The sequence below is a fragment of the Elgaria multicarinata genome, chromosome 1, assembly GCF_023053635.1.
Source record: "Elgaria multicarinata webbii isolate HBS135686 ecotype San Diego chromosome 1, rElgMul1.1.pri, whole genome shotgun sequence".
In the NCBI taxonomy this organism is placed as follows: Eukaryota; Metazoa; Chordata; class Lepidosauria; order Squamata; family Anguidae; genus Elgaria; species Elgaria multicarinata.
The window spans coordinates 89,822,905-89,967,083 of record NC_086171.1 but is presented as its reverse complement, the minus strand read 5'-3'; the positions used below and the strand labels follow the sequence as shown (position 1 = coordinate 89,967,083).

Sequence of the window (144,179 nt, the reverse complement as noted above, 5' to 3'; positions counted from 1 at the left end):
GAATTACTTCTATGGTGGGGCCTATTAATCAGATACATATTGTACGTTTCAAAGGACTGGACAAAGGGAATACCACACCAAATAAACAAAACACTAGAATATAAACAAAATAAAGAAGAGAAACATACATGAAGTACTCAGTGTGGACCCTAGGCCTCAGGATCCTCCAACATACCAACAAAGTTTGCTCTGATGTTCTTTCCTGATAGTGTAAACATTGGTACTCTATAGGTAGCTGCTGTTTTCAGGTCTGACAGAAAATAACAGATTGGATCTAATCTGGTGTAAACTTATGGGATTCTAGGATATCAGCTATAAATATAACTTGAATGCCAAGGAACAGGGGACAGTTCACAAGGCAGGGCCTATGGGAGTGTGGGCCTTCCCATCAGGCAGAGTAAAGGTGGCTTCCTCAGGCAGCAGACTCTGAGGGCAGCAAATCTTTAGTTATTCAGTTTGTTATCATTGTATTTTTTCTACTGGGGCAGGCAGGTGTGTGTGTAAGATTTTCTGCGTCAACTGCTTAAATAAATTGATTGGGTTTGGGTGGCGGCTTTGGCTGGTGGGGTGGAGAGGGGATGGGAGGGGAGGGCACACCTGGTTGTGCCTCAGACAGCCAAATGTCTTGATCCAGCCCTCAGGAAGGGAGAAGGGTATCAGGAAATACAAACTGAGGAGGTAGTCTCTTGTGTGAAGAACTGAGACGAGAAGTTGCCCTTCAGTTTCTCTTGGTATGTGAAACCCAGGCATTTGGTAGAGCGCATAATGTTCCAGCAAGTAGCTGCTGTCGCTAACTTACCTTCCTGGTAGATCAGTAATTCATACAGGCGGAACACTGGCCTGGCCTGGCGACTGATGTGGGGTTTGTTGTCAATAATGTAAAGCGAGCGCTCTGCTACGTAGCGGCCCAGCTGTAGGAGCTCACAGGTGTTCTAGGGGGAAGGAGAAAAATTGGGATTTTAATCTCCACCCACCTGTATGTTGCCAGAAGAGCAACTCCCTCACAAAGCAAGCTGAACGAGGAAGCTCAGACTGATGGCACTTTGCTATAAGGAACCCCAATGCATGCCACACAGCAAATGGAAAAAGCAATGGGAATTTTGGCCCACTTTTCTAGGTTTCGTGCTTACCAGCCCAGAAGTCTGCAGCCCTTTTGAGCCAAAGCAGGTCATCCGCATCTTTGGGCTACTTACGTCAAAGTCCGCCATTACAGTGACATAGCGCAGCAGGGAAGCACTGCTCCTGGTGGCCCGGGCTCTCTCCTTTACATTGTTGGAACTGAACCAAAAGTGGATGTGCTGCAAGGGGAAGCAACACCTCAGAAACGCTGCACGGCGTGAACATCTTACACAGTCTTGATGTCATGCTACTGGCAGTTGCGCAACCCCCAAATAATTTGCTCTACAGATATTCATCTTATTAATCCATCTTGTCCTTCACCTCCAGCACCAAAATGTATTTGCCAACTTTGCTTCAATGTACTTACATCTAAGATTCTGAAAAGGTGTGGCGTTGTTGGGTCCTCCTCCAGCATGGACTTCAGCATTGCTTCCAGGGCTGCTGCAGATCTCCTGTATGCTGCCTGGAAGTAAAGAGAAAGCCACACTGCGCTTGCTAGAGTCTCTCCTTAACAAGGCCTTTCTGCATGCAGGCGACACAAAGCTATGTTGCTCTGCCTGTCAAACAGAGACCTTTGTACTAGAAGTGGTCCTGTGGATTCTGGACAATAAGATGGAGCTCATGAACAATAACTCTCCCCTCCCCAGCCCCTTCCTGTCTTTTCTGGGCACACAGTTTTGTCCACTGCGCCCCAAATACAGAAACTGTCTCAGAGATTCAAGTAAGGAATCAAGTACCGCAGGCTCTGAAGTAGGAGCATTTGACACAGTGCTGATGAGTTCAATATCATAGAATCATAGAATAGCAGAGTTGGAAGGGACCCACAAGGCCATCAAGTCCAACCCCCTGCTCAATGCAGGAATCCACCCTAAAGCATCCCTGACAGATGGTTGTCCAGCTGACTCTTGAAGGCCTCTAGTGTGGGAGAGCCCACAATCTCCCTAGGTCACTGATTCCATTGTCGTACTGCTCTAACAGTCAGGAAGTTTTTCCTGATGTCCAGCTGGAATCTGGCTTCCTTTAACTTGAGCCCGTTATTCCGTGTCCTGCACTCTGGGAGGATGGAGAAGAGATCCTGGCCCTCCTCTGTGTGACAAACCTTTAAGTGTTTGAAGAGTGCTATCATGTCTCCCCTCAATCTTCTCTTCTCCAGGCTAAACAGGCCCAGTTCTTTCAGTCTCTCTTCATAGGGCTTTGTTTCTAGACCCCTGATCATCCTGGTTGCCCTCTTCTGAACACGCTCCAGCTTGTCTGCGTCCTTCTTGAATTGTGGAGCCCAGAACTGGACGCAATACTCTAGATGAGGCCTAACCAGGGCTGAATAGAGAGGAACCAGTACCTCACGTGATTTGGAAGCTATACTTCTATTAATGCAGCCCAAAATAGCATTTGCCTTTCTTGCAGCCATATCGCACTGTTGGCTCATATTCAGCTTGTGATCTACAACAATTCCAAGATCTTTCTCGTTTCTAGTATTGCTGAGCCAAGTGTCCCCCATCTTGTAACTGTGCATTTGGTTTCTATTCCCTAAATGTAGAACTTGGCATTTATCCCTATTAAATTTTATTCTGTTGTTTTCAGCCCAGCACTCTAGCCTATCAAGATCACTTTGAAGTTTGTTTCTGTCTTCCAGGGTATTAGCTATCCCACCCAATTTTGTGTCATCTGCAAATTTGATCAGCGTTCCCTGCACCTCCTCGTCCAAATGATTAATAAAAATGTTGAAGAGCACTGGGCCCAGGACTGAGCCCTGCGGTACCCCACTCGTTGCCTCTCCCCAGTTTGAGAAGGTTCCATTGATAAGTACTCTTGAGTCCGATTCTGTAGCCAACTGTGAATCCACCTAATAGTTGTTCCATCTAGCCCATTTTTAGCTAGTTTGTTAATCAGAATATCATGGGGCACTTTGTCAAAAGCTTTGCTGAAGTCAAAATATATGATGTCCACAGCATTCCCCCAGTCCACAAGGGAGGTTACCCGATCAAAAAATGAGATCAAATTAGTCTGACAGGACTTGTTCCTGAACTTACCTGGTTGCTGGTATCACTGTTGGCCACATCCACCGAGATAACACCATGCAGAGCCAAGCGTAGGAGACTCGACTCCAGCTCCGGCTCAAGGGGAGGCCTGAATTTGCTGGCAGGGTGGAAGGGAAAGTATTAGAGGGAGGGGCGGCCATCCAGATTGACTTCATCACAAAGTAACTGATGCCCAAACCGATAGCTTGCCTGGCATTTGCCCATTCCAAATCATGTCTATTATGCCAATTACATATTATGATCAATAAGGAAATTTACTGCCAAATAAATCAAATGTTTTAACTCCTAGTTCATACACAAGACAAGAAGTCCTTCGACAAAAGCATTCGCCTTACATTATTATTATTATTATTATTATTATTATTATTATTATTTATTTATATAGCACCATCAATGTACATGGTGCTGTACAGAGTAAAACAGTAAATAGCAAGACCCTGCCGCATAGGCTTACAATCTAATAAAATCATAGTAAAACAATAAGGAGGGGAAGAGAATGCAAACAGGTACAGGGTAGGGTAAGCAGGCACTGGGTAGGGAAAAACTAACAGGCTTGCCTAAGTTGGGAAGTTTCCTTAGCAAATTTCCTGGCAAGTTTTCCTGTTAAACCTAACAGGCTTAGCTCTGCTAGATAGCAGATACATGATTTTATCCATATCAAAATGACCGGCTACCAGTTCTAAACTTTCCTTTGCAAATCTCCTACATGGAGGCTCCACTTGGGCCTGAAGAAACACAGACCTTCAGACTCTGAACACCCAGAAGCACTGGGGGTAGAAGAGGAAGGAGGAGGAGTTTTCTGGGCACTGAGGTCATGTTCCCCAAAGTAACACAAGGCAAGCGCCCGTACTTGGGGATACCATTCGTGTACTGCCCATCCTGCTACCCAGTGGATTCACTGGCTGAGATGGTCTAAGATGTAATGTTGGAGAGCTCTAGGATTCTGGTCCCGAGAGATTTCAACATCTGTGCCTTAACAGGACCAGATTGGGACAACATGTCTTTCATGACAACCATTGAGTTGTTCCAGTTTGTCACTGACCCAACACAGAGGGATGGGCATACCCTTGACCTGGCCTTTGCCTGTGGATCTGAAGGGGTGTCAGGATATTGTGTGTGTGCGTGTGTAAATTACCCCTTTATTTTGGTCAGACCACTTCCTGGTGAAATTTGATCTTACCGTGCCAGTCCCTCCCTGCAGGGCTGGGGGACTCATTAAGATGGTCCACCCCTGGAGACTTATGGAATCCAAGCAATTCCTGATTGCTCTGGGGAACTTTTCAGTAACTAGAGCTGGCGATTCTGTTGAGTCCCTTGTCGCACGATGGGATGGTGAAATGCTACAGGCCATTGACACAATCGCTCCTGAGTGCCCTTTTCTGCATTATGAAACTCAGAGGGCACTCTGGTGTTTTGATACCATTGAGGGCTGCTGGGACAGACTCTTGCTTTTCATGGGTTAATTTCTTTCTGGCTTCCTCTTGCGTTTAGTTTATGCTGTTTTGTTTGCTTTTCTGAAAATGTTCTGTTTCCTGCCCTTATCTGTCCCTTATAGAACTCCCCTCCCATTTGCTACTCCCTGGCCTTTCTCCCCCAAAAAGACATGCCTCAAATGATGGATTGCGGCCATGGCGCTCGAGAGCACTGGCGACGGTGCCGAAGGCATTGGGAGCTTTTCCATCACCTCCTAGGAGAAACCAAGTGGGCAGAACAGAGCAAGTGAGGACCAGTTCCCCATGGACTCCAGTAGGGATGTTCCAGGCCCAGTCCTACACTTCCATCCCAATCTCACCCTCCGACTGGTTTTGTCTGAGCCCTCAGGCATCTTGGAGCCCTCCACATAACCCTCAGAACAGGAGTAACAATTCTGTACTATCATTGGTAGAATTAGTTATCCTATTCTAAATGGTTCTTTCTACGACCACCACAAAACCTCCCCGAAATTCGAACCCTGGGCTCTCCACCCACCGCCTCGCTGTCACATCTCCTCTAGCTTTCTGGTGCTGCCTCTCACTCACCACTATGGCCCATGCCAATTCCGCCTTGGAGCATGGAAGCTCCAGTTGCTCCTGATGGTTCTTGTTGATTGCCTTACATATATCGGAGATGCTATTGAGGAAGCGAAGGTCCTCTTTGTCATCCTGATTGATCTGGAGGTTGTAAGAGAGACAGGCTGTTAATCAGGGGAGTTGTTCATTAATATTCTTTTCTTCTCATCATAAGGGGGCGTGCCCACCAACATGCCCAGCTCCCAAGGGGGTGTGACCACCAACATGCCCAGCTCCCAAGGGGGCGTGCCCACCAACATGCCCAGCTCCCAAGGAGGCGTGCCCACCAACATGCCCAGCTCCCAAGGGGGCGTGCCCACCAACATGCCCAGCTCCCAAGGGGGCGTGCCCACCAACATGCCCAGCTCCCAAGGGGGTGTGCCCACCAATATGCTCAGCCCCCAAGGGGGCGTGCCCACCCAAACATGGCCTTGATCACAGGTCTGATTTCACACAACACAATTAAGACTAACCTGTTCTACATAACATCTTAATGTTAAAATCACTGGAATAAAGAACAAGTGAGACATTCAATGTATCTGAAATTAACCTTACTCATTCCTACTTTCGTAGCTTTTGTTATACTCTGTGTGATACAGTCTCCCCTTCCCTCAAATATCTCTTCTAACAACACTAGCTGTGAATGCAGAGACAGTTCGTAAGGGAAAGAAATGGGGTGTGTGGCTTTCTTGAGGTGGGTTTGGGGAGCTGGGCTCCTCAATGGGCGCAGGCACAGGGCCGGAGGCAAGACAGGGCAGTATTGCCAAAGGAAGAAGGTCGCCTGAGGCAGGCCTTGAAAAGAAGTCCCGGCTTGGAGGAGGATGGAAGCAGGGAGGAAGAAACCCCTCAGGAATGGGACCTTCGATGCCTGGAGGAGCCAGGGGAGCAGCTCCAGCCCATTAACTGCTGGACCCAGCTGGAACTGAGCAAAGGATCCAAGTCTGTTTTGATGTCTGGGGATGAGGGCGGCAACCAGCCTTAAAGGACCAGGATAACTCTGTCTGGATGTCAATGTCTCTGTCTCTGTCTCTCTCTCTCCCACACACACATGTACACCATGCTGTGAGGTCAGCGATCATAACTGGAACCAAAAAATATGAGTTTCCCCTGGTAAACATGGTCAGTGGGGCCATTTGTGAACATCCGCTGTGAATGTGGACAGCAACTGTCAAGTATGCCAGTCTAAAATGTATGCAGTGCAGGGAGGGGGTATTACTCTGAACTGTCAATACTTTAAAAACATGTTGTCTTTAAGGGATGGAGAAACAAGTTCTGTGTAAGAGGAATTTTGTTCCCTTCCACTGTTGGGCATCAGCAGTGTTGGGCATCAGCACTGTTGGGCATCCAGGAAGATGGGCATGGATCTGACAGAGCACCTCTCCTGACATGGACCTTCTGTTTCACTATGCTCTTCATCTGTGGCCCTCCTCTGGGTACTTCCTGCAAGGAAGGCTCAGAAGGTGGCAACAAAGGAGGGGGCCTTCTCATTGGTGGCCCCCAATTATCTATTTATTTATTACATTTCTATACCGCCCAATAGCCGAAGCTCTCTGGGTGGTTCACAAAAATTAAAACCATGAAGAGCATAAAAACAACCAACAAATTTAAAACACAAATACAAAATACAATATAAAAAGCACTATTTATCTATCTACTTTATCTATTTATCTATCTACACCCCCTGTGTGTGTGTGTGTGTGCTATCTGTTTAAATGTTTGTATGTAAATGGATTTTTCTTTTTATTACTATGTATAACATAGTATTTTAAAGGTTTTTGATCTTTGCAAACCACCCAGAGAGCCTTGGATATTGGGGCAGCACAGAAATGTAATGAGAGAATGGGTGAATCAATGGATATCAAGGGAGGGCCAAGTTAATCTCCTCACTCAGGAGAGAACCGAACTGGGCGACCATAGGCCAGGCTAAGCTAGCTGACTTGGTTAGGCTCTCTCAGCATGACCTACATCACACAGTTGTAAGATATTCACACTTTAAATGACAAATCGCGGTGGGGAACAGAACCATGGAAGCCCCATTGATCCTCTTCAAGAAAATGTGGGATATCAGTAAATAAATGTCTGAGGTTTTGTCATCATTTCTGAAGCAATGTGCGGGTTAAATTCATTGTGGATTTCTTTGCCAGGTATTCTTCTCCCTTTTCTTCAGACCCTGCCATTGTTTGTGTGTTTTTGCTTCGCAGAATCCCTATCAGGCCAAAGATCGGCTAACCACTGCGGCAGGCAAGGTTAGTGCCCATTCTGTCTTCCGTGTTTTGCTGCCAAAGGCTGTTAATGGGAGGACGGCATGGGTTGCAGTTTAAACTTCCTTGTGGACCAGTAAGAATGGAAAGAGAGAACTCCAGTGCTCTTCCTCCAAAGCCTTTTGTGTGGGTGATCAAGTTTCTTTGTGGGATTGAGAGAATTTCTAGGAAAGGCTTTAACTGTGTGCTCTCGATTGGTTACTCAGTTTCTTTGCACACTGTCATCAACCTCAAGCCCCCCCCCCCATCCTTGGGGTCCCTCCCAACCCCACATTTGCATTCCAGGGGCATGTCTACACAAAGGGTTTGCCCCGGGTGGGTTCACAGTAGCAGCACGTCATCTACATGATGAAGCCACCATTGTGAAGCCATTCGGGGGCAAACCCTGGAAACTCCGCTCCCAAAAAAGATGGGCATTCACCCCGACTTTTTTTGTCAGCAGAGCCCATGGCGCCCTCTGATTAGTTGCTGTGGGCGGCCTCGTGCGTGTAAAAGTAAAAAATAAATAAAAATGGTGGGAGGAGAGGAGTTCCTCCGCCCCTTTTAAAGATTGTTATTATTTGTATCTCCGCAGCAGCGTAGGGATCTGCTGCTCTGCATCCCTGGGCTGGCCTGCATCTGCGGGCAGCCTGCCCTTCTCTGGCCTCACGCTGCTCTAGGGTGAATGCTGCCTCAGGGGATTTGGCAGGTTCTTTCAACCCGTTCCCCCTGTCCCTGTGATATCCCCAATCTCTTTCTTCTCTCACATCTCCCAGCCCTTTTTTGCATCTCCTCAGGTAACTCAACAGGGCCAAAAAGAGTTGTGTTCCAGAGTTGTGTTGAAGGGTTGGAAATGGATTAGAGAGTTTAGCTAGGGTGACCATATTTTGGAAACCAAAAAGAAGGACAACATGGTCGGCCCCCAAGGGGCGTGCCCACCCGAACATAGCCTTGGTCACATGTTTGATTTTACAGCACACATTTAAGACAAATCTGTTCTACATAACATATACACAATGTTAAAATCACTGGAATAAAGAACAAGTGAGACATTCAATGTATTTGAAATTAACTTCACTCACTCCTACTTTTGTAGGTTTTGCTGTACTTTGAAGCTTTTGCTATACTCTGTGTGTTACATTCTCCCCTTCCCTCAAATATCTTTTCTGACTGTATCTTCACTCATTGCAAGCTGTTGTTGTTGTTGTTGTTGTTAAGAGGGTTTGCTACTGGCCGGCTGGATGGCTGTCTTTTTTTAATTTCAATTTTTTAAAAAAGCTTGTGTATAATTGTCACAAGTTTCTCTACTCTAACATTAGGGTGGGTGTTGTGGCAGTGAACACTGCTTTGCCCATTCACACTTCTCACTTATATACATTACATTCTCAAGGCTTGTGTGTTGGCACCACTGCGCACATCCAGACTTAGAGCTCCTGTCTACTTCCTGCACAAACATGAGACTCTGAGACCCTCTTCCTAATGCCCTGCGTTTTATGCCAGCACCATGGGGCTAAGTTACAATAGATGTCTCTGGGTTGTCTGTGCAGCCTCTGTTGCAGGGCCGGCGCCAGACTATATTGCGCCCTAGGTAGGCGCGTTCTGAAGACTCCGCCCCACCCCCCCGTGCGCCCGCCTGCCCACTCCTGGCTTTGAAGCCAGGACGCTGGGGTTGGGGGGCGGGGCGGAGGCTTCAAAGCGGCGCACCGAAAGTGGCTTCCTGACGTGCCGTTCTGAAGCCTCCGCCTCCAACCCTAGCATCCTGGCTTCGAAGCTAGGAGCTGCTTCCAGCCGGGCGCTTTCTTTGAATCCAGGATGCTGGGGTTGGGGGGAGGCCGGGGCGGCGGCTTAGGAACAGCGTGCCCAGAAGCCACTCTAGGAGAGCAGCTTCTGGGTGTGCCGTTCGGTGCCCTCGTTTGCTTGGCGCTCTAGGCCGCTGCCTGAGTTGCCTCTATGGCAGCGCCAGCCCTGCTCTGTTGTCTCTCACTCTAAGTCATTGCAGAAAAATCAAAGCCTACAGCCTCAAACAAACTCTCTCTCTCACCCCACCCCCCGCAAAGTCTCCCAATGGACCAGCTAGGCTGCACACTTGTGGCTTGGGATATTGCTTATTGCAGGTTATTGCTTGGTCATGTCTGGTGACTCTTATATCATCATCATCATCATCATCATCATCATCATCATATACCGCTTTTTGACCAATACTTTAAAAACCTCTGCCACCAGCCACCTCCACCTCCTCTCCTCCTGCACAACTCTGATGCACTCTTAAAACACTCTGGGTGGCAAACCAGCCTGAGGGCCAAGCTACAGGTGCATCTGGGTTGCCTTCAGCCTCTCTCTGCTTTATGCCAGCCAGTCAACATTTCCAGCCTCAAATGATCCCCCACCCTCTCTCTCTCTCTGCCAAAGTCTCCAACGGTCCAGCCAAGCTGTGCACTTGTACCCTGTGGCTGGGGGTAGGGCAACAGCTTATAGCTTGGTTGCATCTGGTGACTCTTGTTTTTTTAAAAAAACTCCACTGCCAGCCGCCTCTGCCTGCACCAAAACTGGACTCTGAGACACTCTTAAAAAGGCTCTGTGTGGTACAGGAGCCTCTCAGAGCTCAGCTACAGCCATCTCTGAGTTGTGTCTTCCGTCTAACTCTGTCTCTAAGAGATATGCCAGCCAGCCAAAGCCACAAATCTATCTATTTTTCTCTGGTATGCACTTCAAGTGTTCTGCATTGCATCCGAGCAGTGCAGTCAGAGCCTAGCTCACAAGTGTACAAAGTGAAGTGGAAGGGAAGTGGTAGCGAAGCAAAGCAATGATATGCCAGGTTCCAACATTCGCAGCAACCGGGCATCCGCAAAGAAGAGGGCCTCTCTCTCGACTGGCACCTTACTGTTGGTCATGAGAGATTTTCTCTAAAGATGACCCTTCATCGCCCATGATGTGGAAATTTGAGGAAAAGGCCTCTGGCCCATTCTGTTTTGCCCTGTGGGCTGCTTTGACTGACCTCTCCTTTCCCACAATTTGATTTGTGGATGCCTTGCCTCTGCTGAGCTCCAGGTACCCCACTGCACACCAAATCTGCAACAGGAAAGGTGCCCTGCTTGCCCAGGACTTCTTACCTAAAGACTGGAGATCCCCTTAATGCCAAGGGCTGAAACTGTTCACCCCAAAGAGGAGGTTTGACAACCTGAGTTTGATGGCTCCAGCAGTTTTAAAAAACAATGATTTTAAAACTTTGGACTTTTAAAAAAATCCTAAAAAAAACTGGATGAACAGATCTGTTTCAAACTTGGCATAGCTAAAGTCTTTGTTAAGAACAATCATGGTGCCAAGTTTCATATCTTTATCTTTAAAAATAACATTTTTAAAAAATAATAATTTTAAATCATCAAATTTTAAAAAATTCCAAAAAACCAATGGATGAACAGTTCTGTTACAAATTTGGTATGGCTAAAGCTCTATATAAAACCTTTCATGGTGCGAAGTTTCATCTCTTTATCTTTAAAAATGACAATTTTAAAAATAATAATTTTAAAACCTCAATTTTTTAAAAAAATCCTAAAAAATCAATGGATAAACGGATCAGTTTCAAAGTTGGTGAGGCTAAAGCCCTACCTAAGAGCTACTATCATGCCAAATTTCATGTCTTTATCTTTAAAAATGACAGCGTTATAAGCATTTTTGTTAATTCCTATTAGAGCTGCTCTTTGACTGGGGAAGACTGCAAAAATCTGGATTTCCCCACCCCTCCTGGATTTGTCACCAAAAACCCGGACAAATCCGGTCATATGGTCACCCTACCATCACTTCTCTGTCCGTGTTTTCATTCCTCAGTTACTTCCTCTTTTCAAAAGAGGAAGTACCCAATGAGCACGAGGCCCATTGAGTCTGCTGCTCTAATGGCGCTGCTTCTCCTGCACACAGCAGGAGAGAGCAGCGATTCAGAGTTTAAAAAAAAGTCGGACTTAATGAGGGTTTTTTTTTGTCACGCAAGGAAGGCCAGAAGGGGCAGACGACGTCATGTGAGGGACCTGAGCAAATTCCGTGAGTGCCCAGTAAAGAGAGTGCAATAAAACACTCGTCAGATGGAGTTTATAGTCATATCCCCTTCCTTCACCAAAGGCAGAGCCAGATTCTTCTCAAGGAAGCCCACCTTACTAACCTATAGTGCCTTTGTTTGAAGCCTTTGGGGAAGGTTTTCAGGAGTGGGGATGGGATATAAGTGGGTACTTTCATTCCTGCCTTTCCCTTCCTATTATTTTTATCCCTAGTGGTGTTGGGGAGGGGCAGTTCTATTTCCTTTCCTCTGGTACTCATAGATCCCTGGAGGAATCCTCTCCGTTTCCTTCCGCCCAACCTGTCTCTCCAAAATCCCATGTTACCCAAACTTTCCATGCCTCAACCTTTCTCAGTTATAGGTGCAATTGATCAAAGACTATTCAGAAACTGCAACTAGCGCGAAATTAGGGTGACCCTATGAAAAGGAGGACAGGGCTCCTGTATCTTTCACAGTTGTATAGAAAAGGGCATTTCAGCAGCTGTTTTTTGTATGCATACAGTACCTGGTGAAATTCCCTCTTCATTAAAGCTGCAGCAGCCCTGCCCTCTTTTGTATCTGGTCACTCTAGCTATACTAGATATCATTATACGATTGCTTTCTAGTAGGTCCGTTGTCATCCATATTACACTAGTCCTATATCAGCTGCAGGGGTTGCCCATCTGTTTCCAGGCACAACTGAAGGCGCTGGTGCTAATTGTAATGCACTAAATGGCACGGGATTGGGATATCTGAAGGACCGCCTCCTCCCATATGACTCTGCTAGGTTGGTGGGCACAGAGTTCTCTCTGCATGGAGAGAAGCAAAATGGCCCAAATGCCAAGGGGTGGGGTGGGGCTTCAGCTGTCCCACCCCAATATCATCCAGCTGTCCAGACTGACACTGGTGGACAAGCTGATCACCAGGACCAGTCCTGTACCCCACCACTGCTTTAGACATGATCTCCCACCCCTCTCTTTTAGCCCCACTGCCATCAGCATTCTTTAAGCTCATGGGGTTTTGTCACGCACTTTCACAAGATGTGGAGTGCTTCTGGTTCATGATGGCAGCCTATCTATTCCCTTCAGCTCCCCCTGGGTTTCCATTTAACCCAACTGTGATCTGGGTGGGTGGGTTGGTGGGTCCCCCCTCCCACTTTTCAGGCTTTCCGTCAATACTTTTTTTCTTCCTCAACCCTTGCGGTTTCCCCCAAGCCTACTGACACCTCCCTCAGGCATGTGCGTAACATCATTTTATTTATTTACTTTTTATTATTTATTTATTGCAGTTTTATTCCGCTGAATAGCCAAAGTTGGACATCTTGGCTAGATAAACACTGATGCTGCACTTACCTGATGAGCTTCCCCCTCCCCTCCCAAGTCCCGGGCTTCTCCTCACCTGTAATCAGGCATCTCTGTGAGTTGCAGCCTTCTTCGTTGCCTTGTGGAGGTGCATCTCCCTGGGTTGCAGTTTTGGGGGCTCCAGAGCATTGTCCACCATTGTCCACCGAGATGGATTTTATCCATGGAGAAAGGGAGAACCATTTCGCCTTTGGCCTCAGCCCACCATCTTTTGGCAGGGGCCTGATCTTATTCCTCTTCAGGAAAGACGTAAACTGCCAGCCCCAGCATTTTTCACAGGATGCAGCTGCAGCGGCTCCCTGTTCTTTGCCCCTTTCTTCTTGTTTGGGGTCCACCTTAGACTGGTGGGGGTGAAACAAGTGCTGCAGCTTGGACAGCCTGGAAGAGAGTGAGGAGAACATGAGGAACAGGGCTTGCAGAGGCCTCCTGATCTGCAGGACTAAACTGAGTTTGGAGCTTACTGTGGCTGATACTATATTGGATTGTGGGATTTTGCTGTGGCTTAGTGAGGACTTTCAGACCGGGGGGGGGGGGAATCACATTTCCTTGCCATCACCCTGCTTCCTGCTTCTCTTCCATATTTGAAACAATATGAAATTACATGGGGAAGAGAGCTGTGATCGTGTGGCCCATACAGTTCAATGGGACAGCACCCTCTGGTGGGCGTTTTGTAGTGCAACTTCGCCTGCACATGGCAGGAAATTGTGAGGCTTATTTTATAATGCTAAAACTGGGAAATGGAGCGAGAGACTTACAGGTGGCTCATGGTGGCGTCAACATGACCCACGAGCATCTGTGAGCGGCCAGTCATGAGGGTGCTATAAATTGCTCATTTACAGGAGCCCAGTGACTTGATGTCAAATTATTTTGATTGACTGTACCCTACCCAGAGGTATTTTACATAAGGAGGAGGGCACTCAGAAACATTCAAAGAATAAATTGCTGATCTTCCACATCCCTGCTCCATGAGATGGGGGGGGGTAGGGGGGATATGTGTGTTTTCCTCTGAATATTTGGGTCGTTTAAAGAAAACCCCACCAGAAGAAGGAGCCCACTAGGGAGCATGGTGAACAATGATTAGACAAGAATGCAGAAGCTGCTAAGAAATTCCACTTACATGTCTCACTCTCTTTCTCTCTGCTAATATAGCGAAAACTGATTAGCTAACCAACTGTGGTCCGAAAGCATCCAGCCTCTTCTCACATTGAGCAACTCTGCCCTCCTGGCAGTGGAGGACATGTCAGTGGAGGACATGTCACAATGACCTTAGCAACCTAGTAACCATGGGCACCATTGCTGTTCAGTGGCACTACTCTTGGTTTGGCCTTTCATCCATGTTGAGCCTTTCACTCTTACACATGTGTTTACTTTTCATTCAAGCTAGATTTGCACATGTGCTCACTTGGAATGGTCCACTTCAGAAATCAAAGTTCTTATTTGATCCAAACACCCCTATCATTAATTTATCATAATGCTAATAAAAGTATAACATGAATATGAGTGTTGGAATTTTTCTTAGGGCCAACACAAGGGCTACATTTGTGTGTGTGTTGTGATATAGAATTGGTACTTTGGAACCTATGGGGTCCCAGGCCAGGAACAGTGGAACAGCAGTGCAACCCAAGGCATGCTGTTTTCTACTGGTCAAAAGAAAAAAAATGTTTTTGGTTGTTTTAGATGCCTCAGAAAAGAACGGTTGAGTGAAGGTGAAGATATAAAGTTATTTTCCAACCAGTACACTTTATTAAAAATGAGAATTACAAGGCTTGGCTGATATCCGTGACATGAGCAACGCAGTTAACGAACTTCAGACCCCATCCACTTCCCAGGAAAGTGAGTGCCAATGCTCACAATTACCTCAGTATTGGACAAAAGAACAGAGTGATTCTGTGGGTAAGGCACTTAACATTAGCTTGGTTTAAATGATGCATATCCAAGGGTAATAAAGTAGTGGATCATCCTTTGTATTGATTGCAATCTTTGCCCTGCAGCTCTTTATACATTTATCAAACACAGAAAAGAAAGAATTGGAAAGCTGAAAAACAGTGGGAAAGCGTACAGTCGTAGTTCTGTTTCACAGATGCTTGTTTCTTTGCCTTCCCCGCCCCCAACAATAGCAAGGGGGGATTATAAACCAATTCAAAGTCATGTCTGAAGCTAGGTGAGAAGTGTCATAATAAAGCTGAGGCACATCTGGAGAATAGAGAAATCTAAATTTTTACCAGGATCTTTAAAAATCTGCTTCACAGAGGTGTTCTTTTTCTCCCAACTTCCTCTTTATCTTGAAATCAAGGAGTTTGGGTCAGCTGAAGCCTCATGCACTACATTCACAGCATTACTGTCACACAATTATGTTTATAACAATGTAGTAAAACAACTGGTAATGCTTTATTAATAAAAGAACAGGACAATACAAGTACGCTTGAAAATGATTGATTAAATATTCAAGGTATAAGGATTACAAGACTATATCTCTCCCCCCACAAATGTTTCGATTCCTAAATAAGACACTGTGGCTATTGGAAGCCCTTCCAACATACACATTAAAATAAACCAAGGGGGATCTACACTATTGCTTTTAAAGCGCTTTAAAGCACTTTGAAAACGTTTTGAAAACTGTATATGCAGTGTGTCCTGGGCTCCAACAGTTGTCAAAACTGCTTGTGATATCATTCCTATGTATCCCTATGGCTACTTTGAAATGCAGGCCTGCATTGTTGTGAGGAGAGGGTGCTGGAGGGGGGGGGAGGGATATGTAAACATGGTAATAATCTGTGGCAGTTTTTGGCAACCTCTCCTCCACTTATTTTGGTCTTTTTGAACTGGTGCCTATGAAGCATTGCATGAAACTGCAGTCACCTTCTCTTTATTGTATTCTGTTTTCTTTTTATGTTTGGAGATGATCCCTAGAAACCACTGTGTTGGGGGTCATAGGAATTGTTCCCCAAAACCACTTTGCTAGTTTGTATTTTGATTCTGTGTGGTTTTCTATGGAAACTAAATGTTTAACTCCTTTAAGTATTTTAATTTGTAGATGATCCCTAAACTCCTTCAATGATTTCCTATGGCCATTCGGAATGACACAATGCATTTCAATGGCCATTCGGTGTCCTTTGGTTTATTACGTCCCAGTTCCTGAGAACTCCCACCCTTGTAATTGAAACAAATACATTCATTCCTGTAAAGCATCCTACAGCTCCTGAAATGATGTAGTTTTGTAAAGATCAAACAGAACTAACTCACCTCTCATGTAACCACAGCAATCAACACCAGAAATGTCAAGCATCAGGTCCTCCTTTGTAGCACAATTTCCCCTACCTTTTTTTTGAAAAAAAAATTTTTTTTTTAAGATGGTGGCTACAAGTCCAGCTATTCCTCACAGCAAAGAGCCCAAAAATGTGATGTTAAGCAAGAATAAAGGTGATTAACACTGCCATTTTTATTTTGAAGGAAAGGAAGCCAATGGAGTGAGGAGAAGCAATCGTAGAGTAGATCAGCAACGGTGAACTCCAATTTAACCTGCATGTCCAGCCCATCCTGCTCACAGGGCTTTCAGTGAGGTCACTACGCTTCCCCAAAGACTCACACCCTCAGGTTTACTCAGATTGGGTCCCACTGGCTCCTCAAAATGCTGGCTGAGTGCACTTGGCTTCTCTTTCACTTTCCTTGTGTGCTGGCATTTCCAGGAAACAGCTAAGTCCCAAGGTCTCAGCCGGTTCCTGGAAATACTGGCTGAGTGTACTTCCCCATGTGGGGAAGGTAGAGTAGGAGTAACACTGGTTCTCCTCCCGAAGCTTCAGCCAGGGATGATGTCCCTTCCCCATGACATCATCCAGCTTGCAGGAGGTCCAGGGATAAGGGCAATTTGGTCTCTGGACTGGTTTTGGTTCCCAGCCCACCAGTAAACAGCAAATAATAATGTCTCCACCTTTTCCTGCCCCTTCGGCAGAGGCTGAAAAGGACTGGGGAGAGGATCTCTCCATCCAGGAAGCCCCCAGATCCCTCCCCAATCATGGCATCACCTCCTCTGAGCTTGGCTATTTCTGAGGGTGGCAGGGAAGTATGCAGACCAGAGAAGGATGTGGCCTCCTCTCTTGCTTATCCTCTCTGGGCATCGCAGCAGGGGGACTGGACCTATGACACTGCCTGAAGACAAAGCTTGAATGCTGTGGAAAATCTCTGTTTGCTCCCTCTGGGCAGCGCCTTGCATACTGTTGACTACACTTTGGTACCTGTTCATGATGCTGGTTCATGTGCATAGTGTATATCACAACCTGATTCTGATGTAATTAATAGCTCTTCAAAAATACTCCTACTGTGTCACCACCATCTGAATCCCAGAGCTGTGTCTGTCAGCTCAGCTCTACCACGAAAAACCACCCCTTCTTATTTTACTTTTTGCAGCATCCTGGCTTCCTTCCTTTCCTTTCCTTTTTTTTAAAAAAATATTATTAGAAGGCTGTGTGAGAATTGTGAGGGAAGTAAGACATTACTAGAAAATGCATTGTTAATAGCACACCAGGGAAATTCCTGCTTATTTTCTTGTTGTTTTTCATTCCAAGTTTCTCAAGCTACATATAAAGCAGTGGTTCTCAACCTTCCTAATGCCGTGACCCTTTAATACAGTTCCTCATGTTGTGGTGACCCCCAACCATAAAATTATTTTCGTTCTTCTCTACACGATCCATTGTCATGGGATGGTTTGCTAATGAAAATAATACATAACAATAGCTTTAATAATACAAAAGATGATAAATGACATAGTTCAGTCAATACAGTTTCCTAAGACCAGACTTTAGACTGTTAGTTATACTGTTATGCTGTTAGTTTTACCCTACCCTGTGCCTGTTTCCATTCTCTTCCCCTCCTTATTGCTTTACTATGATTTTATTAGAATGTAAGCCTATGCGGCAGGGCCTTGCTATTTACTGTTTTACTCTGTACAGCACCATGTGCTTTGATGGTGCTATATAAATAAATAATAATAATAATATATTTAATAATATAATAATAATAAATATATATTATTATAAATAATAATAATAATGTGTTTTCTGATGGTCTTAGGCGACCCCTGTGAAAGGGTCATTCGACCCCCAAAGGGGTCCCGACCCACAGGTTGAGAACCGCTGATATAAAGCTATTCATAGAATCATAGAATAGCAGAGTTGGAAGGGACCTACAAGGCCATCGAGTCCCCTGCTCAATGCAGGAATCCACCCTAGTTTGCACTATGGAGACACTCTGAAAAGGGTAGTAATATTATTTTCTTTCTGCCTCTGGTTTGGATGCAGATTTAGTCCTATTTAGAGTAGTCCCATTGAAATCAATGAGATTTAAATTAGTCGAGGCTAACTTAAGTCCCATTGATTTAGCTAGGTCTCCTTTAAGTACAACTAAGTCTGGATCTAGCTCAATATGTATAAATTTTGAATTTTTTTTCCAAACACCTCCGTAGCATAATATCTTCATTAGAACAAATTAAAATGTCACAAATTAGTGAGCAAGCCTTTGAGTTCTCTTCAGTTGGATGTTAAGTTCTGGAGAATCTGAAAGCTTAAAAGTACACATGAGGGGATTCTCAGACAGACCAGCAATAATTTTTTTTAAAATATAACGTATCCATTTATTCACTCACGTATGAGAAGCTACTAACAGATTATTTCCATTACCAGTGGCAAACTATCACAAAAGTGTAATGAAAACAAGGTTTCACTTTTAGCCAGCAAACCACCAAGCTTATTGTAAGTAACAATACCAAAAATGTTGCTGGCATTTCATCCTCTAACAGAAAATCCTATATGTGTCTACACATATAAATCCCATTGAGTTAAGTGGGATTTATATCCAAGTACATGGGCATAGGATTGTAGCCATGGGGGAAGGAAGGGGCAAGGCGCAGGGCAGAGGCACCTCCTGGAGTAATCATAATCCCCAGATTTCTGACTGTCATTAAAAAGAAGCAAATCTTTAGCCCTTGAAGAAGCTGAGGTGTGAGGCAAAATGTACATCCTTAACCAATGAATGAAGTCATAGCAATGTTTGACACACCCACCAATGAATGAAGTCATTGTAAAACCTTTTTTGGGGGGAGGGTCTTCCTTTGTAGCTGACTCAAAAAACCAATTCAGCAATCCAGAATTTTAGTGTAGCTCAGATTGGACATAGAATCATAGAATAGCAGAGTTGGAAGGGGCCTACAAGGCCATCGAGTCCAACCCCCTGCTCAATGCAGGAATCTACCCTAAAGCATCCCTGACAGATGGTTATGCAGCTGCCTCTTGAAGGGCTCTAGTGTGGGAGAGCCCACAACCTCCTTAGGTAACTGATTCCATTGTCATACTGCTCTAACAGTCAGGAAGTTTTTCCTGTTGTCCAGCTGGAATCTGGCTTCCTTTAACTTGAGCCTATTATTCCGTGTCCTGCACTCTGGGACGATCAAGAAGAGATCCTGGCCCTCCTCTGTGTGACAACCTTTTAAGTATTTGAAGAGTGCTCCCACACTAGAGGCATGTGAATTTTCTTCTTGAGGATTGCAACAGGATGGTTACAGCAAAAACTGCGAAAATGTTAGCAATTGCTATTAAAATTAGGGCTGCAATTGCACCCTGAGTTTTAAATTATTTAATTTTAGCCTTAACTGTATTTAATGTTTTATTTGCTTGGTGACACTGAGTTTCCTTGAATGCTGGATATTGATTGTCTGCTCTTTGTTTCATGTTCAGTTAACTGTGCTACATTGCAATGGCCAATGGCTTGGTGTAAATACAATTTGATTGATTTGACAGGATATAACTTATCCCTTAACCCTAAAACAATGTTATTAGAGCTCTTTCAACCTGAGGTCCCAAAAATTCATCAACCAATGAATAGCAGCAACCAATGAATAGCAGCAAAAACGATTATTGCCAGAAGTGGATAGAAAACCCATTGCATGTAAATGATAGCTTTACGTGTATTACAGTTGCTTTCTTGTTGTGTTTTTATATGTGCTGTTTCATACACTTTGGGGGAGTTTTTGTGCAGCCTTTGTTCAAAATGTCCCTTGCCCCTGTGCAGTGACTTCCCAGTTCGGTGAACCTAATTCCACCAGGTGCTTCATGCATGTTCCTCCTGAAACACCACAGCGAAAAGTAGAAAGGAACAGAGGAAATTAGAGTTATTTATTATTATTATTATTATTATTATTATTATTATTATTATTTATTTATTTATTTATTTATATAGCACCATCAATGTACATGGTGCTGCAACATGGAACATGGAACCATGGAACATGGTGCTTGCAACATGGAGTTGCAAGGGCTACCGCTATATGCCCTAGATCTGAAGCGGAATATAGAGTAAAACACAATCATGAAATCGTGCAGTAAGGAAATAGCTCTAATGCCATATCGTGAGAACCCGTGGTAGCATTATTTGGTACTGTGATCCACTGAGAAATACAAAGGCACTAACAGAAGCAAAGGAGCAGTATGGAGGAGACTGCAGTTACGGCCTATTTTTTATTTTTTTAATAATACAGTAGCAGTAAAGGGAGGAGGGCAGTGTATGAAGCCTAAAATAGCACTATTGCGGGAGGCCTAACCTTTGGCTACTGCAAATGGAATGGGGAAAAGGGGGATGGCCCCACTGCCTTGCCACCTCCCTTCACCACCCCTTGACCAAGTTTACAACAAGGTCTCAGACACACATGCCCATCATGATGGATTTAATTCTGGAGAATGGGGCACACTGAAACTGCACTGGAGGTGCATTTAAGGAAAAATATGCACTAAAACGACTCTGCAAAAATGCGGCTGGGGTTGGTGATCCCGTGTCCCAAAAGACCCTGAAGAGCTCTTGCTCCACACAAAATCACCTCACAGACACACCCACACCTCGCCACCCACAGGAGTTCCTCCCAAATGTTTGTTTGGAAGGGTAAATATGCATTTAGAATCCCATGTGGATTTGGAGGCAGGAAGGGTGCAAAGATATAAAAGCACCACCCTTTGCTTCTCTATTCAAAAATACAGTCTTCTAAAGTTTCTTTGGAGCATCGTTACACGAGTTAGGATATAACTCGAAGTTGCAGTTGGTATGTTTTATGAAACACATAGTATTACCACATCAAGGTATTAAATGACAGGTGCAAACACAGATATACTCTCGATGCTTCTACTGTAGGAGGCAGCCAATGACTTTCTGTCTGTTTTGTGCCTTTGTCGCACTGCCTAATTGTATAAGAGTGGTGCATGTGTATATATGAATGCAGCTAAAAACAAATGTTTCATCTCCAGCTAATATTTATGTCCAATGCATGAGACCATGGGAGAACCACCTGCTTTACATGTGCAATCAACTGCCAGAAAACCCCAGATGTGGTTGTGGTTAGATTGTGGTTTCTTTGTGTTCCTGAGAACAGCAAAGTGGAAGATATAAGAAAATGAAATATACTGGGGACCAGACAATCTTAGACCTGATCTGAGTGTGGCAGCTAGGTAATTTTAGACCCTGGGCTTAGGGGGTCCTCCTTTTGATGGTCAAGGGTGAAGTACACAACTAGCATTTCTCTTCTACTCCCTCCCCATAGGCCCATCCCATGGTGTACAATTGCTGTGGTATTTCCAAAATATTAGAGCAAAAAAGACACCTCCCCTCATTGTTTACCAGCCTTGACAACAACAACAAAAGAAAGAAAAGGAATCCATTGAGCATGCGCTGTTTCACTTTTGAATCTCACTTAAGGCATAGCCCTATCATGACCACGGGAATAAAATGGAATTTCCTTTTGCTGCCCTAATACTAAACACATTTATTTAGGAATAAGCACTATTTTGTTATAGAAAATTGTATACATCTAAAGTAAAAATAATAAAATGATCATCTGTAACTTTGTTCATGCCGTTCCCTGACTATAAAATGATTTTGTTAAAAAAATGCTGCAGCATCTAGTCCCATTGGGCCCTGGAATAACTATGCTAGCCTAAGGCCCGATTGCTACACTCTCATAGATTATTTCAGGGTGGGGTGGGAGTTGTGCTGTGCCCTTACACATGCAAGCCGGAACCTCTAGGTACATAGGTATCAGGACAAATGTACTGGCAAGTAGGGTGCTACAACCCACATTGGAGATTTGTAATCCATTATGCCTCTTCTTAGAGGCTTGGATGACAGGTACACTGTAGCCACCTCATCCATCCAACAACCAGTATGAAACTGCAGGAAACTCTCCCACACTAGAGGCCTTCAAGAGGCAACTGGACAGCCATCTGTCAGGGATGCTTTAGGGTGGATTCCTGCATTGAGCAGGGGGTTGGACTTGATGGCCTTGTAGGCCCCTTCCAACTCTGCTGTTCTATGATTCTATGAGGACCCAGGAGGATTCTACATAGAATATGGTAGTGTAAGGCTTATTACTAGATACCTACTAGACCAAACTGGTCACTTTCTTTCTGTCTCTCTCTCTCTTAAACTGAAGCTTCAGCATTGTAGACGTGAAGAACATTTTTAAACTGCAAAGAAGTTCAAAATTTAATAGCCAAATTCTACATTTCTTGGCTCCATGCCAAACAGTCTGCTATTCCTCTGGCAATTTAAATCTGGCAATACCCTTTGTATTTCTATCACTGTTCCTGCCACCACCTATAGTCAACATGGCAGCCCTAGTGAGGCCTGCCTGGGCTTCCCTTGTGCTATGGAGGGCTGGCCCCGGGGCAACATAGTGCTTGGCAGGAGAGGAGTGCGCCCGCTGAGGAGCTCTGTCCACGTGCTGCCCTCATTTGCACAGGAACAGCAGCAGCCCATCCTCGATCAGGCTCATGCGAGGCCTACCTGGAAGGCCTGAGTCCAGCCCAGAGTGGAGAGGAATGTCCCAAGAAAGTGGCCACCACGGACGAGTTGCAACCAAAGGAGAAGCTGGAGACACTATGAGCTGGCCAGGGCCGATGACAAGAAGCCGAGTGAAGGAGCACAAAGCACTCTGGGGATTTTTGTTTTGGTTGAGTGGTGATGGGGGAGGCTTATGAAAGGGGAAAACGAGTTCAAACTCCTCTCCCTCCCCCAAACCATCAGCATTGCTGTGCAAAGAACTTGTGGCTCTGGAGGTTTAGCCTTTCAACTTAAATGGTAAATACACTTTTAAAAAAGAACATCTTTTTTTTAGTCTTTGCCAGTGTATTGGTGGTAGATTTATTTTAAAAGTGTACAGTTCTTCCAGTTGGAATGGAAATGAGCAAACATTCATTTTTTCATTCATTCTCACACTACTAGCTCCATGGCAACATGGGATTAAGAACAGCCTTAGCTAGATTAGACCAGGGACCATCTAGTCCACCATCTACTACTGAGTCCAACCAGAATCCTCTGGGAAGTTCATCATGAGTATAGCATGAAGCTGATTGTTTCCAGAATTTAATATTCAGCTTCTGAACATAAATCACAGGACAGAATCCAATGGGGTGCCGAATCTCTTCTGCCTGTCGGTTGTATTGCACAAGCAGCCCCCTCTGCTTGTGCAATGGTGATGAGTGCCCTTCTGAGGAAACCCCATACAAATGCAAACACTCATTCTGGAAGGTGGCACTTTGGCAAAGCTTGCATAAAGGAGCTTTACTGCCCTGCCTCCTTCCAGAAATGAGTGTTTTCACTCACTTTGGGGCTTCTCCTAGGAAGCGCTAAATCTTGAGGATGGCCACCAATTTGGATGGCTTAAAAGAGGGTTGGATAAATTCCTGGAGGCGAAGGCTATCAATGGCTACTAGTCCTGATAGCTATGTGCTATCTCCAGTATTTGAGGCAGTAAGCCTGTGTGCACCAGTTGCTGGGGAACATGGGTGGGAGGGTGCTGTTGCACCATGTCCTGCCTTGTTGGTCCCTGGCCTACAGCTGGTTGGCCACTGTGTGAACAGAGTGCGGGATTAGATGGACCCTTGATCTGATCCAGCATGGCACTTGTTATGTTCCTTGTGTAAAGGTGGGCCCCACTTGGGCAATGCAATCAGCGGGACCCACCAGTTGAGGAAAAGAGTCATGGCGGTGGTGGTGGTGGCATAAGAGCCCCATTGGTTTCTACCCATAACCCAGCAGAAAGTTAGCATAAGAATAGATACAAAACAAAGGTCAAATATAGGACTTAGAAAAGTGAATAAAATATAACTCTTCAAAAATAGGTTGAGATTGCTTAAAGGTTCTTAAAGTAAATGTGGTTGCTTATTGTTCCTAACCTGAGTCTTTCTCGGCTAAATAAAGTCTCGATATCTTTTCCTTCAGATCAGATTTCCTTAAGGTCCACCTCACAAACAGGAACAGGTTTAGAAATTTCCCTAAACTTCTTTACAAATAGGATCAGATACTGTACATTGGTTTTACTTCTGCCTCTAGCTTCTGGGATGATTCAGAAGTTTCAGGGACTACTTGCAGACATTCCATCTGTTCAGATATTAAATAGGAACCTATATTATGTTACGTTATTTATATCTTGCTTTGCTCGTAAAATTATCTTGTTTGGTACATTAAATGTAAAATTATAGTTTATTCAGACAATAATTACAAATTTACTGAGTTTACTTTTTAATGTTTTTAAATATAATGATATTTTTATGAGCAAAACAAATTATACATAATGTAACTTTAGGAAAAGAAAGACTGCTTTCTGTTCCTAAAGCAGCGCTCCCCAAGCTGGTGCCACCCAGATGTTTTGGACTACAATGACCAGCATTCCTGACCATTGGCCATGCTGCCAGAGGCTGATGGGAGCATCAGTTTGGGGAAGGCTGCCTTAGGCCCTTTCTACACCATACTGGTGTAGAGGAAGGGAGGGAGGAAGGGGGGAGGATCTTGCGATGTCCTACTTGTGAGATCCTCCCCTTAGTACACATGCAGGCCAACATCCCGGGAGGAAGGAGGGTGTTGCGCCCGCCATTTTTCTTAAAGGAGATGAGCGCACTTGTGCTCTATTGAAATGCAAGTGTTGTGTTTTTTTTTAAAAAAAAGCCCTGCCCCCCCCCCCGATTCCTTCCCTCTACTGATCCCCGCTACTCGCGGGGAGGAGGGAAGAAGTTGGGATGGGTGACCACACCTCCCACCATCTTGGGATGATCCCGAGACTGCGGGAAGAATCGGGTTTTCCCAGGGAGAGTACTTATCCCTGGGAAAACCTGTTCTAATCCCTCCTTCCTCCAGGGAGTCCCTGTGCGTCATTGAACGCTCAGGGACTCGGCCGTGACCAGCCCAGATTTTCAGGCTGTTGTAGAAACGGCCTTAAAGCAACAAAGTGACTTTAGATCTGTAGAGTGCCCCCCAACCCGAAAAAGAAAGAAAGCATTGCTTCATTTTCAATTTCCTCCGAAATTTCCATTTTCCCCCATCCACCCCCCAAACCCTAGGGAAAATGTCCCCCCCCCCCCCATGGCCTCAAGATTTCTGGAAAATTTACAGCTTTACTCTTATTATATTCCTTTAAGTAGTATTTTCTTTAGGTTTATACGTGAAGTTTGGGTGTGAATTTCTGACAATCCCAACAGAGAGGCTTCTCTCCCCACCTGCCTAGTCACTCAGACCCAACTACCTGTGTTTACACCTAAGGGTAAGTAAGAGGGAAACAGACTGTCTGATCATAGTAACAGGAGATCTAGCTAGTCACCTCACAGCAGGCAGAGCATTAGCTCAGAGATCCGAGGTCTCTCTCCCCAGAGTTGGGGTGGTGGTAGCATCGACCGACTGATTGGCTAGAAAGCGTGCACAACTAGCCCGCCTCACCAGGCAGTTGTGACATAGTAAATCATTACAGGTCCAAATAGTTTGTTTTTAACAGTGAGATTTTCAACTGGCCTCAAGTTGCTGGTTCTTTCTAAACTATAATAAGAGAGGCAGTAAAAGAAAGACAGGAAGTTTTCAGAACAGGAAACCTCAGGCACATTTAGGGGGTCTGACAAACCCACCAACATCAACAAATGCAGCCAGGCCCCATCTGACAGTACCCAGGTGTTGCTATGTTGGATTTTATGGCTCACCACACGTTTTGCAGACTGAGTGCAAAAATTCAGCTCTCGTTCATTGCTTATGAACAAGAAAGCCCCCCAAATGTGGGAAAACAACAAAGCGCCATATTGATTAAGATGTATTCATGGGTCAAAGCTCGCCGTCAGATGCATGAACAGTGAGGATTTTGTGTGTATATAGAAAGTCAGCATTGTGTACAGAAAGTCACACACACTATGAGTGTAGGGACTGCATTGCAAAGTGAGATTAAAAATGAACAAACATTTCGAAACCAGAGACATGATACACAAGTTCAATAACTCAAGTTAACAAACCAACAACACTTTTAGACTCTGTAATACTGGATTACTTTTTGTTGACTTTTAAATTTTCTGGTATTTACTGTTAACGTCTAAATAGGGTTTCTTTTTGCACATGTACGCTCTACAAAAATAAGTGTATATCACATCACCTTGACAACAGTATATAAAAAACAAAGCACTATTTGAGTGGGCGGATGGCTGGGGTCACTTTTCCAGAACAGGAGAACTCAGGGAGCAGGATCATGCATTTCCTTATTTCATTTGTCTTATTTAAGAACAATGTATGAGTATAGGTAGTGAATGCCAAATTGGTTACTGAAAAAGAGAGCTATATTGTACACATGCCTGAAGAATAGTTCTGTATAACTCAGAAGCATTACATCTTAACTGCCCAGTAGCTGGAAGGAGAGCAACTTGACCCTGCCCATCGGACAAGGGTTTCACCGGCTACTTTGACTCTGTGGCTCTCTCTTTCCAGCTAGCATATCTTCTCTGTATGGAATATAATATACAAATAAGATCCCTGAAGCAATTCAAGGATGGCCACATATGCATCACCAAAAAAAAAGGATAAAAGATGACACGTATCTGCATATGCTGTTTATGTAGGCTTCATCCCATGTACCTGTTTCCCTTGAATTATCCCCTACAGCGTTTAGCTGTTGTTGTTGTTATTAGCTAAATTACACCCCGGGCGGCAGCGCTCCAAAGATCCTTTGCATAGCAGGAAAAGAGTTTAAAGGGGGAAATGTAAAAAATCATTAAAAAAATCAATGGATGACCCAATCCGATTCAAATTTGGTATGCTTAAAGCCCTCCATAATATCTATTACTGTGCCCATTTTGATGGTTTTATCTTTAAAACTTACGCAGATGTAAGCATTTGTTTAATTTGTTCTTTAAACATATCAAATCCTCCTCCTTTTGCTTGGAGGACAGCAAAAGATTTGCTCCTAAAGAGGTAGCAAAATAGGTCTGGTCTTTTGGCTTTACAGCACAGTTAAAGCAGGACGCATGGGAGTACTTCACAGTCAAAGCTGGAAAACTTCGGAGTCCTTTGCACGCAATTCGCAGTGATTGCACAGTATAACCCTGGTGTGATGAAGCTATCTATCTATGCAATTGTAGAAATAATAAATAAAAATGCATCTCACCATAGTGCAGTAGACCAGGTGACCTGTGTGGCTGCCTGTTCAGTCTGCTGTTCAGGTGCTCACTGCGGCAGGGCCTTGCTATTTACTGTTTTACTCTGTACAGCACCATGTACATTGATGGTGCTATATAAATAAATAAATAATAATAATAATAATAATAATAATAATAATAATAATGATGACAGGCAACAGTTCTTATGGTTCTTTATTTTTAAATTGCAGTTGGATAGGCTACAGCCCTTCAAACAGAGTCCTCTGTAAAAGAGGACACACGGGCCGCTCCACGTCATGGAATGCTTTCTCTCCATCATGTCTTGGCTGGGTGTTCAAGTGCTGGTGAGTTGTGGTATGTCTGCCCAGTACTGAAAATGGGGAAGTCCATGCTTCTGGCACGGAAGATGATCATACTTGCAGCACAAACTGGCCAGGGCCGAAGGTGGTGGTGATGGTGTGTGTGTGTGTGTGTGTGTGTGTGTGTGTGTGTGTGTGTGTATGTGCTAAAAATCCTTTGCATATCAATTCTTACTGTTAATCTTGCAAGTCAGATTACCTCCTTATAAACGTTTAGGTCTTCAAAGCAAAAAATCTTGCAGAAATCGATTCTGTTATCCTTATAAAGAGGCAAATTATCATACTGCAAAATAAAAATAAAAATTAAGCAGCATATCCAACAAGTTGATGCAGGGAACCTGCTCCAGATTATTAAGAGACTAGAAAGTCGCCTGCCTGGAATCTGATCCCTCCATTTTTGTATCTTGGAAATACAGTGCGGGGAAGAGAGATAACTTTTAAAAGAGGCAGTTCAGGTCATTTAAGAGAAGGGCCTTTTTTAAAGATATACATTATCTAGGGCAGTAAACCTATGCACTTTAGGAGCATGGGTTAAAACAGACATCACAGATCCATAATCAGGTATCCAGCTTTTTGTGTGTGTACTTAGTGGAGGTAGGGAAGACTCTCCAGTGATCACAGCAATAATCTTAATGTGTACCCATGCACCATTTTCTAGATCTAAATCAGTCCCCCAAGCTGCTAGGAGTACTGCTGTATTACTGTTGTGCTTTCCCCCCTTTCTATTGTAGAGCTCATACTAGGGCAAGGTGAGATCTGGAAAACGACAGGAGGAAAAGGTTACTTTCCCTCCTTCAGTGCCACTGCTCTGATCAAACATGTAAGGAAGTCCCCACTGATGCTTTACATCATGATGAAGAAGAAGAAGAAGAAGAGGAGGAGGAGGAGGAGGAGGAGGAGGAGGAGGAGGAGGGATGCTTCTCCCATCTTTTTCAGCCCAAAGACCCAATGAATTCAGAAGAATGTAATTTTGAGTAATCCTGAAAGGGATTCTCCAAGCTCCACCTTGAAGCTCAAACCACCTCACTCTTGTTTTCAATTGCATTTTGCTTTTCTGTTTGTTCAAACGAGAAAGCGTGCACTCTGAAAAGCAAATGCCCTCTTTACCTCCATTGACTAAAACATGAAATATTTCATTTTATTTTTTAAAAGTGCATTTTTAAAGTGTGCATTTCCTTAAAGTTCAGATTTTGTGAACACTCATGCGAGCGCAGGAATGCATGAGATGTTCCCAAAAACTGAGCTCCCGTTTATGTTGCAAACGGGGCAAATTCAAGTTAAAAATGAATTAAAACGAAATTCTCATACAATGTGCACAGGATTGGTGGTAAAAATGAGTTTGCTGCCATCTGTAGACATGAAGCAGTAGTGCACTGGATATTTTAGTGTACTGGAGATAAATTAACAATGTGGTGTTAACCCAATACCCCTGCTTTGCTTCCCAAATTTGGGCGTTAGTTGCTCTCCTGCATCAGCACAGGAAAATGGACATCCATGTATGGCAGACATAGTCAGTTTTTAGAAAAACACACACCACACTATGTAAAATTTACCTGGTATGGAGGTTAAGAAATGCCTTAACATTCCCATGCCTTTAAAAAAGCACCAATAGATTTGCAGAGGCCCTAACTCTCATCTTAAACTGAACATTATTTATTCCTTGAATACACTAAATAAAGGAAGTTTATTTTCAGAAAAATCATTTTGTACCTGACATAGAACTCTTGGCTTTAAATAGAAGACCACTATAAGCCAGGGGATTAAGCAGCACAAATCCTAAGAAACGCACTTTGCCCATATTCCCTAAAGAAAATGTTGGGCCTGATCTATAAGGGGAAAAAACATTCATCATAGTCTCTCTCATATGTTTAATGGGTTCTTTCATTATTTAAATTTCAGAATTGGAAGGAAAAAACAACCTGTAAACAAGAACTGTAATAAACCCTCTTTTATCATTTCATATCCACTTGGAAAGCTTTCAACAATACAGATGTTGCTGTGACTGGATGCACCACACACCTGCTCACCTTGCCACTTCTAAGTGTAATATTTCATAGTGTCTCCATATTGTGTTAAATATCATTCCAAGAGAAACACTGTGAATTACTAGTTATGTTTCAAAGCATATTACAGAATTTCAGTTCACATTCTTCCCTAGTGCTCATACCCCATCACCCATTATTTTGAAGGACCAACGTAAAACAAGTAACCGCTAACAGAAACGTAAAAGTGCAACACGGTTCAGATTCTAAATGAACCAAACATTCATTACAAAAAGCTCAGTTAGAATCCCAAGACAGATTCATTCCACAGCATCTCCTCTTCGGTTGGTCCACTGTCTTCAGCCTTCTTTTTTTCCTTCTTGTGTCTTCTGCTCCCCTTTTCGGAAGAACTCTCTTTATTGCTTTTGTCTTTACTGTGCTTTGGTTTCCACGGAGTTGCTAAATTTATATCAGCTTTCTTTTTCTTTTTCTTCTCACTGTCCTTTCCTGAGTCTGTCTCTTCTTCACTGTACTGTTTTCTCTTGAGCTTTACAAGTTGTGGGCAAAGGTTCCCTTCTCCCTCTCTTGTACATTCTTTCTCTTTTTTGGGTGTCTTTGGCACCTTTCGGCTTCTCTTATAAAAGTTAGAGCTATCATCTGGAGACACAGGCTTGTTGTAGCCATCACTAGATTGAACGGATGATGGATTGCAATGGTCACTTTTGTATGTGGTCAACTGAGACACGTGCTGATCTGAACAACATTCTGTGCTGCACTGAAACGTGGGTACGTCTCCTAGCTTTAGTGGATCCCTGTCGGCTGGTGACCAATGTGACAATCTGTTTTCAACAGGATACGAAGACGTGCATGTTTCTGAGAAAAAAATGGAATGCTGATCTGATTCATAAATATCCTGAGAAAATAGATCTTGGTCAGATGTAAAGGTCTCCTCGTGACCATTCATGGTTTCAACGTCTTCATTTTGAAACTCTCCCTCTGATCTTCTAAAGTTAGTTTTTGGTTCCAATCCTCTTGCTTTTTGTACTTTAATGTAATCTGCTAATTCATCTTGGAAGGAATTGTATGTTTTCTTGGAGTTCTTCATCAGGTTGACAATCATGTTTTCCCTATAAAAATAAAATAAAGCATGAAGAGAACGGACAAAAATATTGATACAATTTCAACCAAACAAATGGATTGAGGCAGACTCAAGCTGGTGCTAGAAAATGGTAAATTATTTTGTGAAGATTGCTCATTGTGTTTTCATCAAAGGTCTTTAAGAGGGACAAAGGGTTTTTGTCTCTCTTATTCTAGTAACCCACTTTAAGCAACTCATTAAATATACCTTCCCTTTGCTTTTCCATTTTCTTTCCCCCTCCCCCTTTCTTAGAGACCCTCTTCTGGGTGCCCCCAACCTGTGAAGCGAGGCAGGTGGCAATGAGGGAGGGGTCCTTTTTGATGGTGGCACCCCCCTTGTGGAAGTCTCTTCCCAAAGGAGGCTAGCTTGCCGACATTCATGTCTTTTAGGTGCCAGGCAAAGCAATTATTTATTTCTGCTGCAATTATTTTTAGTGCTGCCTTGTACCAATGTAAACTGCTTTATTGAATATCAGCAAACAGACCCAGCTTTGCACAGGCTGGAATGGCAATTAGTTTGATACAGCAAAGCCTTCAAGCAAACTTATGTAGCTGTCAGAGTTGGAGACATTTTGACGACTCTATCTGAGTCAAACCACACCTGTAGGCTTCAAACACACAGACACATTTACATTAATTAAAATTAATTAATGCACTTCAAAAACCAAATAATCCTGAGGAGCACATCCCCAGGATGTCCAAATTTCATGGTCTTGGTGCTGACAGACACACAATCTCTTTTATTATTATAGACTACGGAACAGACCCAGCTTTGCACAGGTTGGATTAGTCATTAGTCTGATATAGTGAAGCTTCCAAGCAAACTTACACAGATGTCAGAGTTGAACACACTGTGCCTGCCCCATCTGAGTGAAGGCCCCCCTGGGCCCCTGGTGGACCCCCTAGGCACGGCCCCTGCCAACTGCACTACTGCAGCCCCTTAAGGCAGGGGCCTGTCTGTTCCACTCCCCTGAAGGAGGGCTGCCTGACACCAGGGAAGATGTGGGGTGCTGTAGAATTGTTCCTTGGCCTACTAGTTGCCCCTGGCTTCAGACTGTATCAAATGCAAAATGGGAAGTCTGGCTGAAGGGTTCGAACACAGACGCATTTAATGTAATTAAAATTAATTAATGCATTTTAAAAACAAAATAATCCTCAGATGCAGGATTTCACAGGTTTCACATTTTTGGTCAGACACACATCCTCTTTTATTCTTATAGATTGCTTTGGGTTATTGTAATCTGAGCTGGTTGCATTTCCCCTTACACGTTACATTTTCTGCAATCTATATCTCTATGGACCTGTTCAGACAACACGCTAAACCCTGCTGGTTAAATTATTTTGGTTAAGCAGCAGGGTTTAGTGTGTTGTGTGCAATGTGCTTTGCTAAATTCTGTTCACTTTGTAATCACAGTCGGACCGTCTTCACTAACCCTTTTCTGCAACAGCACTGGTGCTGTGACCCTGGCTTAAAGTGTTGTATGCAATTTCCCCAGGGTTTTTAGGCTGGCATCATAGAGCTAGGCGGCAAGAGCTGATTCCTGCCATGCCGCTACAGCTGTACTGGCTGCCAATTCGCAATCTCGAGGCTGATTCCTATGCACTACATGCACTTTGCAAGCCCATCTAGGGCCCCCCTATTAATTGCTATGATCCCTCGCATACCCAAGTGAAAGGCCTTTGGAACCCGCCCTCCCCACAGGGCCCATAAGATTAGAATTCCTACTCGTCAGTCAACGATCAAAATGGTTGCGGGGAAAAGGGAGAGCGGGCATCACGCCTGTAACTGCCAGCGAAGGAAACAGCAGTGAGCATCCTGGCTGATGAGAGAGAGGATAGCATCCAGATCCTCCGTGTCAACACACTTGCCAGAAACCGCATTGAATTGGACAAAAGCAGTGGCCGCTCAGGCACTTGTACAGAAAGGAAGCTGGGATATGGGGTGGAGCATTTGAAAGACCTGGGAGCAGAGCCGAACAGTTCGTGGTTAGTGTGTGGTTTAGGACACCGGGAAATGGGCTGGGCTTATGGTGTTGTGTGCAACAGCGTGGGGTGTGGTTAGTGCAAACCACAGAGGCTCACAGTTTTGCTAACCACAGTCCCTGAAATATTGTCTGAACAGGGCCAGAAGATGACTTTCTGACAGTTAGAACAATACGATAATGGAACCAGTTACCTAGGGAGGTTGTGGGCTCGCCCACACTATCAGCATTCAAGAGGCAGCTGGACAACCATCTGTCAGGGATGTTTTAGGGTGGATTCCTGCACTGAGCAGGGGGGTTGGACTCGATGGCCTTATGGGCTCCTTCCTACTCTACTATTCTGTGATTCTATGATTTCTCTGGGCCATTTCCACCCCCACAAAAACCTTTCATTTTCTGAAAGACACCTGCTGTACCAAAAGCACCAGGGGAATGTGAGCAAAAGACAGAGTATCACCTGTAGAAAGGCTACTTAAGACAGGGGTGGAGACTCGTAAGTCATGAAAAAAGTGAAGAGCAAAGACAGAAGAGATCTCCGTAGAGAACATTTCCTAAAGCTGCTGCTATTACAGGGTCGATGGGAACAAGTCTGCTCTTAAGGCCCGAGGGCAGGAGCATCAACTACCTTCTAAGAGCTCTAGGAAGCTAGCAGGAACTCTGTGCAGATGCAGAACTTGTATGAAAGACCACATTCGTTCTGTGTGACTGAACTACAGATGTTAGCTAACGGATTCTGCACACATGTGTATGCATGCATATATAGACACACCCTTCGTCCATGCACAGTCAGTGGAGGTCCAGAACCAATGAGGGACAGCTAGGAAAATACTTACTTAATCTGATGCTTATTTCCTTGCATGTGAGACTGGTACATCTCTATGGATGTGAGGCTGATACTGCATATAGGGCATATATAGTTGCCCACCCCAACTGCTAAAAGAACAGAAGGGCTACAGGTTAAAATCAACATATTACTTGAACGCCTGGTACCTTAGAACTTAAAACAGTAACCACAGAGTTCTGAAAAACACAACTGAATGATGAATCTGCTTCTGGCCTGCACCGCTTCAGATTGCAGGCAAGGGATAGAACATTTGAATGCTAGTTCATGTAAAGAAATCGAGCCTCGTGTGGCGCAGAGCGGTAAAGCAGCAGTTTCTGCAGCTGAAACTCTCCCCACGGCCTGAGTTCGATCCCAGCAGAAGCTGGTTTCAGGCAGCCAGCTCAGGTCGACTCCGCCTTCCACCCTCCCGAGGTCGGTAAAATGAGTACCCAGTTAGCTGGGGGAAAGGGAATAACGGCTGGGGAAGGCAACGGCAAACCACCCCGCTATAAGGCCTGCCCTCAGCGAAAGCTGGCGTCCCTCCAAGAGTCAGTAATGACTCAGTGCTTGCACAAGAGGTTCCTTTCCCCCTCTTTCATGTAAAGAAAGGAAAGGAAGGGAAAAGAAAAGTCAGAACAACCCTTTTCCTAGCAAGTTACCGTATTTCTTCGATTCTAAGACGCACTTTTTCCCCTAAATAAACAGCTCTAAAAATAGAGTGCGTCTTAGAATTGATGGCGTCTTAGAATCGAAGCAATACAGTAAGGGGAAAAGAGGAAGCTCCTGCAGCAGCCTTGAGCCATGCGCGCGAGGAGGAGCTGGGAGGGTAAGCGCCTGGTTTTTTGTTAGTCAAATTTATTCGTAAGTCCCATCGATTTCCATGGGACTTACTCGCGTGTCGTGCCCTGGTGCACAGACAAGTAAAGAGCGGGACTGGAGAGTTAAGCGTTTTAGCTCCTTAATTGCGTCTTCTCCTCTCTCCCCGCCCGAAAATATTGTTTACTCTTTGTTTCAACGCCCCCCCCCTTCTTCCCGCGCAAACGGCGGTTTCTTCTCTCACAGAGGGAAAAAAGAAAAGGACACAACCGTTAGAAGAAAGCGCGGAGGGGGGTGGGAGGAGGGGCGGTGAGGGAAGTATTTCTTCGATTCTAAGATGCCCTTTCCCCCCAAATAAACATCTCTAAAAATGGGGTGCGTCTTAGAATCGAAGAAATACGGTAGTGTCATACATGCAGGGATTTATTATGTGGAGAAACGTTCAAACAAAGCACTTCCCCATGTGCAACCTAAAGTGCTGCAGGCCAGTGACAGCCACGATGTAAGAGGAGCCTGCTGACCATGCAGCTTGGTTCTGAGTGACGCTCAGCTGGTTCAAGGTGGAGCATGCGTCTCCGTGCTGCTTGCTTACCATTGGCCTTGGATTCCACAGGGATAGCCTCCGTTCCTATCTCAGCCATCAGTTTCTTACGGACTTCGTTCCTTTTGTGCTTCTTGCCCACGTAGTGTTGATGGGCCATAAGTGGATTGTTGAAGGGTGCCGAGCAGAGCTTGCAATACTTTTCTGGATCATCTAAATCCAAAGTAGCACTACAGGATGAAGATGGGTCTTCAGCATCATTGTCTTGTGTAGACTTTTCAACAGACAGCTCTGGCAGAGCTGGAGTTGCAGAGGGACCTGGGACAAAGTGCAATGAGGAAAGGTCATCTCCCCACTGAAAGAGCAAACCAGGAAGGGGGTGGGGAGAGAGAGAGACAGTAGCAGCCCTGTAACCTTCAGGATTCATTAAGACAGAATTTAATCTTTATAGCTCTCCAATACCAAGCAGCAGCTGAAATACGAATACTTGCATATCGCGGCATATTTTAACGTACATCTAACTCCCTGGCTGACAAACGGGCTTAGTGGCAGGGCACGCTGAACGTGGCATCCTGCAAGTGGCTGGCTAGCAGCCCTAGGCACTGCTTCCCCCCTTCCCCTCTGCACAGTAGGAAATGACCAAGATAAAGGGAGAAGTGCACAAGGGAGCAACAGGAGGAGGAAACTTCACTTGTTTCGTTGCTTGGGCCAGACCACTCCACTGATTAAACTGACCCATGTCCCCCCTCCCCCCGCGCCCACTTCTTGGCTCTGACAAACTGGAGATGTAAAAAAAAAATGCTCAGTCTTCACCAGGCTGAACACTCTGTGTAGACTGCTGAGCCTGATGGTCTCCTGATAGCTGCTTCAGTTTCTTGGTGTGGATCTTTCCCAGGTAGTGCGATTGTGCAACAATTGGGGATGTGAAGATCATGTTGCAAAGCCTGCAGTATGTGTTTTTGTCCACATCTAGGTCCATCTGAAATCAAAGTGCAAAGACATTTAATCCATAAGTGTTTAACCACTGGATGTACCCGGATCATCATGCTTCTGTCTGTCTGTCTGTCTCTCTTTGTGGGGGAAAGAATGGGTGGGGTGGGGACAGAGGAAAAGAAGAGAAAGGGGTGAATTGGCATATATGGTAAAAACTTAAAATTGGACCCCATGTTTCAGGTTGGTGTAAAAAAGCATGTTCCTGGTTTGAAAAGCATGATGATTCTTAATCACCAACCATTCTTATAAAGCTGGAGTTTTCCAATGAAAATCTGCTGACCCATGGGAAAAGCCAGTTGGGGTTGCAACCAATGGTGGGCGGAGTCTGAAGCATCACCTTCTCTATCGCTTGCATGCACAAATGGAGCAGAAGAGTACTGGGTGATGTGGAGTTCCGTATGAAATTAGGCAGAGGGCTGCATCTGGCCATCAAGCCACAGGTTGCCCAGCCCAGATAAAGCATTGCTAAAACTGCAGGTGAAGTAACATCACAGGAAACTCACCTGTGTCTTGAGTTTGCCAGGCTCTTGTCCTTCCTTTTGTTCACTACGCATTTGTAAATAAAGCCGGACTTTCTGTGCATGTCTTTTGCCCTGGAAAACAGAAGAATTGGTTTCATAGCAGGAAGCACCTCTGGTTTCTCTTTGAGACAAAACAAGCAACGAAAAAAGTAGAAGTTGAAATGTTTACAAAGAAGCATCATTCAGGGGCTAAGTCTTGGAAGAAAAACACAGATATGGCAGGCCTTTCAATACTTGGCCTGGCCATGGCGACACGTGCCTGAGCTATATCCGGAATGGATTACTGCAATGTGTTCTACGTGGCTCTACTTCAAACAGGCTCTAGAAACTTGAGTTGGTCCAGACTGCAGCACTGAGGATGTTAGTGGGTGCTTGGCTATGAGAACATATTGTCTCCATTTTACAACAGCAGCATTGCTTGCCAATTCATTTCCAGACACAATTCAAAGTATCGGCAATTAAATAGCTTGGGTCAAGATCCCTAAGACACCATCTTCTCTCATAGAATCATAGAACAGCAGAGTTGGAAGGGGCCTATAAGGCCATCGAGTCCAACCCCCTGCTCAATGCAGGAATCCACCCTAAAGCATCCCTGGCAGATGCTTGTCCAGCTGCCTCTTGAAGGCCTCTAGTGTGGGAGAGCCCACAACCTCCCTAGGTCACTGATTCCATTGTCGCACTGCTCTAACAGTCAGGAAGTTTCTCCTGATGTCCAGCTGGAATCTGGCTTCCTTTAGCTTGAGCCCGTTATTCCTAGGGAGGTTGTGGGCTCTCCCACACTAGAGGCCTTCAAGAGGCTGCTGGACAACCCTCTGTCAGGGATGCTTTAGGGTGGATTCCTGCATTGAGCAGGGGGTTGGACTCGATGGCCTTGTAGGCCCCTTCCAACTCTGCTATTCTATGAGCCCATGATTCTATGAAACGTTACTAATACATTCCATCTCAATACTTACCTCATAGTGTGCTATTCTTTGTGATTCGAACTGCAGCACAGCCCCACAAACTTTACAGAAAGTGTCTGTGCAAAGTTCTTTTCTTGTCACTTCATCCAATGTATCATCTAAAGTGAATGGTTAGGGATATAACAGTCAATAACTAGAACACAGAGCGGCATTTATTTCTTGAAGTCATACTGGTAAACTTAAAAGCATGATGATGCAATATATCCACAAGGGTGAATAAAGGGCAACCATTGCATACTTTATTGATTCCTATTGCCCGTGCAAGCTCTTTAATTAGTTAATTAGTTAATTTATTACATTTATGTACTGATTCACAGAACCAAAAAGTGTTCCAAAGCAATTTACAAAAGAATAATAAAAAACAAAAGACACCAACTATGTAACAGTCTACTTCTTAAAACCATACAAATATACAAGTCCCCATCGGAAATAATCATCTAAAAGACAAAAAAACCCAAGCACAATAATGTACAAAAATACTACCCAAGCCGGGCCATTAAACTAACCAAATGCCTGGGAAAAGATAAATGCATTTGCCTGGCACCTAAAAGATGACATAGGGTATCTCTACGCTAGGTCTTTCCCCCACGGGATCGTTCCTGTGTGTCCAAATGATTCACAGGGGATCCTGGGGGCAGGCAGGGATGACCCTCCATTTTCTTTGCGGTCTCAGGATAATCCCGAGGACCACGGCTGATGTGCTGTGTGGTCCAGAGACCTGAAACGGGCATGGAGCCATGGAGGGTGGCTCCATGCCCATGGGAGGGCCCCCCAGCAATTTCACCATCCCTGGGATGGTGGGTGTGGATGGGCACAAGTTTTTGGTGTTTTTTTTACCTTTTTTGCCACGCATGGCTCCTCTTCTGTTAAAAAAAAAATGGCGGCCATGACACCCCTCCTTACTTCTGGGATGTCGCGCACCTGTTTAGACACTGGGGGAGGATTGCAGAAGCAGATAAGTCCGCGATCCTCCCCCTCCCTCCCTCTATACCCTTAGGTGTGGACATGCACATAGTTGGTGGCAAATGAGCTTCCCCGGGGGAAGCGTTCCATTCATTGGAGGGCTACAACAGAAAAGGTCCATTCTCTCATTGCCACCCTCCAAATATCTCTTGGATGGGGCACAGAGAGAAGGGCATCAAATGTCATTCTCAGGGTCTGAGCAGGTTTATATGGTCCTTGGGGGTAATGGGGTGCCAAGCTGTGCAAGACTTTATAAGTGAAGGCTAGCATTTTGAATTGGGCATGGAATCAAATTGGCAGTCAGTGCAGGTGGCTAGAAGTAGACTTTTTTGTCTGGAATGCTTGTTGGTTCTGGTCAAAAGTCTGGCTGCCGCATTCTGTAATAGCTGCAGTTTTCGTACCATCTCCAAAGGCATACTATCTTCAAACATAAAGCACATTGCACTAATCTAACCTAGAGGTTACTACAGCATAGACTATCAAAGCCGGGCTATCTCCATGGAGACAGGGTTGCAGTTGGGGCACGAACTAAAGCTGGTAGAAGGTACTCTGTGCCATGCGGGGCACTTGTGCCTCCAATTACAGTGATGGATCCAAAAGTATCCCCTAGCAGCATACCTGCTCATTCAGGGGGGAAATGATCCCATTTGGAACAGGTTGTACTTCACTGATCCCGTGCAGGACACGGAATAACGGGCTCAAGTTAAAGGAAGCCAGATTCCAGCTGGACATCAGGAAAAACTTCCTGACTGTTAGAGCACTACGACAATGGAATCAGTGACCTAGGGAGGTTGTGGGCTCTTCCACACTAGAGGCCTTCAAGAGGCAGCTGGACAACCATCTGTCAGGGATGCTTTAGGGTGGATTCCTGCATTGCGCAGGGTGTTGGACTCAATGGCCTTGTAGGCCCCTTCCAACTCTGCTATTCTATGATTCTATGATCCAGACTGAGGAACAACCTATTAACAGTATCAGTGCCTTATCTGGATTGAGCTTTACTTCGCCCTCATTCAGTCCATTACAAAGGTAAGACTACAGGCTCAGCACTGCCAACCCTGCTTGCAATATAAAGGAAAAACAGAGCTGCACATCATCTGCATGCTGATGACAACACACTCTGAAACTGCAGATGCCCCCACTAAGCCATTTTTTGTAGATGTTAAAGAACATGAGGATTCCCTGTGGAACCCTCACACTGGAGGCTCCACTGGGCCAAGCAATACTCTCTAAGCACCAACCCTCCAGGAGTGGAAGCACTGCAAAGCAATGCCCCCAAATACCAGACCTGCTCCAGAAGGATACCATGATTGACGGATCAAAAGCCACTGAGAGATTAAGGGTTATCAATAGGGGCGTGCTCCCCCTGTCTCTCGCCCAACAAAGGTCATTTCCTAGGACCATCAAAGCGGCCTTAGTGCCAAAACCAACCTAGTATCCTGACTTTAAAGGATTCAGAAAATTAGTCTCATCCAAAAGTGCCTGGAGCTAGTTGGCAACCATTTGCTCAAGAACTTTGCCCAGGAAGGTACTCTATGCCATGGGGGGCACTTGTGCTGTCAGTCAAGACTTCCAGGTCCAGGGAGGATTTCTTAAAAAGAAGACTTACCATCATAACCCCCTGCAGGTGGCCCAGGACCATCCCCTCCCACATGGAGGCATTTATCACCTCCTCGTCCAACCACATGTTCTTTCCTTACTAGATTTTACCAGCCACAAGTGGCACGGGTCAGGAAAGCAGGTGGTCGCCCAAACCCTTGCAAGCATATCCTTGAGACATGCTAACTGAAACTCATCCAATAAAACTGAACCAGACAGTACCCTAGACTCCCCTTGAAATGGACCTGCTGCTACAGTAGACTCAAGACCCCAACTGATCCAAATGATTTTATTCTTAAAAATGTCTTACAAACAAGTCACAGCAAGCCTCCAAGGGTTCTACAACTTCCTTTGGGTCAGCGTATAAAAGGTCCTGAACGACTTGGTAAAGCTCCACTGGACAACATCTAAAGGATGCAATTGAGGCAGCAAAGTAATTGTGCTTTGCTGCCTTCACTGCCATGACTTGAGTCTAATAATGGGCACGTACCAGTGTTTGGTTGCATTCAATGGATGCACTTCACTAGCACTGTAAACATCTTTCAATTTGCTTCAGCGTCTTCAACACTGGGATATACAGTGGAGCCACTTGGGCTCTGCAAAGTCAAAGAGAGTGCTCAGGAGCAATCGCGTCAACTACCTCAGCGATTTCTACATGTCACAGATCAACCAGGTCTTTGACAGAAGCACAAGTCCTGTCAACTGGACCTTACCACACCAGCCATCTGGAAACCAATTGGATCTAACAACAACAACAAAACCCTAACTGAGAAGACTCTGCAGATCAATAGAATGACTGTTTCTGTGAGTTGGCATCTTTACCACAAGCTAGCTTCTTCTGCCCTCACGCTTGGGAGAGAAGTGCCTGAAATCTGGCATGTAGCGCCAACTCTTGGGGATGAAAGTAAATTAGACTGCTACATTGATGTATCCTTGATTATATTGTGCCTCTGTTTTAAATGAGACCGCTTTTAAGATGCAATTTTGGCTGAACAGCAGGATATAAGTTCTGTTTATTTATTTCATTTCTATATTGCCTATTTCACAGAATCATAGAATAGCAGAGTTGGAAGAGGCCTAAAAGGCCATCGAGTCCAACCCCTTGCTCAATGCAGGAATCCACCCTACAGCATACTTGACAGATGCTTGTCCAGCTGCTTCTTGAATGCCTCTAGTGTGTGCTGAAACTTTCTGGGCAGTTCACAAACAAAAACTTAAAACCATAAATTAAAATCACATAGTCAAACATAAGTGCCATAAGCTCAAAACAGAATAAAACTAGAGTAAAACCAAGATCAAAGCCAACAGCAGTACAAAAATCTTAAAATACACTAACACAATTTTTGAAACCGAAGGATTAAAAAGCATGAGAAAATAAGAAGTTCTTAACCTGATGCTGAAAAGCCTACAACATAGCTGCTAGGTAGGCAGCAAATCCTTCTCTGGGGAAGGCACTCCATAACCAAGCTGCCACAACTAAAAAGGCCCTCTCCTCATTTGGCGGGGGTATCCAGAGAATGGCCTCTCAGGATGGCTTAAAACATCTTTAAAAAATAATTAATTTTGCATTCTGTATCACTTTCTGATTCTTCAAGGCTCACTTCATGTGTTGTTACTTTATAAACATCAGGTCCATTTAATAAAAATTGAGCCACTGAGAAAATGACCTCAAGTGATGAGCCACAAGTACTTACAATTATTTCTGCAGTTTCCACTGCTGACTTACTTACACACACACACACACACACACACACACACAATTAGAATGTTAAAAGAAGTTCATATACATGACTTCAAGGGTGAGAAAATGTCACTCTCGGTTTTGATAATGTGAAGCCACAACATTTATGTGGCTGATATATGTGTTAAGAATAAATATTCTTGTTTTAAGGTTTCATTTTATATTATTGAATACTGCCTTGATGGTTTTTTTTAGTGGATAAGGCAGTATAATTTTTTTTATAAACAAACAAACAAAATCAATGTGAATAGTTAGTTATGATTACGGTTGTCATGTGTCCTATTTTACAGAGGGCAGTCCTCTCTTCAAAGGCTTTCTCTATTTGAAGAGCAATCCACTCTAGGTCTGGTATAAAGATAAAGAGAAGGGAGAGCAGGGATGGGCCTTGAAATGGCCCATCAACACTCAGCATCTGGACAGCAGATTAAGCAGGAACGGGCATCACTGTCGTCCTCACTGTGGTGTTCCATTTCTATTTAAATTATAGCAGTTATTTGATCTATACATATAAATTAGCACATGCAAGTTTTATACGTACATATAATCTTTTATTCTTTTTTTAAATGATGCATTTCTTCTTTTTGGTGGCAACGCTAAGCCCAACTGATTTTAATAGGGACTAAATGTGATTAATTGTCTGACTCCAGCTCCATGTCTGAAAGCCTCTACTGTTCGAGATATCATGGGTGTGATGATGATGATTTGTAGTAGTAGTAGTATTTCTTACATTTCTATATTGCCCATTGATGAGGCTGTCTGGGCAGTTTACAAAACTGTTTGACCTGTTTGAAAAGATAATGATTCTTACAGGGCACAGTGATGTGGATTTCTTGGGGAAAAATCTTATGCAAATTAGGCTAATAGGGTCATTTGCATTCGGTTTGCTTTGCATTGGAACATTTTCTGATGACCTAGAGAATGATCTAATTGAACAAGTTTATTTCACTTGCATTTAGTAAAAGTACAAAAGTACTCCGTGTTAGTTTTTTTCAATACACTACAAGCAATTGACCTGAAATATTTAAAGTAAAAATAAAAGCGCACATAATGTGATATAAATGTTATATTAGTAGATTTTTTTTTATTGGAATACTTGTAAAACGTTAAAGACAATCCATTTTCAAAAAACAAAGCCACTGAGAATGGCTAACACAATAAATCAGCCTTCCCCAACGTGGTGCCCTCCAGATGTGTGGGACTACAACTCCCAGCATCCCAATCAGCAAGTAAAGCTGGGAATTGTAGTCTAACACAAATGGACCCAGCTCTAATTAATTTTAGCAATCACAGAGGACTGTGCACCACTCACTTATTTATTTATTTATTTATTTATTACAGAGAGCCGGGGCTCTCTGGGCGGTTCACAAAAACTCATCTATTTAAGCCCCAATGGTCAGGTGGAAAGCACTTCCGTTTGAGCTTGGGGAGGAAGTGATTTTTTCTACCACCAGCAGCTCTTCATCTTTCAGGGAGTGCCATTCTGGAGGACCCCCCAACAATGGGAACTGGTGGTAGAAGGGGACTAAAAAGTCCCCCATATGTGCATAGAAACATTCACAGCATTTTGGATCCTGTCCATTGGAATTTGGCAAGAGAAGCTGTTTGAATCATTGGACTCTGATTTGGTTTTTGTTGATTGAATTCTGCATGGCGATTAGATATATCATTGCTTGCCACTCACACGTGTGTCTGAAACATGAATATATTAACATGAACATTTTATATATTATCATTTGAAATAATATAAAATGGGAATTTTAAAAACCCATTAAAATATTTGTCAAATTCAATCTGCATGTAAAAAGATCCTATTTTTACCAAATCAGTCTGCATAGGATTGCAACCTTAGGGCCAAACTATGGTCATACAGATGACTGGTGTAAAACATATGATGTCTCAAACACACGATTGGTCCTTGCACGCTTACAGTTTTTGTTAATTACATAGCAATGCAGCGCATGGGTGTGAGGGGAGATCCCCAATGGGACTGCTGCAAGGGGGGAAAGGGGATTTAAGCCTTTGCCTCCACTGTGGTCCTGAACCAGATCCAGAAATTTGCTATTGGCACTATCACACCATTTATAAATATTGACATGCTTCTTTATATCTGAAAGTTCGGAGTGCGTTGATATATGTGTATGCATGTGACAAATGTGTTGTTCCTTCTAACACTTATCCTGGCCTGTGGAACGCTGGCACACAAATAAAATGGTTGTGATGCATCAATATACCGGTTGTGGCCCTTCCATAATCCATCATATATGAAGCAACTCTTTTGCGAGTTGAGGAGTAATCTAGGTATATAGCTAAGAGCTATCCTATTTCACTGTACAGGTTAACCAATCCCTACCTCTTTTTTCTCCTCCAGTCACCCATGTTTCCTTGTGGCGGAGCTCTATAAGATAGTTAGATACAGATGGTTGAAAGATAGTATTTGTATTTCTAATTCAATGGATTAGACCTATTCAGTATTTAGACAAGATATTTTATTGGGAGTTTCTTCTTCTTCTGTGTGTGTGTGTGTTGTTGTTGTTGTTGTTACATTGAGACAGTGTAATGTTGTACTTCATTTTTGGTCATAATTTGTTTTGTGTCTGTTAATATTTTTAACAACCACAACAACAGAGCTATACTATTAGTTAAACTACTGCCCTAAGACTGAGATGTTGTTCTGGACATTGCAGTAATTGTTAGGGCCTCTTGGAAGCCCTCACTGATGACAATGATGGCTAGTTTGTGAAAACTGTTTTTGTAGGGTTACTGAATGAAGGAGCCTTTAGCGGTTGATAGATTTTGTTCCCTTCATTGTTTAACACAGCATCAGCAGTGGATGGGTCTCACAGATATTCCACAGGAAATTGGATGATAAGCCTAGAGGAGGCTCTTTAATAGCTTTTGGTACAGGAGAGGTGGTGGGGCTAGAGTGTAGGCCAAGATTTCCTGGCCTTGACCCAACACTGGAAAAACTATACTGTCAGGAAGCAGCCTTTATGCTAGCCTGGCACCATACACCATGTAAAATAAACACAACATTTTCTCTGTCCAGGAGCCAGAACTCATACCTTTGCTGGCATTTCTAAGACAACAGCACCTGGTCATTTCTAAGTATACTCACATGATACGTTCTTAAGGGAAGGGAAAGGAACCTCTCGTGCAAGCACTTGAGTCATTGCTGACTCCCAGAGGGACGCCAGCTTTCGCTGACGTTTTCTTGGCAGACTTTGTAGTGGGGTGGTTTGCCATTGCCTTCCCCAGTCGCAGTTACCTTAAACCACTACTAAAATGGTGTGTCAAATATTTTTGTTGAAGATAATAACTGTTGCAAACCTAGCCAAACAAAATATATTGTTAAATTATATGACCAAAGCAATTCATAGCTAACTGCAGCAAAGTTACAAAACTGAAAAATGTGGTTTCGTTGCAACACAACAGAAAATACCAGCTCCATTTACTAACTCAATGCATACTGAGGCAGTATGAACATTAAAAAAATATCAAACAAGTAGTACAACTAAAACCCAGTTCTGCTCATGAGCTCCTACAACACTATTGAAGGCCCCATTAAAGCATCCAGCGACCAGCTTATTCACTTCAAAATGTTGACCATACAAAAACTTTTATGATCTCCTGATACAGCACAGAATTAAAATCCTGGCTCAATCCTAGTCCCTCTAACAAGTGTTTTGTAGAGGCATGGGGAGGACATCAGATCTTCTCTAACTAAACCATTATGCTAGAAGCCCCCACAGACTAACTTAAAAGTCAAACTAGAAGAGGGACTGTGGCTTACTAGCGTTCTAGAAACCCACAAGCATCCTATTTCTTCTAGACTAGAAGGAAGTCTTCCCATCACCTAGTCTGACAAAACAAGGAGCAAAACTGAAGTAGTTCCCTCTTGAAATGTCTGCTGGGCAGTTTTACTGCCTTCAGGGCAGAAACCCAGTACTTCATCTCCAATTAGTGTGTGTGTGTGTGTGTGTACACACACACACACACACACACACACACACACACACACACACACACACACACAGGGCTGGATCCAGGAAATGCCTTCTGCAATAGGAAGGGCTCCACTTGCAGAAGGTCCACAGTTTGGGGGATTCCCCCTCCCACTGCACCCCACCAATCCTGATTTTCTGTGTAGCATTTTCAGAGGCCTTGAGGGGCTGCCATGGAAAGGGCGGCGAAGTCTATTTTCATCAGTGCAGTTGATCTAACATAAATTTGGATTAAAGCCATGGAGTCCCTGAATTCCGTAATACTGGATGATTGATTTGGTGTCAAGTTATAGACATGGAGGCATTGCAGGCTGTAGAGGCCAATTCAGATCTTTCATAGACAGAAAAAAACTACTACGAAACAAGGATACTCTCTTTTTATATGTGCCAGATTCCTTGCTATGTAGAATCTGCTACTTCAAAACATATATTCAGGGCTGGCAACATCCTCTTCACCTGCAGATCCTGGTTGCTTATTCAAATACTTTAAAGTTGCAGCCATCTTTGTGCTGTCTGCCACGTTACCCCTGTTTGCTCTAGCAAGGAGGATAATGGTGATGAGGATCAGTGGAGGAGGTTTGAGTGTGTGTATGTGTAGCAACCACACAGTCCTGCTGCCTCAAGAAAATATGCTGATGACACTCACCTCTCCCTTTCTTTCACATATAGTTCAGCTAAGGTAGTGGAAATATGAAATTGGTCTTGAAATCAGAAATGGACTGGATGAGGCTAGAGATGTGAAGGCCTGGAAAAAACCCGGAAAAAAACCTGTCCCCCCCTTTTTTCTGAACCCCTTTTTTGTTTCCCCCCCACAAAAAATTGGAAAAATTGAAAAAAAATGAAGAAAAAACGGATTACAGGATGTTTTATTTCAGCATGATGAATAAAATGTTTAAGACAAGGTGTTCAGATATTTACTTCTCCAAATGATTTCTAAAAACTGTACCATATCAGATTATTACAATGTCTGTGCACCAAGCACAAGCTAGTCCGAGGTTGCAAACTGAGACTACAACTCTCAAATGCCAGAGCAAGATACATTTCTGCCTCTAGGGGGCACTTCCATGGAAGCAGAGACTGAAACTAATACTGATAGCTATAGGTCAGAAAATGAGTCTGATTAAATTTCATGCATATTCATTGAATCTTGGCCCCCCCCCCCACATTTTTCTCAGTTCTTTTTATGGGAATGGGGGCTTTATGTCTTGACACCGGAGGACAAGCGGAGACATAAATAATTTTCTTTGTTACTAATGTTGGTGGTTTCTTCAGTTGTTGTTTTTTAAAATTGTTTTTTGCCTGCTCCTCATAAACTGGCAGAACCAAAGAGGTTCCTTACAGTTCAGGTTTCCTTACAGTTCAGGAGCTTGTAGCTCCATTAGTTACCCCCCCCCCCCCAAAAAAAGTAAATTAAATTTGTAATAATTGTTTGAATACACTAGTTTTAATATACCAAATGTAATAATTTTATGCCAAACCAACTTGGACATAATTACCAAGTTTATGTTCCTAAAGTAACAATCTGTAAAAGTGCTAATATTGCATTATTTCAACTGGCTTTTTTTCCATAGCTTCAAAATTTCCAGAAATTTTACATCTCTAGATGAGGCTAATAAGCTGAAGCACAATCCTGACAAGTCAGAACTTTGTGGGTGGCTTGTCTGTTCGGGAAGCTGGTGTTCAACCTATTCTGGATGGGACTGCAATCCTGCTAATGCAAAGGGGGCAACTTGTGGCTCTCCAGATGTTTTGCCTCTAACTCCCACCAACCCTAGCCTGCATAGTTAATGGTGAGGGATAATGGGAGTTGTGGCCCTTGAAATGTTTTGGCCTGAGAGTTGTCCATCTCAGCACCCCCAATAGCTGGGGGTGTTCATAGATACACAGATAGCATCAGTGGCATACAGATAGCATACATCTTTCACCAGTTGAGATTGGTGTCACAATTGCAACACCTCCTGAACAGAGATAGTCTGGCTACAGTTTTCCATACTTCAGTAATTTCCAAGATAATTTCATTTATTATTCAAATGTATATGCCACTTTCCACAAAGGGTTCAAAGCAGTATCAAAGTTAATGTAAATACAATGGCGTAAATCTACATAAATACAGCACAACGCAAATTAATCAGGAATAAAACCACACACTCTACTGTGTGCTACAAACCATAGCTGGCTTAGTCACACTTCAGGGAAAGCCTCTGTAAAGTGAGGAGTTTTAAGAAGCTGTCTGAACATCAGAATTGTGTGGGCTAATGTCAATTGGTAAAGCATTCCAGAGGGTAAACGCGGCAACACTAAATGCTTTACTAGAAGTGCTCATGTGGCACCCTCAGGAGTATCTCCCTCAGATGACTGCAGAAATCGGGCAGGGACAGAAGAGGTGAGGCGGTCCCTAAGGTAACATCTCACACTATTCTCATCTCACACTATTGCCCCGCTCGTGCTCTTCGCTCCTCTGATGCCATGTTTCTCGCCTGCCCAAGGGCCTCTACTTCCCTTGCTCGGCTCCGTCCATTTTCTTCTGCTGCCCCTTACGCCTGGAACGCTCTTCCAGAACATTTGAGAACTACAAGTTCAATCGCAGCTTTTAAAGCTCAACTAAAAACTTTTCTTTTTCCTAAAGCTTTTAAAACTTGATGTTGTGCAGACTTTATACTGCTAGTTTTACCCTACCCGGAGCCTGCTTACCCTACCCTGTGCCTGTTTGCATTCTCTTCCCCTCCTTATTGTTTCATTATGATTTTATTAGAATGTAAGCCTATGCGGCAGAGTCTTGCTATTTACTGTCTTACTCTGTACAGCACCATGTACATTGATGGTGCTATATAAATAAATAAATAAATAAATAAATAATAATAATAATAATATTGTCATACTACTACAAAGTCTTGTACATAGTAGTGACTTTGAAGACTGCCTGAAAACAAAATACAGCTGACAGGATACTAACAGCGAACAGATGCTGGGAACATAGCTCACTACTGCTTAGAGTGCTTTATTGAATGCTGAATTTCTGAGCCCAATTCAAAGTGCTGGTCCTTACACCTAAAGCTGTAATCAACTTGGGAGTTGATTAACTGAAGGAACGTCTGCTTGCACCTCAACCTGCCCATGCACAAAGATCCTCTTTGGAAGCCCTTCACTAGGTGCCCCCACCATCCGAGGCGGGTGGTAATGAGGGAAAGGGCTTTCCCAGTGGTGCCCCCTTGATGGATTTCCCTCCTTAGGTGATTTCCCTCCCCAAATCCCGTCTTATTTCCCAAGACGTTTTAAACATCTGAGAACTTGTAAAATATCTTGATTCCTTTATTGTTTTTATTGTTAGTGCTTTGTGTTTGTTATGATTTTGTTATTTTTAACTGTATAAACCACCCTGGAAGTTACATATTAAATATAAATTCATAAAATAAACAAATTTAAAATATATTATTATTATTTATTTATATAGCACCATCAATGTACATGGTGCTGTACAGAGTAAAACAATAAAATAGCAAGACCCTGCCGCATAGGCTTACATTCTAATAAAATCATAATAAAACAATAAGAAGGGGAAGAGAATGCACCAAATAAGGCACAGGGTAGAGTAAGACTAACAGTATAAAAGTCAGAACAAAATCAAGTTTTAAAAGCTTTAGAAAAAAGAAAAGTTTTTAGCTGAGCTTTAAAAGCTGCGATTGAACTTGCAGTTCTCAAATGTTCTGGAAGAGCGTTCCAGGCGTAAGGGGCAGCAGAAGAAAATGGACGAAGCCGAGCAAGGGAAGTAGAGACCCTTGGGCAGGTGAGAAACATGGCATTAGAGGAGCGAAGAGCATGAGCGGGGCAATAGTGTGAGATGAGAGAGGAAAGATAGGAAGGAGCTAGACAGTGAAAAGCTTTGTAGGTCAACAGGAGAAGTTTATATTGGATTCTGGAGTGAATTGGAAGCCAATGAAGAGATTTCAGAAGTGGAGTAACATGGTCAGAGCGGCGAGCCAAGATGATCTTAGCAGCAGAGTGGTGAACAGAAACCAACGGACTGATGTGAGAAGAAGGAAGGCCAGTGAGAAGGAGGTTGCAGTAGTCCAACTGAGAAATAACCAATGCATGAACAAGAGTCTTGGCAGAAGAGACAGACAAAAATGATCAAATCCTGGCAATATTATACAGGAAAAAACGACAGGATTTAGCTACTGCCTCAATATGAGGAATAAAGGAGAGCGAGGAATCAAATATAAAGCCAAGACTACGAGCTTCCTTGACTGGAGTAAGCGTAACATCATTGACAGTAAGAGAGAATGAGAGATGAGGAGAAGGTTTAGGAGGAAAAACAAGCAATTCAGTCTTTGCCATATTAAGTTTCAAATGACGATGAAGCAACCAAGCTGAGATATCTGAAAGACATGCCGAGATACGATCGTGAACATCAGGAGAAAAACCCGGAGATGAAATATATAATTGTGTATTATCGGCATACAGATGATATTGGAGGCCATGAGATTGAATAAGATTACCCAAGGGCAACATGTATAAAGAAAACAACAACGGGCCAAGCACCGAGCCTTGCGAAACCCCTACTGAAAGGGGAAAATAAGAAGACGAGCTGCCATTAGCCAACACGTTGAAAGAGCGACCTGCTAGATAGGAGGCAAACCAGTTATAGACGGAGCCACAAAATCCGAGGTCATGAAGGGAATCCAAAAGAAGATCGTGATCAACCGTGTCAAAGGCTGCAGTAATATCAAGGAGAATAAGAACGGAATAAAGGCCTTTAGACTTGGCAATAAGAAGATCATTGGTAATCTTAGTAAGGGCTGTTTCAGTGGAATGGAAAGGACGGAATCCAGATTGAAAAGGATCCAGAGCAGAGTTACTAGAAAGAAAATCAAGACAACGAGAGTAGACCACATGCTCCAGGATCTTTGAAACAAAAGGCAACAAAGAGACAGCTCGGTAGTTAGACAGAGAAAGCACATCAAGAGTAGATTTCTTGAGAATAGGAGAGACTGTAGCATGTTTAAAAGCAGAAGGAAATGAACCAGAGGACAAAGAAAAATTAATAATATGAAGCAAGGAAGGGAGGATAGCAGGGATAAGATTAATAAAGACGCGAGAAGGAATCGGATCACGAGAACAAGTGGAAGGCTTCGAAGAGCGCAGTATTGTAGACAGTTTATCAGCTGAGACCGAAGGGAATGCAGAGAAATTTGCAGGAGGAACTGACAGATGAGGAACAGGAACTGGAAGAGGAGCAGAGCTGGCCAGATCAGAGCGAATAGTTTGGATTTTAGCATTGAAAAAAGAGGCAAAGTTATTAGCAGACAGAGAGGCGGGGAGAGATGGTGGATTAGGCTTCAGAAGAGAATTGAAGGACGCAAAGAGCCGCTGAAGATGCATAGCATTTGACTGGATCAACGTTGAGTAATACTGCTGTTTGGCCAATGAAATAGCAGAAGAGAAAGAGGAGAGAACAAATTTGTAATGGACAAAGTCCATTATAGCAAGAACCCAATGGATGTTTGCTTAAAAGACAACAAATATTGGATATTTCTCTCTTTCTCCAACCCTCTGCAACCACTGTTGCAATTGGGAAGACAGCTTAGCCATGGTTCTGCAACATTTACTTCAATTATAATCTAATTAAAACCTTTTGATAAATTAAAAAGCTGGTCCTGATTAACTGTGCAGCACACTTTAAAAATGCCTCAAAATGGTTAACACAGACACCATCTTAGAAGCATTCGTTCTCCTCTCACACAAAAGAGAATGCTTCTTTTAGGATAGTAATTCTTTTCTTCACAATTAGTGTTATTCATATGCACATTTATTCAGATTTTATTAATATATGCATATAATCAATTACAATTTCTTTAATTGCATGATGTCTGTTCTTACTCAGTTGCAGTAAGGAAAAGTCATCAATCCAAGGGCCAGTCCATAACTCCAGAGTTCGCACGGCATTGGGTTCCTGGTTAGGCAGCACTGGTTGTGATCTGCTGCCACCATGCGAGTGCAGTATATGCAAACCACAGCAAACTCCACAACGACGGTGGCACTTTCCCAAACCGCTATTAAGACTGAAATTGTGGCAGCTACAGGCACAGTAGCCACATGGAGACGTTGACCCACACAAACGCTATGGCCCTGCTGCAAGCCCAACGTCAGACCTGCATACTCCTGAGATAATCAAAAGGAGCTGCTATATTTTTGTGTGAAGTGATTTGAATTCAGCATTGAATGGGCTTCTCTGCAGACCTGTTAGTTGCCCGTGACTGAAGTCTTTCAATCACCATTTCTCGTGAATATTCATGAATAACATAAATGTATACATGCTAATGATCTGCTTCACAAAGCAGCTCTGACATTTAACAGTGACGGGTGAACTGGCCCAATCTCACCTTGGATTAACTCAGCTGCTGGGATATAACAGCAGGACAAGGCCATTGACCTTTTGGGTTCCCCTGAACATCTAGTTTGCTAATGTGGAACACACAGTGCTGGACTAGATAGGCCTGTGGTCTGATCCAGCTGTGCTCTTCTGGTTTACCTTCTTCGTCGCCCTGACACTTTGCATAATGGAGAGTCATGATGCAAAGCCCAGGGAATTATGGGAGATGCTATTGTAGCTGCCTCAGGAAAACTACATCAACCATGATTTCATAGGCTTTGCACCCGGTATCGTTACTCCGATCACTGGGGAACAGAGGGTGAAAAGGGGGAAAAACTGCCCACTCCTATCCTCCTTGTTGCCTGTCACTACTGCTGCCGCCACTGCTGGTTGAAAAGGAAAAGGGGTGGAGCATTCTGGGAGGAGAGGGGAGGAGCAGGGAAGAGTTTGAGAGATCACAGGGGCATGCAGGGCTGGAGAGCCCAGAATTCTATCCAGTTTGGATTTTACTCTGAGGTCGAGAAAAATTCTGGGGCTTTTAAAGCTTGTGGCTCGTTTGAGGTACCCACTTAAGAGCCTCCAAATTTCTGAGCTTGGCTCAGAAACACTTTGCTGGTATCTCCAAACCAGCCTCCTGCAACATGGTGCCTTCCAGATGTTTAGGATTACAACTTCCATCATTCCTAACCATTGGCAATGCTGGCTGGGGCTGATGCAGATCATAGTCCAAAACATTGAGAGGGCACCATTTGGGGGCAGGCTGTTCTAAAGTAAGCTCAAGAATGCTCGTTGGAATCCTTTCAGCACTAAATGTAGGTATGCTTTCTGCCATGCTGCTGCTTTTCTTTGAGTTCTGTCTGTGATCAACTGTTTACAGCAGCCTTCCTCAACTTGGCTGTGGATGATGGGGGATACAGTCCAACACATCCATGCATAGTCTAATACATCTGTAGGCAACCACATTGGGGAAAGATCACTTCATTTTGCTCAGTTCCAGTAATGTTTGTCCCATCAATTTGATGCGGTTTCTTATGAACGCACCTGTGTAGTGATGGCAGGAATTTAACACATCAGGGAGCCTCAAGCTTTCCCATACATGGTAAATATTATGTAGGCACATTCACAATTAAGATTCGTATGAAACTGATATAAGAAAATAATGGTGGGATGAATTCCCCATGTTAAGGGTGAATAAGGCCTTATATTCGTTCCCATTTAAACTTCCTCATACTTTGTGTCTCCGCCCCTCCATGACTAGGTGTTCACAAATTCTAGTTGAGTTTAGTAGCCAGCCTTTTATCGTTGTTCACCATAGACACTGCTCCTTCTGAGTGGAGGGTTGTGTGTATGCCTGTCTCTCACATTGTGCTGGGCTTTGGACAATGTCAGGAGCAGAACTGCATCACTATTTGGCGTTTGCAACCTTCCACAAGCCTAGTGCACACTGAGTTATTTCATGCTAGGTGGGAGCATGAAGTCATGAGCAGAAAGAGATTCACTCTGCTTCTGACTTCTTCCACAGCTTGGCACAAGTTGAGAGCTAATTCCCCATACATTTCCTACACATTCCCAATTCATCTGCCTGTGCCAGAAAACTTGAGGGTGGGTGGGTTGATCTCTCATGCCTGGCACAGAGTGGAAGCCCCCACCTTCTCAGAGTTTCTGCAGTGCATCTACAACCCAGGAGAGGGGAAAGAGTCTCTCCCTTCATACTGGTCAGTCAGGAGAAAGTCAAGTTGCAAACTGCCAGTTAAATTTATGCACACCACTGGCGACCATCTTCATAGACCTCTGGCTGCATGCCCTTTCCCCTCATAATAGTTTTTTGAATGGCATTGTACAGGTGACATACTGACATCAACAAAAAACATGGGGGCAATAATTAAGTTGGTTAAGTCTTTGCGCTTTTGAGCTGTCTTATATATTACTCCATAAACTATTATATAATCTATCTACTTTGATCAGTGTAATGAATTATGACTCTTCTCTGAAAAGGAAAATTGGTTTTTCTGCTCAAGGAAGGGAGAAGGGCTGAAACTTAATGGTAGAAGCTCGTCCTATGCATGACTGCGTCCCTGGCATCTCCACTTAAGTGATCACAGGTAGCAAGCAGATCTGGGAACCCCCCTCTACTTGAGATGCTGGAAAGTACTGGGCTAGTTGGACCAACAGTTTGATTCCATATAAGGCAGTTTCATATGGAGGTATCATGACAAATTCCCTCCCCTAATTCAATGTATGAGATCCCAGAAACAATGTATGAACTGGTTCTTGATCACAACCTTTCCCCTAACTCGCTGCTTTGTAAGCTCAAGAAAAGTCTCTCGTACATAAGAAAAACAGGAATGTTTACTTGCTAATCCTGAACTGAGGATTGTTCAATTGGGACATAAATATGGCCAGAAGGAAGGGGCCATATTTAGGGTCCTTCATAAGGGACCAGGCCTTGTCCCTCTATCCTGCCTCCAATTTATCTTATAGTGGTATACAAGACTAAGCACAGTTCAGAAATAAATACGCCTCAGAAGGACAGACTATATAAAATGTTGCAAGAATAATCATATCACATCTCTATTCACTGTGGGTCAAATTACACCTGATGTTAAAATGTGATTCTGCAATTTTAAGATTATTAACAAACAAAGGGTTTATATGTTGCATTAAGATGTGCCACATGTAGTTGCATGAATCTTTCAAAAACGTTAAACTGTGTGTGTGTGTGTGTGTGTGTGTGTGAGAGAGAGAGAGAGAGAGAGAGAGAGAGAGAGAGAGAGAGAGAGAGAGAGAACTGGAACCACAGCATACAGTGGTAGATAAGCTCCCACCGACCCACGCATTCTATGATTCCAACTAATAGCCATTTCCCAAGCTGCTATTTGGCCCAGGATATCTTTCATCCCATACCAAACAACAGCTTATGGGGAATTATCCTCAGTACTACAGTGTGTTTGGAAAGGGTTAACCCTCTCCCTGTAGACCGAAATCCCAATACTGAACCCCACCCCTGCCATTTAATGTTTTAAAAAGATTTATACACCTTCATGTGGCATATTTTAATGCCATATGTAATTTGGCCCTTCACCTCTTAATTCCCTTAAAACTGTAGAACTTCGCTGCTTGGGGGACATTTTAGTAATCATTTGACAGATGAGTAAAAAGATTCTATGATTGAAAACAAAATGTGTAAAAATATATTTATATTGGATAAATTTTATATAAAAAGCATCTATACACATTGTACTCATAGGCACACAGGAAAAACACCTGGAGGATCCACACTGTACTCAGCTTTGTGGAATGTGATGCAGTGTGCCCTTCACACCCATGAAGGTTGTGATCCATAAACCATAGAAGTTGTCATACTTCTGCTTAACTTTATTTAATCCCTTGATGGTGGTAGAAGCAAACCAACTTAAGTGAATTGAGGATCACACTATATGTGTAAGAAGAAAAAAATGTGTAAAGCTTACTACAAAAATGATATTAACCAATGTAAGAAATAAGTATAGCTGTGACACAGATTTGATATCATGTTTAGATGTGTACTATGCAATGTATTTTACTGCATTACTGAATAAGATCTAGAATGGCATTTGATATTTCCAGGTAATTTCAACTATACTTTCAGTTGCAAAGCAGCAGAAACACAATTTGCAAGAGCGAAACAGTGGGCAAGGGAGTGATAGTGTGAATTTAACCATTCCCTTCTTGCTGTTTTTTCTCTGTGACTCCTCCAGCTAAGGTTCCCAGAAACATCAAGTGAAGGAAAACCGGAGTTAAAGGAAAAGTTCCCTCCCTTTAAGACAAACATCTGGATCCTCCACAGCAAACCAATGCTACTTTGGAGACATTTAGATCTCTCACAAAACCACAAAACATTTGCCTATATATGGGGGAGCACCTTCTGCCATATGAACCCCCCTTGTATTCTATAGGGGAACCCCTTCTCCAAATGCTGTTTGCCCATGAAATAATGGTTCACTGCACAGGGTCTTCCTGGTTGTAGCACCCACTTGTGGAATGCCCTTAACAGTGTGTGACTGAAACCCAACCTTTTCACCTCTTTCAAGAGGCCTGTGGAAATATACTTAGAACAGGTATTTAAGAATTAATTCTATGGTTTTATGATGATGATGTGTTCTTACCTAATGTTATATCCTTTTATTGTAATTTGTTATTTGGTGCACTGTTAGCTGCCTTGAACTGTCATGGGCTGTCCGTTTCAAATGAAAGTCAGGAAATATATCCATCAATAAATGTGAGACCATTTCTTGATATCTTCAGTACTTTTTCTATTGTGGCCCCAAGATCTCCTTCCCAAGTGGTTCCTACTAATTTGGAAGCCAGCATCAGGGTCTGTATGGAGTGAGATTGTGGTCTGAGTCGGTATCATTTTGCATACAAATGATACCAGCTGAGTTTTCTCTAACACTCTCTTGCCTGTTCATCCAGTCTGGAGTAATTCTGTTGATGTTTTTTACAATCTGTTTGGGATTTCACCAGTCAGAATAATTTGGAGTCATCCAGAAATTTGGCCACCTCGCTGCCCATTCCAAACTGCACTGATGAAAGGGTAAATATCACCAGTCCTAAAAAACCCTTGGGGACCACTGATTAATCCCCTCAAATATGAAAACTACTCCTTTACAAATAGCTAATTCCCATCTGAGTTGTTACTTTTCAAAAGGAAAACTTCCCTAACTAGGCTATTGCTTGAGAAGTTTTTAGAAGTGTGGGGGCTTAGACAATAATTTGTCTGATTCAGTGACAAAATTCCTATGCCTTGGCATAGCATTAAGACACTAAACAGCAGGATCTTGTGCACAAATAGAAGGGCACATGAAGCTGCATATGGGAAGAGGTACTTCCTAAAGGACTCTGGCCCTACACTATTTAGGATTGACTATTGGGGGGTTGTTTGGTCCAGCTAGCACTAGCACAATACACACACACACTGAACAATTATAATAATTAAACAGAGTTTCTGTGGCCTAGGAGCTAAAAACTGAGCTAAGAAGTCTCCCCAGTACAAACCTTATCTTGGCCATGAACTCACTATGGCCCTAGCCTAGGTTATCTCCCCCCACCCCATCCCCGTTAAAAGGAACTACTTACTGAAGTGTTGTAGGCATTAGAAGAATATTAACATGAAGTGACTGAACAATCAAAGGCACCTTAAAAATGTTTATCGCAACGATTCACCCTAAGCTCACAAAATAATGTTCTTGCTAATTAATTCATGTTTGTTCTGTTTATACAATATAAATGCAGTTGCTGTAAAATTATCAGGATTCTATTTATCTGTTTGAGGAGGGAAATAATGCCTTGGCGCACTTGTTGGCAACTTGTGGCCCTTCAGATGTTTTGGCCTACAACTCCCATCAGCCCTAGCCAGATACAAATACTATTCTACAAAGTGCTATAGGGGAATGTGCTTCAAACACAGGTGCATAGTCAGATTTGCCTTGAACACGTAAGCAGAAAACCGAAGAACCACAGAATAGCTCCATGTGTCTTAGGAAATATTAAGACAGCAGAATGCCCTTGCTGGATGGCACTGTCAAAACTGAACGGTGTTTTGAAACCAGTTTGTGATATGGTATGTAGGTGTGCATATTTGTTTAAAGCACCAATAAAAAATCCCAGAGAGAATGAAAAATGTTGGTCTGACTAAAATTGCTTTGAATTTCCGCTCCTATCTGCTACTTCACAAGAGAATGATATTTGTTTAAAAACCAACTTGCTGCGCAATCCTATGCATGTCTACACCAAGGTCCCACTGAGGTCAATAGAACCTACTCCCAGGTAAGTGTGTATAGGATTACAGCCTTAGTCATCTTACTCACAGGGGTAAATTGGAAGTTTTATTACATGGGAAGAACTGCACTGCAGTGTCTGCATATTTTCATTATCTAAAGAAATGTAAATGTCATTGTGAGCTGTACATAAGAATTTATGACAACTCAAATGCTGTGACAATTTCAATGAATGAGATTTTAAATGTCTCATTGGAACACACACACACAAATCTAATCTCTCAAAAGGAGAGATACAAGTTCTGGATTAATTCTTTTCCTGAATTTAAACAAGCCTCATCTGGAAAAAGTGGCATACATTGCTTTCCAAAAAACATCTTAATTTTGAAATTTAAAAAAATCATCCTACTTTTGAAGTCCAGCCATCTTTTAAGACCAAATGAAAATGTAATACCAGAGATCAACTGTCATGATGGGGAGGGCACAGCTCACTTGCAGAGCTGGGATATTTCTTGGGAGAGCTGCTGCCCAGCCAAAGTGGATACCACTGGTCTTAGACGGAGCACCGGCCTGCCAAAGGATAAAGCAGCTTTATTGGTGGTGAGTGGATGGGCACTCCAAAGGGATGGATTTTACGGTCCATTTTAGTTCTGTATTTGCTGAAGGGTATTTGTGTGTGTGTATTTACTGAGATTTAAAATTTCACTCACTTTTATTGGATAGTTCCCATTTTGAAATTCTCACAGCCTAGGAGGTCTTGTAAGAAGGAAATATGTCACCACACATTCCTGGGGTGGGAGGGTGCCGAAGTCTAGTTTTCTGTTGCTAGACTTTTGGACAAAGTGCTCTGATTCCAAGTGTCATCAGGCGGTAGGAAACAAGCAAATTTTGGCTGCAAAAAGGAGCCCAGCACACAACAGTCTCTGCAGTCAATACTAATCGGAAAAGCTACATTTTCCTAATTTGACCATGGCCATAGCTAGACCTAAGGTTTATCCCTGGATCGTCCAGGGGTCAAACCTGTTCATCTAGGTGACACACAGGGGATCCAGTGCTCAGGCAGGGGCGAACCCTAGATGATCCCAGGATAAACTTCATTTATTTAGAATATTTATATACCGCTCCCCATTGTAAAATTTCGGAGCGGTGTACAAGGTAAAATGAAAATAAAAACAGAATAAAACAGTTAAAACAAAATTTTAAAAGAAGCAAAAATCAGAAATCTAAGGCTGCATGTTAAAGAAAGGCTTCTTGGAATAAAGATGTTAAACTTTAGGTCTAGCTGTGGCCCATGTGTGTTGTCGGTGAAGCCCACTGTGCTGTTTGATCTCTAACTCCACTTAATTCCTACCACATAGTGACAAATGGTTGTTTCCAAGCTTATGGCTGCTTTATTGTACTTTATTATGTTTTAGGAAGTAAGCCTTTTCAAGTGTTTACCAGAAATGTGGGATACAAAGTTCAAAACAAATAACTCCAACACACACTAAGGGGGGTGGGGAGAAAGGGAGACTGGTCACCCATAGCCACTCTGTAATATGTAAGATTGAATCTAGGACAAGTTCAGGCCTTATTTTCCCAGGCTTCCCAAACAGTAACTAAATATCGCAGCCAGGCTGGTCACTGGTACACCTAGGGGTGACCACATTACACCAGTTTTAAAATCTCTTCACTGGCTGCCGATTAGTTTTCGGGCGAAGTACAAAGTGTTGGTTATTACCTTCAAAGCCCTACATGGTTTAGGGCCAGGCTACCTGCGGGATTGCCTTCTCCCGTACAATCTGCCCCGCACACTCACGTCATCTGGGAAGAATCCACTTCAGCTAGCAAAAACTAGATTAACAACCATTACCCAGAGGACCTTTTCTTCCGCTGCTCCCAGACTGTGGAATGGGCTGCCGGAGTAGATTCGTCAACTTGACAGTTTTTAGAATTTTTTTAAAAAGATACAGACTGATCTATTCCGGCAGGCCTATCCAGTGGAATTTTAGGTTGTTTTTAATCATGTATGGCATGTTTTAATGTGTATTTTATATCATGTTTTTATACTGTTTGTTTTGCACTTTGGATTGTTTTAGTTTTTGTGAACCGCCCAGGGAGCTTCGGCTGTTGGGCGGTATGAAAATGCAATAAATAATAGTAACTATTCATCTGGGCAGCCTTAACGTTGGCGTGGCAGCAGTGGTACACCTGAGCAGCGCCTGCTCAATTCCGCTTCCACTGAAGTGGCCCCTCACGCTCTTCCACGAGAGGAGACCCTCTGAGCAGCTCTCTGGTTAGGTCCCCCCACCCTTATTCCCCCAACTCTAAAGAAGGCGGCTTAAGGTTCTCGTTGCACTTCTTCCCTCCCCCTGAAGGCCCAGCGGCCCCTGCAAGCCCCTCTTGCCCCATCTCCCCTTAATCCTGGACCCCCAAATTCGGCCGAGCCCCTCTGGCCAGCTTCCTGTGCGTCACTTCCGCCTTCTCCTCCCGCGCCCCAGGCAGTCCAGGGGTCTCCCCTTTCCGTCTCGGGCCCACTGCCTGCCACTCTCTCACTCACCTGCTCTCTGGCCCCGGGGGGGCAGCGGCAGCGCGGGGGAGGGGACGTCCCCTCCCCCCTCTGCCCTCTCCCTCTCCCGCCCCGCAGCAACAGCAGCAGCAGCAGGTGCCGCCGCCATGACTGGGGAAGCGGAGCAGAGCAGGCCCTGCCCCTCCCCGCCTCCACAAGGTCGGGGGCGGCAGTGACCCGGAAGAAGAAAGGTGGGGCGGCGGAAGTGGGAGCCTCTCTAGCCGCGGTTCCTTGGAAGCGCGAGAGTCAGCCAACCTTCGCCTGAACTTCCGCGTCCTTCTGGGCGCCTGGGCGCTGTCCGTGTGCGGGAGCCAATCAGGCTCTCTCTCTCATGCGTCCCTCTCTGTCATGATCCCCGCCGAATCATAGAATCAGAATAGCAGAGTTGTACGGGGCCGGCAAGGCCATCTAGTCCAACCCCTTACTTAATGCAGGAATCCACCCTCAGCATACTTAGAATCAGAGAATAGCAGAGTTGGAAGGGGCCAGCAAGGCCATCTAGTCCAACCCGCTGCTCAATGCAGGAATCCACCCTAAAGCATCACTGACAGATGGTTGTCCAGCTGCCTCTTGAATGACTCTAGAAGACTCTTGAAGACCTGTGCGTTCCCATAGAGACAGTCTGGGATCACCCAAAATGCTCGTCTTGCACTGCTCGTCTGAATAGAACTCCTGGCGTCTGCATTCCACTGAAAAAAACAGAATGAAGTTTAATAGGGATAAATGCCAAGTTCTACATTTAGGAAATAGAAACCAAAGGCACAGTTACAAGATGGGGGATACTTGGCTCAGCAATACTACAGCACCATGTACATTGATGGTGCTATATAAATAAATAATAATAATAATAATAATAATAATACAAACGAGAAGGATCTTGGAATTGTTGTAGATCACAAGCTGAATATGAGCCAACAGTGCGATATGGCTGCAAGAAAGGCAAATGCTATTTTGGGCTGCATTAATAGAAGTATAGCTTCCAAATCACGTGAGGTACTGGTTCCTCTCTATTCGGCCCTGGTTAGGCCTCATCTAGAGTATTGCATCCAGTTCTGGGCTCCACAATTCAAGAAGTACGTAGACAAGCTGGAGTGTGTTCAGAGGAGGGCAACCAGGATGATCAGGGGTCTGGAAACAAAGCCCTATGAAGAGAGACTGAAAGAACTGGGCATGTTTAGCCTGGAGAAGAGAAGATTGAGGGGAGACATGATAGCAGCCTTCAAATACTTAGAAGGTTGTCACACGGAGGAGGGCCAGGATCTCTTCTCGATCCTCCCAGAGTGCAGGACACGGAATAACGGGCTCAAGTTAAAGGGAGCCAGATTCCAGCTGGACATCAGGAAAAACTTCCTGACTGTTAGAGCAGTACGACAAGGGAATCAGTTACCTAGGGAGGTTGTGGGCTGTCCCACACTAGAAGCCTTCAAGAGGCAGCTAGACAACCATCTGTCAGGGATGCTTTAGGGTGGATTCCTGCATTGAGCAGGGGGTTGGACTCGATGGCCTTGTAGGCCCCTTCCAACTCTGCTATTCTATGATTCTATGATTTATTTTGCAGGGAGGTTAAATAATCCAGACTTTCCCCACTACAAAAAGGAACGAAACATGGAGGGGAAGGGGCGAAATGAGTGCAGGATGTGAATGACGTCATGTGAGGCTGAAAAACTGCATACAAGGCATGGCGAGCGTGCGATAAATCGCTGGTTTGAGGGAGCTCATTGAGTGAACTACAGCAAGCAGGTTACCTATTTAAAAGTTTCCTCTAAAACTAAATTTACAGAGCAAAACATTTGAATCTGATATTTCACCACAAGATGGCACTACAACCTAAAGTGTGAGTGGATAATCCTAGCTATTACAATGCAATTTTAAATCTTGTTTGAGATAATAATGAAGTGACTAAGGGTGCTTCCTGACAAGGCTTTTATTGTGTAATTACTAGGGTGACCATATGAAAAGGAGGACAGGTCTCCTGTATCTTTAACAGTTGCATAGAAAAGGGAATTTCAGCAGGTGTCATTTGTAGGCATGCAGCATCTGGTGAAATTCCCTCTTCACCACAACAATTAAAGCTGCAGGAGCCCTGTCCTCTTTTGTGTCTGGTCACTCTAGTATAGCTCCTGCAGCTTTAACTGTTATGATGAAGAGGGAATTTCACCAGGTTCTCCATATATACAAAGGACACCTGCTGAAATTTCCTTTTCTATGCAACTGTTAAAGATACAGGAGCCCTGTCCTCCTTTTCATATGGTCACCCTAGGACATTTTACAATTTTATATCATCTTCTATATGTAACTCCCATGGTTTTCCACAACTTCTTCCATTTGTTTTTGAGGTTCTCTATATTAGAAAAAAACAACAACCCAGCTTTCTTACCACAAGCCTCCAGTCTCAGATCTTTTCATGCTCAAAATGGGCTCCTTCAGAGAGTGACCACGTGTCTTTTAATCAAAAAGGGAATGCTATTGGGAAGAATAGGCAGCAGTAAAACAGCACCATCTAGTGATGGAATAAAAACCTGTTATAAATAAACATGGGATTATATCTGTGTTAAAATGAAACAGGATTGCTGGGGGGAAAGGGCACGAGATGTCCTATTTGTTTACGACATCATGAAATCAACTGGTAAACTTCTAGAAGCGCTACAAATCATTTATTTACAGATCCCCTTTAAATCACAGAAATTCCATTAAAGAGGGAATAATGGAAACGCTACACAATGTCTTTTCATTGGTAGTGCTAAGTGCTGTCAGTCCGGAAGCTTGTAGGATGTTAACAGGGCAATCCTACACATGTCTCCTCATAAACCTTTTGGAAACCACCCAGAGAGCTTCGGCTATGGGGTAGTATATAAATGTAATAAATAAATAAGTCCTATTGAGTTCCGTGAGACTTACTCCTAGGGAAATGTGCAACCTAAAACTCTACCAAAATACTCTACCAAAATACTCTAAAACTCTACCAAAATACAGTAGCAATCTTTCCAAGGGTGTTTCCAGATGGAGGGCTTATGGGATTAACAAAAGAAGGCATTGTACTGCTATTCTGTCTTCCTTATCACATTTTCTACAGTAAGAAAAAGGATGAAAGAAATGGGAAGGCACAAGAGGGCTATGAGTAGAAGATGTCATCATCCGGAACCCTTATAAAATTGCATAAATGAGGCAGGGTGATGGTACGATAAACGCCTCATCTGGAAGCTCCCTATATTTCAGATAACCTAGTTTCTATGTCGATGGTTCAGGCTTTGTGTACTGTCAGGGAGTACTGTTCTAGTAGATGCACAGGACTTGTACTAGCCTGCAATCCAATTAATTACTTTTCCTGCCTGAGGTCTTTTCTGTGTGATGTGTGAAATAGTGAGTCCTGTACCACATTTTATACCCATCACGATAGTCTTGCAAGCCTGTCTGGCTAGTTATTTTTCATTTGTTTTTATAGATTTATATCCCACCTTTCACAGTGGCCTCAAAGCAGCAAACAAATATTTCAATATTTTTACAGAGGCACTATAGCATTGTATATGATACAGTGCGATAGAAGAGCAAATTTAGCAGTCATGGAATAAGAGGGAAGGTCCTCTTACGGATCAGTAATTGGTTAAAGAACAGAAAGCAGAGAGTGGGATTAAATGGTAAATTCTCCCAATGGGGTAAATAGTGAGGGCCAACAGGGACCAATTCTTTTCAACTTGTTCATAAATAATCTGGAATTAGAAATGAGCAGTGAAGTGGTCAAGTTCGCTGCTGACACTAAATTATGTAAGGTGGTTAAACTACAAAGGGATTGTGAAGAGCTCCAAAGGGAACGCTCCAAGCTGGGAGAGTGGGCGTCCAAATGGCAGATGTGGTTTAATGTGAGCAAGTGCAAAGTGATGCACGTTGGGGCAAAAAATCCCAACTTCAAGTAAAACCTGATGGGCTCTAAGCTGGTGGTGACTGTCCAAGAGATCTTGGGATTGTGGTGGACAACTCAATGAAAATGTCAACCCAGTGTGCAGCCACCGTAAAGAAGGCAAACTCCATGTTAGGCATTATTAGACAAGGAATTGAAAATAAAACTGCCAGTGCCATACTGCCTTTATACAAATCTGTGGTGCAAACTCATTTAGAATACTGTGTACAGTTCTGGTCATTACACCTAAAAAAAGATATTGTAGAGTTGAAAAAGTGCAGAAAAGGGAAATTAAAATGATTAAGGTGCTACAACAGTTGAGATTATTTAGCTTGGAGAAAAAAGGAGGGTAAGGAGAGACATAATAGAGTGTACAAAATTACGCATGGTGTGGAGAATGTGGATATAGGGAGACATTTTTCTCCCTCTCTCAAAATACTAGAACCCAGGGTCATCCCGTGAAGCTAATTGATGGGAGATTCAGGACAGATAAAAGGACCCTCTTGTTCCTTCCTCCACTTTCTGTAGGAGAAAGTTAACAGCCACACATGTCTGGAATTTCTTGGAAGGGCAGCTTTTGGCAGAATTTGTCTCCCAACAGATATTGGGTTATTTATTTATTTATTTATTTATTGTATTTTCATACCGCCCAATAGCCAAAGCTCTCTGGGTGGTTTACAAAAATTAAAACCACAAAAACCATTCAAAATATAAAACAACTAGTATAAAAGCATAATAGAAAATACTATACATTGAAGTCCCCCATCACTACTACATCGCACTTCCTTGAAACACTGGCAATACGTTTTGCAAAAGATTCATCCTCGTCTTCTCCTTGATTGAGTGGTGGGTAGTAGACTCTATGACTACCTTTTATTCCTTGCCCCATTTATTTTAATCCAGATGCTCTTGATGGGGCTACCAAACTCATCCTCCTGTATTTCTGTGCAGGGATAAGTAATTTTAACATATAGTGCAACTCCGCCTCCCTTTCTATTTCTTCTGTTCTTTTTGAACAAATTTTACCCTTCAATTGCTATATTCCACTCATGGGAGTGATCCCACCAAGTTTCAGTTATACCTATCAAGTCATATTTGCCTTCATGTTTATCTCCCATACTCTAGGCATTAGTATATAGACATCGAGGACCATGTGCTTTATAGTCTGGCTTCTTTCCTATACCATTGTGAAGACTACTTTAGGGCGCTGTTAGAGCTGTTCTCTCTGTTATGGTACAGAAGCCTTCATTATTATTATTATTAATTTATTTATATAGCACCATCAATGTACATGGTGCTGTACAGAGTAAAACAGTAAATCGCAAGACCCTGCCGCATAGGCTTACATTCTTCATCCATTGTTGCCTCGAAATTTATATCTCCCGCCCCCGTAGGATTCAGTTTAAAGCCCTCCTGATGAAATTATTCATGTTGTGGCCAAACACATTCTTCCCAGCCCTTGTGAGGTGCAACCCTTCCCTTGCCAGGAGTCCATCTTCCAAGCAGCGTGAATCTCTCACGTCGGCACCACCTTCGTAGCTAGTCGGTCATCTGGAGTATTTTTCTTTCCCTTTCTGTTCCTCTTTCAAGAACTGGGATGATGGATGAGAAAACTATCTGGGCCCCAAAGTTCTTGAGTTTCCATCCCAAAGCCTCAAAGTCTGATGTGATTTCTTCGTAGCTCTGCTTGGCAGTATCATTTGTTCCCACATGGATGAGAAGAAAAGGATATGTGTCAGTGGGCTTTATGAGCTTTGGAAACCCTTCAGTCACGTCTCAGATCTGTCCTCCAGGGAGACAGCATATCTGACGAGTCCATGGGTCTTCACAACATACTTGAGTTTCAATCCCATGCAGCAGGAAGCCTCCCACAATGACTACTCTTCTGTTCTTGTTGTAGGCCTTGGTATTGTTGCCTCTGCTCAACTGACCTTCTGCCTCTGATAACTCCAGTGAGAACTCTGGATCCTCTCCTTGTCTGTGCAAATACATGTTGTTTCTCAAAGTATCAGAGGCAGTATTCCTATGTACACTAGTTGCTGGGGAGCATGGGTGGGAGGGTGCTGTTGCACCATGTCCTGCTTGTGAGTCCCTAGTCGATAACTGGCTGGCCACTGTGTGAACAGAGTGCTGGACTAGATGGGCCCTTGGTCTGATCCAGCGTGGCTCTTCTTATGTTCTTAAGAGAGGACTTTGCTGCAGGCGTGATGGCCTTGCCATGGTGGAATTGTGTCTTCTGTTTTGTTTTTGCAACAAGGAAGGTATGTGCTCCAGCAATGGAGATGAGGAGTGCAGTGTTATCAGAGAACTCTGTAAACACAGTGCCCTTGCCCCCAGCACAAACACTTCAAAAGCTACTTTTATAGAATGACAAGGCATTGTTGTAGGGAGTGAATTTAGGCTGTGTTGGGATTTGTCTCTTTCTTTCTTTCTAAGGATACCTGTGCTTAAGTGCAAGAAGCTAGATTGCCAGTTTACTCCCAATTATTCAACAATAACAACAGTAAAATGACCCTTCCTGCCTAAATTTGGATGCTTATATGAAGAAAGCTTGGGGAAACCAGGAGTAGACTTTTGGGTGAAAGAACTGTGATCTCAATTCATTGTTTTGTGGGACCAGTTTCAGTTTTTGGCCTGAGGATGTGGACAAGGCACTTGCATCTGTATGACAATGGAATCAGTGACCTAGGGAGGTTGTGGGCTCTCCCACACTAGAGGCCTTCAAGAGGCAGCTGGACAACCATCTGCCAGGGATGCTTTAGGGTGGATTCCTGCATTGATCAGGGGGTTGGACTCGATGGCCTTGTAGGCCCCTTCCAACTCTGCTATTCTATGATTCTATGACCCAACACATGTTCTTCTCTCAAGCCCTTCCCTTCATGGGTTAATCGAGCTAGCCATGGGAGACTGACTGGATGGATTGGAGGAGAGGTAAATGAATCATTGCATGATGGTGTGGTCCCTACTGCCTTGAAGGAGACCGTGGTGTGACAAATCCTGAAAAAACCCTCCGCTGGACCCTCAGATCCTTCTTCTAGCATCCAGTCATGAATACTCCCTTCCTGGGTAAGGTGCTCGAGAGAGTGGTGGTGTCTCAGTTACAGGAACTTTTGAATGAAACTGAGGGCCTTACTAGACGAGGCCTTAGCGCGCCTTCTGACCCGGTTTCCCTGCTGTGCGTCCAGATGACGCACAGGGGAATCCGGAGGCAGGCTGCGCTGAGGCCTCCTTCAACGTGCCATAAGCTAAGTCGCTTATGGCGCGCTTTTTCCCCAGCTCCGGCCTCAGGCTTTGCGAGGAGCCGCGAAAAGCCGCGGATCTGGCACAGCGCTCATAGGAGCGCTGTGCCCATCGGCGGGGGGGGGAAGAGAGGGGAGGGCGAAGGATGGTAGGGTGGGTGGCACGGGGGGAGGGTGGGTGCGATCGCGCCGCTCGCCGCCCAAGCAAGCAGCTGAGCGGCGCTTGCCCGGGCAATGCCGCCCCATCCCGGGCATTGCCCGGGCAAGCGCCGCTTGGCTGCTTGCTCGGGTGGCGGCGGCGCGACCGCACCCGCCCTCCCCCCGTGCCACCCACCCTACCATCCTTCGCCCCCCTCCCCATTTAAAACAAACAAACAAAAAAAACCCCTTACCTTCACGGAGTCTTCGGGCCACCTGCGGCCCCTTTAAACAAACAAACAAACAAAAATGGCGGACGCCGCAGGGCTTGCGTCCTCCCTGCGGCTCCGCCGTCTGGAAGCGTGGAGGAGGCGCGCTAACGTTAGCGCACCTCGGCCCCGCCTCCCTGCCGGCGTAAGCCGGCAGGTCTAGGAAGGCCCTGATTATCTGAATCCATTCCAGTCTGGTCTGGGGACAGCCTAGCCAGGGTGATCCTTGTACTGGTAACCTCATGAATAGACTACTGTAATATTCTCTGTGCAGGTCTGCCCTTCTTCCTGGTTTGGAAGCTGCAGCTAGTGCAGAAAGCAGCAGCTAGAGTGCACATTAGGAGTGTTAAAAGAGCTGCACTGGCTGCCAATTAGCTACCAAGACATGTTCAAGGTGACAGTCTAGCAGACCACCTTTTTTCTGTATATACCCATCCCACCTTGAAGATCATTAGAGGAGGCCTTCCTTGCTTTTCCACCACTAACAATGTCATCACAAAGATCTTAATGTTGGGCCTTGTTGGTGGTGACACCCACCTAAGGAAAGCCCTCCCATGTGCAGTTTGGGAGGCAGAAAATGTGGTATGCTTCAAACGCCTCCTGAAAATGCACTTGTTCACCCAGGCTTCCTCTGGCTTGTAATTAATTGCAATTAATCATTTTACTGCTTGTATTGTTTATATTGTTTTTGTTATTGGAATTGTTTTAATTGTGTATTTTAAATGTGATTTTTAATATTTATATGTCAACCGCTTAGGGCAGCGGTCCCCAACCTTTTTGGCACCAGGGACCAGTTTCCATGGACGGGGGAGGGGGGTTGAGGGGATGGTTTTGGGAAGCCCTCCCCACCCACCCTCCCCACCCCCACTCCAGCGTCCTGGCTTCGCCTTGGCTGGGTGGGTGCCCAGCCGAAGTGAAGCTAGGACGCTGGGGTGGGCAGGCGGCTATGGAACGGCGCGTCCGGAAGTCGCTCTCCCAGAGCAGCTTCCGGCCGGGCGTGCCGTTCCAAAGCCGCCCACTCCCCACCCCAGCACCCTGGCTTCGCTTCGGCTGGGCAGGCGAGATGGCACCCCACGCCTAGGTATGCTGAGGTAGGGGTGGGGGGTGAAAGCATCTCACCTGTGTGGCCTGATTCCTAACAGGCCACAGACCGGTCCCGGACCATGGCCCGGGGGTTGGGGACCCCTGACTTAGGGATTTTATTATATTAAGCAGTATATAAGTATTACGAAAAAACAAATACACGAATTTGTAATCAGTCAGGGATCTGGAAACGGCCTCTTTAGCCCAGAGTAGCAGGTCAAAAAGTATTGTCTTTTCTCTGCTGGCTTCTAGTTAATTCTTGGCATTGCCCTTTGTGTGCTGCTCCTTTTTGAAACACCTCTTAGACTTTCTGCCTTTCAATGTAGACCCCCTGTGCAAGCCATGGCATTTCTGTTCACATCTCTGTATATTGCATAGCACACTTTGGCGTTTTAACAAATCATCTTTCCTTTCCCCAGAGGAAGGGAAATGGGCAGCAGAACATGACTCCCTTTGCAGCAATCTTAATGTGCCCATTCTGCAACCTTTTAAAGCCATTTTTACCAAAACCAATAGCAAGCAAAAGAACAGCGGATGCTGAGGTAATTTGTTCAGCAGGCTTCACCTGTATACACAATTACCCATTTCCAGAATATGAAAATTAGGCTTGGACTGGGCATTGTACTGGAATAACGTAACATATCAACTTGTGCTCATGTCTACAGGAAATCTGTGATTCTTTGTGTCTTCCAGACTGATTTTATCAGAACCTTCCTTACCTGCTGTGCACTTTGATGACTAAAAAGGTCAAGGGTTGAAGATGTGACGTGAGGAGGCCTCCCTGCAGGACATCCTCTGCTTCAGGGAGTTGCCACATCCTTCCCTCCTCCTTTTCAGTGTACAGACATGCTTTAAGATATCAGACATTCAAGCAGGCAAATATTGCGAAAAACTGTGGGCAGTGCCAATTCTTTGTAGAATGGGGCTAATCATGAACCTAAATTATAATATTTGTATTACCATATCTGTCCTCCAGGAGCAATTAAGGGAAACTCTCTATTATTGTTGTTGTTGTTGTTGTTGTTTATACACCGCCTCATAGCCGAAGCTCTTTGGGCAGTTTACGAAGATCCAAGGAAAAATTGAATTGTTATGTTCTGCAGTGGCAAATGGATAGCAGTGACTAGAGGCCCTCATTTTGCTTTGAAGGAATCCCAGCTACCAAGAAGAAAGCACATTATTTTTTTTAAAAAACACAACCTCAGTGGGTGCCAGGAAAGGTGTCTGGGGATGCACTGGTGCCTGTGGGCTCTATGTTGCCTGCCAGGCTCTCAAGAAAACAAAACCCAAGTGACCAGCATACATTTTTCTCGAGAATGTTTAATCTCAGATTATTTTATTTACTCCTTTGGTAGACAGGAGTGCAAATCTATACATGTCTACTCAGAAGTAAGCCCTATTGAGTTCACTTGGACTTACTTCCAGATACTTTGTCTCCCCCCCCTTTTTTTTTCTTTTTCTTTTTTAGCATGCACTTAAAACGGTATCATATGAAAAATACAAATCAGTGTCTGGAAACATGCATCATATAGGTCTACATTCGCTGTAGCTCCCTATTGAGTTAAACTAGGGGTGGGCAACCTGAGGCCCCAGGGCCTGTGTTAGCAGGCTATTCAGCAGGAGTGCAGGTATTGCAGATTCCAGTGATAGCTGACAACCGTAGAGGTGGCTGGTTTAAGAAAAAACGTGTTTAAATGCAGCAATGCAAGAGCTGGAAAAATGACAGCAACACAATCCTCAGCTCAGCTAATTTCCCCACAACTTGATTAATTCTATATATGTTTGATTTCTAAATGCTCTGCCGAGTTAATTTCCCCAAATAATGAATGTATATCATAAATTATTTTGTGTATTTAATACATTCCTCAGTAATTGAAGAAGCTGGTGTCTTGCCAGATTGCCTCTTGCAAAAATTAAAAGGTCCTTCAACAAATGTGTGTCTTAAGAACATGCACAAAGTTTGTACACGTGTCTAGAGGAGCACGTTGGTAATATTAAACTTCAAAAGTCCTCTGCAAGTGACCAGTGCAGATTTCTGGCAAGAGTGATTTTTCCTTCTCCCGGCAGCCTACTTGGTGGGGGAGGGGAAGAAAAGTGGAGTGACAGAAAGGTCATCATCAAAGAGTGTTGCATTGCAAGCTCACACTACTGCCCACTTACAGATGTTGGTGTGTCCTTTAGATAACAACATCCACCTCCTGCACACCTCCTCCTCCTTCCACTCATTTTCCCCTCGCAAAATAGACCCCTTTTAATCTGACTTTTTTTTAAATGGAATGTGCTGTGATCTCCTGCTGTGTGCAGGAAAAGTGGTGTGATAAAAATGGCCTCTGAATGGGCCATGTGGTCTTTGTTTACTTCCTCTTTCCTCTCTGGGAGGTAAGAGGAAGTAATGAAGGACAGTAGTGGGGGCGGAGAAGTGACGGTAAGGAAACGCAATTTCCCCCTGTGGGATGACGCTCAAAGAGTGTGAGAGAAGCAGGTTGGTTCTGCTTTCATCCACCACTGGCATGTTTCCTCCCAACGGATTACTCTTGAGGGAATGTGGCCCTCAACACATCTTTGTTAAACAGTGGAGAAATTTGGGTTTGCTTGCATGCAATGTGTGGAGTGACTCAGCAGCCTTTAAAGGGAAGAAGGCTAGCAGTAGCTCATTAAATTAAAATGATAGCATGGATTATATTGCTGTCTCAATAAACCCCTAGAGATTCTACTCGTTTTGCCCCACTAATATGATAAATGGCTGGACTCTCCATAGTACACAAAGTTTATTTATTTATTTATTACACTTATATACTGCCCCCATAGCCAGAGCTCTCTGGGCGGTTTACAGAAATTCTAAAATTGAGATAAAAACAAGTATACAAAATTTAAAATTTTAAAACACAGAACATACACACATAAAGCATTAAAACCATTAAAAAAAACTAAACATGTGGGTGATTAAGATGTGCCGCCATATGCCTGGGCAAAGAGGAAAGTCTTAACTTGGCGTCGGAAAGATAGCAGCATTGGCGCCAGGCGAGCCTCATCAGGGAGATCGTTCCACAGTCTGGGAGCTACCACCGAAAAGGCCCTGTCCCTTGTTGCCACACTCCGAGCCTCTCTCGGAGTAGGCACCTGGAGGAGGACCTTAGATGTTGAACATAGTGACCGGGTATATTCACGTCGGGAGAGGCGTTCCGTCAGGTATTGTGGTCCCAAGCCTTGATGGTCCCAAGCCTAGGTCAAAACCAGCACCTTGAATTGGGCTTGGAAACATAGAGGCAGCCAGTGCAAGCGGACTAGAGCAGGTGTTATATGGTCGAAGCTTCTGGTTCCCGAAATCAATCTGGCCACTGCATTTTGCATGAGCTGCAGCTTCCGAACCGTCTTCAAAGGCAGCCCTAAGTAGAGTGCATTGCAGTAATCTAACTTGGAGGTTACCAGAGCATGGACAACTGAAGCCAGGTTATTCCTGTTTAGATAGGGGCATAGCTGGGCCACCAACCAGACTTTGTAAAAGGCACTCCTGCCACCGAGGTCACCAGAGCCTCAAGTGACAATGCAGTCCTAATACATCTCTACTATTATATTGTCATAACATATATAATTGTTTCTGTTTGTAATTGTTTCTATTGTATTTTTTGAATATCATATTTATAGCTGTTTGATATCTTGTAATTAATTTGTTCATTTGTTCATTTGTTATATCGTGAGCCGCTTTGGGCACAGTTTTGTGGGAAAGCAGCTTAAACATAAATAAATGATGATATAATGGAAGCAATAAAACATGTGTAGAATTAATAATGGAAGATAAGCTTTTGCTGTGCAATAAAAGTCATAACTAGTGGAAATATTCAAAGGATGCAGTCCTATGCACACTTACCTGAGAATAAATCTCACTGAATTCAATAGAGCTTATTCTCATCTTGACTGTTATTTGTATAATTTTAAAACAATTTTAAAACAATGTTAAAGTGTTTGCTCACATTGCAGAATGCTGTTTTCCAAGCAGCTAATCCAGTGATCAAATATAATGTAAAACATACCCCTTGCTTTCCTGCAGGCCAGGCCATGATCTACACTACTGCTTATAACGCTTTATAAGGGTTATGACAACTGTTCAGGCCCAGGACAAATTACATATACAGTTTTCATACTGTTTTAAAAGTGTTATATCCTGCTTGGTGTAGATTGGCCCGTACACCAAGCAGAATATAACACTTTGAAAACGGTTTGAAAACAGTATATGGACTGTGGCCTGGGCCCCAACCATTGTAACCATTATAAACCATTATAAAACCTTAGTATAGATCTTGCCCAGGTTATGAATATGAGGGTGAATAGATGAAGCAGCATTATTCCAAGTTGGACAGTTTGTTTATCTACCCCAGTACTCTGCGCTGTCTGGTAGTGGCTGTCGGAGATGTGAATGTCTTTCTCAGCCCTGTAACCTGTAATACTTTTAACTGGATATACCAGAGACTTAGAGCTCCATCAGATGGGGGAAAATTTATTTATTTATTATTTATTTATTAAGTTTATATACCACCCCATAGCCGAAGCTCTTCGGGTGGTTTACAAAAGTTTAAAACAGCAAACATTAAAAAAAGTATACAACATTTTAAACCATCAAGAAATATAAAAACAACAGTATAATACAGTATCCAGATTGCCAACTGTCAGCCAAGTGCCACAATATCTGGGTGCCTTTTCCCCTGGCAGCAGGGTCCTTCATTGGGCCCCAATACGTGCAAATTGTAACCCCCGGTCTTCAACCTTGGGAGCCTCCATTTTCCTGCTAGGCAGAATTCGTTAATTTTTTGAGTAACGCTTCCCTACTGTTGCTTCTCTACCCTCGCTTTTGTTGCTCAATACTTCCTCTTTCTCAGGCCCGAACTACACCAAGAAGGATATTGCACCATGAAAGCGGTATGAAAGCGGTATATAAAAGGCAGGAGCTACACTACTGCTTTATAACGGTATTAAAATGCACTGACAACTGTTGGAGCCCATGGACACAAACCATATACTGCTTTCATAGTGCTATATCCTGCTTGATGTGCCTCCTGCCTTTTATATACCACTTTCATACCACTTTCGTAGTGCAATATCCTGCTTGGTGTAGATGAGGCCTCAGAGAGAGGAAAGAGGAAGTAAACAACGTGCACGTTGCCCATTCAGTGGGCCGTTTTCATCGCATTGCTTCTACTGCACGCAGCAGGAGATAGCAGCAAGTTCCATCTCTAAAAATAATTTGGACTTACTGGGCTCTTTTTTTATTGTGGGAAGAAAGCTAGAAGGGGTGGAAGACACAGGAGGTGAACAACGTTGCAAAAATCCGTGAGTACCCAGTAACGAGCGGGTAATAAAATACTTGTCTGATGCTGCTGTTAACCTGGGTCCTTCATGCAAGGAAGGCGGTTCTCTCACACATCTGCTTCTGAAGCATGTCTTAAAAGCATGTACTAGCTTGTAGTACATCTGACAAGCGTTTTACTGCACGCTCGTTACTGGGCACTCGTGAATTACTCACATGACGTCGTCTGCCTCTTACCCGTCTTCCGCCCCTTCTGGCCATTATTGCGCCGCAAAAAAACCCTCATTAAGTCCGGTTGCTGCTCTCTCCTACTGGACTGAATGGGGCTAGCTACTTCCTGTTTTTAGGAAGTGACGGGAGCCGCGCATTTGACTAGATGTGATGAAGCTCATAGTCTCATGCACTGCTGGAAAGGCTTTTGGCTAAATCCAGATTCTGGATGACAGAATAGATTCCACGTGGCTCAGATTTTAGCTTTTCCGCTTTAGCCATGGAAAATGATTGTATGACAAGGCTGCGCTGCAACTGGCACCATGTGGCTTTGGGAAAGGTATAAAGCAGTACAAAGAGTGAGGGATGAGTCCACATCTACAGTCAGCGCCTTTTGGGCAGATGAACAAAAGTTGAAAATGAATTGCGCCAAGGAGCAACTGGGTCCTGGGTCCTCCTGGTTCGAGGAGGAGCTACCTACACAGAGTGCTGATTAGCTGGGTCTTGTGCTGACCACAAAGCCACTGCCCCCACACCTAGAATTTTAGAAAGTCTTTAAAAATGACACAGGGCCTTGCTAGACCTACCACATACACCGTGTGGGAGGAGGGGTGACGACGCGCTACAGCTAGCGTGCGCCGTCGCCCTTTTCCAGACATAAACACGCGACGGGGCAAGGGAAAGCCCCGTCGCGTGCTCTGGGTTTTCACCCCTTAAAGGGTCATGTGCGCAGGAGCGCACCGCCGGAAAAGGAAGGTTTTTTTAAAAAAATAAAGGGTTCCCTGCTCCCCCTGCCCCTGATTCCCCCCCTACAATGTCTGATGCCCCCCGCCTGCTCGCTCGCCCGCCCGTCCTCCCCCCGTCTGCCAGGCCTGTCTCTGTCCTTCTTCCCCCGTCTGCCATGCCCATCCCCTGTCCACCCTGCCCGCTTGTCATGCCCGTCCCCTGTCCGCCATGCCCGCTCGTCATGTCCGTCCCTGCCCGCTTGTCATGCCCATCCCCCGTCCGCCATGCCCGCTCGTCATGTCCGATGCCCCCTCTGCGGCCCCCCTGTCCGTGATTCCCCCCCCCGGCCCGATGGGCACAGCGCTCCTATGGAGTGCTGTGCCCAGTCCGTGGCTTCTCCCAGCTACTCGCGAGTAAGCGAGCAGCCGGGAAAAGCCACGGACCCTGCTAGACCTTCCGCAACCCCGGACTCAGGCCGGGGCTGCAGAAAAGCCGGGCCATAAATGAATCCGCTTATCCCGGTTCAAGCAAGGTCTTAGCCTGGCCTGACCCCGGGATCCCCTGTGCATCATCTGGATGCACAGGAGGGAGACCAGGCCTCACACCGGGCTAAGACCTTGTCTAGCAACGGCCACAGATTTGCTTTGGGGGGGGGGGAACTGCTGAATAAACGTTGAGATAGATAAATATGCCAGATGCCTGAAGAGAGCGGGGTGGGGAAATAAAATACAACACAGAACAAAAACCAAACTTGCTTAAAGAATGAAGTATTGGTGTTGGAGCAAAAAATCCATGTTGCTGGTGGAGAAGGGACATGTGCCAGTAGAGAACTGAGAGTGGACCAGGAGGGGAAGCGATACAGCAGGAAAAAACAAAACAAAAAACACCTACACCCATAGGGAACAATGTCTATATTGTGCCAACCTAATTTCACCTTCTTGCATCACTTGTGGGAATAATTTCACACCATAAATTATAGGAAGTGGGTTTTGCCTCTGGTCCACACACTCTGAAAGAAGCCTCATATATCTGATTAAAGGTCTTTCATGAAATCACATGCTGTCAACTTAAACAACGTAAGAATTGCAGGAGACCGTTTTTCAACATTGCATCATTGCTGCACTTTGAAATCTCAGATCTTTTCAGGATGAATGAGCCCACTTGGTGAGACTTTTAATGCCTTTTAAGCTAGGGATTATTTAGGGACATCTTTTGGGACAACCATAAAATATTTTCTACTTCCTTAAACGTTCACCAAATGCAGGGCCAGCAGCAGGTTTGAGAGGGTTATGGGCAAAGCGTCCTGCGGGCATGTCTAGGGGAGCTTACCTGGGAATAGAAGAAAAAGGGAAATGTGTACTCTGGTGCTAAGTAAGGTTTAAAATATTTAATAATGATTTCTTCATTAAAAAAATGATATGGAAATTCAAATAAGACAGATTGACGCGTACACTAGCTCAGCGTTTTGGGCCCTTAGGTCCTTCATCAGGAGCTGCAAACAAATCATACAATCTATCAGAAAACATCTCTTTAAAAATAGACATACTTTTTACATATTATCTTCAATATACAATACAAACAAAGAACAACACTCATACAAGCAAATGCCCTTCAGCGATCAGTTTTTAATCGACCCATCTTTCTCAAAGGATTCCACTGCCATGAACCCAGGGAGCCTATACTATAACTCCAATATTTTTAATGTGCTGTGTAAGCTTACGTATAACCATAACTCCCCGGCCCAGAGGTTATCTACTCGCCAAATGAAAAAAGCTTCCCTTAATAAATAGTTCTTAGCTGCCAGTTTCTCCTAGTTCTCTGCTCTCCCACAGACACAAACATAACAAAGACTGACCTGTATCGTTGTCAAAATTTGTTTATCTAAAAAAATGTAGAATCTCTTTTTCTGTATTATCCTCAGGAGGACTGTTTAAACTGTAAAAGATACTATCTCAGATATGTAGGTGACACCACTTTGATGGCTGAAAGCGAGGAGGAGCTGAGGAGCCTTATGACGAAGGTGAAAGAAGAAAGTGTAAAAAGCTGGGTTGCAGTTAAACCTCAAAAAAAACCAAGATTATGGCAACCAGCTTGATTGATAACTGGCAAATAGAGGGAGAAAACGTGGAGGCAGTGACAGACTTTGTATTTCTGGGCGCAAAGATTACTGCAGACGCTGACTGCAGCCAGGAAATCAGAAGACGTTGACTTCTTGGGAGGAGAGCAATGACAAATCTCGATAAAATAGTTAGGAGCAGAGACACCACACTGACAACAAAGGTCCGCATAGTTAAAGCAATGGTATTCCCCGTAGTAACCTATGGCTGCGAGAGCTGGACCATAAGGAAGGCTGAGCGAAGGAAGATGGATGCTTTTGAACTGTGGTGTTGGAGGAAAATTCTGAGAGTGCCGTGGACTGCAAGAAGATCAAACCAGTCCATACTCCAGGAAATAAAGCCAGACTGTTCACTTCAGGGAATAATTGTTGTTGTTTATTCGTTCAGTCACTTCCGACTCCTTGTGACTTCATGGACCAGCCCACGTCAGAGCTTTCTGTCGGCTGTCACCACCCCTAGCTCCCCCAAGGTCAAGTCTGTCACCTCCAGAATGGCCAAAACATGCCCATTGAACTCAATGGAGAGCCAAACCCCACTGTTTCCCCCACCTCCTCTTGCTCTGCTTCCACAGTAAATGTTAGTGATGAAATCTTAAGCTAACAGCGGCACAAAAGTAGCCCGCCAAGGAATCCATAACTGTGATAATAAGGCCTACAGCGATGAGCTCACCAAGGAAAACGTTGATGATGTGTGGTTTTTTCATTTCTTTTCATATAAATTTCTTCATTAGATTTCAAGATCACAATTTTCCCAAGGGGACAAAAGAATTCCAAAAGCACCTTAAATATAAACAAAAAAGTATAAATAAACAAAGACAAGTAATTTACAATAAAATACAATGCAGTAAATATCGTGAAACTTTTTCAGTTAAAAGCCAGAGAGGCAAGTATGTTTTTAATGCCTGCTTAAAAGCGGCCACAGATGGGGTCATTTGTATATCTGTTGAGAGGGAATCTCATAGGGTAGTGGCCACTGGTGAGAAGGCTCTGTCTCTCATGTCTGCCAACCTTACTGATTTTAGCATTGGGTCAGAAAATAGGGCATCCCAAGATGCTCTTAAAGCACAGGCAGGTTCATATAGATGCAGGTGTAGGTAGTCCTTCAAATGACCTGGATCCAAGCTATTTAGGGCTCCAAAAGTCAAAACCAACACTAAATTGGGCATGGAAATGTGTTGGAAGTCAGTGCAGTTGGTACAGAATTGGTGAAATATGAACCTAGCAAGGATGGAAGTGGCTGCATTCTGTACCTGCTGAAGTTTCTGAGTTGGCTTCAAAGGCAGCGCTATGTAGTGTGCTCTTGATACAAAAGAGAGCTATTTTTTCAGAAATGACCTTGCCTAACAAACATATAACGAGCATGTTGTTAACACTTGTCTCTCAGAACCCTCACAGATGCCCTCCCTCTGGACTCCAGATATAAACAGCCAACAGGAACCTCCAACTTCACTCCTCCAACTCAGGATGAAAACACTCCTCACATAGGTGCTGGTGGGGGATTCCATGTCTCAGACACAAGTAGCTCTCATGTCTTGTATACCTGCAAAAACGGTGTATTTGCTAAACATTCCTTCCTCCCTCAACAGGTAGAAGCAGTGCCTCCCATGCAGGGGAAACAGAATAACTATAGATTGTGCAGAAGGGGGGGGGGGCGGTATTGGCCATGAAATCCAAAAGGCATATAAGCTTCCACCTAGACAATGGGCAGCATAGGCATCTCTGCTAGTGAACATGAAGGACTCCAAGCACTGCTATTGCTGGTCAAACACTCATAAGCTTTCAAGTATCCAAATGAAACCACATGAAGCAGCTTAGACAGAAACTGAAGTCAGAGGTCCACTCTCTACAGAAGAGAGCATTGTCTCAATGACTATCCTGTCCGACCCAACAGATACTTCCAAATGTGGACAGCATGGGTCCCGCTATTGGCCAAGGGCGCCTGAGGAAGAGAACTTGAAGAACACTCTTTCTCATTCACTAATTGACTTATTAGCACCACAGGCTATCTATATGCTCTGGAAGTCCCGGGGTGGCTCCAAATCTTCACTGCCTCGGTTATACGACGCAGCCACTGGTTCAGAGCCAACTCAGGGCAAAGAGTCGAAGATCCGCAGCAGAAAAGTTGGGGACTTACCCAGATATTTCTTGCCCAAGGGAGGTCAGCACGGCTCTTCTACCATCTTTCCTCGCTCCGGCATTGCTCTGGGGGTGTTCCCGGGTGGAAGGTGACCTTCCATGGTTGCTGGAAGCCGCAGGAGGGTGAAGGGGTGGACCCGGCAAGCCAAATGGCCACTGGAAAGCCCACACTGCCTTCCTTCATCTAGATTATTTGCCGCCATGCTGCACCAGTGATACCACGGGGTTTGGTAATGGAGCCATGAAGACAGCCCCTCTACTGAACAACTGCTGGCCATTACTCATTACTGTTCCCGTGTTACACTTCACTCTTTAAAGGGAGCTCACCAACAGCTTCAAAGGCAAGGAGCCAGGAACCAACTGTGGCAGAAACCAATGTGAAACGAGCCATCCCTTTGTAGGATAGAGTTGTCCCTGCCTATTGGAATGGGGGCAGCTCTAAACAGAAAAGCCTGAGCAAACCCATTTCAACAAAACTTGCAAGCAGTGGGGCTCAGACATATTTCAATTGTGCTCTGCCTGTTGCACAAGCTGTACTGCTTCTAAAGCCTGCTCAAGCCCATTAAGGCAGCGGTTGAAGCTCCGGCAGGTGGGCAGAACCAAGCCCATCTCTCTTCCAAACTTGTCACCTAGGAAAAGGGTGGCCTTATTTCCTGTCTGAGACCGGCATCAGGTATGAGAGTGTTCTTAGCAGTACGACCTCTGGTGGACCCTGAGCTACACTGGTAGACCTCCAGCCAGGGTCTTATAGCGTAGCAGTGGACAGCTGCAAGCCACTATTTATTTATATTTTATTTATTACTGTATTTATATAACCACCCTAAAACACAAGTTCTCTGGGCGGCTCACAAAACGACTCCACAATGTCCTTGATATATAGCATTATTCTGTGGCATTGTGTGGAATCCAAGTGATGGCCTCATAACAGGAGGGAGGGGACACCAGGCAGGCATGAACACTGGTGGGGCCTGCTGGAGCTCTGGAACCCCGGCAACTGGCTGACCACGGCTGCTGATGCAGTGTCTGCCTATGTGCATGGCCAAATGTGGACTGCCTGAAAAGAAGGTGGTAGCGGAATAAATGCTTGCGGATATTATGTGGCAAAGCAAATAAGAAGAGTTGCCAATTTTGCTATCAATAAGACTTCCTGTGACAGCTGGGCATCAGGCTTTCTTATCTCGCTATCAATATATTCCGGCAGTTTAATTATTGACACAAGAAAACCATTCTTTTACAGTCCTCATTAGCCTCTGCATGGAGCTGGTATAATAATCAAACCATAAAGATCTCTACCCTCACACACACACAAAACTAAAAAAGAAAGAAAGGCTAAAGTAGAACGAAAAGGGAAGTATTTAGTGCATACTCCGTGTCTGTGGAATATCTCCTCTTTCAATATGTTCAGTTGTACTGTAGTGTAGCGATGGGCAGAAAACACAGATCAGGGTCTAATGGTAGATCTCTGGGTGTTTTGAAGTAGATTGGCAAGGGTTTCTGACACCCAATTATTTATTTATTTATTTATTTATTTATTACATTTCTATCCCGCCCAATAGCCGGAGCTCTCTGGGCGGTTCACAAAATTGTTTAACAACAACAAGAAGAATTTCCTACCTAAATGAAGAAAGCTTGGGGTAACTGGGAGAGGACTTTTCTGTGAAAGGACTGTGAGCTCAGTTCAGTTTGGGTACTTAAAACAAATTTATATGCCCAGAATATGCTCAGAGGCACCCTGTTCTCCCATTCCAACCGTATGTATTTTGCACCTGGCTCTGATTGGTGCCTAACCCTAACCCTGTTGGAATTCTAGTAAAAAAAAGAGAGATCTGATAAGCCTACCATCTGCCCACTCTTGCTCTAGTGTGACTGGTGTGACATATATCGTGCAGGTCTGTTCTTAGAGATTTGCGGTCAGCCTTTATAACCTTTATCCGTCTTGGCTGAGGATAGGCAGTGAGTAGGCAGCAGCCAGGAAAATAATCTGCAGTGTAACTCTGGCAACCAGAACATCCCGGAAGCAATGTGTTGGAATAATCCTTTGAGCCAAGCCCTTGCTTCTTGCATCACTACTGATCAGCTTTGTATCACCATCGTGATACAAAGCACCTCTCTAGCGTATGGCAAGGGGCTGGCCTCAACAAGTTCCGTCCCTGTAATAAAGTTGGAGTCATGTGTGAAGGAATTCGGTGAATGACTAAGCATTTGTGAATGTGCTCGTACGGCAATAGTAGTATTGACAAATTAGAGAGCCACATCCTTATGCAAACTGCATTTTTGGATGGATTTTCTAAGCTGAGAACTGCATTGCAAAATTCAGAGAAGTGCACAAATGTGTTATGAGTCGCATATTAGTCCAGGGAAGGCGAATTGGTTTGGTTTGGTTAAAAATGCAAACTGAACAACCCCTCTCCCCACATCCCTAGTCTTCACCCAGGGGCTGTCTATACATGGCCAAAGCCTCGCAGTGGCTGCAAAACTGCGCTGCATCAATTATATGACACAGCTGTGGATTTGCAACCACCACGGGGCTTTCCTGCGAAGCTGCACTTTGAAAAAGTCGGGGACTTACCATGACTTTTTTAGTAGGAGCAAGGTCATTATGGCGCTTCCGCCATCTGACCTCACTCCAGAGCTGATCAGGGGAGATGGTCCTGGTGGAAGGCAACCGGCAATTGGTCGCCAGGAACCAGGAAGAGGGTGGGGGTGGGGGTGGGGCAGCTCTGCTACCCAGATGACCGCCGGAAACCCCGTGCTCCCTCCTTGGCACTGAGATTATCTGACACTACCCCAGTAAGGGAAACCCTGGGGTTTGGGAAGAAGTAGCGGAACATTGGTAAAGGCGTTGGTAAACATTGGTAAACTGAATCTCCTAATACATGGAGGTCTAGATCCTATACATAGATTTCTAAAGTGGGTACTCTGCTTGTGGATGTATTGGAAACCAAATCAGATGTGGGGAGGAGAGGGTCTCTATTACTGGGAAATATTGACAGGCATTGAAATGAAGCCCCGTCTTACCCAAATTGCCAAAGCTGCCATAGGGTAGGTTTAGCATGTGTGAATTTCCCTGCTATTGGGGAATATCCCCAACCACAGTCAGTAGCATTTGGGCACTAAACCTGAGAGGAGACAAGAGGGATTCATTATGTGGGCTGTGGGAAGGGAACATAGTCTACTTCCCTTAGCCACAATGACACGCCAATCCACAGTGGTTAAGCATGTCGTGTGAACCATTCCTAACTATGGTGGCTACATAACCATAGTTTAAACATGCTCTCTAAGCATTTGGTGGAAAAGGGTTAGTAACCATGGCTTAGCATGTTGTCTGAAAAGGCCCAATACAAGAGCTGCGAAATTCACCCCCTAATGATAGCTGTGTGTGTGTGTGTGTGTGTGTGTGTGTGTGTGTGAGAGAGAGAGAGAGAGAGAGAGAGAGAGAGAGAGAGAGAAGTGGACTCAGGGCGTTACTAGACGAGGCTCTAGCGCGCGTTACCTTCCGCAGTCACGTCGAGGCTTCCAGATGACGTTCACGAGGATCCGCCGTTATCCCGCGGTGAAGCCTCTTTCTCCCGACTTTAAAAAAGTGAGTTTTAGGACGCCTTTTCCTGCTGTCCCGCGGTAATTCGGAGTACGTGTGGGAGGATGTGAGGTCACTGCGGTCCGCACTGGGCAGGAAAAGGCGTGCTAAGGGGGAGTGGTCAGCGGCTTCGGTCAAGCCGCCTCCGCCATTTGCGCGCAGTCCGGCAGCTGGGGCAGCGCGGCGGAGCGGCTTTTTTTTTTTATTTCCCCAGTGACAGTTTGCGCAGGACCGGAGGACCGGAAAAGTGGCTGGTGACTCCTTGCGGTGGGCAGCTACCGTGGCCGCATAATGGCGGTGCTGTACGCTGCCTGTTAGTGTGGGTACCAGGCTGGCAGAGGGCAGAGCTGTTTGTGGGCTGCTGCCATGGCTACGGCCAGATGTGGGTTGGCTCCTTGGGATGGGGCAGAGGGCACAGAGGCGATCATCGCCGCCGACACCTCAGAGGCATGATGGGAGATGTAGGCACAGAGTGGCCATGCAGACGATTGACCTCGGGTCATATGACACCCGCCACGACCCCCATCAGGAAGTGAGCGCATCAATGTTGACCCTCAACAGCACCAGCAGCACTTCGGCTGGCACTGGCACTGCCGCCGCTGCCGCCGCCAGGGCCGGCGGCGGCATCGCTGACGGCTGCGCAAGTTTGCGGTCTTTCGGACGTGCGCAAACCGTGCAGCGAGCGAAAAAAAAAGCCGCGGCAATCAGGCCGGTGTGGCTGCGCAACCGTTCTCGCGGCGGCAGCAGCACAACCGGCGCAAACTTCCGCCACAAATCGAAGGCAGGTGTGGATGATGAGGCGTCACGGCTGAACGGGAAAAGCCGCTTTCACCGCTCCTCAACGACGGAACACCCGGTACGTCTAGCAACGCCCTCAGAGACAATCCAACTTTCTGAGTCCAAATCATTCTGCGAGCAAAGACAGTCTGAGATCACTGGTGCAGCTAGGTCTGGACTTGAGGCCAAAGTCCAGGGCCTCCACAGCCCAGGGGGCCTCCAAATGACCGCCTAGTGAACAGCAGGTAATGCCAGGGTCCACCAGGGCTGGCACAAAAGCATTTAAAAATGCTTTAAAAGTATGGGGCAGCTGAATGGACATGGACATGGTTATAGATATTCATGTGAATGTTTCACTTATGCTTTTCTGCAACAAAATGGTGCTTATTTCCAGGTAAATGTGTTTAGCACAGGAAGCAAACTCCATCAAGCAGCAGGTGATGCCATCATGAAAGTGAGTTTAAGTAAATTTACAATGCAAAATTGCACATGCTCAATTTCTTTTCTTGTCTTGGCAAATTTCTCTCACGTATTATGATGCCGTTGTGAATCATGGAACGGCAGAGAGGGGAGAAGAGAAACGCTAGTTGTGTGCCCCACAACTGCGGTGCTACACACGGCCACCTAAAGAGCCTCCCCCCTTACAAGCATGAAGTCCAGGCTAGCTGCCTGCGTGTCTTGAGACTTCCTTCTGGCTCTCTGAGCCCACATTCTTTCCCTGCCAAAGCTTGCCGGGGTCCTCAAATTTATTTCCACTCTCTTCCAGATAGGACACAAATAACAAAGTTGTTTAGTTACACACCTAAGGCATTAGCGATACGTTTCATTATGCATTTTATTAATTCTTGGCTGCACAATTAAGGTGAAATTATCTCCATGAAAAGAAAAGAAAAAATAGGGTATGAATGCTTGTGCAATTTCCTCTTTGGGCTTAATTAGTGGCCCTGTAACCTAAATAGGCTTCCCTGGCACTGCACAAGAGAGCTTTTATTTTGTTTGAAGCATTAATGATGATGAAATTATGAGCATGTCATCTGTGACATAATTCTTGATGCTGTCCATAGTTAACGGGTATCTTTTGGATTTGCATGTTTGTTTGGCTGCTTTGTGCGATTAAAATAGCCCCACCTGTTTCAGTGTTTGGCCAAAACAAGGCATGATAAATACTATTCTGTGCCTTGCATTGCAACACAAGAAAACAGTGGTCATGTAACACAATCTTGTGATACCTTGTCAGTAGTTTTCCAGCTCCAGTTGTTGGGTTGGAACAAAGACTGAGGTTGGTGTGACCAGCACATGCTCCCTAATGAGAATAACATGATCAGAGGTCAAGACACTGTACATTTTACACCTATGACAAGTGCAGATAATATGAATCTGCCAGTAAGTAATTTTAATGGATGTGCAGTATACATTAAAGCAGCGGTCCCCAACCTTTTTGGCACCAGGGACCGGTTTCGTGGAAGACAATTTTTCCATGGACCGGGGGGAGGGGGTTGAGGGGATGGTTTTGGGAAGCCCCACCCCCACTCCAGAGTCCTGGCTTCAATTCGGCTGGGTGGGCGCCCAGCTGAAGCTAAGCCAGGACGCTGGGGCGGGGCAGCTTCGGAACGGCGCACCCGGAATTCGCTCTTCCAGAGTGGCTTCCGGACGGGTGCGCTGTTCCGAAGCCACCCCCCCACTCCAGCATCCTGGCTTCGCTTCGGCTGGGCAGGCGAGATGGCGCCCCATGCCCAGGTACGCTGGAGTGGGGATGGGTGGTGGGTGGGTGAAAGTAGCTCACCTGCGTGGCCCAGTTCCTAACAGGCCACGGACCAGTACTGGTCCGTGGCCCGGAGGTTGGGGACCCCTGCATTAATGCATATCTATCTACAACTCACCTACATTTGGATTCCTCACTGCAATGGGCATACCCACAACCTTGTGCTCCCACATAGGTGCAGGGAGGCAGGAGCATATTTTACTACTATTGTAGCAACTGCAATGGCTAAGAGCTGTTAGGGGAACTCTGTTCGGAAACAGTATGCCTCTGATTACCAGGGGGGAATCCGCACGTCGTTCTTAGGGCGCTTCCATCTGCCCCCAGTGCACCCCGAAAACGATAGTGTAACTCGCCTGTAAAAGAGCCGAGGAAGAAGCGTCCTTGCCGCCGCCGCCGCCGCCGCCACCCACTTCCCTCCTCGCCAGCCGGCTCGGAGAGCTTGGCAGAAGAAGGCGGGGTGGAGAGCGGAAGAAGCTCTCCACCCCGCCTTCTTCCCCTGAGCTCTCCGTCCCAGCCAGCGAGGAGGGAGGTGGGTGGCGGCGGCGGCAGCAAGGACGCTTCTTCCTCGGCTCTTTTACAGGCGAGTTACACGATCGTTTTCGGGGTGCACTGGGGGCGGATGGAAGCGCCCTGAGAATGACATGCGGATTCCCCCCTGGTATTGAGGGCAAAGGACAGGAACTAGGTAACACATTCAAGACTTGCTTGTAAGTTTCCGGAGGTATTTGGCAGTTGGAAACAAAATGGTGACTAATAGTTTTACCTATTAGCTTCTGAGTTTCCTTCAGGATGTTGGTAAGCTAACATATAGTGGCCTGGAGCTAATATATCATCTTAATGATCACCTTTTCCTGAGGGAGTTTCCCAATCCCTCCCCAGAGAAGATCACCTGGCACCTGTGCTGTGGTCTTTCAGGCACCAGGTGAAGACTTTGTCATGCTCCCAGGCATTTTAGTCTTGTTTTTAAAAGTTATTGTATTTCTAGATCTTTACACTATTGCTTGGCTTTTACTTTGGTTTTATATTACTGTTTAAAATATTTAGAAGTTTTATCATGCTGTTGTATTTTACGGTTTTAACTTTTGTGAATCATCCAGAGATCTTTTGCTATTAGGCAGTTTAGAAATAGGATAAATAAATAATTTCTTGCTGTTCTGCAAGTAACAGGGCAGGCCTAATTCAGAATACCCCCTATTAAAGAATATAAAACCAAGGCAGGGTGAACCTTTATATAACAGTGGCCTCTGAGTATATGAATATTTTGCCAGCTAAAGTTGACTATCTGACCCTATCTGACATTCTTTTTAACTGCTAGATTTTCTTATTGGTTTTTTAGATTTATACTCCATCTTTCCTCCAAGGGAGCTTACATCACTACCGCTCAGTTTGTATCAACCATTTTTTATCCTCACAACAACCCTATACAGTAGATAAGGCCAAGAAAGTGTGATTGCCCCAACACCAATCACTCAGCTCCATGGATGAGTGGGGATTTGAACTTGCTCTCCCGGAGCCCAGACCAACACTCCAATGACTTCTATGAAAGCATACCATGCATTGTCCCCAGTTTTCAGTTTTGTTTCATTCTGTTGGTTGGTGTTTGTTTATTATATTGTTAACTGATTGTATAGAATATGCAATGTACTTATGAGAAATGTGAGTAAGTAAAAAAACATGAGAGAAAGTGACATGAGTGACCCAGTATGGCTGGTGGCGACGTGCTGCTCTTTCAACTGTTGATTTATGATCGTACATGCCAACATAACATTGACTGAGGCTCTATGCACAGACAAATCAAGGTAGAGGGTGTTTAAAGGATCTTTTAATAGCCCTCCCCAATCTAAAAGTCTTTTCCATGTCTTTCCCTGATGAGAGTGTTGGGAAACAGCACTAGCAGAAAGAAAGAAAAAAGTCATGACTCTCATGGAGGAAATTGCACAGCTGTAGTTCAAAATTTATAGTTTAGAAAATGAAAAGAAGAGAGATGTTTCCCCAGTCCCATTGGACCATTTTAGTGCTGAACGACAGGGTTCTTTCTTTCTGGTTTCAGAAAAACAGGAGAGGAAAGGAATTTTGAGGTCTCCCTACTTGAGAGTTTTCAGCCAGTTTTTCTGTCTGCATGACTCCACTGGTAATTAGTTTTGCTATTTGTTTCTGTCTTTAAAACAAGCATGTGTGTGGGACAGGTTGTATTTGCTGTATGTATCCTCTAAAAGAAGTTGTGGTTTTACTGATCTTCGGAGGAATTGTTGTGAAGTCACTGGTACAAAGCTCTTGTCGTCCATGACTTTTATTTATTTATTTACTACGTGATTTTAGACAAACTGCTTTTTGTCTCGGCCTCTCACCTGCTAGATAGGGATAATACAGATCTATCTTTCAGGTTGTTTTAACGATTACTGTGATTAAAGGGGGAGAAGCCAGTTCCAAAGCAAAAGGGGCCTCAGGGGTGGTCTGTTCTCTGTTGGCCCTCCAATACCTAGCGCTAGTGCCTAGTGCTTGCCACTATTTCAGTATTTGTACTCCAGCTTCCAGCCTTCCTCAACCTGGGGCGCTCCAGATGTGTTGGACTACAACTCCCAGAATGCCCCAGCAGCTGGCTGGGGCATTCTGGGAGATGCAGTCCAACACATCTGGACTGCCCCAGGTTGAGGAAGGCTGCTCTATTGCAACATGCTGATTTTCAAATTTAAAAACAATCCCCTTTAAAAAAAACAAATCAAAAACATTTTGGTGTGATACTAGAGCATATGAATTGTTTTGAAGGCAAACCTTTTTTATGGGCTCCATCACACCAGCGTTTTATCGCATTCTTGACATGCCTGTTTTGCTGTTTTGCAGCTTTGCAGTGTGGTACTCACATGATGTTGTGCCTGTCCTGCAGTCACCCTGTGTCTTCCACCCATTTTTCATATTTTCCTAGCGTGGGGAAAGTCTGGCTTATGCCCTCCACATGGGATTAAAGCACTCTTCTGTCTTCACATTATGTCCTTTGTTGGGGGCATGTGCTTTGAAGGGAGGTCTTGCTGATGAAAGAGGAGGGTGGGGCGATTCTCCTCCAGCATGCTGTGTCAAAGGAGCACACACACATACATGTCTCTCTGATTCTGTGTTAATTCACTCCTGCACATTTATGGAAGGAGCTTTTATCCTTTACTTTGTGAATGCACAGCTGATCTCTATTTTTCAATTTATAAAAATATTGATTATTTTTATAATAAATATTTTTCAGTTTATAAAAATAGATATCAGCTGTATAACCCCAAAGTAAAGGATAAAAGCTCCCTCTATAAATGCATAGGGGTGAATTAATGCAGAATCGGAGGTGTGTGTGTGTGTTTATGGGGGGAATGGTCTGAGGGGAGAATTTTTTAAAAAAATCCTAAAAAATCAAGAGATGAACCGATCTGGTTCAAACTTGGCATGCCGAAAGCTCTCCATGGTGCCAAGTTTCATTTCTTTATCATTAAGAATGACAGAGCTGTAAGCATTTTGGTTAATTCCCATAGGTTTTAATAGAGCGGTTATCCGAAAATGGAACGGTTCGGGGCAGAGCAGACCTGCTCTGAACACCCCTACTGGACAACAATGCCAGAGAGGGGGGAAGGTGGCCATCCATCAACAACACACTGGAGGGGGATGGAGAAGGGGTGGGGTGGGGTGGAGTGGAAGAGCGAATGCGGTGAAATCGCACAACAATGTATGCATGTGAAAGTGCCCAGTGCTTGCTGCGCTAATGAAATGGAGGTCAACATTGCAGATGCATATCAGGGGAAAAAAAAGTAGCTGTGATGGAGCTATCTAATGAGAGAGTAATCACCAAACTGTTTAGGTTTAATCCTTGCTTTACAATCACTGAGTAGCACTGTCAATGCTGCTAATAGCTTCCTTCTTGCTTTACATAAAATAGGAAACTGAACACGAGATTAGAAGCCGAGTGTGTCTATCCACCCCCACACAACACAGTGATGCAAACACTACTTAGTCAACATGGAACATAAAGATCATCATTTGACTGTTGAGCAAGATGTGCAAGCCCCCTCTTGCTTGTCCAAAAACTCAAGAAAGCCTGACACTTTAAAAATCTCACCTAGCTGGTTGCCTTCTGACAACCAATGGCCCCGGAGGAGTGCTGGTCCTGGCTAACGTGGCCAGCTTACTCAGTAGGTGAGTTCTCACATAAGGCTGAACCTTAATAAGCTATAAATAAACTACGCAGTATGGGTCGTTAGCTGAACAACACATGCTACGTCCAACAGACATGGTTGCTGTTCAGGGACTTTGTGGCAGAACCCGTCTTGCCTCCACACCCCGGCCCACTTCTTGCTCTGATCGTTACTCCTTTTTGTTCCCCAGCTGTTTTTTTTTAAATAATATTTTTATTGATTTTCAAGTAAGGACAAATACAATAAACACACAGAGTAAAAGAAAACACTCAACAACAATATAAATGTTCCCACAGCACCACTATAAAAAAGTATGGGTGTTCATTCCTTCAATAAGCACTTGGTACAGAAAAAGATGCAGGTTAAGTTAGAACCTCTGACCAAAAGGATTCCTGAGTCATTGGGGGTCTAGGTTCGCCAGGATTCATATTAATAAATGTGAAAAAGTCCAACCAGTTTTCCACAAATGTGTCTGATGTTATTTCTCCTCTTGCTAACCTGCTATGTTGTGTCAATTTATCATTTAAAGCTAGTTTCCAAATCTTATCAAACCAGCGTTGATAGTCAAAAGGTCTGTCGCTTTTCCAGAATTGGGCAATTTCCCACATGGCTGCAACCAGCAAATGGGTGACCAAGGCTTTGGGAATAATGTTTCTATTGGCATTCCTAAAAATAGAAAGTAGAGCCAGTGCTGGATCAGTTTCCACTTCAACATGAATAATGTTTGTAATGGTTTGGAAAACCCTTGACCAAAAAGTTTTGACCTGTTGATATTCCCACCAAAGATTAATATAAGTGCCAGGAACTGAGCAACCACGCCAACAGAGCGGGGATATATTACCACTAATATGGTGCAGTCTAACAGGGGTGATATACCACCTGTGAGTGATTTTCAGAGTGAGCTCTTTAACTTTTGTTAATATTGTTTATAGGGTGCTGATTGCCATAAGCTTTTCCATTCACCTTCACAGATCATGTTCCCAAATCATTTTTAACGCTCCCTTAAATTGACAATTCAACATCAAGTGATATATATCAGAAGCTCCCCCTTTAACCTTTCTAGAATAAGTCAGGCAAGCTTTCTCAAATATAGTAAGCGAGCGTGGAATGTTATGGAATTGATATAGAGCATTAGCAAAGGAGACTATTTGCATTTTTTGGAGCCAGGTACAAGGGAGTGGGCTCAGTTTTGCCTCTAATTGTTGCATTGATATGATTTTTCCTTGTATAAAGAGATCACGAATATGGAAAAAACCTTTTTCTTCCCAACCTGCAAATTGTCTATACTTAGTTCCCCAGCTGTTTTATTTTTATTTTTCCGGACCCTCAAAAAAGTGCAATTCATAGAATCATAGAATCATAGAATAGCAGAGTTGGAAGGGGCCTACAAGGCCATCGAGTCCAACCCCCTGCTCAATGCAGGAATCCACCCTAAAGCATCCCTGACAGATGGTTGTCCAGCTGCCTCTTGAAGGCCTCTAGTGTGGGAGAGCCCACAACCTCCCTAGGTCACTGATTCCATTGTCGTACTGCTCTAACAGTCAGGAAGTTTTTCCTGATGTCCAGCTGGAATCTGGCTTCCTTTAACTTGAGCCCATTATTCCGTGTCCTGCACTCTGGGAGGATCGAGAAGAGATCCTGGCCCTCCTCTGTGTGACAACCTTTTAAGTATTTGAAGAGTGCTATCATGTCTCCCCTCAATCTTCTCTTCTCCAGGCGAAACATGCCCAGTTCTTTCAGTCTCTCTTCATAGGGCTTTGTTTCCAGACCCCTGATCATCCTGGTTGCCCTCCTCTGAACCCGCTCCAGCTTGTCTGCGTCCTTCTTGAATTGTGGAGCCCAGAACTGGATGCAATCCTCTAGATGAGGCCTAACCAGGGCCGAATAGAGAGGAACCAGTACCTCACATGATTTGGAAGCTATACTTCTATTAATGCAGCCCAAAATAGCATTTGCCTTTCTTGCAGCCACATAACAATTGGGGTTGTTGTTGTTGTTGTTGTTGTTGTTGTTGTTGTTGTTGTTGTCAATGGCTGTCTGATATGTGTAGTCTTGTCTGGTCAATTTCCTTGTATGTTTCAGCTGTCAAAGTGAGAGCTGAACTGGAGTAGGCAACATGTAAGGAAACTGTCAAGATGAGGCTGGCTGCCTATCAGCTAATTTGCACACAGTTGTGAAGGACTAGGGGGGAAACCTATTAGCACAATTCAGAAGGACCAAAAATGGCTGGGGGAGCCAAAGGAGTAGGAGCACCCCCCAAAAAAAGGGGCTGGTGGTGGCCAGGACAGTATCTCCACCTTGGCAATGTGATCCACTGGTTTTAAAGTGTTGAACTGACAGTTCTTAGTGTCCCGCAGCTTTTCAACACTTCCCTGACTTGCCAGCTACCCCAGAAAGGGGAGATATTATTCCCGCTGACACTTTTCCTGGCTCCCTTTCAGAGCACTTACTGCTGCAGTTACTGGGGTCCCCTGATGGTTTGAAAAAAACCAAACACCCAAGGAGGCAGCTGCATGTGGGGCTGCGGGGTGGGGTGGGGTGGGGGGCAGTGTACGTCCTGCAGGTGCAGTTTCCCCTTTCGCTCTGTCCCATTCAGCCACCCTCTAAGGTTAAAAAAAACACCTGACGGAATATTTGCACTTTGTTTTGGACTGGGAAATAAATGGAAGGCAAATATATGCAAATGTAATGGCTGGGAAGTAAAGGGAGGCAAAATTTGCACAAATTAAAGGGCTGGGAAGCAAATGGAAAGGAAATTTGTGCACCTGCAGTAATGAAGCAGTTAATGCAGGTGCACAAAATCCCCCCCCCATTTACTTCCCAGCCATTAAATTTGTGTATATTTCTCAGTCCCAAAAAATTGCACAGATATTCCTGACAGGTTTTTTTTTTAAAACCCTTAGAGATGGCAGAATGGGAGAGAGCAAATGGGCTGCCCCTGCCAGAACCATCTGGCCCCAATGGGGCACCATTCCCTCAGTCCCATGCAGTCACCTCATCAGGGCTTTTCTTAGAACTGTGAGGGAACCGCAGCAATAAGTGCTCCAAAAAGGAGCTGTGAAAAGTGGGGAGAGAGCTAATAACTCTCCTTACTGGACTAGCTGCAGGTAGAGAGTGACTCTGTTCAAATGATCATAGTAGCTTGCTTAAGCTGTGGTGAATGCTGGTGCATGCCAGGTGCCATTTGCCTAATTATCTGGCCAAGTGCAGCTTGTTATGTTGTCTGAACATGGGCGGCATGGCTTGTTTGAGGGTGAAACCACCCCCAAATGACCAAACAAGCTATGCCCCCTTATAGAATCATAGAATCATAGAATAGCAGAGTTGGAAGGGGCCTACAAGGCCATCGAGTCCAACCCCCTGCTCAATGCAGGAATCCACCCGAAAGCATCCCTGACAGATGGTTGTCCAGCTGCCTCTTGAAGGCCTCTAGTGTGGGAGAGCCCACAACCTCACCAGGCAACTGATTCCATTGTCGTACTGCTCTAACAGTCAGGAAGTTTTTCCTGATGTCCAGCTGGAATCTGGCTTCCTTTAACTTGAGCCCGTTATTCCGTGTCCTGTGCTCTGGGAGGATCGAGAAGAGATCCTGGCCCTCCTCTGTGTGACAACCTTTTTAAATATTTGAAAAGTGCTATCATGTCAATCTGCTCTTCTCCAGGCTAAACATGCCCAGTTCTTTCAGTCTCTCTTCATAGGGCTTTGTTTCCAGACCCCTGATCATCCTGGTTTCCCTCCCCTGAACATGCTCCAGCTTGTCTGCGTCCTTCTTGAATTGTGGAGCCCAGAACTGGACGCAATACTCTAGATGAGGCCTAACCAGGGCCGAATAGAGAGGAACCAGTACCTCACGTGATTTGGAAACTATACTTCTATTAATGCAGCCCAAAATAGCATTTGCCTTTCTTGCAGCCATATCACACTGTTGGCTCATATTCAGCTTGTGATCTACAACAATTCCAAGATCCTTCTCATTTGTAGTATTGCTGAGCCAAGTATCCCCCATCTTGTAACTGTGTATTTGGTTTCTCTTTCCTAGATGTAGAACTTGGCATTTATCCCTCTTAAATTTCATCCTGTTGTTTTCAGCCCAGCACTCCAGCCTATCAAGATCACTTTGAAGTTTGTTTCTGTCTTCCAGGGTATTAGCCATCCCACCCAATTTTGTGTCATTTGCAAATTTGATAAGCGCTCCCTGCACCTCCTCATCCAAATCATTAATAAAAATGTTGAAGAGCACTGGGCCCAGGACAAAATTTGGGAAAGTGGGAATATCGCCTCATCATTTCATTCCTGTCTGTACCTTCTCATGCTCTGTGTCAGGGCTGTACGTGTGTCTGTATATGTAGAGACAATTATTCTCTAGGCAGCGTCTGTATTTTGGTGGCACATTTGCAGCAACAACAGTGCAGCAGCTGCAAAAAGTAAGGCTGGGGGGCGGGGGAAAGCTTCATGCAGCCCATGGGGTGGGGGGGAATGTGTTGCCCAGCCCTGTGTTGAGCTGAGCCTTCTAGAAGGGTAAGTAAAAGGGGAAAGTCTTGTGGTATCTTTCAGACTAATAATTTATTGAGTTAAAAGTGTTCATGTGGATTATTATTATTATTATTATTATTATTATTATTATTATTCATTTATATACTGCCCTACCGCCCCTAGAGCCCCCTTAATGTTGGGCCTAGCCCAGGCGCTGCTGTGGAACCTACAGCTATGGAGCCAGAATCTGATTCAGAGGTTGAGCAGAAGGGTTTAGAGCCCAATCAAGTTGGGGTCTTGGCAGCCGATTGCAGGTTGACGGAGGGTGCTGCGACCCATCTGCCACAGTTGCAAGAAGCCTTGAGAGAGGCCTCTGATTTACAGTCTGGGATTGTAAGAACCAAGCAGGATAAAGATTTTGCAGGGGAGGGTGTGGCACCCTGGTTAAGGCATCAACTCACGGAAGAGGGCAGAACAGAGACATTGGCCGTTGCTAGACGAGGACTTAGCCTGGTGTGAGGCCCAAGCTCCCTGCTGTGCGTGCAGATGACGCACAGGGGATCCCGGGGTCAGGACGGGCTAAACCCTCCCTTGACCCGGGATAACTGGATCCGCTTGTGGCCCGGTTTTTCCGCAGCCCCGGGCTACTTCCGTGGGTCTAGCTACTTCCGTGGCTTTTCCCGACTGCTCGCTTACTCGCGAGCAGCCGGGAGAAGCCGCGCACTGGGCACAGCACTCCATAGGAGCGCTGTGCCCATCGGGCCGGGGGGGGCAAATCACCGGGGGGGGGAGATGGGGGCCGGGGGAAAGAGCGGAGAGATGGGGGGGAAGAGCGGAGCCAGGGTGGGGAGATCACGGACGGGGGAGGCGCGGAGGGGGCATCGGACATGGCAGGCGGGTGATCGGGTGGGCATGGCGAGTGGTCTGGCGAGCGGGCAGGGTGGGCATCAGACATGGCAGACAGGGGGGAAGAAGAACGGGGCCAGGGCAAGGAGATCGGGGATGGGCTAGCAAGCGGGGGGCGGACATGGCGAGCGGGGACAGGCAAGCGAGTGGGGGGAGGATGGGCGAGCGAGTGGGCAGGGGGGGCATCAGACATTGTGGGGGGAAATCAGGGGCAGGGGGAGCAGGGAACCCTTTATTTTTTTTAAAAAAAACTTACCTTTCCATTGGTGCGCTCCTGCGCACATGGCCCTTTAATTAAAAAATAATGGAGGACACGACGGGGCTTTCCCTTTCCCCGTCGCGCGTTACATGTAGAAAAGGGCGATGGCCCGCGCTAGCTGTAGCGCGGCCCCGCCCCGACTCCCCACCAGATTATCAGGTAGGTCTAGCAAGGCCCATTGTCTTGGATGTACTTCTCACTTGTGGGCCAGATTCCCCTGACAGGATAGTGCACCGGAAGGGAAACCTCTGCAGCCCCACCTCTGTATTTAAACAGAGGTCGAAGAGCCTTTGCTGAGAACAATGTCTTAATGGCCTAGAATACATTATGCCTGGACTGTTGTGAAGTCTTGTGTGGCTTGAATCCTGTACCATTGAGATTCTGACTGGGAATACATAGCTGGACTGATCTGTGCCTTTGACTGTCTCTTGAACAAAGCAATGTGCCAATAGCCTCTGACAAGGCTATCTGATTTATTGAAGTCTTTAAAAGCTTTAAAATGAGCCTCGTGTGGCGCAGAGTGGTAAGCGGCAGTTACTGCAGCCGGAACTCTCCCCACGGCCTGAGTTCGATCCCAGTGGAAGCTGGTTCTCAGGTAGCCGGCTCAGGTTGACTCAGCCTTCCATCCTTCTGAGGTCGGTAAAATGAGTGCCCAGCTAGCTGGGGGAAAGGTAGCTGTGACTGGGGAAGGCAATGGCAAACCACCCCGCTACAAAGTCTGCCAAGAAAACGCCAGCGAAAGCAGGCGTCCCTCTAGGAGTCAGTAATGACTCAAGTGCTTGCACGAGAGGTTCCTTTCCTTCCTTTTAAAAGCTGTAAGCTTCATTGCGAGCTCTGAAAAGCTGGTCTATGTAACTTGATCTGTTGCAATGAAGAGTTTCGCTATAGCTTGTGTTCTGTGTTGGGTTGCTAGTTCGTGACATAAAATGGGGCCTGACACCCCAGTTAGCACACAGAGAGACAGACACACAGATGTTTACAAAAAGCAGAGGTAGTCTGTGAAAAGCTGAAATGTATACAAGATACAAGTACAATGGCCATTCACAGCAACAGTAATAGCTGCTGTATGATTTGCTGTTTCGGATGCAGTTGGTGTACAAATCAAAGTTGGGGAAAGGTATGCATGAAAGCTCCATACTCATGTAATATTTGACTAGGGATACAACTGCACATGGGATACCAGTGCAGAGAGCATTTCAGCAGGTGCCATTTGTATATATGGAGAACCTGGTGAAATCCCCTCTTCATCACAACAGTTGAAGCTGCATGAGCTATACTGCAGCTATACTGTGACCAGATTTTAAAGGGGGCAGGGCACCTGCAGCTTTAACTTGTGATGAAGAGGGAATTTCACCAGGTTCCCCATATATAGGTGGCTACTAGGAGGAGGGCTTTCTCTGCTGTGGCACCCCGGTTGTGGAATGAGCTCCCCAGAGAGGTCCGCCTGGCGCCTACACTGTACTCCTTTCGTCGCCAGCTGAAGACCTTTTTATTCACTCAGTATTTTAACACTTAATTTTAACTTAAATTTAAATTATACTGTTTTAACTCTGTATTTAACCTTATATCAATTTTGCTGCGTGGTTTTATCCTGGTTGTGCTTTTTATATTGTATTTTGTATTTGTGATTTTAACTTGTTGGTTGTTCTATGATGGTTTTAATTTTTGTGAACCGCCCAGAGAGCTTCGGCTATTGGGCGGTATAAAAATGTAATAAATAAATAAATAAATAAATAAATAAATATACAAATGACACCTGCTGAAATTCCCTTTTCAATACAACTGTTAAAGATACAGAAGCCCTGTCCTCCTTTTCATAGGGTCACCCTAGATGATAGCTAAAAATGGAATTTGAAGGTTTAAACTGATTTTTTTAAAGTGTCTTGATGAGATCTCGTGGTTGAAACAATTAGTCACCTACTCATTAGGTGAGGGCCGTCATTAGCATGGGAGGGTCAGATGAATTCTGAAGTGGTGAGCCATCCATCGGCTCTGTTCCTTCCTTAGTATGGAAGAGGACAATGGAAAGTCAGCAGAGGGGAACTGGAGTTCATGCTGTTGCTGTCTGATACTCATTGGTGACTTCATCACATTATTGTGTCTCTCAGCAGCTCAAAGCTGGCCTGATTATTATAGGCTGCATTATTGATCACACAGGAGAAATGGTGGCAAAAACCGTGGCCCCTTACATGTAGTCTTACTGGCCACGACCATCCCCACCCCCATTTGCTGCACTAAAATTGTTACCCCACTCGATTTGTTGCACAAAAACATGGTTGACTAGTGACTGTAAGTTCTAGAGTCACCTAATGAGTAGGTGACTAATTGTTTCAACCACGAGATCTAATCAAGACACTTAAAAAATAAGTTTAAACCTTCAGATTCCATTTTTGCCCTTTGCAACCCTTTTCTCAGGCTTTCTTCCTCTTCCTCTTACCTCCCTGTTGGAGATCATGAGCCTTTATACACGAGGCATTTGTTGTGTGCTCATGATTCCTCACTCATTATAATTTGAAGGTGCTTTACATGACATCTTCCTCCCCCTGGGCCTCTTCCATGCTTTGCAAACATTACAGCCTGTCCCCGCCCTGCCCCCCGCCCCCAATGAGGGAGGTCTAGAAACTGCCCAGAAAAAAAAATCTGTGTAAAGGAACCGATCTTAATCCCACAAATAATCTGGAAGCAGAAGCCTTGGTAAAGTGGCGGGTTAAAAGCCTCATGTAGAAAAGTCCCATGTCTGGCCATTTTGCTAGCTTGGGAAAAGTAGGTGAAAGTGAGCATGTTCTGTTGCAAGGCCATGCTTTCTAGCCATCCCCCTCTGCAGCTCAGCTCAGCTCCCCTATGTGTAGATTTCAAGTGTGGGGAGAGGCAGGGTCCGGGTAGCAGTCTATGGACTGCCAGATGGTCATCTGAAAAGAGCTGCAAGTTATCCAGTTCTTATGCACTCAGGGGATGAGACATTTCAGATTTTCGCAGAAGGGAAAAAGCATATTTCATTTGGTAGGTGGGTAGCATTCATAGCAAGCTTGGATACATTCAAGATTGATAGTGCTAACTCTGGCAATGAATCATTGAATCATAGAATAGTTGAGTTGGAAGGGACCACAAGGATCACCTAGTCCAACTCATCTAGTCCAACTCCCGCAATGAGCAGGAAAACCAATTAAATAATCTATGAGAGGTGGCTGTCCAGCCTCTTCTTAAAAACCTCCAGAGATGAAGAACCAATAACCTCCATAGGTAGACATTTCCACTGTTGTACAGATCTTACTGTCAGGAAGTTTTTCCTTATATTTAATCAGAATCTAGGTAGCTGTAACTTATACCCAGTATTTGGGGTCCTGTTTTCTGTAGCCATGGAAAATAGTTCTTGACCATCTTCCCTGTGGCATCCTTTTATGTACCTGAACACTGCTAACATGTCTCCACTCAGTCTCCTTTTCTCCACACTGAACATTCCAAGTTCCTTTAGCTTGTCCTGATAGGGTATGTCCTCAAGCCCATGTATCATCATTGTTGCCCTCCTCTGAACCTGTTCTAACCTGTCGATGTCCTTCTGGAAATGTGGTGCCCAGAACCTTACACAATACTCCAGGTATGGGCTCACGAGAGCTGAGTAGAGAGGAATAAGGACTTAACACAACTTTGATAAAATACTTTTTTCTAATGCAGCCCCAATACTGCTTTAGCCCTTCCAGTGGCTATCTCACATTTCTGACTCATGTTCAGATTGCTGTCGACAACCACACCCAACTCGTTCTCCGATGTAGTGCTTCCAAGCCATGAATCCCCCATCTTGTATGTGTACCCGACATTTCTTTCCTCCTTAAATGTAACGTCTTACATTTCTCCCTGTTAAAGGACGTCTTGTTCCTCTCAGCCCAGTCTTCTAACCTGTCCAAATCAGATTGCAGCCTCATTCTATCATCATGGGTGTTGGCCAGATGTCCCAGTTTTGTCTCATCTGCAAATTTGATAAGAAGTCCATCAATCCCGTCATCCAGATCATTAATAAAAATGTTGAATAATACTGGCCCGAAGACAGAACCCTGTCTACTCCGCTGGTTACTAGTCTCCAACTCAATGTAGAGCCATTTGTCTCACAAGACCTATTTTTGACAAAGTCATGCTGACTCTTAGAATTTATTTATTTATTTATTTATTTTATTATATTTATATACCGCCCCACAGCCGAAGCTCTCTGGGCAGTTCACAGCAATCAAAAACAGTAAACATTAAAAGTATGCAAAATTTAAAAACCATCAAAAACATAAAAAACAGTATAAAAACAACAGTATCCATTTAAAATCACAGCATTGTGTTCAAGATGCTTACAAATGGCCTGTTTTATTACTTGCTTTAACATTTTTTCAGGGATTGATGTTAGACGCACTAGTCGATAATTACTGGAATCCTCTTTTTTCCCTTTCTTGAAGAGGGGGACTACATTTGCTCTTCTCCAGTCCTCTGGCACCTCCCCAGTTCTCCAGGACTCCTCGGAGATAATCGACCGAGTCCCTGACAGCTCTTCAGCCAGTTCCTTCAATATTCTAGGGTGTATTTCATCAGGCCCTGGGGACTTGAAGGCATCCAATAGGATTTACGCCCAGGTAAGTGGTTATAGGATTAGTCTAAGTTGCCAAAGAAACGATAATTTGTTATGGTTATTTTTGATGCTTCATAATAGTCAGAACTACAAGTCATCTGAGAAATAATGACTGGAGGTTTGAAATCAGGGGCCAGGGTTATTGCCCCCTCTTCATAACCCTGCTGGTGCACCTCCTCCAGGCTGGCCTACAATTCTCCATTGAATAGATTGGCTCCTTTGCCTGGTAAACAGACTCTTTCTCAGTGTACACCCAAGGAATAATAAAGAGGCAAAGGATTCTGACCTGCTGGTTAATCCTGTCGTTTTAAGAGTCTGCCCTCTCTTCTGCTTTTCCTTTAATATGTTTTTAACCTGTGACCTGATTACTGTACCCATTACAACTGATTGCTCTATTTATTTTAAAGGTGTGTGCCTGTAACCACAAAGCTCAGAGGATCACAGGCAAACGTTTAAATATCCACCAGGAAAAAGTCACTTCCCCATTTATTTAACCAGAAAGGATTCAATACTTGCCTGGTGAGAAATGAACCTTCTTTTGGGCTCTGGAATGTGCCTGATTTCAACATGACAACCCGGACTAGTAGGAACTTGTTCAATAAAGCACCTCTTTTTGTTGTTGTAGTAGTCTGTGATGTTTATATCTAAAACATGAACATGGCGTTTTCTAAATGACATGTCAACATTTTAGCGTGCTTGCACTTTCTGAATTACACATCCCATTATTTTCTTTCTTCTGATAGCCAAACTACAATTGAATCTCCCAGAATCTTTAGTTGCTTCTACATTACATTAGAGGTTCTTTAGGGTTCTTCTACAGTAAGCTAATTGTAACTTATTTCCCATACTTCAGAAGATATAACGGTTTTGTGTGTGTGTGTGTGTGTGTGTGTGTGTGTATACAAACTACTGTGGTTCTTCCATGAGAAGGCCATGAAGCAGGGATTTGATGAGGTATTTGGGTGCCCTTTCTCCCTTCCCCTTCATTTTTGAATAGTTGAGCAGGGAACCACACCACCCTCCTCTTTTGTTAGCGAGACCGCCCTTTGACACACGCCCCCAACAAAAAATGGGATGGTCCAATATAACACAAGGACAGCAATAGACAGGAAGGAGGAACAGCTTTATTGCGCATGGTGGTGGTGGGGAACAGACTTTCCCTGCTCCAAAATAAGATGGAAATGGGAGGGAAAGAGGCAAGATGAGCACAGGACAGGGATGACGTCATGTGAGTATTTCTCTGCAAAAACACATACCAAGCATGGTGAGCATGCGATAAATCACTGATGTGATGGAGCTCAAAAAGGAGCTGATGGAATGAAAGACACCTGACAATCTGCGAAACACGGATGGAATGGATTTAAGAAAATATGTATATCTCTGGTTAGCACCCTCTTTGTATAGACAGAGTCTAATGCTGAGATTTCCAACGTTGCGCCCCTGGCCAACAATGTGACACCTCTCTTGGTGCCTTGCCCCTCCTGATTTGATTCTATTTTGGGGGGATTTCTTAAAATTACATTTAAAAAAAATAAAAATGGGATACTGCCATGGTGCAAAGTGAAGTGTCGGCTTTCAGCACCCTACTTATTTCCAAGAACAGGCCAGAAAGGCTTTCTTTAAAAGAATTAAAAAGGTGGGTGGCTGCAGCCTAGTGCTTTGTTTTGAAGTGTGTTCAGCTGTCCAGAATGAAGAAAAAGGTACGCTGAGGGTGTGGGTGGTAGGGAGTGACCTCGGGGAAGGGCTAGACAGTGGGGTGGAGAGCCAGAAGGATATTGTACTTGTGATGTGGGTGTATGTTTTGCCTGATTTTGTGTGCATGTGTGCGATTGTGTTTTGCCTGTGTGTGGGTCTGTGTATATATGTTCATCTGCTGTCACAGTTTGCTTTCTGTGAAATGGGTATTTTGTTGTGCTTTGTGGGGGCAAATATGTAATTCAGGATTTGAGGCTGAGACCCCACCTATGCCTTGTACTCAGATTCTTGGCAACTTTCTTCTCTCTGACCCTCATTAGTTGCCTTCTGTGAAATGGGCGTTGGAGTAGAAAACTGTGGGTAGTTTTGTGTTTTGGAGCTCAGTTCCCCCTTTCTTTGAATTAGGTTTTTGGGCAAGATACTTTTCTTTTAGTCTCACCAGTTTGCCTTCTGGGAAATGGAAAAAAATATATGTTGAGACTTGCTAGTCAAAGCACAACAGAGGTATTATATATGACTACATATTATGCGGTACATTAAAGTGTGGCATGCATGCACAGTAACAAATAATTGAAAGTCAGATTGTTTAGCTGCCCCTAGGGATTCCCAGAAGCAATTCCTGTGAACAAAAACCTCCCACAGCCTCAGTTCAATTTCAACTTTTGGAATGGCATTCCATTGCTTAATTTCTGGTTATGTAGATACAGCGAGACAGCACTGGTAACACCCTCCCAGCTACAACAGAAAAGGGTGTGAGAATTAAGAAGTCTATGTCTGAAGTATGTGGAAGTCTATGTCTGACCCTTTTCCATGCTTAATATTTTCCAAGAAAATTAAGAGTGCAGCAGGTACAGGTAGGACACATAGGCCTCTGAGATCTGCCCTTGCAGGAGAATGAGCCAACATGTCTCCTCCAACTTTGCCACTCTTTTTGCATGCTGTGAATGTGGAGGTGCTGGTGCTGGGGTTGTGAAAGTGGAAAGTGTGTGGTGAACTTATTGCTGGCAGCAACGGTACTCTCGAGAGCCTTGGTGGCTGTCCTTCCCCACCCAAAGCAGGCTCCAGAGAGTATTGCTCTCTCTCTGATTGACTGCATGATGACACCTTGTGGAGACACATCTTAGTGAAGACAATGCTTCTTCCTGTTCTCACTCTGGAACCTGCTGGGGGAAAAATGGTACTTGACAGCCACCAGGGGGCTGTCTATACACGAGGAAAGCCCTGTAGTGGCTGCCAATCTGTGCTGCATCAGTTAGATGACGCAGGTGCAGGTTCGCAGCCTCTGCAAGGCTTTCACATAAAGCTGCAGATGGAAAAAGTCGGGAATTTACCCTGACTTTTCCCATCAGAGCAATGTCAGTACAGCTCTTCTGCCATCTAATGTCGCTCCGGGGCCAATTCCAGGGCAGTGCCTAGTGCAAGGCGACCGGAGATTGGTCACCAGGAAGAAGGCAAGGGTGGCTCCAGTACCCAGATGGCTGCCTAGAAAACCTGCACTCCCTCCTCGGTTTTGGGATTACCTGACGCCACCCTGGGAGAGGGAAACCACAGGGCTTTTTGAAGGGAGGCGGCACCAACTCGGCACCGTGAAAACAGCCCCCAGGACTCTAGGGAGCACCATCATCACCACTACCACGACAAGGATGGCACAGTGAAACACAGTGATGGCAGCCAAAATGATGAAATGGGATGGAAGTATGGTTTCATGAAGCTTCTGACCTGCCTGGAGTGGTGAAAAAGTCCATATGGGGCTGGAAAAGTTTTTCAAAGAACCCAGAGGTACAAATCATAGAATCATACAATCATAGAATAGTAGAGTTGGAAGGGGCCTATAAGGCCATCAAGTCCAACCCCTGCTCAATGCAGGAATCCACCCTAAAGCATCCCTGACAGATGGTTGTCCAGCCGCCTCTTGAAGGCCTCTAGTGTGGGAGAGCCCACAACCTCCCAAGGGAATTGGTTCCATTGTTTTACTGCTCTAACAGTTAGGAAGTTTTTCCTGATGTTCAGCCGGAATCTGGCTTCCTCTAACTGGAGTCCATTATTTTGTGTGCTGCACTGTGGGATGATCGAGAAGAGATCCTGGCCCTCCTCTATGTGACAACCTTTTAAGTATTTGAAGAGTGCTTTGCTACCCATGTTCATGTTTTGATCATTGTTACTGGTTTTGCAATCAGGATACAAAAGCATACTACTTAAAGTGGCTTAGTGTACCTCAATACATGGGTATCTCAAACTAGGGTCTCTGGTGGCCAGAACCAGGCCACCTTTCTCTGTGTGCCACTTTGCCAGAAGAAGATGTTGCTGGCCAGCTCTCTGCTTCATTAAAGCACCACCACTGCAAGTGTTTGGTGTAGTATGTTGTGTCATTGTCACATTAAGACTGGGCATCAGTGCTGGCTGCAGGTTTCTCAGGGCCCTTGGGCAAGACCCCCTTGGGCAAGGCAATGGGCCCACTTCCTCAGCGAGTCTATCTTCTCACTACTATTGTCACCAGCTGGTGTTGTTCCTCATCATCTTTTTCAACTTTGCGACCACTTGGTTGCTGGGAGGCAGCCAGCCAGTGAGCAAGTAGTCAGTGACACCCTTCTCAACATTGTTTGGGCGAGAGTGAGAAGCAGGTGAACAAGCAGGATGCGCTGGTGAAGAGGAGGAGCAACACCAGTGGGCTCTTGGCTGGGGGCCCTTGGCAGGTGTCCAACTATGCCTACCTTTGACGCCAGCTCTGCTAGTCAAACTGAACACTGGGCACAAAGTTTGTGGGACACTGGGGTCCTGCTTCCATACCATCTAAAGCCAGGTCACAAACAGATAAGAAAATCTGGTGTTGCATTTGAAGCTAATGGTGGCTTCAGTACAGAATCTGCTTCAGACAGACGCACAGCTAGTCTTCAGTTCGTCGTCACTCCAGCATTTTCCACTCCATTGTTAGGCTGAGAAGCCTACATATCACTCCACCCAATATGCAAGTAGGCACGCTGCAGCACAAACCACCCCGAATAACAGATTGTACCTGTACAATATTCAAAAGACTTGGAGTTTTTTGTCGGATACATCATATTCACAACTCCAGTGATTGCCCCTGTTATACAGGGATGTGGGAGGATGCCATTTTCAATGGTAGGCAGACAGCACAACCCTGTATAAAGTTCTACTCAAAAGTAAGTCCTATTGCATTAAATGGCACTTACACCAAGGTAAGTATGTATTGGATTGCAGCCTGAGGGACTCGTTGAAGCTTCTTGAGAAAGAACGATGTATTTGCCTCATGGGAAAATAGCTTAGTTAACAATGAGAGGAAAACTGATGACCTGCAGTTTGTTTGCATTCCAAAGAGCTTAATAAGACCTTACTTTGTGAACACTGCTCCATTCCAATGCCAGTTCATGTTCAGCGTTGATTGGTGGGTACAACTGTCTTTACCATTCTGGATGAGAAACATGGATGTTGGCATATCTGCCAGCCTATATATTTTCAGCACACCATGGGGCCGATAGAGATGTCTTCATCTATCTTTGATGTTGTCAGCTAGTGACATTTTTCAACAAAACGATTATGAGACATTTGGAGAGATCACAGAGGACCACATAATAGTGGACAATAGGACTGCAGCTGCATTCACACAGGAGTAGAGATGGGTGGGGAGAATCCATTTTGTATGTACGTGTTTCTGTATATCATAATGATAAATAGAATCATAGAATAGTAGGGTTGGAAGGGGCCTACAAGACCATCGAGTCCAACCCCCTGCTCAATGCAGGAATCCACCCGAAAGCATCTCTGACAGATGGTTGTCTAGCTGCCTCTTGAAGGCTTCTAGTGTGGGAGAGCCCACAACCTCCCTAGGTAACTGATTCCATTGTCGTACTGCTCTAACAGTCAGGAAGTTTTTCCTGATGTCCAGCTGGAATCTGGCTTCCTTTAACTTGAGCCCGTTATTCCGTGTCCTGCACTCTGGGAGGATCGAGAAGAGATCCTGGCCCTCCTCTGTGTGACAACCTTTTAAGTATTTGAAGAGTGCTATCATGTCTCCCCTCAGCCTTCTCTTCTCAAGGCTAAACATGCCCAGTTCTTTCAGTCTCTCCTCACAGGGCTTTGTTTCCAGACCCCTGATCATCCTGGTTGCCCTCCGCTTAACATGCTCCAGCTTGTCTGCATCCTTCTTGAAGTGTGGTGCCCAGAACTGGGCGCAATACTCAAGATGAGGCCTAACCAGTGCCGAATAGATGGGAACCAGTACTTTGCGCCTTTTGTAAGCTATACTTCTATTAAGGCATTCCAAAATAGCATTTGCTTTTTTGCAGCCATATCACACCTTTGGCTCATATTCAGCTTGTGATCTACAACAATTCCAAGATCCTTCTCGTTTGTAGTACTGCTGAGCCAAGTATCCCCCATCTTGCAACTGTGCATTTGGTTTCTTTTTCCTTGGTGTAGAACTTGGCATTTATCCCTATTAAATTTCATTCTGTTGTTTTCATCCCAGCACTCCAGCCTATCAAGATCACATTGAAGTTTGCTTTTGTCTTCCACAGTATTAGCTATTCCACCCAATTTTGTGTCATCTGCAAATTTGATAACAACATGTGTGAGTGAACCTTAACGGACCTCCGCAACGTGCTACAGCAGAGGTTTAAGTTTACAAGTTTTCATATGCTATATAAGCACTATATAACCGAAATGGGATAATTCGAGAGTAAACCAGAACAAAAGTATACATGGGATGAACCTTTTTATCTTTAAGAACACTTTTCACCAATTTACTCTGAACAGATGTTACATTAACCAGCTTGTAATTTTCTGGATCCCTTAAAAATGGTGGTAATTGGCTGCTCTCCAATCCTCTGGTACAAAGGTTAATCTTAGGAACATGTTAACTATTTTTGTAGGATCAACAGTTTCGTCTCTTGGGCATTGTGCTACCTTCCCTGACCTGTGGTATACACTTTAGCTGAGCTTTTATAATTATGGTTTTGAGTAACCCCCAAGGATTTGACCTACTTGACTTTCCCTTTCAACTTTCTTTTTACCTGTTCTTCCATTTTAGATAATGATACTCTGTTGAAGTCAAAGGTGACTGTGTTGTATTTATTTGGTAATTCCCCACTTATATATAAATTAATTTATTAACATTTTAGCCACTGTTTCCAATCAGTTCAATAACACTCACATCTCACACTAGGTCCTGGACTCCATTTAGGATCAAGATTGTCTCCGTTCTAGTCAGTTTCATGACCAATTGTTCTAGGGCACAGTCATTTAGGATATTGGAATTTTTTTACCTCTTTGTTGTGACAGGAATATGTATTTATCCCATCTATGTGAGGGTAACTGAAGTCACCCAGTTGGGAGAACTCTAGACTTCAGGTCACTGTGGGGACAGAAGTATATTGACCCCTGAGTTGCCTAAAATACATTGGCTCTGTTGAAAATCTACGTTTATCATTTACAAGCAGAGAAAGTCTGCAAGTCTGATGTTCTGAGAAACCGGAATAGTTACTTTGCACGTTTTACTTTTAGTTCAAAACACACAAATTTGCACTCTTCAGTTTAACACGAGCTGTGCAAGAGATTGGATGCCAGAATTAAAATTTTAGAATTTAAAAGCATATATCTTTTTAAAGTTTGGTATATTCCTGATTCCAGCTTCAGTGTTGCCCTCACCTGTAGCTGAAGCGGATACGGTCTGAAAGACAAAGGGAAAGCGCTACGGTGCTATGTTGTAGGCAACCACAATATGCAAGACGTTTACCACTTTCATGGTATAGAGGTTAAGGTAGGCCCTTAATATACAATCACTCAGCTTTTTGGTGCATGAATAGATGTGAAAGCACCTTAACTATTTTTTTTAAAAAAAAATGCTTTCAAAAAGTCCTAAAATAATTATGAAATGATTTAAGAGTAATCAACCTTGGGGCTTACATTCATCCGGAGATATTTTTACGATTACAATTCAATGTGATTCTGTTGCAAGAATCAATTTAACTAAGTGGGGAATCTCAGGCCATTTCTACAGCAGCCATTTATCCCGGGGTCAGCTTGAGATTGTCCCTGTGCTTCCAAATGATGCACAGCTGATCCCAGGGTCAACCAGGGACGACCTCTCAGTTGTCCCAGTATAAATGGCACTGCACTTAACCTGATTTTTCATGTGGTCCCGGAACAACCCTAAGATCCGCGGGCAGTGTGCTGCTCGCTCCCGGGTCATCCCTCCTCCCCACGTGTATCAGGCTTCACCAAACGGGCACAGAGCTCAGCAGGGGAAGTCCATGCCCATTGGAGGTGTGTGTGGGGGAGCATTTTCGCCATCCCTGGGATGGCTCTCGGCGGTTTCTGGTGCAGAGTCTCCAGTTTTATTTTGTTTTTTAAAATACTTACTTCTGGCACAGGATTGCACCCACTCAATTGTGCAATGTCTCCTTCTTTTAAAAAAAACAAAAAACTGCCCCGCCGGAACGTCCCCCTTATTATTCTTATTATTCTTATTATTAATATTTATTTATATAGCGCCATCAATTTTCATGGTGCTGTACAGAACAAAATAAAACAAAATACCAAACACCCTGCCATATGGCTTACATTCTAAAAGCACAGTTACAAACAAACAGGGAGGGGAAAGGCCAACCAGCATGGGGGACAATAAAACAAATAATAAAAAGTAGTATCGTCACACTACGGATTATAAGCTTTTGAGAAAAGAAATGTTTTCAAATAAGATTTAAAAACTGTGATCAATGTCGTGGTTTGCAAATGCGCTGGAAGAGAATTCCAGACATAGGGGGCAGCGAGCGAAGATGGGCGAAGACGAGCTAGAGAAGTAGGAGCTCTTGGGCGGGTAAGAGACCTAGACCTAAGGTTTATCCCTGGATCGTCCAGGGGTCAGACCTGTTCATCTAGGTGACACACAGGTGCCGCTCCCAGGATAAACCTTAGGTCTAGCTGTGGCCATAGTGTTATTAGAGTGAAGGATGCGAGCAGGACAGCAAGGTGAAATAAGAGACAAGAGATAGGGAGGCGCCAGGATGACGCGCTGGCGTTTGGACCCTGGGGGACGATCCTGGAAGCTGGAAAGCTCGACATCCTCCCCTACCCCTGTCCCGGAAGCCCTGCAGGTGTACATTAGGCCTCAGTTACTGTGTTTGAGCTGTATATCCCATAATGAGGCCCTGAGCTGTTTAAAGGCTTTTTAGGTGCTACCATAGTAACTGACAAATGATAGACCAACTGATCAAAGCTAAGTGAGGTACTGGTTCCTCTCTATTTGGCCCTGGTTAGGCCTCATCTAGAGTATTGTGTCCAGTTCTGGGCTCCACAGTTCAAGAAGGATGCAGACAAGCTGGAGGGGGTTCAGAGGAGGGCAACCAGGATGATCAGGGGTCTGGAAACAAAGCCCTATGAAGAGAGACTGAAAGAACTGGGCATGTTTCGCCTGGAGAAGAGAAGATGGAGGGGAGACATGATAGCACTCTTCAAATACTTAAAAGGTTGTCACACAGAGGAGGGCCAGGATCTCTTCTCGATCCTCCCAGAGTGCAGGACATGGAAAAACGGGCTCAAGTTAAAGGAAGCCAGATTCCAGCTGGACATCAGGAAAAACTTCCTGACTGTTAGAGCAGTACGACAATGGAATCAGTGACCTAGGGAGGTTGTGGCCTCTCCCACACTAGAGGCCTTCAAGAGGCAGCTGGACAACCATCTGTCAGGGATGCTTTCGGGTGGATTCCTGCATTGAGCAAGGGGTTGGACTCAATGGTCTTGTAGGCCCCTTCCAACTCTGCTGTTCTATGATTCTATGATTCTAAGTGGGGAAGGGTGTATTGGCAAGTTTCTTGCAAATAAATGTAAATAAGCAAGCAGGATAGTGGTTAGGCTAGTTTTCCTTGCTGAGAGTTTACTTGGACTCATCAGCACCTAAACCCAGACAATTCGGCCCCACTAAATGAAAGGTCAGTGTTGGAGGCACAAGCACACCTTGCAACATTACCTCCTGTTCCTTGCTACAGTGGGGTTAGAATTATAGAAAGTGCAGACATACCCTAACAGAATGCAGGGTGGGGAGCCATGAAGGTAACTTATGCAGGTTTTTTTAGAATTCTCAAATCCAGTTTCAAGTCTTGAAATGGGGTGAGATGGAACGAAAGCTGAGTAATTAGATTTTGCTGTCCATGTGAGCATTTGCTTGAGAGAGCCAGTGCAATGTCTAACTGTCAGCTGTGATCTAGAATGTCTCCTGCTCTAATATTACATCTGTGACCATCAGCATGTGACCATTTCTCAACTAAAGCTCCCTGTTCACAATATGGAGCAGCGGGGGCGGCTCTGATGTCAGTGAGGCGGTGATTCTGCTCTTGGTTTCAGCCAGAACCAATCAGAACTCTAAAGCAGCTCCACATCTTGGATTGCTCTTTCAGAATTCTTCTGACTGGTTCTGGCTGAAATCTGGAATAGATTCACTGCTCCACTCACATTGGAGCCGCGAGCCTCCATTGATCTGTTGATAATACTAATACATAATGAACTTATAGAGCTGCTGTAAACATTACTAGGATAACACTTGTGAAGCACTTTGAACACTGTAAGGAAAGGAAAGGAACCTCTCCTGCAAGCACTTGAGTCATTGCTGACTCCTGCTTTCGCTGACGTTTTCTTGGCAGGCTTTGTAGCAGGGTGGTTCGCCATTGCCTTCCCTGGCTGTTATTACCTTTCCCCCAGCTAGCTGGGTACTCATTTCACCGACCTCGGAAGGATGGAAGGCTGAGTCAACCTGAGCCGGCTGCCTGAGCACCAGCTTCCGCTGGGATCGAACTCCGGCCGTGGGGAGAGTTTCGGCTGCAGTAAATGCCGCTTACCACTCTGCGCCACACGAGGCTCTTTGAACACTGTAAAGCATTATATAAATACTACATGTCATCAGGCCTGACACTAAGGGCACATCTACACCAAGCAGGATATTCCACTATGAAAGCAGTGTATAAAAGGCAGGAGCCACACGACTGCTTTAGAGCGGTATTGAAGTCCCTGACAACTGTTGAGGCCCATTGACACAGACCATATACCGCTTTCATACCGCCATATCCTGCTTGGTGTACTCCTGCTTTCATAGTGGAATATCCTGCTTGGTGTAGAGGAGCCCTAAGACACAGCAGGGTCAGGCAAGTGCCAGGGGCTCAGAGGGCCCACTGTAGCTGACTCTGGCACTACTTAATTTTTCAAAACTTAATTTTTGAAGTACTGAGTAGCGCTGGGCCAGACAGCTGCAATGGCTGCCATCTTTCCCTCCCATGCCTCTAGGCCCCACCCCATATGTAGTGTCCCTCTGTGACACTACATGAGGCCCCCTGGAGGCATTGTGGGCAAATTAAAACATCTTGTTTCTTTTCATGCTACTTAAATGTTTTAGACCTCATCCCTTGTATTTCCATCTTTAATTTTAATAACGCTTCCTAATTTAGAACTTGGGGTTTGATTGTATGTTGTTGTGGTTTTTGACAACCCTTACATGTCAGGCTGCACTTTCATGCTATATGCTTTGGCCAAGGGAAAGTAAGCAGTAAACAGGCTGCATTTGCTCACTGGTGACGGGGTGTTAGCTGGTAGTTGCCTCCACCCTGGATGAAAATTAACCTGCAATTTCTGGACCTCCTCTCACTCAGGAGCTAGAAAAAATAACAGGCAGCAGTAGCCTTAAGTTGGTATGTTGCAGACTGCCCTTGCCTAGGGTGACCATATGAAAAGGAGGACAGGGCTCCTGTATCTTTAACAGTTGTATTGAAAAAGAAATTTCATCAGGTCTCATTTGTATATATGGAGGACCTGGTGAAATTCCCTCTTCATCACCACAGTTAAAGCTGCAGATGCCCTGCCCTCTGTTAAATCTGGTCACTCTAGTATAGCTCCTGCAGCTTTAACTGTGGTGATGAAGAGGGAATTCACCAGGTTCTCCATATGTACAAATGACACCTGCTGCAATCCTCTTTTCTATGCAACGGTTAAAGATGCAGGAGCCTTGTCCTCCTTTTCATATGGTCACCCTACCCTTGCCTTCAAGGAATTGGACATTTCCGCTCAACCCATTCTCCTTTTCCCTCCCACTTTAAATCCACTTCATTTCCCCATTTGTAACACTTTGAGTACTGCTTGAAAGGTTGATTTAGGGTAGCCTCTGGGCATAAATGATGTATAACAAAAATGTATCAACACCATTTTTAAAATATATAGTTATCCATAATTATTCCTATGTGGAGCATTTTCTATGTTTTTTATGTGCCACCCAGTAGGGTGACCATTTGAAAAGGAGGACAGGGTTCCTGTGTCTTTAACAGTTGCATAGAAAAGGGAATTTCAGCAGGTGTCATTTGTATATACAGAGAACCTGGTGAAATTCCCTCTTCATCACCACAGTTAAAGGTGCAGGAGCTATACTAGAGTGACCAGATACAAAAGAGGGCAGGGCACCTGCAGCTTTAACTGTGGTGATGAAGAGGAAATATCACCAGGTTCTTCATACCATCCAGAGTCTGTAGAAACAGCTATTACATCCTAACCCTAAACATACCTTTCTGCCTTTATTGTAGGTGTGCAATTACAGGTGAAAGCAATAGTACTTAACATACTAAAGACTGGCAAGGGATAAACAGTCCCTTCTTATAAAAGCCTGGATGATTTGTAGTGGGGGAACTCTAGAATTGAAGGGAGACTTGTATATATTATATAGTATCTCTTAATGGGTTTGATTTCAGTCTGGCCTTGACAACACAAGGAATCTATCCTGTGTCTTGGGGTGGCAATATTTTTCAGAATGCTAAGGAATGCTATTGGGTGGTATAAAAATGTAATAAATAAATAAATAAATTCTAGGCCATCCCAGCGCCGATCAGAGCCTTTCCTGGTAAATTAGGGCCCAGTCCTGGTTGCCCTGGAGACTCTCATATTTCCGGAGGTCTCCTGGGTTTTCCGGGTCATCCGGTCACCCTCACAAGCCACTGAGAGTTATCTCCAGCCACTCAAAGTCAGTAGGCAAACAGTCCTGGAGGCCCACTCATTCTGTCTGCCCCACCTAGGCTTTATTGAGGCCTCAGTTCCTCTACAATGAGCCATGCCAACCCAAATGCCTGGGCACGGTAATGGTCTGGATGAGGGCTAAAAAACTGAGACTCAATCCAGACAAGACGGAGGTACTGTTAGCGGGTGGTTCATTTGTCCGGCGAGGTGATGTTTGCCCTGTCCTGGACGGGGTTGCACTCTCCCTAAAGGATCGGGTCCGTAGTTTGGGGGTGCTCTTCGATCCAGAACTGTCACTTGAGGCACAGGTGAACTCAGTGGCAAAGAGCACCTTTTATCAGCTTAGGCTGATATACCAACTGCGCCCTTATCTGGACAGTGATAGCCTAGCTACAGTTATCCATGCTCTGATAACCTCTCGTTTGGATTACTGCAATGCGTTATACGTGGGGCTGCCTTTGAAAACGGTCCGGAAGCTTCAGCTGGTACAAAACAGGGCAGCCCGTTTACTAACAGGGACTGGCCGGCAAGATCACATTACGCCAGTCCTTTTACAACTTCATTGGCTGCCAGTCCAGGTCCGGGCCCGATTCAAAGTGCTGGTATTGACATTTAAAGCCCTAAACGGTTTGGGGCCAGGTTATTTGAAGGAACACCTCCTCCCATATGTACCTACCCGGACCTTAAGATCATCTACAGGGGCCCTTCTCCGTGAGCCCCTGCCAAAGGAAGTGAGGCAGGTGGCTACTAGGAGGAGGACTTTCTCCGCTGTGGCACCCCGGTTGTGGAATGAACTCCCCAGAGAGGTCCGCCTGGCGCCTACACTGTACTCCTTTCGTCACCAGCTGAAGACCTTTTTATTCACTCAGTATTTTAACACTTAATTTTAACTTAAATTTAAATTATACTGTTTTAACTCTGTATTTTAACCTTATATCAATTTTGCTGCGTGGTTTTATCCTGGTTGTGCTTTTTATACTGTATTTTGTATTTGTGTTTTTAACTTGTTGGTTGTTTTATGATGGTTTTAATTTTTGTGAACCGCCCAGAGAGCTTCGGCTATTGGGCGGTATAAAAATGTAATAAATAAATAAATAAAATAAATAAACATAACCATGACTTGAAGCTTAATACTAACCCTCACGTGTCGCTGAGACTTCCCTCCAGATACTGAAAATAAGTAGGAAATCCACTCAAATCGGTTTGCAAGCCATCCTGGAGGCTCACTCTGTGTGTGGGCCCAGCTAGGCTCTACTGAGACCCTGGTTCCTCTATCAGGAGTTGGGCCATCCCAACCCTAACCCTAACCTAAGGCTTAACTCTAACCCTCATGTGCCACTGAGACATACCACAAACATCTCAAAGTCAGTAGGCAAGCTGTCGTCGTGACCCACTGTTTGTCTGGTCTGCCTAGGCTCTATAGAAGCCCCAATTCCTTGACGGGGAGCCATGCCTCCTAACCCTAATCCGAGTCTGAACTCTTACCCTAATGTGCCACAGAGACTTACCTTGAGCAACTCCAAGTCTGTAGGAAAGCTAGGCTCTGTTTGTCTGGCCCAGCTAGGCTCTACCAAGGCCCCGACTCCTCTTTGAGAAGCTGTGCGTCCCAAACCATAATGACAACCTGAGCCTTAACCCTAACCCTAACCCTCATATGCCACTGAGACTTACCTCGATCCACTCAAAATCAGTAGGCAACCCATCCTGGTTGCTCACTCTGTGTGTTTGGTGCAGGTAAGCTCTACCAAGGCTACAGTTCCTGTGTGAGGAGTCAGGGCTCCCCAACACTAACTTTGACCTGAGCCTTAACCCTTACTCTCACGTGTGACAGAGACTTATCTTGAACCACTCGAAGTCAGTAGGCAAGCCATCAAGGTTCCCCATTCAATCTGTCTGGCTCAGCAAGGCTCTACTGAGGCCCCAGTTCCTCTACAGGAAGGTGGGCCTCCCCAACACTAACACTAACCTGAGCCTTAACCCTTACCATGATGTGCCACTGAGACTTCTCCCCAGCTGCACCAAGTCAGAAGGCAAGCCATCCTGGTGGCCCACTAAGTTTGTCTGGCCTGCCTAGGCCGTACCAAGACTCTGGTTCCTAGGCGGGGAGCCATGCCTCCCCAGCCTAACTCTAACTTGAGGCTTAACCCTAACCCTCACCTGTCACCGAGAGTTCTTGCCAGACACTAAACATTAGCAGGCAAGCCATTCAGGTCGCTGACTCAGTCTATCTGGCTGAGGTCCTAGTTCCTCTAGGGTGAGTTGTGATTCCCCAACCCTAACCCTAACCTGAGATTTAACCCTTACCCTCACATACAACTGAGGCCATAGCTAGACCTCAGTTTTATCCCTGGATCGTCCAGGGGTCAAACCTGTTCATCTAGGTGACACACACGGGATCCAGTGCTCAGGCAGGGGCGAACCCGGGATGATCCCAGGATAAACCTTAGGTCTAGCTGTGGCCTGAGACTTACCTCAAGCTACTCAAAGGCAATCTGTCCTGGTAACCCACGAAGTCTGTCTGGCCCAGCTAGGCTCTACAGAGGCTCCTGTTCCTGCCCGGGAAGCTGTGCCTTACCAACTCTAACCCTAACCTGAACCTTAAGCCTAGTTCTCAGATACAACTGGGACTTATTCCAAACCACTCAAAGTCAGTAGGCAAGCCGTTCTGGTGGTCCACTCAGTCTGTCCGGCCTGGTAGGTTTTACCAAGGCTCTGGTTCCTCTAGAGGGAGCTGTGCCTCCCCAACTCCCACATGCCAATCAAACCACATTGGATAGCTTTATTGGATAGTAGTTGTTTTAAATGGATATTTATATATATATATATATATATATATATATATATATATATATATACACACTTTTGGTGGTTTTAAATGTTTGTATATCTGTTTTTAATGTACATTGTTTTAAACTTTTGTAAGCCACCATGAGAGCCTTTTTTGGCTGAATGGCGGCATAAAAATCCTTAAATAAATAAATAAATAAAATAAATAAATAAAACAATTTAAAGCTCCACCACACCAAGGGTTAACACGCTCCCTACCTTCGCTTCTCCGCCCGTGTTTTCATTCCTCAGTTACTTCCTCTTTTCAAAAGAGAAAGTACAGAATGAGCACGAGGCCCATTGAGTCTGCTGCTCTAATGGCGCTGCTTCTCCTGCACACAGCAGGAGAGAGCAGCGATTCAGAGTTTAAAAAAAAGTCAGACTTAATGAGTTGTTGCTGTTTTTTTGTTGTGCGAGGAAGGCCAGAAGGGGCGGAAGGGGTGCAGGAGGCAGACGAAGTCATGTGAGGGACCTGAGCAAACTCCGTGAGTGCCCAGTAACATGTGTGCAATAAAATGCTCGTCAGATGGAGCTTTTAGCGCAGCGGTTCTCAACCTGTGGGTCGGGACCCCTTTGGGGTCGAATGACCCTTTCACAGGGGTCGCCTAAGACCATTGGAAAACACATATTTCCGATGGTCTTAGGAAACTGTATTGACTGAACTATGTCATGTATCATCTTTTGTATTATTAAAGCTATTGTTATGTATTATTTTCATTAGCAAACCATCCCATGACAATGGATCGTGTAGAGAAGAACGAAAATAATTTTATGGTTGGGGGTCACCACAACATGAGGAACTGTATTAAAGGGTCGTGGCATTAGGAAGGTTGAGAACCACTGTTTTAGAGTCTTCATCGAAACCCAGAGTGGATTTACTGCCCCACTGATATTGGAGCCACCAGCCTCCACTGACTAAGGAGCAGATGAGTCCTGCACTTATGAGTAAACATGCATAGTATTTATTCTGTTTAAATCTCATAGAAGTTTAATTGCTTCTTTAGAATTTACAAACAGCAGAGCAAATCTGCAAGTCTGATGTTCAGAGAAACCTGAATAGTTTCTTCGCAGGATTTATTTTTTGTTAACCATGCACAGGATTGAACTCAGCAGCTTAAGAGAAGCTTTTCAAGAGGTTGGTTGTCAGAATTAAGGGTTTAGAATGTCAAAACACAGTGGATGAAGTGCTTTTTAAAACTTGCTTAGGATTGTACCCTGTAGCATAAGATAAGCTGTGTAAGGAGTTGTTTCAGAATTATTATTTTTAGAATTTATAAACCCATATCCTATTAAAGTTTGAAATAACACTGACCCAAGCATCAGTGTTGCCTCCAGCCTGAATAGAAAGAGGGTGGAGTTGACTAAGGAAACTGTATTTGTGTGGATATTATATTGTAAGTAAACATAGTATGAGAATCTGTAAAGCATGTTTGCTGTTTATATGGTGCTGGATCCAGTCTTAGGGTGCAACCCTATGCATGTTTAGCCAGAAAAAGAAATCCTTCAACTCCCATGCTGGCTGGGGAATGCTGGGGGTTGTCAAACTTTTTCTGGCTAAACATGCGTAGGATTTGTCATGGGTCCCTTTAAGAGAACATCTGCTTCATCCCGGGGAGAGGGAGAGGGGTTTCTTTGTGTCTGAAAAGGGAGTGGCAAGTGAAATGCCAAGGCTGCGCTGTGAGAGAAGCGCCTGGCATCTGATAACGCCTCCCCGGGCTGGTACTGGGGAGAGAGTAACAAGTTGCAGCTGTGCAATGTCTGGGAGCATTCCCTCCTCCCTTCGGGAGAGGTGTGGGTTGCTATGGGGTTTCTATTGGTCCAGGTGGGTCTGGTGACAAGGGTGTCCCAGAAAGGGATAAAAAGCTTGGGCACCCAAGGTGGGCACCCAAGGTTCCAGTCTTTTTCCTATGGGTGTTAGGAGTCCGGTGAGTGTGTGGTGAGTAAGAGCATCCAGGCCAGGTTGGCTGGATGGCGGAAGTCCCATGCAGTCGCTGAGGGAAAGAGTCAGTTCGAGTGGCGTGGAGCCGAGTCGAAGTGAGCAACAGAGGTTGAGTCGCAGTGTTTTAGATTAGGTTTGGGTACAAGTGGGCAAGGGACCTTGCCAGAGTTACGGCTGGTGGGTGGTTAGTGGGGAGTGAGTGCGAATCCAATTGGTCTGAGTGTGGAAAAGGGGGAGGGGAGGTATTAGTCCCTGCTGTCCTGAGTGTGTCATTCCTTTGTCCATGTTTCCCCCCCAAACCTCTTACGTGTTTACCTTAACGTGTGGACCCTTTCGGAAGCGGGTAGTGTGAAGAATAAAAGTGTTTGGTCCCTATCTCCTGAGTGGTGTTGTTCCTTGAGAACCTAAACTCCTAAAGGGTTAAAAGTGGCAGTGAAAGGGCGTGTGTCTGGGCCGGCTGAGTCAGACCCCCCTTCTCTGGCCAAGGAATCACTGAGTCAAGCCAAGCAGTTCCATCACAGGATTGTGCCCTTAATCATACTTAGAATAGACCCACTGAAATCAGTGGACTAAATTCACTCCCATTCATTTCAATGCATTTACTCTAATGCGTCATCAGACGAGCATTTTATTGCATGCTCGTTACTTCCCACTTACGGATGTTCGTGGGTCCTTTTGATGACATTGTCCACCTCCCATGTGTCTCCCGCTCCTTCTGGTCTTCTTTCCCTCACAAAACAGACCCTGGTAAAATCATTTAAAAAAAAAAAATAACAAAATGTTCTGCCATTTCCTGCTGAATGCAGGAAAAGTGACGCAATAAAAATGGTCATTTCATGAGCCGTGTGGTCATTGCTTACAGAGGGAAAGCGATGGTAAGGAAATGTGATTTCCCCCCATCTGATGTTGCTCTAAGTATGACTAAGTCTGGATTCAGTCCTTGGTGTGGAAGTTAAGACAGATGCATTAACTTGTATTTTATGCTTTTTGGAGCATGAGTACATTTGAAAGCAGTACAACTGTTGCCTCATACTGAAGGTATTGTGATCATTCATATGTTCATATGAACATATATGGCTATTCCACCATAGCTCATTTATTTTTGATTACTATGAGCTATAAAAGCAGCTAAAACAAATGATTTTCAAACATTCTTTTTTGACATCCAGTCTTGCATATATCCATGAACCTGCCTTTGCACTTTGCTATCCATCCACTGAAATCTCTCTGATCCTATCAAAACTGATACTATTCTTGGGGGTATCTATATGTCCTGTTTACCCTGTCATGGCTGTGCAGTGGCACCACATGGTTTATGTGATGCAACTGCCAACGCACAGCCACGATGGGTTCCCCCCCCCGAAACTGCACTTTTTGGAAGTGTTGATGTGCAATTACTTCCCCCTTCGCTCCGAGGTCATCACATTACTTCTTCGTTTATCAGTGATGGCCTCGGTTCAGGTTATACAAATGGGTGGATCAGGTAGGTGCTGGAACTCAGGACAAGGGGCGGGCTTCCCTTCTCCTTTTTAATTATTCTAAGCAAGGTTTCAGAAGCTAATATGAAATATCCTGAACAAAAGAGCAACAATCAAAATGGCACTGCTCAGTAAGAGCACAAAAAGCTCTCCAGCCATTCACCCCAACAATGCAGTGGGAAAGGCTGCCAGTGCCTCATATAAGTTCCACCTGGGAACACTTTTAATCCAATTGCACAGGGGGGTTGCATGGACAAACAGCTCAATCAAGGTACATCATTTCCTCATCAGGATGGGCTTGACAAGCAGGTTGACCACCAGTGCTGTGGCTAGATAGACCACCCTCCCTCCTGCCATTTAGATTAAGGGTTCCCCACCCCACCCTGCAGCAGTGATTCTGTGGGTTTTTGGAAAGAAGCAGCTGCAAAATGGTGTGGTATGGAACACCCCCCCCCATGTTTGGCTCCCATCCCAGCAAACTCTCTGCATGCACTCTTTTATTTTTTCCTCTAATAATGAATGGCTTCATTGTAGTGGAGAAAAGCCAAATGCTACACTTAGGAAAAGCACCATTCATAGCGCCCGGGTCCCTGAAAAATGCATGCCCTCCAACCCATCAGTAGGAGGCTCAGATCAGACAGCCTGGTGAGCCTAAGTTCTCCCTTTCACAAATGCCCCTTTTCATTTCTTTGAGCCAACTGAGATGCATCCCCCTCCAAGCCTTTTAGTTACTCCTGTAAGTACCTGGCTATGTGCGTGTATGTTGTGTCAGATCATTTCCCCCTGTCCCAAGCTCCTGTCACCCCTGACTACTGTTCTCTATAAATTATTATACACTGTATTTTTCTTACTCTGAGGTTCATCCCATGTACATGTTTGTTCTGGTTTACCCTTGAATTATCCCATTTCGGTTATATAGTGCTTATATAGCATATGAAAACTTGTAAACTTACACCTCTGCTGTAGCATGTTGCAGAGATCTGTTGAGGTTCACTCACACATGTTGTTATGCCCACCCCCCAGATCTTCTTTGTACCTCCTCCTTCCGTTTATTGGTTGTTATGAAGTGGGGACAACTCCCCCTCAGACAGCAGGGATTGGGATTTGCTTCTCTTGTTACTGAAGACCAAAGTAGAACATTAGGTAAAACTGAAGTCAACTCTTTTGCATGCTAACTCAGTAAATAAACCCCATTGAGTTCAATGGAATGCATTTCCAAATTAGAGCCCCTCGGATTACAGTCTTAATTTTTGCAACTTTAAAAAGGAAAAAAAATGGGGTGGGTGGCTGGGTTTGGGAGTGAAGCCAGGTAGGAAGTGGCCATCTCAACTCCCAGTGTATGGAGGAGACTTCAAACGCAGCGCCAGGACCTCCAATGACAGAGAAATTGAGAGAGAAATCACAGTTAGTGAGAGGATTAAGCCATCCTTTCCCATGTGGGGGCTCCCAATAAAAATTGGACCCCCATTGTTTAAAAAGAAAGAAAAGAAAAAGGTGGGGAGATGCAGGATCCCCCCATGGAGAATGTTTCCATCTCTGCTTCCCCCTGTTTGTGTCTCCTGCCACCCCCTACTCAGCTTCTCATGCTCAAAGAAATGGAAGTACGATCTGTGTCCTTCCCCCACCAACTCCGGTTCAAATAAGAACAAGAGCAACACATGTTTTTAGGGAGACGAATCAATAAGGGAAGAGACACACTACCTGTTTCTGTGACGTTGGGAGGAGCCTCACCCCCATGGAGAACAAGGAGGGCGTAGGGGAACAGGGCAGAGTAGGATGGAAAAGGACACACACACACATATGGATTCAGAAGCAGCCAAAGGACTTCACTTGAAACTGACAAGACATTTGGGTGAAACTGACCAGCCTTGTTTTGCTTTGGGACCTACAGATGTTCCTTTGCAGTGGAAAACTATAAACTGTAAGGGTTTAAGGGAGGAATTTTTTTTAAAAATCATATATAATCAAAGGATGAAACAATCTGATTGAAATTTGGTATACTGAAAGCCCTCCTTAAGATCTTCCACTGTGCCAATTTGGATCTCTTTATCTTTAAAAATGAGGGTGCTGCTAGCAGGGAGGGTGCATTTTCCACATGCTTTGAAGCAAAGGCTCCGTTAAAAACACACACAGATCTAAAGAGTCTCTCCCCCCCTTGCCTACCTTCCTTTCCTCCCTCACAGTCCTGTATATATGTGGGTGAGGGTTGCTTCTTCTTCTTTTTGCTTGTTAAACTGGGGATTAGCCGGTCCTGATTCCCCCACAAGGAGAGAATGGGGGATTTCGGAAGCAGGAGAAGGAAAGGTTTTCAATTGGCACACCCCTCTCTTTCATCAGCAATACCCCCCTTTGAAACCACACCCACAAAACAGCACAATGAAACGATGTTTGAAAATACACGCTAAAGTTTGAGTGATGTGCTTTCGCATGACTGGAAGAACCAGACTTTCCGTGCACCAAAATATTTTGCTATGAGGGGCAGAAGAACCGCAATCACAGCAGGACATAGTCGATGTCATCGGAGTCCTTCGCAGGGAAAGCAGACTATAACGTCCGCCTCATTTGAGTCCATTGCATAGAATTCGCTGCAGCAGCACAATATAAGGCTGGTGGGATGAAGCCTTTTGTGTGGTATAATGTGTTGGAGAAACTTTATTGGGAGTTTCCTTTATCCCATGCCAGCTGATCTTCTCATTATGTCCCAATTATTTGGCTATATCAGGAAATATTGTTCCAGTCTTTATTATAGCCTGACAGGAAAAAATCCAGCCATGAGATGAAACCATCATTACTGTGACCTCATCCCTGTGAACTAAAGATGAACCTGTTCAGCAAGAATAACAGGAGGCTGTTGGATACTAGTTGCTTGGAAGAAGCTGCATTTTAGTTTGCAGACTGTAAATCATGCCAGATTTCTGCTTTGTGAAAGTCCCATAGTTAAGCTAATGCTCTTTCTCAGATGAAAGATCTCGTGGGATTCTTTGGAAGTTTTGTCTTTAAACGTTAGTAACAAAGGATTTTGCTCAGGACGAATGGACAAGATTAAGAATGAAGGTTTTGCATAAATCTAAAAAAATGGTGTTTTTTTCTGTTTCAAGGATATCAGGCACATTCTTTGCAGAAGAGTAAATTTCATGCACTACAAATGAGTGGTGGTTTTGTAATATTTTAACTGTTCCCATACCCAAATCCTGGGAATTCTAGTTTCCTGGTAGTATTAAGAATTCTATGTTAGAGATCCATCCCAATCCCTCTCCGAACTACAGCTGACAAGGTCACCTGGGTAGAGGGAATGACCATTAGATAAGTTTATATAATATATATGTGTATTACTTAAAATATTTTAACCTGTATTTTGACCAAACAGGGACCCCAAGGCAGTGTACAAAAAGGAACAAAACATTAAAACAATTCAAAACAACAAACCAAATTATCAGTCGAGCTTTTATTATAACCTCAGAGAGCAGACTCAACCCCATATAAAAGTTGAACAGAACAAAATTGTTTTCATCGCCTGCCTAAAACAGAGCAAAGATGGGGCCAGGCTCACCAATGTAGTTTATGGTGTAGATATTCCCGGAGAGGAAAAGTTAACACGCTAGCCTAGATCAGTGCAAGCTAATGTGTGCTGCAGTGCATATTCCTACTTTTAAGTTTAAGATAACATATGAGGAATTCCTTTTCATGCCACCAAAGATTAAGCTGGTGCCCTATGAAACTAAAGGTACACATTTCCTATAGCAAAGCATTCATTTGCCTAATGGGATTTGTAGGCCTAGGGTGACCATATGAAAAGGAGGACAGGGCTCCTGTATCTTTAACAGTTGTATTGAAAAGGAAATTTCAGCAGGTATCATTTGTAAAATTTCAGCAGGTGTCATTTGTAACAGTTAAAGCTGCAGGTGTCCTGCCCTCCTTTAAATCTGGTCACTCTAGTATAGCTCCTGCACCTTTAACTGTTATGATGAAGAGGGAATTTCACCAGGTTCTCCATATAAACAAATGACACCTGCTGAAATTCCCTTTTCTATGCAACTGTTAAAAATACAGCAGCCCTGTCCTCCTTTTCATATGGTCACCCTATGTAGGCCAAAACATCTGGAGGGCCACCAGTTGCCCACCCTTGAGGCACAACATTTATTCTGTCATTGTAGCACTGATACCAATGGGCAGTTGTACCTGCTCAAATTGTACAAAAATAGACTGTCATGCTTTTGAAGAGTCTGTCCCCTTATGGCTTCTGTCCAGAGGGACAGAGCAGAGTAATTGGAGCTTAATCAGGTCAGCTTTCAGGACTGGAGATCTTCAAGGTAGGAAAAAGAGTCAAAGACTGTAAGAAAAAGGATGTCAAGGCAGAATAAGAAGGCACCATGGATCATTTGCAATGGATGATGGAAGCTGCAAAATGCTGTCAGGAAAATTAGGACAGGTCAGCTACTAAAATCCATGCTCTGATAACCTCTCGTTTGGATTACTGCAATGCGTTATACGTGGGGCTGCCTTTGAAAACGGTCCGGAAGCTTCAGCTGGTACAAAATAGGGCAGCCCACCTACTAACAGGGACTGGCCGGCAAGATCACATTATGCCAGTCCTTCTACAACTTCATTGGCTGCCAGTCCAGGTCCAGGCCCGATTCAAAGTGCTGGTATTGACATTTAAAGCCCTAAACGGTTTGGGGCCAGGTTATTTGAAGGAACGCCTCCTCTCATATGTACCTGCCCGAACCTTAAGATCATCCATAGGGGCCCTTCTCCGTGAGCCCGTGCCAAAGGAAGTGAGGCAGGTGGCTACTAGGAGGAGGGCTTTCTCTGCTGTGGCACCCTGGTTATGGAGTGAGCTCCCCAGAGAGGTCCGCCTGGCGCCTACACTGTACTCCTTTCGTCACCAGTTGAAGACCTTTTTATTCTCTCAGTATTTTAACACTTAATTTTAACTTAAATTTAAATTTCACTGTTCTAACTCTGCATTTTAATTTTATATCAATTTTGCTGCGTGGTTTTGTGCTTTTTATACTGTATTTGTATTTGTGCGTTTAACCTGTTGTTTGTTTTATTATGGTTTTAATTTTTGTGAACTGCCCAGAGAGCTTCGGCTTTTGGGCGGTATAAAAATGTAATAAATAAATAAATAAATAAATAGGACTAGATAACACATCTTAGTATATTGAAAGTATCTTTACGGGCCTGTAAGGGAACAGTCTGGTTTCCCCTATAATATTTAACTGCTATAGCTCTTTGTTGTGCTGTTTCAATCTGTGTATTGAAGCATGCTAAAGTCTGCTTAAGCTGCTTTACTTTGCTACGAAGAGGTTGCATTTCTATGTGTTACTCTTAACAAAAAGGAAGCTGTTTCTCATCCTACCTGTGTCTGCTGTGTGCTGACCTGAGCGCAGAACTTACTGGGGCATCTCCACCCCTGGGCTCACAGGCAAAGAGGAAATCTTATGCCAGCAGTGTAAAATGGGCACATGGTTCACAGAACTGGTGAGAAAATCCTCCTCTTGTTCCCCAGAAGTTTCTTCACGAGTCAGGTTACAACACAGCCAGCCAATCCGGAGCCAAAGTATAATCCACAAAGGAGTAAGTGGCTAGGTCTCGAAGCAAACTGGAGGGTGAAACAAACAATACCTCAGTCTCTGTGGAGCCATCACCTTTACGTAGCAAGGCAGAGAAGGTTTCCGTGCCTGGCTAAGTAAACTGTTGGGGCTCCACTGAGGCTGATACGTATGGCTTACATCTCGGCCATAGAAATTTTGAAGCAAACAGGCCCAAAAGTGCAGGTTATGGAGGTGGTCCAGAATGAATCAATGTTCCTTTTACTGATGGCCAAACCAAGCAGCCGTGATTCTTCTACAACTGGCTTGGAATAAGTTGAGCTATTATACACCCAGCCACCCCGCAAATCAGTAACTAGATTATTGTGAGCCAATTTGAGAAAACATGGTTTCTGCTATGCCCTTCTTGGTAGCTTCATCACACCAGTGTTATACTGCGCAATCACTGCGAATTGCGTGCAAAGGACTCCGACGTTTTCCAGCTTATAATCTGCTTTGACTGTGAAGCACTCCCAGGCATCCTGCTTTAATTGTGCTTCTTAGCCAAAAGAACTGTCCTATTTTACTACCCCTTTAAAGGTGAATCTTTTGTTGTTCTCTGAGTGGCCACTGGGGGCGCAGGAGGAGAATTTGATATGTTTAAACTAAAAATTAAACAAATGCTTACATCTGTGTAAGTTTTAAAGATAAAGACATCAAAATTGGCACTGTAATAGATATTAAGAAGGGCTTTGAGCATACCAAATTTGAATCGGATTGGGTCATCTGTTGATTTTTTAAATGATTTTTTACATTTCTCCCTCTTAAAACCTTTTCATGGTATGCAAAGGATCTTAGGAGCGCCGCCCCCCGGGTGCGATTTAACTAATCTCTTCTCGATCCTCCCAGAGTGCAGGACACAGAATAACGGGCTCAAGTTACAGGAAGCCAGATTCCGGCTGGACATCAGGAAAAACTTCCTGACTGTTAGAGCACTACGACAATGGAACCAGTTACCTAGGGAGGTTGTGGGCTCTCCCACACTAGAGGCCTTCAAGAGGCAGCTGGACAACCCTCTGTCAGGGATGCTTTAGGGTGGATTCCTGCATTGAGCAGGGGGTTGGACTCGATGGCCTTTTAAACCCCCTTCCAACTCTACTATTCTATGATTCTGTTTCTATGACAGCTTTACGCTTTGGGGATAATTCGAGAGAAACAGGTACGTGGGATGAAGCTATGGGCCACAATAATTTCCAGTCTCTCTGCCAAACCTTGTGAGCCTCCAGGCTCCCATCCACTAGCTCCCCACCCACCCACCTTGCAAATATGGCCAGATCCGGCTCTGCCATGTGCTTCAGCTGCCACCACGAGAAGGGAAGCATTTGTGTCTGCATGGGTCAGTGCATCAAGGCTTTTAGAACTGTTGGCCCTAGCTCTGGGGTGGAGGCAGAATCTGTGCTCTGCTTCAAGCAGCAGGAAGTCTCCAGCCAGCACAGGCTGTGGCTGTTGGCAGAAGAAGAGAGGCAGGCCCCTGTCTCTTCTCTCTCTCCCAGGACCTGGCACTGGCTGGCAGCAAGCCAAAAGTGATGGGAAATGTAACCTTCCTAGCAATTCTGCTAGGTGAAATCTGAAGTCCTGTCTCACTTACTGTGTGTGAGCCAGGCCACAGAATCATAGATTTTTATAGCATCCCCACAAGAGGATGTGGGGGCATGGTACTCCGTTGCCTTCTCCCCCTCTGTAAGCAGCATTCCATGGCCACCGTTCCCAGTCTTCACTGGGCTGTTTTGTGTGTTGTGGCAGTGGTGGTTGGTGTGTGTGTGAGGCCTTAGCGTGGTGTGAGGCCCGGTCTCCCTCCTGTGCATCCAGATGACGCACAGGGGATTCTGGGGTCAGGCTGGGCTAAGACCTCGCTTGAACCAGCATAAGCGGATTTGCTTATGGCCCGGGTTTTCCGCAGCCCCGGCCTCAGGCTGGGGCTGCGGAAAGTCTAGCAACTTCCGTGGCTTTTCCCGGCTGCTCGCTTACTCGCGAGAAGCTGGGAGAAGCCATGGACTGGGCACAGCGCTCCATAGGACCACTGTGCCCATCAGGCCGGGGGGGAATCATGGGGGGGGAGATGGGGGCCGGGGTAAAGACCGACCCGGCAGGAGAGAGGGGGGGAGAAGAGCGGGCACGGGCATCGGGGATGGGGGGCAGGGGGAGAAGAGCGGGCACAGGCATGGGCATCGGGGACAGGGGGTGGGGGGAGAAGAGCGGGCACAGGCACGGGCATCGGGGCCGGGGGCCCGGGGGGCGGGGGGAGAAGAGTGGGCACAGGCCTGGCAAGTGGGGGGAGGACAGGTGAGCGAGCGGGCAGGGGGGGAATCAGGCATTGTGGGGGGAATCAGGGGCAGGGGGAGCGGGGGCCCTTTATTTTTTAAAAAAGCACTTACCTTCCCGGCGGTGCACTCCTGCGCACATGGCCCTTTAAGGGGGAAAAAATGGTGGACGCGACGGGGCTTCCTCTTGCCCCGTCGTGTGTTGATGTGTGGAAAAGGGCGACGGCGCGCGCTAGTTGCAGCGTGCCATCGCCCCAACTCCCAGCCTGATTATCAGGTAGGTCTAGCAAGGCCCTGAGTCTCTCCCGAGGTTTTTTTCCTTAAAGTTTTTTGTACTTCTGCAAACCTCCAAACCTGCTGATGCAATTCCCTTGGGATGCAGATGGTGCCATTTTGGCTACTCAAAAAGCAGCTCTCAGTGAACTGAGATTGCTGTTAGTATAGATGATGATGATGATGATGATGATGATGATGATGATGAAATAGTGAAAATATCTGTCCTTTCTTTCTTTAGTGTTCGTGTATATTTCCCTGTCAAAAAGTGGTGGTTTCCATTCTTTGTGTGTTTTATAATGAGATGATACAAACGTCCACCTGCAGGGATCGCAGGAGCATGTCAGTCATGGGGTGTGAAATAGTGATGGGCTATTTGTTTCCGCTGGGTTGTGTCTGCTCTGTGTGGTGGGTAGGATGATGTCATGGAGGTATTCTGGGTGTCTTTGTGTGTGGATTGGGTCCTCAATGCCTGGTTAATATGGAGGCCTTGTCAGCATGCTGTGTCATGATTGGTGGGTGTTGGCAGTGTTTCTGTGGATACCGGAGATGTGTCTCATCAAGTTATGACATTGTCTCTTGTTGTAAAGTGGTATCTTTTTTCTATCAACTTCGCTGCTGGGAATACAAAGGATCCTAACTATATTAGGCTATGACATTGGTGTTAATGGGCCACTGGCACACTGGGACCATAAGGATGGCCCTTACAGTAAACCTGAAGAGTTTTCAAAGGGTATGAACATTTTTGGCAGTGTTCCTAGGCAATGGCGTTATACTCCCAATAGGTTAATCTTGCTTTTGGTTCTAGAGATGAAAGATAACGCATGCAGTGAAATGGCAAGGCTATCTAGAGATGTCTCTATTGTGATGGAATTTTAAGGCAGTGACTAGATTGTCTTGTCAGATAATAACTGTAATTAGTGGAAGAGGTAACAAGGTGGATCTCAAGCATTCGATATTTCATGAGTATGAGGGACATTTTATAGGGAAGAAGATTATGACAGGGAACAGCTCTCCGGGAGGACTCTGTGTTAGAAATGGCTTTACATTTACTTTGAATATTCTGTTCTTGGATCAGAGTGCTACTATTAATTTTAAAATAGCAAAACAACAATAAAATCAATTCAATAAGAGCCAGCGCCATAGTTGTAACCATGTGTGTGTGTGTGTGGGGGGGAGATGCTTAAAATTCGAAATAGGAGTCTCAAGTGTTTTAGGCAATATCAGTTGGACAAAAGTGCTATAACCAAATGAAATTATGGTGAAATAAACTGTGCACATCCTATTCTATCTAGTGAAGGAAATCCTAGATACATTGAAATCTCAAATTGCTAGATCTAACGAGAATTCCTTGTTGTCCAGCTGCCTCTTGAATGCCTCTAGTGTGGGAGAGCCCACCACCTCCCTAGGTAACTGGTTCCATTGGCGTACTGCTCTAACAGTCAGGAAGTTTTTCCTGATGTCCAGCTGGAATCTGGACATCAGACTTCTCTTGCTTGTTCCCCTCATTATTGTCAAAAGACTTGTATTTCCCAGCCAACACCACTAGAGGGAATAAGGGGATCTTCTAGCTAAATGCTGCTGGATATTTAACACACCTCCTCTGGTTTCCCCTTTCTCTTAAGGCTATTGAGTCTTCAGTACTGCCAAGTTACTGCCTTTGTAGTCTTTCCCCAACTTTACAATGGGCAAAGATACGGTTCCTGGAAGCCCTCCTAAAGCCACCAACAATGAAACCAAACCAAAGGGGCTTTCTTTCTAGCCCATTTTTCTGGTAAGCGATTTTTAAATTAATTATTAGTCAGATTTGGGATTCTTAAAACAGATTAAACAGCATATAAATAACTCAACAATCAAAAGTAGTAGTGAGAATTAGTGTCTAATTGTTTACCATCTGAGCAAAGATGAAATTGAAGTTGATATAATTGTAACCTCCAACCTGAGCTTGCTCCTTAAGATGGTAAATACGGTAGGCACCGTCACTCTTTCTGCTAGTGAACTCCAATGGTGAGTGTCAACATAAATGAGATTTGCACAAACTCAGTAGCCAGATAGTGTTGGATGTCAGGGCTAAACTAGATGCTATGTTAAATGTGTAACATCTTAGAGCATCATCACATGGGGGGAAATCACATTTCCTTACCGTTGCTTCTCTGCCTGCACTTTCATTCCTCATTACTTCCTCTTTTGAAAAAGGAAGTAAACAACGTGCACATGGCCCATTCAGTGGGCCGTTTTGATTGCACTGCTTCTCCTTCACACAGGAGATAGCAGCAAGTTCCATCTCAAAAATAATTGGGATTTGCTGGGAAGAAGTAAATGAAGAAGGCTAGAAGGGTCGGGAGGCGCATGGAACACAGAGGACGATATGAATAGGACCCGTGAAAATCTGTGAGTGCCCAGAAATGAGCGTGCAATAAAATGCTTGTCTGATGACGCCCTTAGTGATCCTAACTTTGTGTGTGTGTGTGTGTGTGTGTGTGTGTGAGCATGCTGGACTCCAATCTGGATTAGAACCACCATATGTTAGATAGGGGGCTATATCTTCCTATCCAGCCACATTCCCCCCTAAGCTTCACCCCCTCCATGAGATTTAAAAACACACACCTTCCATGGGCACCAATAGAGTTGTTTTCTTTCTTTTAACCTCCATGAAAGGTGTGGGTTAGGGTGTGGGTGGAAAATTGAAGAGGGTAATGTGACTGGGGGCTTGCCTTGATGAAGGGTTTGCCCCGGGGTGGATTCGGAGTGGCGGCAGGTCATGTACATGATGCAGCCACCATTGAGAAGCCATCCAGGGGGCAAACCCCAGAAATGCCGCTTAAAGAAGTCAGGCATTTACTCTGACATTTTTGGTTGTGGAGCCGATGGCGCCCCCTGATTGGTCACCATTGTCTGGGCTGGACAAGGAAAGGGGCAGACCAAGAGCTCTAACTTGGGCTCTGCACTGTAAACAAATAAATAAAAAAACAGGGGTGGGGAGAGAGGAGCGGGGCAGCCGGGAGGCCGCCGCCACTGCCAGGCCAAGCACCGGGGAGGGGGGAGGAACGGGGCAGCCAGTTCTCCTCCCTCTGACCTCCCTCTGGCTGCCCCATTCCTCTCCCTCCACTTTTAAAAAAAAATCTGTTCGCATCTACAGATTAAAAAAAATTAAATAAAAAAATGAGGGTGGGAGGAGAGGAATGGGGCAGCCAGGAGGCCGCCACCGCCGCTGGGCTGAGCACCGGGGAAGGGGGGAGGAAGGGGGCAGCTGGCTCTCCTCCCTCTGACCTCCCTCTGGCTGCCCCGTTGCTCCACCCCCCAGTTTTTTTTGTTTTTTTTAATTTGTAGATGTGAAGGTTCATATATACAGATTAAAAATAAATAAATACATAAAGTGGGGTGAGAGGAACAGGGCAATCTGAGCGAGGAGGAGAGCTGGCTGCCCCCCTCCTCCCCCCCTTGCCAGTTCAAGGTCTCAGTGCAACAGCAACTCCGCATTGGCACTCCTTCCCATGCAGATGCCGGGAAGGAGCCCCAGTTCAGGAGCCCCAGGCCTCGTGGCGCAGACCCAAGGCCATCACGACGGGGGCTGTGTGGGAAAATACACTCTCCCATCTCATGCATGGTGGTCCTGATCTATATCAGGTGCCACATCTTTACACAAGAGTTTTTAAAAAAATTAGGGCGGCTGGGATGATACACATTGAATGTAGCGCCATAGCCCTTAATTTAGCTATTGTCCACCTGGCCCAGTAGAATCTGAGAAGGGCACTTTACTAATCACTACCCTGTCAACTACCTCTTCTGTGCTTGCTGCCACCACTCAGGCCCTTTTTACGTTGCATCTCTGAGAACACTGTCACAGCGTCTTCTAGAAAACCTCTTAGCTACAGAGCTATTCACTTTCTGTCACCTCTTTGGTAAGTGATTGTTGGTAACCTTAATGCTGCAGCGAAATGGCTACTGCTATGTTTCCAGAAACAATTCAGAGTGCTGGTTATGTCAAATAAAGCCCTATATGAGTTGGGAGCCATCTATTCAAAAGGCCGCATTCTCCCATAGGCGCCTGTCTAGGTTTTAAGATCTTGAGAGGGGGGGGGAGCCTTCTCTTGGTCCCGCCACCATTGGAGGCATATTTGATGGGGAAACAAGAGAGGGCCTCCTCCTCACTGGCCACTCCTGGGCTCTGGAATTCTTTGCCAAGGGAGGCTAGGTTGACTGCCTGTTTCTTGTCATTCTGCGAGCAGACCTCTAGAGCATTTCTACATGATTGGTCACTCATGTGATTGGTCACTCATGGATATTTGTGGGTCCTTTGCACAATGTCGTCAACCTCCAGGTATCTTCTGCACTTTCGGACCTCGTAAAGAACATTAATCTGATATTTGAGCTGTGTGTAATGATGGAGTTGCGCTACAACCACACCACCATGTAGTGGCTGTAAAATGAAACATGCACAATTTTGCTAAGAATCACAGCCCTGAAAACACGTGTCAGCCCATGTAATGAGCCAATCTGGAAGTTGCTGGATAAAAAAGCCCAAAGACATTATTATTCAGGCAGGTCTTTGACATGTAAGCTAGTTCGTTCCTGAAGGGTTTTTTAATTGGTTGGGTGTTGTGCATTTTTTTTTTATTGCTATGTGTTTAATTGATTTGTTTTTATGTATAATTGAGATTGTTTTTATTTGTATTTTTACTGTTGTTAGCTGCTTTGAGCACCATGGGTGGCTGGAGCATGCTGGGAGTTATAGGCCTTTATAGATAGGACTGTGCCTTAAATAGCAATAAATAACCCTGGTTTGCCATTGTGAGAAACAGGAAGCTGGGCTTGATTGGCCTTTGGTCTGATCTAACAAGGCTCTTTTTATGTTCTCATTTCCTTCCAATGATAATAATAACTTCAAAGAAGTATGTGTCAGGATGGCAGCAGTGGAGTAAGGAGTTAAATTTCCCCTCCTTCCTGTTGTGATCCCAATAATTATCAGTCCTCCCAGTGGGTGCTGTTTATGTTTTGAAGAACCCCGTGCATGTTAAGTACAAAGATGCATTTAACATTACATTTCGTTTAGCCCTGAGGCTGTGATTCAATAAACACTATCGTAAGAGCAAGCTGACAGTTCAGAATCCAAGCAGAATAGCTCTTTGAGGGCAGAGTGGAGGAGAGGGTGTGTCTACCTTTGCTGGCATGAGAGGTTTGGCACCGGGAAAAGCTGCCTGAGTCTGGATGGCAGTAGCATTGGTCACCGTGGGTGGGAAATTAATTGCATGTATGGGATAGTTGGAGGAGGAAAGGAAGGCAGAGTTGGGGTGTGCTTGTGGGACGGCTTCTCCGGCACTTGCTGAGGTGGGGGATGTATAGGGTTAGGGGAACAGTGGCACCAGTGCCCATACTTGGGAAATGGGGTGTAAGGATGATGATGGTGGTGGTGGTGATCTCCCCTCCCATGTAAGGTTCCACCTGCTGGCTTTGAGGGGGGAACACCTTCAATGTGCATGTGCAGCACCTCACCCCACCCAGTTCAGAGCAGAGGAAATGTGGCTGAGGAAGCAGATTGAGGCTGTGTCACACATGCACAGGGCCGGTGCCAGGCTATTTTGCGCCCTAAGCAAGGTGAGCTGCTTTCACCCCCCACCCCCAGCGCACCCCCCACCCCCACCCCCACCCCAGGTAGGCGGAGACAGGCGGGGATGGAGGCTGCGTTACCTTTCCCTCGCCCAAAGTCAGAACGTGGGTCCCGGCTTGGCTTCAGCTGGGTGGGACACTGCGGTGGGGCTGGCGGGCGGCTCCACGTTCTGACGTCCAGCATGCCCATCCGTTCGCCCGCCCCAGCATCCCGGTTTGGCTTTGGCTGGGTGCTCGCCCAGCCAAAGCCAAGCTGGGACGCTGGGGTGGGGTGGGGGGCGGAAGGGCTGCTTCAGAACGGCGCACCTGGAAGCTGCCTTCACTTGGCCAGAGCTGCTCTGGGAGTGGGAGGGCGACTTCTAGGCACGCCATTCGGTGCCCCCTTACCTTGGCGCTCTAGGCGGCTGCCTGACTGGCCCCTATGGCAGCGCCGGCCCTGCACATGCACATTCTTTAGCAACCAATATTTGGGTAGTTTTGCCCATTTTGGGAATCTTGCTCTAAAAGACATTACTTCTGCATACCTCTGTGCGTGTGTGTGTGTGTCTGCGCGCACACATGTGTGTGAGTATGTGTCTGGTGGATGGTCCCATTTTGCTTCTAAAATGATTGACACATTAGAGAGAAGCATGATTACAGAACATTGAGTCTGAGTACCCAGAAATGATGGTTTTAATTAAATAACCTTGTGTGTGTGCATTCAGAATTAATAGAAGTTAGATATTTGTTTCCCTTAAATAATCCTTTGTTGGCTTAAAGTGCCATACGCAACTGTTACAACATAACATCTTGACAATCGTTTTAGATTGCTTATTAAAGGAATGTGGGAACAAAGGGAGTGTTCCCAAGAACACCCTGTTCAAAAATGTTGTAATGGAAGTAGCACCTAATGTTATATCAAAAGAAGGGAAAGAGTGATTATGATTTACCTAGAGAAAGAACAAAAATAAACCATGAATCAAGTTGGAATGAAGAATCTGAATGGCATTAGCATTGACATATGCAGCTATGTACTTATACAGGAAAGTAAAACCATAATTGATTCAGAAGAAAAAGTCTGTACAGATTTGGTACAAAAGCCTGCCTTCTCCCAAGGACTGGATAAGGGCCCAGGATATTTTAAGGATCATCTCCGAAGATGATCCTTAAGATATCCTGGCCCTGGATCATTGCATTTTGAATTGGGCATGGAAATAATCTGATTACTAGTGAAGAAGATGGTGTAATACTGGGGAAATGTCGTCCATACACTTTACTCCAGTCAAAACTGTGGCAGCTGTGTTCTGGACCAATGGAAGTTTCTGAACATTTTTAAAGGCAGCCTCACAAAGAGTGCATTACATTCTTAGTAACACTGATTTATTTTATTTATTCATTTACAATACCTCTATACTGTTTAATATACTACACATTCTAAGCAGTTTACATTAAAATAAGACATCAAGATAAAAATAATAAATAATTAGTTAAGAACATTTAAAAATATTACATCATCATAACAATAAAACAGGATGGTAACAGTTTCACTGGTCAGGGAAAGCCTGTGTAAACAGAGGAGTTTTCAAGAGGTCTTTAAAACTTGCCACCATTTCTGCCTCTCAGATCCCACTGGGGAGAGTCTTCCAAGGCTAGGTGCCACCACTGAGAAGGCCTGCTTATGTACTGCTACAGATGTCATTGCATTGGCCATAGAATGACCAATAAGGGCTCCTCAGAAGATCTCAGGGGTCAAATGGGTTTATATACAGCATGGGCATGCACAGCTCATTTCATTAGGGTGTGCACCTTAAAGGCCCCGATTGGAGCAATGGGGGTGAGAAATCGTGCTTACTGGGCCCCCTGAAAAGTGTGTAGTTCCCCCAGGGATTCTAATGGTGGCTGCCATTAGCATACCTGGGGGAATTATGCACTTTCCTGAAGCTCCAGAAAGTGCTTTCCCGTCCTCTTTAAAAACCATGATTCAAGCGGGGGGGGAGGGCATGGGAAAGTGGACGTGGCCTCAGGAACATTAGGGTGTGTCTGGGCACACCCAGCACACCCTATGTGCATGCCTATGATATACAGGAAGATGGTCAGCTAGGTATTCTAGTCCCAGTCCCTGGATCATCTGTTTTTCTGCAGCATATGATAATCTATTTTCAGTGATTGATTTTCCAAGGAACACCATATTTCCCTCACTGTCATTATGTAACATTACAGTCTCACCCTCAAAATATTTGTCTTGTCTTGTCTTAAGATACTGAGCATTATAAGGCTCAATGACACTTGAAAGATACCGCCCCATCTTTTCAGGAACATCTTTCAATGGTGCTGGGTTACTGTCATTTTTCTGTAACTACTCACACACTTTCTCAAAGGCATCCCTCCTGATTTAGTCAGATGGCCTGCTGTTAATGAATGATAACTTCCCATTTCCTCAGTGCATTAGTGGGGTATTTTTTTAATTGTTACCCTGTTTTAAAGTTGCTCTACCACCTCTTGATGGTACCATGCGTCTGCTGCGTGTAAATTGATGACTGAAAGTCGAAGTGGTTGTATGAGGACTTTATGCATCTCCTTTTGTGCTACAATTTTCTCTGAGTGTGTTTGCAAGATTCTGAATTTGGTACAAATGTGGGGCTTAGGGGGCTTTTTGTTATTTGTGTGTGATAATAGAGATGTGCAGGCCCAGAAAAAAAACAAGAGAGAAAAGTTTTTACTCACTTTTCCCCCCCAAGGTCCATTTTTGTTTTTTTGTTTTTCTGAAAAATGGGGAAAATTAAACAGCTTAGAATGATGAAATATTTTATTTTAGAATTTAAGACAAGGTGTTTATATATCATTACCAAGGCTGTACTACCCCCAAGTGATTTCTAAAAACTACGTGATAGTAGTTTTAGTAGACTATATAGTAGACTATTATAGACAGACTAGAGATGTAAAATGTGTGGAAATAATGAAGCCACGGGTGGGGTGGGGGAATGTTTTTTAATCTACTTTGTAAGTTTCTCAGCACAAGTTATTTCTTCCATTTTTTTTTACTGATAAACATTTTGGTATGCTCCAAGTCATGCTCAGTTTCCCAGCATGTGACTAGAGTCATATCATAATATAGAAGAACATTATTGACAGTTGGGTTTTGTTCTGCAGAGTCTTGTGTTTCTGGACTTGTCTTTCTCTGCCTCCAGTTCTTCCTGCTTCTTCTGGCTTCTAGGATGATTCAAGTGATTCAGGGACTACTTGCTGAAGTTTATTTATTTATTTATTTATTTAGAATATTTATATACCGCTCCCCCATTGAAAAATTTCGGAGCGGTGTACAAGATAAAATGAAAATAAAAACAGAATAAAACAGTTAAATCAAAATTTAAAAGAAGCAAAAACAGAGATTCAAGGCTGCATAGGGTGACCATATGCCCGGATTTGCCTGGACATGTCCAGAAATCCTGCCCCCAAGCGGGATCTGGGGGGAGATTTCAAAATCCCCCCAAATGTCTGGGAAAATCACAGTCCTGCCACTCCCACCCATGGCCCAGGCCTGCGTTGCTGGTGCGGAGGAGCTGGGAGACCCGTCCTCCGAGAATGTCTCACCCTGCCCCCGCCCCCCAGCGACGCTCTACCCTTCTCCTCTGTGCTGGTGTAATCGCACCAGCACACAGGAGAAGGCCTGTGTCCTGGGAGCAAACACAGAGCCCCGCCCCTTACCTCTCGTCGCTTTGTTGCTTGTGTCAAGGCAACAAATGGTAAGGGGCGGGGGTCTGTTTTTGCTCCCCTTACCTCTGAGTGGCTCTGGGAGGGCTGCATTTTTCACTCCCCGTCCTGGGAGCAAACACGGAGCCCCGCCCCTTACCTCTCATCGCCTTGACGCAAGCATCAAGGCAATGAGAGGAAAGGGGCGGGGTCCGTATTCGTTCCCTGGATGGGGAGTGAAAAAAAGCAGCCCTCCCAGAGCCGCTCCAAGCCGAAGCGAAATACAGCAACACGGGAGGACTAGCACTAGACTAGCACTCCAGCCTTTCTCAGAGCATCCGGGGCTTGCACAATGGCACTGGCCCAGGAAAAGGCATGGATTGCCGAGGGGGCAGGGCTGGAGGACACGTTCCTAGTACTTCCGGCTTCTGCAGCCCTTCCCAGAGCCACGCGGGGCGCGATCCAGGTGGCCATGATCCAGATAGGCGCGTGGGGCGCGAGATCAAGGCAGGCGCGCAGGCCGTGAGATCCAGGTGTGCGTGCGGGGCATGATCCAGGCGAGCGAGCAGGGTGCGATCCAGGCGGGTGCGGGGGGGCGTGAGACCCAAGCGTGCGCAGGGGGCGTGAGATCCAGGTGGGGCGTGAGCACGAAATCCAGGCGTGTGCGCGGGGCGCGAGATCCAGGCGTGCGCACGGGGCACGAGATCCAGGCGGGCACATGGGGCGCAAGATCCAGGCGGGCGGGCGGGTCGCAATCCAGGCGGGCGTGATCGCACGGGTCATGTTTGGCAGTAAAGTAGATTATTCCATCCAGACAACCTGCCTCACTGCCTCTCAGCCAGCAGAATGGGAACAGTAATACCGAGCATGTGTGGCCAGTGCAGCTTCCAGGGCTGCCATGAAGCATTGAAGCAAGTGTGGCTGCCAATGTAGCACAACTCCACTGGTAAGGAGGTATTTGGAGAAAGAGTGGGGATTGATGCCACCCCATCCATATTATAGTACCACCCATGTATAATTTAAGATTCTTAGCTTTGTATTGAAAATTTTAAAAGTTGAGTTCCAAACAGGAACAAAAAGAAAAATCATTTTAAATGGACATTGTGCTATTTGTCTCTGATGAATTTAGTTGATTTGGTGCTGGTAGATCTAGACAGAAAATTCTCCTTAATGTGTAACCTTTAAAAAAGAAATGTTTTTATCTGGTTGAGCTTTTATATTGTATTTTATACTTTTTTTAATACTTTGAATGGTTTTAATTTTTGTGAACTGCCCAGAAAGCCCTGGCTATTGGGTGGTATAGAAATGTAATAAATAAATAAATAAATAAATAAAATAAAATAAAATAAAATATAGATTCTTAATAGGGAAAATGGGACATCAGAAAAACAGATTGCATTAAACTTGCTTTGCTTGATTACTTAATGTTTTTTTAACAACATGATCTCCCCACCACTACACCCCTTTCCCTGTGGATGTATAAGAAATTACTGCCTCACGAAAGCCTAATTTACTGACTCTGGGCACAATGTGTTGGCCAGCCCTCTGCTCCTGTTCTCTAGTTATGTGTGATTGGTCTCAGTGTGTGTTGTTCAAGAAGGGGGAGTGTGTGGAATATTTATTATCTGTTTAGGTACAAGAAGAGTTCTCTTGCTAGAAATGAAAAAAGTGAGCATTTATCAATACTGCAACTGTCCCTCAGAACTCTTGTTAAAAATAGATCCTTGTCTGACAAATTGTGAATGCTATAGCAATGGGGGGGGTTCTGTTCCCCTCCACCCCCTGAAAAATATGTCATTCATTTCAACAGCTTTAATCTAAGTAGGGTTTATGTTGAGTGTTACCCTTTGTCCTTAAATGCTCAGGGAACTAGCAGAGAGGAAACACTATTCTTTAATGTGCTACCTCCAGTACCAGAGGCAGTAAGCCTGTATGCACAATTTGCTGGGGAACATGGGTGGGAGGATCTTGTTGAACCATGTCCTGTTTTGTTGGTCTGTGGTGGACAGCTGGTTGGCCACTGTACGGCTATGTCCTGATGGCTATGTGCTTTCTCCAGTGTCAGAGACACTAAGGCTATGTTCTCCAATTACTGGGGAACATGGGCAGGAAGGTTCTGTTGTACTCATGCCCTGTTTGTGGGCTTCCCATAGGCAGCTGGTTGGCCACTGTGTGAACGGAATGCTGGACTAGACAGACCCTTGGTCTGATCCAGCATCAGGGCACTTCTTGCATTCTTATGCATAATTCTATTTGGGCCATTTCTTCCCACCCTACGTGCACATGAAATTAATTGCTCGGCAATTCCAAAGGATTCTATCCTTAAAAGCAGCCTAAAAATAATGTAGAATAAAAATAAATTTTAAAAAGGAGAGGAAGGGCAGGTGGATGTGGGGGAGCATAGCACTTAATTAACTTGCCAGGGATGGAAAACTTACAGAAGGATATCAGTAACTTGGGGTCTGAGAGTGCACCCATTGCTTTCTCTCTGTTCCCGACCAAACACTAATCTACTTCTGAAACCTCCACTCCCTTGTGCTATTTCTTGTACTGCCTTTTGGCCCTTTACATGTGGAACTCTCTCCCTTAAATAACTGACTGCCCTCTTTTGTATCTGGTCAGGAGGGCTGGGCTCCTTGACTGCATGCATACAATTGATACCTGCTGAAATTCCCTTTTCAATACAACTGCTAAATGTACAGGAGCCTCGTTCTCCATTCCATATGATCACCTTAACTAACAGAATAATTGTAACTTTTTTCCTGTTGTCATAGTTCTTTAACTTCCAGAGGCAGTGATGTATATTTTCCCTCTTTTTTCTTCTTCCTTTAATGCACCATTTTTTCCACTAGGTATTGCTATGTCAGTGAGGTAGTTGTGTTTTTCTTTTTTGTTTATGACTGTTATGTCTGGTCAATTGCAAAGTATTGTCTTGTCCAGAATTGTTCTGTCCCAGCAAGATAATATGTGAGTGCATAGCGTGGCTTGTCTTGACTTGTCTGAGTGTGTCAGGATCTCCTAGGCTCTGAAAGCATCTTTCTGGAGAGCACCTGCTGGTTGCATGTTCCAAGAGGCCAGGTTCTAGTTAGAGCATAGTGCTTCTTGACAGGAGGGGCTTGCACTTGCTAGAGTAAGGTGAACAGATATGAAAAGGCTGCAATCCTATATTCATTTACGTGGGAGTAAGCTTGCTGCTGACCATGGTCTTGTTTACACGGCTAATGTTCCTGAGCTATAATGACACATTTTTAGATTAGTTTCTCATTGATAAACCAGAGTTGAATCAAGCTAATAAGTGCTAGTGAGAAGTGACTGCAACAAGCCTTTAGTCCATTTTGTACCATGGCTAATTTTTGCAGGTTATTTTATGCTCTTTCTGAATGCTAGGTTGCTAGTTTGTTGTACTAGATTTTTTTGCATTTGTCAGCTGCTTCATTTGTTCAGTAGTAGCAGTTTGCTGAATCTGTAAGTATGGATATGAGAAAGGTTATGGGGAAAGAGAGTTAAATGTTATGAAAGGTGAGACTATTGACACCCAGTGAAGGATTTGCAGTAAGAAAAGTTATGAAGGAGGGGGAGCCTGTACCACACGTAGTATAGCAAAAGCTTCAAAGAATAGCAAAAGCTACAAAAGTAGCAGTGAGTTATTTCTGTGATTTTTAACATTAAGATGTTATGTAGAACAGGTGTTTTAATTGTGTGCTGTAAAATCAGACATGCGACCAAGGCTATATTTGGGTGGGGCGTGCCCCCATGGGGCTTGTCATGCCCCCCGGGGGGGCGGCCATGTTGTTGGGAACGCCCCCTTTGGGGCCGCCATGTTGTCCTCCTTTTTGGTTTACAAAATATGGTCACCCTAAGGCTGCATATTAAGGAAAAGCTTCTTAGAATAAAGATGTTTTCAGGGGGCGCCAAAAGGAGTACAAGGTTGGAGCCTGCCTGACCTCCAGAGGCAGGGAATTCCACAGGAGGGGCGCCACCACACTGAAGGCTCTTCCCCTGGTGGGCTCCAATCGGAGGATGGCTCTAGGTGGAACCACCAGGAGCAGGCCCTCGGATGACCTCAGTGACCGGGCAGGTTGGTAAGGGAGAAGGCGCTCTCTCAGGTATCCCGGTCCCAAGTTTTTTAAGGTTTTGTACGCTAGAACAAGAACCTTAAACCTGGCCCAGTAGCAAATAGGCAGCCAGTGCAGTTCCCTCAGCAGAGGAGTTACATGCTGGAAAGGGGCATGTAAAAAGTTCCCTCTGGTCAGACATAAACTAGGAACCTAAATTATGCTATGTATAACTTGGTTTGCTCATAAAATTAATCATGTTTAGTATTTTAAATGTTTAAGGTCATTTTATTCAGACAATAATTACAAATTTACTGTGTTTACTTTTTAAAGTTTCAAATGTAATGATAATTTTATGAGCAAACTAGGTGATTATATAATATAACTTCAGGAACAAAGCAGCCTTCTTCCATCTGGTGCTCTATAGATGATTTGGACTACAACGGCCAGCATTCCTGACCAGTAGTCATCCTGCCTGAGGCAGATAGGAGCTGAAGTCCAAAATATCTGGAGAGCACCAGGTTGGGGAAGGCTGACTTAAAGCAACAAAGTGACTTTAGACCTGTAAAGAGTGCTAAAAAAAATATTGCTTATTTTTGAAGGGATTTTTTTTTTTTTATCCCTGGCTCCCCCTTTCAACTTCCTTTGGACCAGTTCGCTTATTTTAGAGATGTTTCCTCTTTTGAAGTCAAATGTATCTGTGTGTTTTTTAAAACAATATTTTCCATGACTCCAACATTTCCAGAAATGTTACATATCTAGTGATAATAAGCAGTTTTCTTTAAAATTGAAACATGGTACTTTTGAGCAAAATAGTGTGCATTTGTTGATAGGAATGCTTCTCCCCCCTTCCATATGTAGTTTTTGTTGGTATGGGCACTATGACATCCTTTACAGCCTCTCAGTCCACCTTGAGGAACTTCCACAAGTCTCTATGCAAAAAATTGTCACCTATGTCCTTGTTTGCTTCAATGATGCATCAAGTCTTTCCCCCACAGAACCACACAACTTTCATCATCTCCAAGAATACTGAAACAAATAAGACATGGCTCAGCATCCTTTGTTGTGAAATTTGCTGCTATGCTAAAAAACAGAAATTATACCTGCCTTAATGACATTAGTTCTTTATAAATATTTTGTAGAACTGTAAATGTGAAAACAAGATAACACCAAGAAAGTAGCCTTTCCTCAGGAAGACAACTCTAGTGTGTCTGTGTGTATTGTCTTAGCACAGATATTTTAAAGGATATTTTGGGAGGAATTACTTTATGGTCAATATCTATATTTATTTATTTATTTAATTTATAATATTTATATACCACTCCCCATTCAGAATTTCGGAGTGGTGGACAAATAAAAAAATAATAAAAACAGAATAAAACACATTAAAAGTACATTTTAAAAGGAACAAAGTGCAAATAAAACCACAGCTGGTCATCAAGGGAAGGCTTCCTGGAATAATGACATTTTCAGGAGGCGCCAGAAGGAATACAAAGTTGGTACCTGCCTGCCTGACCTCTAGAGGCAGAGAATTCCATAGGATGGGGGGGGGGCACCACACTGAAGGCTCTTTTCCTAGTGGACTCCAATCCGATGATATGTCTATGCAGAACCACCAGAAAGCATGCCCTCAGAAAAACTCCGTGACCATGCAGGTTGATACTGGAGAAGGCGCTCTCTCAGGTATCCTGGTCCCAAGTTGTTTAAGGTTTTGTACGCTAGTACAAGAACCTTAAACCTGGCCCGGTAGCGAATAGGCAGCCAGTGCAGTTCCCTCAGCAAGGGAGTTACAGGCTGGAAAGGGGCAGCTCCAGATGACAGCCGAGCTGCAGCATTCTGCACTAGCTCCAGCTTCCGGAGCAGCTTCAAGGGCAGCCCCACATAGAGCGCGTTGCAGTAATCCAACCTTGAGGTTACCAATGCCTGTACCACCGTGGCCAAGCTAACCCTGTCCAGGAGAGGCTGTAGTTGGCGAACCAGCCAAAGCTGGTAAAAGGCACTCCGAGCTGTGGTGGCTACTTGAGCCTCCAGTGACAGAGATGGGTCTAAGAGTGCCCCCAAACAACGAACCTGATCTTGCAGAGGTAGTGGAACCCCAACCAGAACACGCAGTGAGTTTGTTTCCCGGACTCGGGAACCACTCACCCCCAGGGCTTCCGTCTTGCCAGGATTCAGTCTCAGTTTATTGGCCCTCTTCCAGCCCATTACTGAGTCTAGGCCCAGGACCTGCACAGCCTCTCGTGATTCAGTTGTCAAAGGGAGATATATCTGCTGGATGACATCTCCATTCATTTAATTCACCATCACCAGCCGTGACATGGAGCAGCTTTACCTTTTTCTTTTTCTCCATTCACCAGCAGGCTAAAAAAATACCACTTCACAATCCCTTTATCAAAAATCAAATGTGATGGTACCCTAAGGACAACCCCCAAGTGTAACTCCAAAAGTGCCTACCACCTTTGGTGCTTCTTCCTCAGGCCCATTTAGGGTGGCCAAAGGTCCTCTATTTCAAGGGTTTCCCTGTTGAAGTCTGGTTTAAAGACAAAGAACCATAAGAGCCGCTGCCCACCCACAGTTATCACTTGAATGGCAGCTGGAGAAGGCAGCAGGCACATCTGGTCACCTGACCACAGTCTTCTACACTATGATTTATTTATTTAAGCATTTTTATGCTGCCATTCAGCCAAAAAAGGCTCTTACGGCGGCTTACAAAAGTGTTTCTTGACAGTCCCTGCCCACAGGCTTACAATCTAAGAGACATGACACAAAAGGAAAGGGGATTGGGAGGGAGGAGGAGGAAGAGGGGGAAAAGGAAAGCAAATTCAGGCACTGCAATCTTAGTTGCAAAGTTCAGCAGTTAAAGTTGACAGTTGGCAGCAGGAGGGAGGGGGCTCTCAGCTGGAGCTGGACCCAGGCACGATGGAGAGGTGCCTGGCTGCTGCTTCCTCCCTCACTGGTGGCCTCTGCAGAGACAGTTGGTAGCAGGAGGGAGGGGGCTCTCAGCTGGAGCTGGATCCAGGCATGGTGGAGAGGTGCCTGGCTGCTGCTTCCTCCCTCACTGGTGGCCTCTGCACCTCATGATGAGATGTACCACATTTCTGTGTCATTTATAATTATTTGCATCTATTCATAGGAATTAGCATGTGCAAATTTAATGCAAATCCATGTCCTCTTTTGACTTTTTTTTTTTTTTTGGTGATTCATAAGTGGCCACTGTAGTGCCAGCTACTGCTGGTGACCCGCCCCCCACAATGGCCCAATTTCAATACCTACTTAAACACAGGTTGGGTTTTTGGGGTGTATCTTACAGCTGGCTCCCTCATCTTCTATCCAAGGAGGCAGCAGCAAAGGGGGAAGTGGTGGAGTCATTATCCTTACCACACACCTTTGCTGTTTATTTATTAGATTAGAATATTGTCCAGCTGGCAAATGCCCTCGGGGTGGTTTACATTTCATATATGACATAGTTGGGAGAAGTAGCTAGGTAGATGGTGCTGAAGTGGAGTTTTGGCTTCTGGGACCCCGGGCTACGCTACTTGGAAGATGGACTGCTGGCAAAGGACAGGTTGCATCTCACAAAGGCTGGGAAGAATGTGTTTGGCCACAGCATGAAGAACTTCATCAGGAGGGCTTTAAACTGAATCCTACGGGAGAGGGAAACGCAAACTTGGAGGGAACAATGGATGAAGGCTTATGCACCAAAACAGAGAGAACAGCTCTAACGCTGCCCCAAAATAGTCTTCACAATAATGTAGGAAAGAAGCCAGACTGTAAAGCTCATGGT

General features: G+C 44.8%; 1 protein-coding gene across 1 annotated transcript; it reads right to left on the bottom strand.

Moving 5' to 3' along the window:
- Positions 1-27,611: 27,611 nt before the first annotated feature.
- On the bottom strand, positions 27,612-132,861 carry KRCC1 (lysine rich coiled-coil 1). Its single transcript, XM_063126672.1, has 10 exons — positions 132,753-132,861; positions 85,980-85,986; positions 60,349-60,464; positions 44,033-44,077; positions 37,374-37,480; positions 36,403-36,492; positions 35,720-35,885; positions 34,958-35,224; positions 33,560-33,659; positions 27,612-30,734 (listed from the first exon to the last, which is right to left on the bottom strand). The coding sequence occupies exons 1-10, from the start codon at positions 132,859-132,861 to the stop codon at positions 29,909-29,911; spliced, it is 1,833 nt and encodes a 610-aa protein (XP_062982742.1). The 3' UTR covers positions 27,612-29,908.
- Positions 132,862-144,179: the final 11,318 nt, after the last annotated feature.

Excerpts from the sequence above, each read along its gene's own strand:
- KRCC1 (XM_063126672.1), bottom strand. The coding sequence starts at position 132,861 with ATGGGCATGCTGGACGTCAGAACGTGGAGCCGCCCGCCAGCCCCACCG. Across the intron at positions 37,481-44,032 it reads GACTGGAGGAGAAAAAAGAG|ATGATACATTGGATGAAGTG; the intron begins GTAGGGATTGGT and ends CATTCACTTTAG. Across the intron at positions 36,493-37,373 it reads AAAGAATAGCACACTATGAG|GGCAAAAGACATGCACAGAA; the intron begins GTAAGTATTGAG and ends TCTGTTTTCCAG.